Source organism: Callospermophilus lateralis, chromosome 11 (assembly GCF_048772815.1).
Source record: "Callospermophilus lateralis isolate mCalLat2 chromosome 11, mCalLat2.hap1, whole genome shotgun sequence".
Classification (NCBI taxonomy): domain Eukaryota; kingdom Metazoa; phylum Chordata; class Mammalia; order Rodentia; family Sciuridae; genus Callospermophilus; species Callospermophilus lateralis.
In genome coordinates this window covers 19,916,112-20,034,537 of record NC_135315.1, presented here as the reverse complement: position 1 = coordinate 20,034,537, position 118,426 = coordinate 19,916,112, and the positions used below count along the sequence as shown (strand labels likewise).

Genomic DNA, 118,426 nt, shown 5'->3' with positions numbered 1-118,426 from the left:
GAGAAAAGGGAAAGGGCTGCTCTGACACCTTTGTGTCACTGGACTATGACCCTTTGCTCCTGGGTTACCTCTCACCTGGAGGCTAGTGGCTAACATAAGATGGGGGGGCCAGGCATCACCTCAGGAATGAGAGGTGAAGGGAATCTCAGTCCTGGAGCTGGGGCCTCTTCCTCCCAAGGCCCTCTTGCTCCTACCCCAGCTGGGCCTGAGTGGAAGACCCCTCCAGACAGAAGCAGGGCAAAAGGAGCCTCGTCAGCACAAATGGAGCTGCCACGCTATCAGACGGTTCCTATATAATTTTTATTTCTGGAAGTTAAAGTAGATACAGCAATATACAAAAAAAAAAAAAAAACACAATAATATAAATTTTTACACTAGGAAGTATACATTGGAATTCGAATGCAGTGGCTAGGGACAGCAGCTTACAAACCACGGGAATTCCTTGGCTTGACTGGGGACCGGCAGGGGACAATAGACAAAAAATGGGCAGGTCCTGAGGACTGTTTTTTGAAGGGGGGGCCAGAATAAGACTCAGCTCCTGTCAGAACTTTTGCTATATATAATCAGTTAAAACCAGACAAGCATGCTACCTAAAGCCATGAACTTTATAATACTTGTTCCAGAGAAGCCCAAGCCCTTGCCCTAGGTCCCTAGGGATTAAACCCAATGGTAAGCCCCAGCCTCACCTTTCTACATATTCTCTCAGTTTATGAGTTCAGCTTATTGTGTACTGAAGAGTGTTACTGGAGAAGGGAAGTTCCCTCCACAAATAACCATCTTGAGGCCAGGAGGACACAGGTGGTCGAGGCAAGCCCTGTTCATCCTCACCCCCTTAATCCAGACTATAGTTAATCTGGGTCTAACAAACAGAATTCTAGACAATCTGATCAACTGAGGCAAGGTGGTTTTGAGTCACCAAATCCAGCCCTGCCTCTTGGTCAGAGAAGGCCCATGTCGCCAGCTGCTAGGCGTTCCAAAATGCAGGGCGGAGGTGTGCTGACAGGCGGAGGCAGGCACTGACAGGAAGGCCAGAGCAGGTGCAGGCATTCTCATTGTTCTGCCTCACCCGGGGGCCCCAGAGCGGGCAGACAGTCACCAGCTTTGGGGGAGGCCAGGTGTGTACACCTCACAGGAGGGACAGGCCTTGATTTTATCAGTCAGCCTTGGCCCTATATTAACAAGTGAAGAAGGGGTACAGGTGCCTTTGGATGTCACCAAGAAACTGGGATAAGAACCATATTCCCTGAGCTCAACTAGACACTTTGTTGGGGACCTGGAGTCTGAGTCATGTTCAACCTATAACTTCTCTCTTTTATCTCCTGAGGTCCCAAGACCAGGATTCCTAAAACAAATGGGACAGGGGTCCTTTAGACGAGGGAAGGAGCTGTGCCCCTAGCAGGGATCTGTGGGAAAGAAGCCAGCGGGATCCTAGGCCTGATAAGGAACACGCAGGAACAAGCTGGCTCTGAAACAAGGGCCAAAGTCCAAAGAGAAAGGGAGCAAGGATTTTCAGGCCCCCCTCCCAGCCTTACCCTCTAGCAGGCCAACACACTCCAAGGAAAATAAAATAAAATAAAATAACAAGAGTCTGGGATGTTTGGTTCTCCTCAACCCTCCAAGTTCAAACCCAATAGCCACGTCTTTTAAGGGTTTGATCTGATACCCATTTTAGGGTTTATATAAATTATCAGCCTGAAGATAGCTGAATGCTTAAAGCACCAAGGAGGCCATTAACTGAGTCTTCTTAAATGCAGAAAGGCTATGCTGCTACAGTGTGTTTTGCCCTTTAATTATTATTACGTTTTTAATTTAAAAAGAAACCTAGGGGCTTAGATAGTCCTATCTTCTATTTGGACGTTAGCAAGGTTAAAAGTGCAAGGCCGAGAGCACGCAGCTACAGGCAGCCTGTGGCATTAGCTCACAGAAATGGGCAGAAGGATGCCGATGGCACCAGGAGGCACTTGTCTAACAACAAACGACAACAATAAGCTGCTGAGAAAGAGGGCAGGGGGAACAAAAGAATACAAGACATTTCCGTTTTTCTCCCGCTGGCCACCTCCTACCATGCCCCCATCATGGTCTCAGAGAACGTTCTTCTTTGCATTTAGATAAAAGCACATCACCCACACTCACTCGTTTCTCTATTTTAAAAAGTGCCCAGATTGCTCAAAGATAGCAGAAGTAGGAGATTTGAAAAAAAAAAAAAAATCTGGAACCACAAAGAGGAGCTTCAGATGCTCTGGGGTTTGGCTGCTTAAAGGGCGGTGGAACACGGGTAGGTGCCTCAGTCACATCTCTGCAGCTTCCGTTCTCGCTCCTCACATGGGGGAGGTAGCGCACTCCGAGGTCAACTCCATGTCAAATGTGAGGGACTCTGAAGAGAGAGAAAATGCTGGTTCAGCCACCTGACCCTGGAGCAGGCAGGGCACATCCCCCCAGCCCTTCAGGGGACAGGGCTCAGGTCACCATGCTCACCAGTCTTCTGCCCCTTCAGGCCAAAACAGGGTCAGAAAAGCCAGATTTCCTCCCCTTCCAACAGGGCCCTGCCCTCTGGAAGGGCTCAGCTTCTTTCCTACCTGACTCATTCCCAGCTCTCCATGTTTCAAGAAGATCTAAACTTGGCAGCTTTAGTCACCAAGTGCCTAAAATGTGACTAGTCCAAATCAAAGTATGTTATAGTTGTCAAAAGCCTACATTTAGAAGACTTGGAATAAAAAATAATGCAGAACTAATTTTTTTCTTATGTGTTGAAATGACAGTATATCAGATTTACTGGGTTCAATAAAATATATTGTAAAAATTAACTTCATCTGTTGCTTTTTACTGTTTTCAATAGGGCTATTACAAAAATTATATTTATATTCATGGTGTACATTCTGTTTCTGCTGGAGAGCTCTAGAACCTCCTCCTACCAATGTGGTGACAGGCTCTGTACACATCAAGATCACGGAAAATGGGTCGACATGCCTCACAGGGACAAAGTCTGAGCACCAAATACTCACCAAACTGCCCTCCTGCTGAGGGCTCAGCACCTTCACCATTATTTCCAAACTGCATCAATGAATCTAAAGTGCGGGGGGACATCGGCAGGTCAATGGTATTGCTGCAGGTCGTTCTGTAGGAAATGGGGAGCGGCAGGAGGGGAAAGGGCCGGGTTGACAAGACACAATGGAGGAAAAAAAAAAAAAAGAACAAAACACACACACACAAGCCATCAAACTCTGGTCTCCAACAGAAAAATAAAAGCTCAAGCTTTTTAAACACACAAGGTCACTCTGAGTGCTAAACACAGCCCAGGAGCTTCCAACCCTTCACGGGATACTCTCACCCGGTGTCCTCCCTATTCCTGGGGGATAACTGAGGACATCAGAAATGAATGCAACATTTGGGAAAGGAAGCCACTTACGGTGTCACACAGATAAACTTGGTCTTCAAGTATGGGGCAGCACCTGAGAAAAAGAAAACTGGACTTACTGATGGTGACCTATGTGTACAGGACTAAAGGAAGCTGTTGGCCTCATTGATGCAAACGTGAAACTCCATCCTTATACAGATTGTCTGAAAACCTCCATCTGACCACAGGGGTTGCCCTTCCTCATCACGTACTATTTGATGTCTCAGGCATTTGCAGTCTGAAGTTCAATTCTTCATACAAGGCTTTGCCGAGCTGCAGAGACTGTGGTGTACCTTGTCTCACCTGAGCCTAGACTAATGGCAAACCTTGTGTTCAGGTTTTACCTGGATTATATAAACATTCACCTGTCTCCATGTGGTCTGAAGACTCTCCTCTTGCCTGGTCATATCTCTTAGATAATTTCTCTGCCTATAGGAACCAACTCTATATAGACTTGGCATAGTGTTCCACCCAGATACCAACATGACCCAGTCTTTAAGAGAACACAAAAACAATGGCTTCCCAAGCTGAGGGTTTTATTTCTATTCCTACAAGCACTATAATCTGCCTCTATCACACCTTTCTTTCTCTCTTTCTCTTTCTTTCTTTCCTGGGGATTGAACCCCAGGAAATGTAGCTCTGCCACTGAGCTACATCCCCAGCTCTTTTTATTTTTTGAGACAAGATCTTGAGAAGTTGTTGAGGGCCTTGTTAAATTGTTGAGTCTGCCACTGTCCTGCCTCAGTCCCCTGAGTTGTTGGGATTATAAGTGTGTGCCACCAAACCTGGCTTCTCGCACACTTTTCTAGGAGGATATTGGTAATCAGTTGGATAAATACATCAAAAAAAGGCAGCCTGTATACACAGGGGAGATGTCATGTGGTGCAGTACAACTGATCCAACTAGAAGTCAGGAGACCAGAGAGCCCAGGGACATCTTCAATAGCTAAGAGTCCTGGGGCGAGACACTTTCTCAAGTAGAGGAAGAAAGAGGTTCTGATCATCTATAATCCCAGTCATTTGTAATTCTGATTGTATTGTTAGAAATGTGACAATTAGAATCAATGAATTTTGGATACTGAATGCTTGCACTAAGAAGTCCAGGAGCCTTGAGAACCCTGGCAGAAGTCCAGGACCTTGAGGATCCAGGTGAACAAACTACATAGGAGGCAAGGTGTTTGGGTCAAGAAAAGCACAGACAGACACACTGGGGGATGAACAGAGAAACTGAGGGATCAGATGCATGATGAGAGTCTGAGAGGGCACCAAGGGGCAGCCTGTAGGTGGCTAGCCAAGTTTACTTTTTGACCAAGAAACAGATTAAAATCAGTACAGAATCCAAAGAAACTGTGGAGGCAGGGTTCTGGTGTCATAAATTCAACTCTTTTGGTCCAGACCTGAGAGGAGCTGACATCCTAGAGAGAAAAGGAGTTCATTCTCCAGTGATCAAGGGAGCTGAGAAAAATAGCTTTATCCTAAGAGGGAACTGTGGAAGCCAAGAACTAATGCCCAATAAAGAAGAAAAAGCTGATTTACATGTGGCACCATACAAGGTTGTGAATGTACTTTATCTAATTTATAAGTGGCTCAGAATCCTTCCTTCAGGCCAAAAGAAGATACTGTGTGGGATTCTGGTGGAAAAGTAAGGAGGAGGGAAGAGTCCTGGAAAGAGGATCTATCTCTGAGAAACTTTCATACCATAATGCTCTCAAGATGGAAAAAGAGAAGAAATGGTCACAGGTTCATCTCCCCGAGAGTCTCATTTGAAAGTTCCTATCCCCTCGCCACACTCTTGCCAAGCTCCTATGCTCACTCACAAGGCAGGCACATCTTAGGTAGTTAGTTTCTTTATTGTGATCAGTGCCTGGCCCCCAAGGAACGTCTCCTGGCAGGAAAGGATGTGCCTCTCGCCCATGGGATGGATGGAGATGGAGGATGCAGCCTCAGACTGGGAGCTGGGATCTTGAAAGCAAAACTAGTCCAAAGGACCAGCACTTAAACCTCAATGTCCTGTGCAGAAAGAACAAAGAGTAGTGTGAGAAAGGCTGATAAACAGATCTCCTAACTGAAACACAAGGTGGAAAGAGAGATAAGCGGTAGACAGGAAGTGAAAGCTAAACTCTTCCACACTATGAACTGAACTCAATACCAGAACAAAGGGAAAAGGAAAGTCAACTGTCAACGAGCTCAAATTCCCTCTTCCAAGTCTCATTTCCCCCCACCCTGAAAAATCCTTGGAGGGAATTCCTGTAAAAGGGCAGGAGGGCAACCAGTGGGGTTGTGCGTGTGTGCTATGTGGACAAGAACAGTTTTTTGGTTTTTGTTTTTTAAATATATTTTTTAAGTTGTTGATGGAGCTGTATTTTATTTATTTGTATGTGGTGCTGAGAATTGAACCCGGTGCCTCACACATGCTAGGCAAGTGCTCTACCACTGAGCCACAACCCCAGCCCAACAAGAACAGTTTTTTGAAAAGCAACTGGGATAAGAAAGTCAAATCTTCAAAGGATTACTTTGAGAGAGCCCACTGTTGGTTCTACAATTACAAAACATTAAATAAAAGGCTGGGGGTGTAGCTCAGTGGTAGAGCACTTGTTGAGCAAGTGTGAGGCCCTGGGTTCGATTCCCAGCACCAAATACATAAATGCAAAGATTTGGCAAATAGAGGCTCCTCATCAGGATGTGGACAGAGACTACAGAGTCAAAGCAGCAAGCACTGAATGGGAACAGACCAGAGGACTCTACCTCCTCTATGCTTGGGACAGCCCCAGAGACTAGAGGCTTAACGTAAACTAACTTATATTTAACTTTTATACTACATATGCTCTTGCACATTGAAAAATTTCTTATTTTTAATAGCTGTACATTCTAAATACCAATTTCACACCCCTGTCACCAGTTTTTGTCCTCCCCTACAAACTTGACACTCCTCACTCTGCCGCAAACCAGGCTGCGATGCCACTAAGGACCATCTCCTCCAGCAAGCCCTCCTTCAGCTCACCTGACAGTGGTCATGCATTTAGTGATAATAAAAGAAAGCACACCAGACCCAAGGCAGAGTCTCAAATCTTCCGATATCTACTAGATAAGAGTTATTTGGACATTTGCCTGTCTATCCTCTAAGAATCTTGTAGTTTCCAACTTCCCCCAAGAAGTACATGCCATAAATGTGGAAAATCAACAACTACCTGGGTCAGCTTCAGGATGCTCCTGGCTTTCTGGCCGACAATACTTTCCAAATGCCTCCTCCTTAGGAATGTCAGGGTAGAGATAGACCAGTGGAGACACCAGGATATTGGTAGCGTCCATGATTTTATAGCCCATGATGATTTCAGCAAATGACATATTATTCAGTTGCTGCTTGGTATATGGTTCCACTGACTGGATCTGGGTCTTTCCTAATGGGATTTCGGAAGGAAAGATAATGAAACCCATAGCCAGTAATCTCAGAGAAAATGGCTTGTTTATCTTTTCTGAATGAAGAGTTATGCCAGCCCAGAGTTTGATACCCTGAATAGCCATCCAGTTGCGGGGCACTGTGAAAATGTTGAGATTGACTCTCCCCCAATTCTCCTTTTTTCTTTTGTGGTAAAAGAAAGTAAATCCAGGGGTGCTTTACCACTGAGCTACATCCCCAGCCCTTTTTTTAAAAAAAATTGGTTTTTTTTGTGTGTGTTTTTTTAAATTTTTAGACAGGGTCTCACTAAATTGCTAAGGCTGACATCAAATTTTTGATCCTCCTGAGTAGCTCAGGTCACAGGCATGTACCACTATGCTTGGCTTAGGCTGACTTTGAAAGGCTATTTAGTTGGTTCCCAGGCTTAAATATATTAATAAGTTAGGGAAGAAAGGAGATGGGATAAAGAATAAAATTTAAATCTCAAATTAAATCAACAAATATCAGCCACTGGAGCAAGCAACCTGACAAAGCAATTCTTCCACTGGGAGAATCTGAAGAGAAGTTACTCAACTGTATACAAGCCTGGGGATCAGGAGAGGCAAGTTTGAGGCCATCTACGACCTCCAGGGGGCAGTCAGTGCTTGTGTCTAGTGTCTAGTAGCAGCCAAGCGGTGACAGCAGCAAGAGCCAGGGGTGGGGTAAGCAGAGCCTTGCTTACCACTGATGTCCTTTTCCACCCAAGTGAAAGTGACTCCTCCTTCTTTGCTGCTTTCACTGAATCTCAGCAGGAAGGTGCCTGGGGGCTTGGTGCTCAGGATGGCCCGCTCCCGCTCCTTACTGATGAAGCCCATTATGTACCTGGAGCCAAAGAGGGGCAACCACATTGTTAGAGGGTATCCCCAGCCACTGGCTTACTGAGAGAGCACCTGTGACATGTTCGCACGGTGCCCTCTGCCAGGCAGGAGTTTCAACCTACCCTTCATTCCAAAGGGCCAAGATGTACTTCTTCACAAGGTCAATGATATTGTCTAGCCAGACCCAGAAGGAGAAGCCCTTGCCAGCCATGTTTTCCTAGGGAAAAGAATAATAGGAAAGCTAAGTCCACCACCATCCAGCCTTTTCCCTCTTGGAACACAGTATACCTCCAAAATCCTTCCAGCCCATTTACCCTCCAGGAGGTCCCACTGGCTGCTGGAGGAAGAGTTCAGATCTCTAGGCTTCGCGTCCTCTACAACTACCTCCCAGATGAGCACTCCACTCCCAAGAGGTGACCACAAGAATTTAACAAGATCACTTACTTTGCAAAATTTAGCCCATGTGATCTGACACCCTGAATAGTTCACACCAGGTCCTAAAGAAAAAAAAAAAAGTAGAAAAGTTTCAGCTTTGTTCAAGATCTTATTTCTTAAAAACAGAAAGGACATATATTTGCCCCACAATGGGCCAGGAACCACTGGCTTTCACACGTGTGAAGATAGCCAGTGTGTGTGCATGCCTCTGTACTTGTTTCCACAAACACACATGCAAACACATATGCCCATACCTGTCACCTGATTCCCACACCCGAGTTGCCCTTTAGCCCAGCAGAGGGTGGGTAAGTATCAAGCCCCCCTGCTTTTCCTAGCCTGCTGTGGTGGTCTGGGGACTAACCAGCTCACAACTAGGATTAGAAGGTTGCATTTTGTAGCAGCACAGGACAAAGCTACTTTTAACTTTGTGTCTAGATAACACAAAAAGTATTCTACTTAAATTTTTTTTTTTTTTTTGAGGGGAGAAAACTTAAAACCTAGCCTGAGTTTATTGAAGAAATGGATGGGAAATGTCAAGCCTTTAGTTCCATCCTCTAACACACACTTACAGTATCTTCTAAGGTCAGACAGAGTACTGCCCTGGAAGGGCGAAGATGACAGCAACCAAGAGAAAAGTAATCTTCTTCCCACCTCATAAAAAATGGTCACCAGGATGCAAACTTGTTCAGTGCCCTGACTTCCCAACCTGGCACCAGCAGGGTGCCTTGCTCAAGCTCCCAGGCCAGATTCCTGGTCTGAGGAGGGCAGCGGGGTGAATAGGCAAGATGTAGACCTAAGAGTTTCTCTGCCAGCGTGGTCAGCTGCTCGATGCTCAGGCCTCGCTTGGTGGTGGAGGAGAACTGCCAGCTCAGCACCTCAGCCACTTGATCCCAGGTTCCAATTGGGGGCTTGGTGAAAAAATTCACGTTCTATTGAAAATAACACATTTGCTCATTTAGATGAGAGGGTAATGCTAATGACCTGCCTCAGGTACCAAGAAGTTACAAGAGAACGTGGTTTCCAAGAGGTTGGGACACTAACCTTCGGGTTGTTGGTCAGCATATTATACCACAGGATCGAGGCCCAGGCATTTGGCATCTGACAGATGTTGGAGATCACCACAACTGGCAAGGAGTGGGTCTGTGGAGTGTGTGGGGGATGAGTTAGGGAGGCAGAGGAGTTTTCACAGCTTCCAAAATCTCCATATTGCACAGGTTTGGAGTTAAAAAAAAAAAAAAAAAAAAGCACACCTGCTGATGATTCTGGGCAAGGAGGAGGAGGAGGAGGACAATGACTCTCACTGAGTCAGCGCAAAATGCCCAGAGGGAAAGCATGCCAAACACAGGCCCAGGGCTTGGCTGCGTCGGTACCAGTAACTTGTACAATCTGACAGCTCAAAGCCTGACTCAAGCCCCCAGATCCCACCCTCCCCACTTTTTTTTTTTTTTTTAAAGGAGGAAAGATGCATTTTGACTCATGGTTTCATTTTATTTATTTATTTTTCTGTGGTGCTGAGGATCAAAGCCAGTGGTAGGCAAGCACACCACCACTGAGCTACAACCCCAGCCCCAGATTCCCCATTTATAAGACTTGGAAAAGACATTCTCCAAAATCCCAAGAATCTGCATTTTCCCATGAAACACAACAGACTCAGAAATCAAAGCCTAGGATTCCTCCTTTTCCTAGTCTAATTCAATTTAAAGATCCAGAAGGCATGCAAAAGAATGCAAATGCCATGATTTTCTGCATACTCAAAACGTGGCTGCTGGGGCTGGGATTGGCGGTTCAGCACTTGCCTAGGACGTGCAAGGCCCTGGGTTCGATCCTCAGCACCACAGAAAAATAAATAAATAAAAATAAAGATATTGTGTCCAACTACAACTTTAAAAAAAAAAAAAGTGGCTGCTAAGGATTTTGCCCAAACTTTCTACAGTTGACCCTAATCATTTTCTAAATACAGTTTCTCATATCAAGTCTGCCAAAAGTCAAGTGTTCACACGTTTTCTAAGCATTCGAGCAAATTTTATTCTTGGATGGGACACCAAGAATCTTTTGGAGGAAAAAAAATAATAAATACGTATTATACTTAGGAAACTGTGATCATTCCAACTTCTCTAGTAATAAAATCTCACTAGACCTTCTTGTTCTGAGTCACCCCTGCATGTAAGGCCACCCCAATTCTGCAGAACTTACCTCTAGGTCGATCTTGAGGCCTTGGTGATACACCTCAGTCTCAAAGGTGATCAGGTGCAGCTCCTCAGTCACAATCAGGGAGGCCTACAATAGCAAGAAAGACACTCCTCTTCAGAGAGAAGGGAACTTGGTACCAACAGCCACAGTCTTAGAAAGTGACACTCCACAGCCTTACTATGCAAAGAAGGGTGAGCCATAGGACGGTCACAGACAAATTGCCAAGGACACACACTGAGCACATGCTCTCTTTAATATGCGGACCCTCCGATGCTGACCTTCAACCTGATCTTTCACTTGGTTTTTATTATAGTATCACACAAATCCTACAGGTTACTTATAAAGGTGTAAGGCATAAACAACAACAAAACAATGGACACTCCTGCCATGAGCAGTGGCAGATGCCTGTCATCCCAGTGTTCAAAAGGCTGAGACAGAAGGATCACAAGTTCAAAGCCAGGCTTGTACGACTTAGGAAGACTCAAAATAAAAACTAAAAAGGAATGGAGATGGAGCAAAGTGGTAGAGTGCTGTAGGCTCAATCCCTACTTAAAAAAAGAACATCTGTGAATCTGCTGCCCAGTTTGTTGACTGGATTTTCTTTCTTCTCTTCTTCTGTTGTTGTTGCTGCTGTTGTGCTGGAGATCAAACCCAGGGCCTCATGCCTCCTCTACCACTGAACTACATGAACTACACCCCAAGCCCTACCACCCAGTTTAAAAGACCATTACCACTGAAATTCTGCAGATGTTTTTCCTCTACTCCATTTCTTTCCATCTTCCTATAGAATTAACTGCCATTTTATTTTTGGATTTATCATTTCCTAGCTTTTCTTTACAGTTTATTTATTTCTCTAAGCAATCCATATATTGTTTAGTTTGAGATGATTGTATACTTCAGACAGATGGAATCCCACTCTGTATTCTTTTGTGGCTCACTTTTCACTCAATGTGAAATTTGTGTGGGCCCCTGCAATTTATTCTTTTTCACAGTTATATAGTGTTCCATTATAGGACTACACCACAACTCAGTTTTCCATTATAATGTTAATGAGTACTTCTTTAATTTTAAGTTCTAAATTAAAATTAAGTAGCACTGATATTTTGTAAATGTCTCCTGTTACTCTAATGCAAAGATTTCTCTATTGTTGAATCCTGCGAATACCTCTGCTTGTTTATTGGGTATAGTTTTTTTGTTTTGTTTTGTAAGAGTCAGAATCTCACTATGTTACCTGGGTTGGCCTCAAACTCCAGGGCTCAAGTGATCTTCCTGTCCCAGGCTCCTGAAGAGCTGACACTTTAGATGCATATGCCCAGCTATGTTCCTTTATTATAATGGCAAAATATTTTCAAAAGTGACTAACAATATTTACTCCCACCAGCAGAACAGCAACCTTATTTTTTTGTTTGTTTGTTTTTGTCTTTGGTACTGGAGATTGAACCCAGAGGTACTCTGCCACTGAGCTATATCCCAAGTCTTTTTTATCTTTCAATTTTAGACAGGGTATCACTAAGTTGCTGAGGTTGGCCTCAAACTTATCGTCCTCTTGCCTCAGTCTCCCAAATTGCTGGGACTACAAGCGTATGCCACAACACCCAGCAGCACCTAATTTATTTATTTATTTTTAAATATTTAGTTTTTAGTTGAACACAATATATTTATTTATTTATTTTTGGTGGTGTTGAGGATCCAACCCAGGGCCTTAAGTGCTCTGCTGCTGAGCCACAACCCCAGCCCCATCAGCAATCTTATTTTTAACAAGAGTTACAAATGAATTCTCAGAAATAGAATTACAATTTTTTTTTCTTTTTGGTGCTAGGTCTTCAAGTTTGCTAAATATATGCTTTATCCCTGAGCAACATCCCCAGACTCCTTTTCTGATTATGGAGGTAGTATATTCAGTTTAATATGCAAATATAACAGATAATATAAAATAGCCTTGTCTATTAACATCATCAGTAATATATAAGCTCTGTGGGTATATATTTCTCCAGAAGTTTTACTTTTGAAACAGGCTCCTTAAGTTGCCCAGGGTTGTCTATACTCCTGGACTGAAGCAATAAATCCTGCTTTGGCCTCCCTAAGTAGCTGGAGCTATATACATGGGCAACCATGCCTGGCTTCAGAAGTTTTAAACATATGTGAATACATGTAAAACCGTGTAGTGCATTTTTTTTTTTTTTGGTACTGGGGATTGAATTCAGGGGCTCTCTACCATTGAGCCACATTCCCAGCCCTATTTTGTATTTTATTTAGAGAGAGGGTTTCACTGAGTTTAGCATCTAGCTTTTGCTGAGGCTAGCTATGAACTTGCCATCCTCCTGCCTCAGTCTCCCAAGCTGCTGGGATTACAGGCGTGTACCACCACACCTGGCCAGTGTAATTTTTAAAAATGCACTTCTCAAATTATTTCACATCTTGCTTTTTCTTTTTCTTTTTTGACTGCTAGGGATCAAACCCAGGGCCTCATACACGCTAGGCAAGTGCTCCACCAATGAGCTACAGCCCCAGCCCCAGTTTTGTTCTTAAAAACTTTAACTCGGATTTGTTACATTTACACCCTTTATTCCATCTCATTCGGAAAAATAGGTCAGTAAAATGGAGCCAGCTGGCAAAAGATGGAAGGGAATTTGGAAAGCCCCAAGCAAGGTGGAAAGCGTCCCTCCTACCAAGTGGGTGTGGACAGTAACTCAGCAGGGGACTTTCCACTTCTCCTAAATGAGGAGCTAACTCCCCAGACACAAAGAGAAATGCTCCAAGCCAGAGAACTCCACTGCATACGGGCTTTCTGAACACCTCAGGGTGGCCCACGGTGACTTTTCTGAAGTAACAGCTTAAAGCCTCTAATTCTGGGCAATAAGAGGACTCTCTGTCTTTCTCTCCCTCAAAAGAATGCCCCCCCACAATGGCTTTCATACCCAACAACTTACATCACAATTGGCGCGGCCCCCATTTCCACATCTTTGCTCCCTGAGGGTCTGTAAAAAAAGAAAAAGTCACATGAGGCTGTCCCAGACCTTCACTTGGCCAGAGGCTCTATGTGAAGAGGGGTTCAGGCTCCTCTGACATACCAAGTGCTTGAATTCGGCAGAGAGGCTGCCATTGTTGGACTCTTCCATGTTCATCACTTTTGTGTTTGTGCCCAGAATGTTAAATTTCCGGGATCTGAATCACAAGAGAAAAACCAACCACAAGGGTGACTGAGTGGCCAGAGGATAATGTTAGATTAAACAAAACAAAAGGAAGCTTCTAGGCTTAACTTACCCTCTGAGAGCTGCAACGTCCCCAGAGTCTCTGTTAAGAACACAGATTAAGATTGGTGAGAAGACCGGCATTTCTTCAAAGATCCTACTCTGTGTTATTTACGTGGATGGAAAACTCTGGTGCTCTTGGGAAATTCTTTAATTTAGTTACATTTTAGATGTGAAATATAAATCCCTGTACATGCTTAAGTAATAGACACTCCAGGGGAATCCTGGTCTTTACATTCATCAGAACATAGCATGCCCACAAACCAAGAGTCTAGAGGTGAGGACATGATCTACTTATAATTCTATCCTAGGCTGGATTTATATTTTTCTATAAGATTCAGCTGAACATGAGCAAGAAAGCACATGACCTTAATTGCTGCAAGCAACCATGTAGCAACCCAGAAGGGAAATTTGGAGGGCAAGAGATGGTTAATAATGGCAGAGGAAAGAGACAGATCTTGGATCCTTGAGGACTTCTATGAGTCATTGATCTCACTATCATTGGGAACTTGCCCAAACTCTGCATTTCCAGTTATACAGGGTTGCAAATATCCTAACTTAAGCCACACTGGATTTTCTGTAAACGTCTGCTGTTTCCTGCAACTCAGAGCAAGCTCTTTCTTTGAGACAGCTGGAAATATTCTTCCAGTGTGATCACTCTATTTTAAAACTCTGTTGTTGAATATATCATTTTTTTAAAAATACTGATGTTTTAGTTGTAGTTGGACACAATACTTATACACAATATTTATTTATTTTTATGTGGTGCTTAAGGATCGAACCCAGGGCCTCACATGTGCGAGTTGAGCGCTCTTCTGTTGAGCCACAACCCCAGCCTGAATATATCATTTTTTATATAGTCACATTTCTTAGTCTTCTCCCCCGCTTTTTTTTTAAAAATTGGGAACCATTTTAACAGTTCTTCTCTATTGTTATATATTTATCTACATATATAGAACTAATAATAGGTACTGTTTGTTAAACAGTACATTTTATGTGTGTTTATAAGAGAAAACTGATTAATTTTAAACCATTCATAAGACTTCTTTCCATACATAACATCTCATTTCTTTGTTTATTTGTTGTAGTCCTGACAATTAAACCCAGGACCTCAAGCACACTAAATAAGTGTTCTATCACTAAGCTACATTTCCAGCCACCACATATCACATTTTATTTTATTTAATTTATTTATTTTTTTTTTTTTAGAGAGAGAGAGAGAGAGAGAGAGGGAGAGAGAGAGAGAATTTTTTAATGTTTATTTTTTAGTTTTCGGCGGACACAACATCTTTGTTTGTATGTGGTGCTAAGGATCGAACCCGGGCCGCACGCATGCCAGGTGAGCGCGCTACCACTTGAGCCACATCCCCAGCCCCTACATATCACGTTTTAAAACATAACAGTTAGCATGATCAGAAAGTTCCCCTTCATGCCTAACTTATGCATATGTATTTATTCATTTGTTTTTTATTTGCAGTACTGGGGATTGAATTTGGGGGCACTCTACCAAGAAGCTACATGCCTAGCCCTTTTCTTTTTTCTTTAAATTTATTTTTTAGTTGTACACAATACCTTTATTTTGTTTATTTATTTTTATTTGGTGCTGAGGATCAAACCCAGGGCCTCGAATGTGCTAGGTGAGTGCTCTACCGTTGAGCCATAACCCCAGCCCCCTAGCCCTTTTCTTATTTTTTATTTTGAGACAAGGTCTTGCTAAGTTGCCTAGGCTGGTCTCAAACTTGCAATCCTCTTAAGTTGTTGGAATTACAGGTGTGCACCTGTATATGTACGTGTGTGTGTATGTGTGTATATATATGTGTGTGTGTGTGCGTGTATAGATATATATATATTCCTTTTTTGTATTATTATTTTGTTGTATAATTGGCAACCAATAAACTCTGCTGTTTAAAATGTGTAATTTTTATGTTTTTAATTATAATTGGGCATAATACCTTTATTTTATTTATTTTTTTTATGTGGTGCTGAGGATTGAACACAGCACCTTGCCCATGTTAGGTGAGCGCTCTACCGCTGAGCCACAACCCCAGGCCCTAAAATGTGTAATTTGATCAGGTTAATTTATGTGTATGTGTGGTGTGTGTGTGTGTGTGTGTGTGTGTGTGTATGTGTGTGTGTGTGTATATATATATATACACACACACATACTATGCCCGCTTGTAAAACCATCAATGCAATCAAGGAATGTATCAATCACCCTCAAGGTTTCCCTATGACCATTTGTAATCCATTTCCCAGGCCTACATTCAACTCTGCCCTTGGCCAACCACTGCCTTCTGTCACAATAGATCATTTACATTTTTAGAACATATATATTTGTATATCTCTTTTGGGGGGTCTGGTTTCTTTCTACTCAGCATAATTATCTTGAGATTTATTTATGTGTTACAGCTATCAGTCAAGCTTTGCTTTTTGTTGGTGAGTGTATTCTGTGGATACAGTACAAATCATTTATTCATTCACCTGCTAATAGACACTTGTGTATATCTGCTTTCATTTTTCTTGGGTTAATACCTAGGAATGAAAGGACTGCATCATATGGCAGACGCAGGTTTCACTTTTTAGGAAACTGCCAAATGTTCTTCCAAAGGGGTCGTGCCATTTTCCCATTACATATTTATTTACCTATATTCTCAAGATACCCTTATTAAATTCTAAATATGCTAGAATATATTCATACAGACTGTTAAAAGTAAAATTTAAGCCAGGTGTAGTGGTGCATGCCTGTAAGCCCAGTGGCTCTGAAGGCTGAGGCAGGAGGATTGCAAGTTCAAAGCCAGCCTCAACAACAGTGAGGTGCTAAGCAACTCAGAAAGACCTTGTCTCTAAATAAATACAAAATAGAGATAGGGATGTGGCTCAGTGGTCAAGTGTCCCTGTGTTCAATCCTCACTAAAACATAAGATTCAAATTTCCCAATTGAATCCTTAATATCAAAATCCCCCCAAACCATCTGCTGAATAATCCATCTTCTCTTCACTAAGGTGAGATTTCATTTTTAAACATACTAATTCCCTATATAAACTAGAGGTCTATTTCTAGATTTCAGGTTTTGTTTCAATGATCCATCAACTTATTTCTGTCCTAGTTAACACACTAAATTAGTAACTGGAACTTTGTGTCACATTTTAATATCTAGGAGGGCAGCTTCTCATACCACTCCCTCTCCCAGGTGTTTTTAATTAAAAAAAATAATAATAAGGTGGATATGGTGGCTCATGTCTGTAATCCCAGAGACAGGAGTCTGAGGTAGCAGGATTACAAATTAGAGTCCAGTCTCAGCAACTTAGCAAGGCCCTATCTCAAAATAAAAAAATAAAAAGGGCTTAAAAAAAAAAAATAGAATAGTGGTTGCCAGAAACTAAAGGGAAGGGGAAATGAAGGGAAGTTGTTCAATTGGTATGGAGTTTCAGTTTTGCAAGATGAAAAAGCTCTAAAGACCTATTGCACAACAATGTGAAATACTTAACAAAGCTGAATTGTATACTTAGACATGATTATTATGGTAAACTTTACAATAAGTATTATAAATCTTTTTATTTAAAAAATAAATTGCTATCTTTTTCATAAATAAATTTGTTTACTTTTTCAGCTACAGTAAGAAGATAAAGAAATCTTTTTCAGCTAAGATAATAGAAAAACACATTATGGATTTTCAAGAACCCTATTCATATTTTGGTTGTTCCTATATTAACTAGGAAGAATTAACATCTATATAGTAAAATCAGGAATATGACTTTTCTCACTTTTTTAAAAAAATTAGAGTATTATAGTTATACATATAGTTGGGTTTATCTCATCACTTTTTAAAAAATGTTTATTTTTTAGTTTTTTAGGTGAACACAATATCTTTATTTTTTATTTTTTTAATGTGGTGCTGAGGATTGAACCCAGTGCCTCACGCATGCCAGGCGAGCACGCTACCACTTGAGCCACATCCCAAGCCCCTATCTCATCACTTTTGAAACTATCATTTCCTCACTAAAATTTCAGTTTTCTTTAAATAGATCATAAATATTTCTGTTAATTTATCATAATATATTTTTAACTTCTGTTGTTTATTGTGATATCATGTTTCTATTAAAAAGCTAAAACAAGGTTAGTTATTCATTATTGCATACTTATTATACCTACACTTTGTCAATTTCCTTGATTTCATTAATAATTACTTTCCAGTTTATTCTCATGAAATTTCTTGATAATTATATTACCTAATAAAAACAAGTATACATTTTTTCCTAATCTCTTCAAAGGATAAGTATATTTTAGATTTTGAAAATATTGTCATTAGGGCTGGGAATGTGGCTCAAGTGGTAGCGCGCTCGCCTGGCATGCGTGCGGCCCGGGTTCGAATCTCAGCAATCTCAGCACCATGTACAAACAAAGATGTTGTGTCCACCGATAACTGAAAAATAAAATATATCAAAAAATTCTCTCTCTCTCTCTCTCTCTCCTCTCTCACTCTCTCTTTTAAAAAAAAAAAAAAAAGAAAAGAAAACATTGTCATTATATGGTATTTTTTTTTGGTGGGGAGGTTGCTAGAAATTGAGCCCAGAGCCTTTTACATTCTAGGGAAACACTCTACCACTGAAGTATATCCCAAGGCCGAGGAACATTTTTTTAAATCCATTCTTTTCATATACTATCCATTTGGCATAATATGTATAAATTACATTCATAAATAAAATACTAAATAAAAAAAAAGAGGAACGGATGGTCACAGCAGCAATCCCAACTCAAGTCTATACCACCAGCATTATTCTGGCATGAAAATAATATACTACAAGGCTTCTGGAAACATTTGTTCACAAAACAAAGATTTCTGAACAGAGATAGTCTCTACCATCAAACTATATCTGTCAAAGTTCTCACTTCTCTGTTCCTCATTTGAAAAAAAAAAAAAAAAGACCAAGGCTGGGCTCAGTAGCAGAGTGCTTGCCTAGCACGTGTGAGGCCCTGGGTTCTATCCTTAGTGCTTCATAAAAAAAAATAAACAAATAAAATAAAGGCATGTTGTCCATCTACAACTACAAAATTTTTTTTTTCTAAAAAAGAACTATGTTTAGGAATACTTACTTGTCAATACACACTTTAATTTTAAGCTGATAATTCAACTCAGGGAATTTGACCAGCAGCCTATTAAAAAAAATAAATAATTAATAAATAATTTTTTTTTTTTTAAAAGTCAGTATGCTCCCCCACCTCAAACCTCCAGTTTAGATAATGTAAAGTTCATAATTCCTCATTTCTAAGAGGTCATAATCCCAAATTCATCCTCCAGGCAAGGCCATCTTTGATCTTAAGCTGAACATTACCCACTTTGGCCAAAAGGTATAGATAAAAAGCCTAAAAACTAAGGATGTGGTCAAAGTTATAGAAGTTTCACAAAAGGATAATAAAAAACATTTAGTGAAAAATACCACAGGAACATGCTCTGTAGCTGGTATCATTTTTATTAAACTTATAACTCAATACCAAGCTGAAGGTGATTCATATCTGTGATCCCAGTGACTCAGGAGGCTGAAGCAGGAGGATCACAAGTTCAAGGCCACAAGTTCAAGGGCTGAGGATGTAATTTATTGGCAGAATGCCCCTGGGTTCAAATCTCAAGTACTACACACACACACACACACACACACCATGCTGGCAAATTTCATACTCACAACAGCACTGCCTGTGAGGCCTGAAAAAAAAACAACCTGAAAGTAGGTGCAGTGCTGGTGCCTACAGTTCCAGCTACCAGGCCAAGGTGGGAGAACTATTTGACTCCAGGATGTGGAGACCAGCCCAGGCAATACGGTGAGACCCCATCTCAAAACAAAATACCAACTCTGACTCTAAAGGTATTGTTCAACAAAACTTCCACTCAAGCAGAAATGCGATGGCCTACCTGACTTTAGTGGTGAACTGGACACCAGTCTTGATGACTAGTGGCCGGTCAGGATGCATGGGCATGCAGGGCTGCCGCTCAACCACAAAGGCACTGAAAGGGAAAAGGTCAGCTTGTCACATACTACTGTGGTGACAAGTCTTTTTTCTGATTCTCTTAAGTCAGTTAATCTCTCACCTCAGGACATTTTTTGGGGCCAGGGGATGAGAGAAGGTGACAAAGATTTTAAGTTACCTTTTCATTAAGTTTCTGAACAGCTCCACGATTCTCTCCTCCAGCATTGGCCGGTGCTGTACAATGGGGTCCCCTTTGTAGGAAACTTTTTGCTGCAACTCCTCCAGTTTCTTGATTTGCTGGCGGGTCTGAAGTTGGGATTCTGCTAATGAGGTGATCCTGCCAGTAAAATAGGAAAGTTTCCAGTTACCTGGTAAACAGACTCAGGTGGGAATGGGAAAGGGAAAGGGAGGGGCATACCATAGGTATAAATACCACTAAGAAAGCCCCTCAAATAACAAAGGGGAATTTTCTTTTTTTTTTTTTTTAAGAGAGAGAGAGAGAGGGGCAGAGAGAGAATTTTAATATTTAGTTTTTAGTTACTGGCGGACACAACATCTTTGTTTGTACGTGGTGCTGAGGATCAAACCCAGGCCACACGCATGCCAGGCAAGCGCGTAACCGCTTGAGCTACATCCCCAGCCCCGGGAATTTTCTTCTATTGTGGTAAAACATACACGGCATAAAATAGACCATTTTTAACCATTTTAAGAATATAGTTCAGTGACATTAAGAAAAAGGAATTTATTTTGCTTTTTTTTTTTTCCTAATAGTCCCTTCCTAAAATTTCCAATTTCAAAGATGGGATTGGACATAAAGGAAGAAATGTTAAAACTTGCAGCCTTAGGAGACACTGGTGGAGTCATCACTGGAACATGAAAACATGAGACTCCGATTCGGTGGACATGAACTATAAAGATTGGCACTCACTTTAATCATCCTAACTTGTACATATGTCAAAATGTGAAACTGGGAACTAAAGGAGAATAAACAGCCTAAGAAGACTTGGATTTAAGCCAAACTTACTACCTGTGCAGGTTTGGACAAGCCTCTTCATCAGGGTAGGTCTGGTGCATGAAGGAAAGGGGTCGATGTGCATGATTCCCACAAGCCCTTTCAATGTCAACTCTCAACAGATATTATGCTTCAAAATGTTAATAACATGCATAGAGGGAAAAAATGAGCAGAGATCCCTGTGGTGGTGCACACCTGTAATATCTGCAACTCAGGAGGCTGGGGCAGGTAGATCACAACTTTGAGGTCAGCCTCAGCAACTTAGGCCCTAAATAACACACAGAAACTGACTCAAAATTTAAAAATTAAGGGGCCAGGGTTGTGGCTCAGTGACAGAGCGCTTGCCTAGCAGGTATGAGTAACTGGGTTGGATCCCCAGCACCACATAAAAATAACAAATTCAAAAATAAAGTTAAATTTTTTTTTAAATAAAAAGAACTGGAGAAGTAACTCAGTGGTAAAGTACTGCTGGGTTCAATTCCTAGTACCAAAAAAAAGATTGTACTAACTTTGTGGGCCTATGGTTATGACCATAATTCAATTCAGTTTCTAAAAGGAAAAGAAAAGTTTCTCTTCCAACTGTTACCAGTTTTCCAGACGATCCAGGCAGATGTTAGGAGGGCCTCCAATGCAAGCAATCTGTTGCCGCCTCTTCCAGTCAGCCAGCTCTTCGTCAGTAAGCGTTTTCTGCACATACTCCATTGCTGACAAAAGCCCCGCCAGTTCACTCACGATGCTCTGGTTGGAAACCAAAACAAAGTCAGAAAACATTTCCCCACACTGTCTCTAACCACATTCTTTAGTCAGTTCCAGAGAAGGAACTTATTAGAAACCAGTTCTGCCACAAGACATGCAAGGCACCAGGGAAGCTATCCAAGGCTCTTACTCTCCGCATCTGGTCCAGCGCTGTGAGCATCTGCTCCAGCTGCTGCATCTTCTGCCTGGTCACGGACTGGTTGTTTCCATTCAGATCCTGCATGTCTGTAGGCAAAGGAAAGACCCCTTGACCAGAGGGAATACTCTCAGCCTTCAAAATAAGGCTTCGGAGCCAGCTGCAGTGGTGCCCGCCTACAGTCCCAGTTATTCAGGAGACTGAGGTAGGAGGATTGCAAGTTCAAGGCCAGATTCAGCAACTTAGCAAGGTCCCATCTCAAAACACAGACAATAAAAGAGGTACCATTAAGCAGCAGGAGTCCCTCACCTCCCACCATAAAGTCTAACAGAGTTAAGACAAACAAGTCTTTAAACTCACTTTCTATGGGAGATTTTAACGTCTCTAATATTCACTTGCCTCCTTGACTCTTGAGGGTTTTATAGTTGAAATCAAAGTCGTCCTGGAGATTCTCTACCACTTTCATTTTCTGTTCTAGATCCTGTTTAAAACAAACCAAAAACAGAAGTAAAATTTTAAAAAGGTTTCCTTGGGAAAAAAAATTTCTCAGAAGAATGAAAATGTGCACGCAAGACCCACTCTCGATAGCCCCAATCCAAGCTTCTCAGCCAGGACCTACTTTACCTGTACTCTCTTTCGAACATCCTGAAGGTGCTGCTCCAGCATCTGCTGCTTTTCCGTCACCACAGCAGCTGTGGGGTGGTTGGCCTGTCCCCCTTGCTGCCAAATAGTGGGTAAGCACACATATGAACACACAGAACATGGGGGAAGGAACACCCCGACCTGGCCTCCATCCCTCCCTACTACCCTTACTTGCTATCCCCTGCCACTAGGAGAGGAGAGGAAACAGAGGCAGCGGAACTGTGGGCAGGGTGCCAAGGATTCCTCATGTTTTACCTGTGTCACTGGCTTTTTACCAACAGATCATACTATATACCCACTTGGGATTTAACTAGGAGTCCACATGTTGAACTAAGACATGGTCCCTGCCCTCAAACAGTTCATGGGTAAGGATGTAAAGAAATTTCAGAACAGGCTGGGGTGTAGCTCAGTGGTAGATTATATGCTTGGCATGCTGGGTTCAATTTCCAGCACTACAAAAATAAACAAATTCAGAATACCTGATGATAGCAGATGTCAATCTACTGAAACATGGTGTGCAAACATTTCTGTGGAATAAAAGCGCCATCCTGCCCTAAGGATGAAATTCCGTATCAACGGATGTGCTCTCAGGGGAGAAGGAGAGTCTAGTACCTTGAAAAGATCAATTAGTCCATAACATTTTAGGATTTGCTAGGTTTTGTGAAAGAGCAGTAATAAAAGATCTTGGACAGAAAAGACCATGTAAAAGCCAGAGATCAAGATAGTGTGATAGTGGCCCAAGGACAGAGATGGCAATGAATGGGGCAGATTTGAGAGTCCAGGAGAGATGTTATCTACCCAGCATTTCAAGCTAGAAACCCTTAGGCATCTGATTTCTCCCTGATTTCACACTGACTCATCAACCCTCCTGGTCCATTCCCTGCAATCTCTCAAACCGACCTTGAGTATCAAGGGCTCAGTTCAAGACCCAACTGCTGTTCTCTTTGCTTCTAAACTCTCTTACTTCCAATCTGTTCTCTACCTTTCTACCAGAAGTCTCCAAAATAGGTCTGAACATGCCAGTTTAAAAACTCCCTCCCTTTCCCATGCCTAGCCAAGCAAAGATAATACAAACTTCTTAGAAATCTTGGGAGGGCAACCCCTGCCCCTAGTTACTCTCCCAGGGGTGGGAATGATTCATTTGATTGGTAAGACTGAGAGAAAGACTCTCTCTGTCCAGAGACATGTCAAAGAGCCCAGTCGTGGAGCTTCTGCCTGCCTCTCTCACTGTTGCCTGCCTCAGCTTGCTTGGGGCAGGAGCAGGTCCTGGTTTCTAGAAGTCTCCTTCTTTGTATTCAGCAGGTATCAGTCCATGGTCTCTTAAGCTTTGTAACCCCCATCTCTCCATCCCAAGTTCTAACTCCGGCAACAGGTGTTAGAAAGACCCTGTGGTTATCAGCTTAAGCCATGCTTTCCAGTCTAGTTCTACCAGAAATATAGCTATTTTCATTTGCATTTGGCTCCCATGTCCTAGTTCTCAATTGGTGCTGCTCTTAAAGGGAGCAGAACCCAAAACACAAAGATATTGCAAACAATCTGATAACAACTTAACTTGCCCTCTCCATGTCTCAGTGACCCCTAACCACCCATTCTTCTCTGTATATAGTGTGCTCCCACACTTCACCTCCTGCACACTGTCCACTCAGCCTGGTGTGCACCTCTGCCCAAGTACCCATGAACTTGTTCACTTTCACTTTCAAGTCAAAGGTTCACTCTCCTGTGAAATCCTCTACAACTTCCTTGGACAAAATGACTCACATCCTCTTCTGTGTTTTTCTCACCTTGAGTATTTGTGCATAATCTAACTAGCTTCAGAGCCCCTAAATAGCAGGGATTACTTTTTTTTTTTTTTTTTTTTTTTGGTACCAGGGACTGAACCCAGGGACACTTAACTAGTGAGCCACATCCCCAGCCCTTTTTAAAAAAATTTTGAGATGGGGGTATCACAAGCTGCTTAGGGCCTTGGTAAGTGGCTGAGGTTGGCTTTGAACTTGTGATCCTGCCTCATCCTCTGGAGTTGCTGGTATTAGAGGCGTGCACCACTGCACCCAGCAAATTGTATCTTTTCTTCTATTTCTTTATGCTTTTACCTATGCTGGGCATTTAAGAATGTGCCACATGATATAAATGGAGAAAAAAAGAATGAAGTCTGGACTGAGGCCATAAATATCCAACTTATAGCTCTCTATCAGAGACTGTGAATGTTTTCTCTTGGGGCCAGATGATGAATGTTTTTTGCCTTCTGGGCCACACAGTATCTGCTTCAAATACTCAGTTGTGCTACTGTGGCATGAAAGCAGCCACAAATAATTCATAAATGAATAAACGTGGCTGGGTTCCAAAAAACTTCATTTATAAAAATAAGCCATATGCAGCGGCACATGCCTACAATCACAGCCACTTGGGAGGCTAAGGTAGGAAGACTACTCGAACCCAGGAGTTGGCACCAGCCCGAGAAACCTGGCAGGACCCTGTGTCTTGGAGATGCGGGGAAGAGGCTAGATTGGGGCCTTTGACAGTTTTCAGACCCTGGGTCCTACAGGACTAAGAACATTCTTTTGCTTTCCTACCTCCCATGGTAAAATTAGAGCCTCTACTCAAATTGACTTAAACCAAAATGTTTTTTTTTCCCTTGGGGAACAGGATGAAGACATGAAGGTTCTCATAATACATAATACACACAGAAAGCCTCTTAGTCTCTCAGGTTGCAGGTATGGAACAGTGAGTGTTATCAGTGTTAGCTTCTCTTTCACCCACATCTGAGTATAACAGTTTTCTGTGAAAGTTCTTCAGTGGGTTCCCGTTTCTCACAGTAGTGGTGATATTGGTGATGTTGATTAATAGCAGCAGCAAAAGGCAGTTAACACTTATTTCACACTTCTGTGCCAGATACTACTCCAAGCATTTTACATGTATGAAGTAATTTAATTCTATGATGTAGGCACACTGTCGTTCCCTTTAAAGGAAGAGTGAGTAAGTAGTTTTCTTAAGATGCACAGTAAGTGGTAAAGCAGTAGGATTCAAACTCAGTGAGTTTGGCCTTTGAGGTGAACTTCTCTTCCAAAGCCCAGTTACTAGGTGTGACTAATTAAAAACACTTTCATGTGGTCCCTGAGTCACTTAGGTCCCCTCACCCGGCCAGATACTGAACTTGCTACCCTGCTCCCAAGAACATATGTGTTTATGTTTCCATCTTTGAACACGATCTTCTTTGAGCCCAGTGCTCTCTCATCCTCTGTCCGAGTTAGTTTTAAGGCTCAGCTCAAACACAGCCTCCTCTTTCTATGATGCTTTCCCCACAATCTAGGTTGACTTAGATGATCTTTCTTTTATCACCTTAATAAATTGTTCTATTAAAAAAAAAATGCCTGGAAGGGTGGCCCAGCCACTCAGGAGGCTGAGGCAGGAGGATCATAAGTTTGAGGCTAGCCTCAGCAACTTCGCAAAGACCTAAGCACTTAATGAGACCCTGTTTCAAAACATATTATATAAAAAAGGCTGGGGATGTGGCTCAGTGGTTAAGCACCCCGGGGTTCAAATCCCAGTACAAAAAAAAAAAAAAAAATCATGGTGTTGGCTTTTTTGGCAGTATGGGTGGTATAACGCTTTTAATGTATTTTTCAGTGTATTTTTATGGTTACTCTATTTTAAATGTTTTTCCTTTGTTCCGAGTATAGTTAATATTGCTTGTGCAGTTGTTTAATTTTCTGTTTCTCCCAATCTGATGCTGTTTCTTCCTGGGTCTCACCTGGGCTGCAGTGGCTGCAGTCTGGAGGAGGCGGGACTCTTCCCACAGGCACCTGGCCACTATTCGAGCGATCTCCATTGGCTTCTCAAGATACCTACTCTGTATGTAGGAGAGAAAGACAATGAAAATCTGCAGTGGACTTTGGAGATGTGGACTGAATTTTGTTAACTTACAACTAATTTCTATATAAACTGAGGAAAGCCTTATATGTACTACGTGAAACAAGAGCTGAAGGCCTCAAAGCCTGGCAGAAATCAGTGGGGAAGACGGGAAAAGAGAAGAAGAAAGGTGGTTACAATGATAACAGACAGCATATGAGCCTGGTACCTGATTTTGTCTAGGAGTATTAACTTTCTGGCCAAACTTCTTTTTTTTTTTTGTACTAGGGACTGAACCCAGGAGCACTTTACCTCAGAGCAAATCTCTAGCCCTTATTTTTTTTTATTTTGAGACAGGGTCTTGCTAAAGTGCTAAGGCTGGCCTCAAACTTGCAATCCTTTACCTCCAGAGCTGCTGGGATTACAGGAGTGTGCCATCATGCCCAGCCAATTTCTAGTCAAACTTTTTTTTTGGTACTATGGTTTGAACTCAGGGGCACTCGATCACTGAGCCATATCTTCAACCCTATTTTGTATTTTTTTATTTGGAGACAGGGTCTCACTGATTTGCATTTGCTAAGGCTGGCTTTGAACTCATGATCCTCCTGTCTCAACCTCCCGAGCTGCTAGGATTACAGGTGTGCGCCACAGAACCTGGCTCTGATCAAACTTTTAACAATTAAAATAAGAATTGCTGGGCACTGTGGCACATGCCTGCACCCCCAGCTGCTGGGGTGTCTGAGATGGGAGGATCGAGAGTTCAAAGTCAGCCTCAGCAACAATGAGGTGCTAAGCAACTCAGTGAGACCCTATCTCTAAACAAAATACAAAATAGGGCTGGGGGTGTTGCTCAGTGGTCAGTGCCCCTGAGTTCAATCCCTGGTACCCCAAAAAAGTAAATAAATAAAAGTAAGAGTTTTCCAATGGGGGCTGGGGTGGTGGCTCAGTGGTAGAGTGCTTGCCTAGCATGTGTGAGGCACTGGGTTTGATTCTCATCACTGCATATAAACAAATAAAGTAAAGATCCACTGACAACTTTTAAAAAAACATTGTCTGGTGCAGTGGCATATATCATATAATTTCAATGACTTAGGCAGCTGAGCCAGGAGGATATCAAGTTGGAGGCCAGCTTGGGCAATCCAGTGAGACCTTTAGCAACTTTGCAAGACCCTGTCTCAAACCTCTTGTGAGGGGTAGGTGCTACTAGCCTGCTAACATAATATGATTAACATTACAACAATCAATTTATTACTTCAGCTGTGACATGAGAAGTCAAATTTCTGGTAATGATGCTTAAGGGTGAGCATGCAGAAAATTGAGAAAGGGCTAATTCTTTCTCCTTTGATAGGCTCTCATTATTTAACCAAATAAGGAAAGAAGTTCTTCCAGGAAAGAAGCTAACACCCTACTCTGCGGATCCACCGTCTCCTGTACATTTTCCCATCGCACCTGAAGGAACTGCTTGATTCTTCGCAGATTGTGCTGATAAAGAACATTGGACTCTTGTAGGAAGCGGCTGTATTGCTGGTCAATCTCACCCAAGAGATTATGAAACACCAATGTGGCATGAGATTCTTTGCTGGCAGCATATGCCCTAGGAAACACAATAAGAATAATTGTGAAACCTAGGTGTGCGCGCGCGCACACACACACACACACACACACACACACTCAGAAATCACCATGAGGAGAGATTTAAAAAAGGCAAACCTGATGCTATAACCCAGTTATCATTTTCCATTTTCCTTGCTCAGCAACAACATAATTATTAACAATTATTCCACATATTATTGCCCCTCTCATAGTATATATATAATATTTGAGCAAATTGGACAGATATGTGGTTTTGCTTTAAATTCTCATCAACTCTGTGGTCGGATGATTAGTACAAATAAGCACTTATTAGTATAATAAGCAATGGCCTATCTCCAGCATCTCTGAATCACATCTTGGCCCCTCACCAAATCAGGTATGTACTCTGAAAAAAATAGGTCATATTAATAGAGGCCTGAGTTAAATCAAAATTAATAGATGGACCTAAACATGTTAAAGAAAATAGTTGTTATTATCTCCTATATGAATGGAATCTATTTCTCTTACCCAGTGTCTCTTTCCTATAATCATATGTGTTGACTCAAATTTCTTTTTTTTTTTTTGAGAGAGAATTTTTTTTTTAATATTTAGTTTTAGTTTTCAGCGGACACAACATCTCTATTTGTATGTGGTGCTGAGGATTGAACCCGGGCCGCACGCATGCCAGGCGAATGCGCTACTGCTTGAGCCACATCCCCAGCCCTCAAATTTCTATCTGTAATGGAATTCTCAAAATATTTCTACTACATCACTGGAGTATAGGAATACTTTTGGATCTCAAGTAAATAAGATCCAAATGAAACTTCAACACATCTACCACCAAGCAGTCTGAGTTTTGGGTTTTTTTTTAATATCTATTTTTTAGTTTTAGGTTGATACAATATCTTTATTCTATTTCTATGTGGTAGCTGAGGATCAAACCCAGTGCCTCATGCAGGCTAGGCAAGCACACTACTACTTGAGTCGCATCACCAGCCCTTTTTTGTATTTTATTTAGAGACAGGGTCCCACTGAGTTGCTTAGCACCTTGCTAAATTGTTGAGTCTGGTTTTGAACTTGTGATCCTCCTGCCTCAGCCTCCTGAGCTGCTGGGATTCTAGGCATGCACCACCACACCCAGCAGGACTTACCAGTCTTGACTCTCAATCCAAGGTGCAAGAAACTGCCGGAGCTCCATTGGGAAGCTGTCGCTGTACAGCTGATGAAGCTGCTCCAGGTACCGTGTATCTAGCTGCTGCAGCTGATTCCACTGGGCCATCCTGCTGAAATCAGGGGGGTCCCAACTGTAAACCAAAGTGTTCATATGGTCACCACAAGCCCCAGTGGATGTAAATAATCTGAAAATACCCCATCTACCCAACACAGATATCAGGTCTATGACTGGGGATAAAAGACGCATTGGGAAGAATCCTACATATTTTTCCCAGTTTAGAACATTAGAACAGTAGATACATATTCACAATCTTTGTCTCTGGAACATCAGTGTGTGTGTGTTTGTGTGTGTGTGTGTGTGTGTTACTTACTAGGGATTTAACCCAGGGGTGCTCTACCTCTGAGCTACATCCCCAGTCCTGTTTTTTATTTTATTTTGAGACAAGTTCTGACCAAGTTCTGACCAATTTGTTGAGGCTGGCCTCAAACTTGTGATTCCCCTGCCTCAGCCTCCTGAGTAGCTGAGATTATAGGTATGTACCACCAACATAGCTTTTTTTCAGAAGATAACAAGTAGACATGATGCCAAGTTTTAGAATCCATTATCTACTAGAAATATGTGTAGTTGAAAAATCACTTAAGTACAAGATTTCTATTTCCTCATTTATAATATAAAGATCACATTTCCTACCCCTCAGGGCCAATGAGATAATATTTATAAAGTTCCCAGCTCCATGCACAGCACACAACAGATATTTAGCAAATGTCATTTTCTTTATTTCCCCACAACACTTCTTTTAGATGAAGTATAAAATATACCCAGTGTATTAAAATACAGGATGTGGATGTTCAACAAAGACCAAGAAGGGCAGGGGCTAGGGCTCAATGGTAGAGCACTTGCCTGGCACGTGTGAGGAACTGGGTTCAATCCTCAGCACCACATAAAAAATATATGAATAAAATAAAGGCATGCTCTCATCTACAATTATAAAATTAAAAAAAAAAAAAAAAAAAAGAAGGACCAAGAGCTAATTCCAAGTCTACACATTTAAGATGATAAATGGCCAAGTGCCCTGGGATTCTCCCACTCAACAAAAAGTAATTTTGATTTTTTTTTTTTTTTTATTTCTAAGTCTGGGATGAGGAAGAAAGGGAGCTAAATACCAGGTATACAAGTCATTCCCGGTTTCACCAATATGCCAGTAAAATGCTCAGGTGTGAGAAACCAATCCAGCTAATCACTTTCAGTCCTCTCTGTGAATAGTTCGAGTCACAGAAATGTCAATACAGATTGACAAATAGTCTTAAGAAAATCTAAAAATAGCTACAAGTAAGTGCCAAAGACTAAGAAGTGGGACATGCACACCAAACACTAGCTGGAACAAAAACTTAGTCAAAGCTCAGGCTCCAAACCCAAGCCTTGTAACTATGGCTGTAGTAACATCAGTAAGAAACCAAAGGTTTAGATCTCTTTTAAAGTACTCACATGAGGACCAAGTTAAAATCTGCCTAGTAGACCAAAAGCATCAAGATCTACAGTCTGCTTCTCAGGATCTTATTTACATAAAGATCTGTATGCGAAATTTATGTAGATTCTACCATATGCCAATGTACTCAAGACTCTATAGAGCAAGCAGTATGGTCACATTGTGGCCACTGAACACATATCCTCAGCCCTCTTTATTTGGGGGCAAGGTCTCACTAAGTTACCCACACTGGCCTTGAACTAGGGATTCTCCTGAGTAGCTGGCATTTATAGGCATGGACCACCACATTAGGTCGCCATTTCCTTTTCACTTCTTTTAATATGGCTATTAGAAAATTTAACTTCATATATGTGACTTACATTCCATTTTTATAGGACACTGCTGCTAGACCATAACCAAGAAATGGTGGTTCTCCTAATTGAAAGCCCAAAGAAATAGTTATCAGTTTATCATCATATATTCCAGTGTTATAAATCCATAAAAATAGAATATTTCATTGTGTATCTTGGATAGAAATGCAGAGCTATTACAGACTACTCCTTCAAGTTCCGAGTTAAAACCATAAAACTGCATCCTAGTACACCTGCTCAAATATAGGAGAATGTTGAAGTCGTATATGCACATTTGCATTTTCAAATAACATACCTTAAAAAAATGATAAGTTGTTGAAAACTGTCTGATTAAGTTTTAGTCCATAACTCGGAAACTTTTTGTTGTTGTTGTTGCTGCAGTTTGGATGTTTTAGTTGGGGACAAGGGAGGTCCAGTGTATAATAATAATGCTATTTCTTAAACCAGAGACCACTGCAGGGTTTTTTCCCATAAAATTAAAGCACCAAAAATAATGTATTTTATGTACTACTTTCCAAGAAAAGCACTGTCAAATATTCAAATAGTTATCTCCTTTAAAGGCTGCTAAAATACAAACCATATTTAATTAACAGCAGCCTCAGGGCAATTAAACCCAACTTTCTTCATAAGAACAGGATGTCCTTAGAGAAGATTAGCCCCATTGTCTGTGAAAAAATCATCCCCAACTGGCTCTAAATCTGTGATTTAATAATCACTTCATCAAACCCTTGAACACAAGGTGATATGCATAATTTGATCACTGAGTACACTGTGGGTACCTGGAAGAGAAGCCATCACTCCACAAAGCCCTGGTTAGGGCATTTCATGGGGCTTAACTCTCAGAGCATTTACTAGGCTTAGGTTAACAGTGCTTAGGTTAACAGATGCTTGTGTATAAAGGAAAGGTAAAGTGTGATCCTATTTTTTGTAACTGAAGAGAAAAGAAAAAGAAAAATGAAACAGCAAGTCACTAAAGACTTTCTGGACTTTTTTTAATATTTATTCTTTAGTTTTTTAGGTGGACACAATATCTTTATTTTTATGTGGCGCTGAGGATCGAACCCAGTGCCTCATGCATCGTAGGCAAGCACTCTACCACTGAGCCACAACCCCAGCCCTACTTTGTGAACTTTTTGAAACAGGAATTTCTCAGTCTCTTGGGGATAACCAATCAACAATAAGACAAACAATTATTGCCCCTCGGGGAACTTATTACTGTAATAAAGATTAATAAAAATGTTCCAGGTCACAGCTCTCATTTACATACTTAAAAAAAAACAAGGGATATGTTGAAAAACACAGGACCACTTACAAAGGGGATTCATTATATCACTCAGAACACTTCTTTCTAAACTGAGACTTGTACTTCACATCCATGCACCAGTGGATTCACACTAGAGGTAAGAGAACATAAAGAGGGGGGTGGAAATCAGGTGCATACGATAATCTAGAACAGAAAGTGGTCTAAAGATAATTTCTGTTCCAGGAGATTCTTCTTTGGGTGTTAACCACACATTATACAAATATTTTAAACAGAGTTACCCATATTCTACCTGATGCTTACACTATTAGTTCCCCTTTGCCATCAGGAAAAGCCTAGTAGTGACTAAGGAAACCAAAGTATAAAATAACAAAGAAAAACACCTGTATTAATTTCCATAGAAACCAGTCTTCTTAAAAAGGTACTTTAGGGCTAAGGTTGTAGCTCAGTGGTAGAGCACTTACCTAATATGTGTGAGGCACTGGATTCATTTCCCAGCACTGCGTATTAAAAAAAAAAAAAAAAAGCACAATGACAACTAAAAAAATATATTTAAAAAAAAAGGTACTTTAAAAAGATGATAAAAGTAATACTGTTTGCTGTGGAAAATTTAGAAAAATACAAAAAAAAAGAAAAGATAAAATCACCCACTTTCCACCATCCTACTGTCCAGAACTACAACTGATATGTTGATGCAATTTCTTATCTTAGAACATGTGTATGTATATATGTGTGTGTGTGTGTATAAAAAATTGGAATCATGGTATTAATTATAACTTCATATTCTTTTTTTAATATTTATTTTTAAGTTATAGGTAGACACAATATCTTTATTTTATTTTTATGTGGTGCTGAGGATCGAACCCAGGGCCTCACACATGCTAGGCAAGCGCTCTACTTCTGAGCCTCAGCCTCCAGCCCGCTTCATATTCTTTTAAAGCTGATTAAAGTAAATATTCTTCTATGAAAAGAGATTTTTGTTTAAAGGCCACACAAAATAGCTATCTGGTTCTATTAGTGTTTTCAATACAATCCTGCAAATCCAATTGAGAAGCCACAGAATTTATTTAATTTGCAAACTCTATTTTATTTATTCTTGTTATAAAATATTCCAAAAAGGATTGGAGGTGGCTGTAAACTCCTTAAAGTAGATTAGGAAGAGGGAAATGAGAAAAAGAAAACACGATTAAGGCTGGAGAAAAATATTCACCTTTATAAATTCACTGTAGGATAAACTGTCATGGATGGCAGATAGTCCACAAAATTTAAATACGAGCTTTAACTATTTAGGCATTCATGATTTAACCACTCATAATTACCCTAGACATAAAGACTTGGGAATGTCAAATGAAAGTTGACTCGGGCTGGGGATGTGGCTCAAGCGAACTACCTGGCATGCGTGCGGCCCGGGTTCTATCCTCAGCACCACATACAAACAAAGATGTTGTGTCCGCTGAAAACTAAAAAATAAATATTAAAAAATTCTCTCTCTCTCTCTCTCTCTCTTAAAAAAAAAAAAAAAAAGAAAGTTGACTCAAAATAAGTACAATTATAAAGTAAATACATAATCTTATTGTTTGCAAGTCCAAACAGTACCTTTATAAGGCTTAAGACTGCCTTTTTACCAACAATAAAAATTAATTAAAAAAAAAAAGACTGCCTTTTTAGGTTTAATCTGCCTTTACAGAAAGAAATGTATGTTATAAATCTAATTTTGAGGGAGCTGGGGTTGTGGCTCAGTGGTACAGTGCTTGCCTAGCATGTGTGAGGCACTGGGTTCGATTCTCAGCCCTACATGTAAATAAATAAAGGTCCATCAACAACTAATAAAATATTTCTTAAAAAAAAATCTAATTTTGATTTCCTAAAAAAAAAAAAACATTAACACTTGAATGTCCAACCTAAAACAAATTATAAATGTTGTAATGTTCCAATATGTTCAATTACAAATAATAAGATTTGTTTTAAAGTTAGAAACTAACTCTTCCCAGTAAAAATGAATCTCAGGATATATGAGAACTTGTTCACTACTTATATGAAGTACTAAAAAATACTAAAAGAAGTACTAAATCACTGGACAGTAGAGCTCAGAGAAGTAAAGGAAATAACTTTTTCTGTTTTTCATTGTTTTTGCAATGCTGGGGTTGAACATATGGCTTGTCTCATGCCAGGCCAGCACTCTATCCAGGATCCAGAAACTTTTTATTGACATTCTGGAGAACTCCTAACTCAAAAAAGCTGACTATTTCACTTTCTCCTTGTTAAAGTTCAAGAATCTCAGGCTGGGAACATTATTTTTCTCCAAAATTCCAACTCTTAACATGCTTGTAAGGTCTTACCACCATCACTACCATTTATATAGTTATCTGGTTCATATCCAGCAATATGAAGAATGAAATGTATCAGGTTTACACTGAACTTTAAGAGGCAGCATCCACCAAGAATGCAAATGGCAAAAAGGAAAGAAAATCTAGTGCTCTGATTCATGAAGAACAAGCAGGATTTTAAAAACAAACTGGAATCCAGGTGGAGTGGTGTATTCCTGCAATCCCAGCTACTTGGGAGGCCTAAGCAAGAGAATAGCAAGTTCAAGGTCAGCCTGGACAATTTAGGAAGACTCTTTCTCAAAATAAAAAATAAAAAAGCTGGTGGTGTGGCTCAGTGGTAGAGAGTCCCTAGGTTCAGTGCCCAGCACTGTAAAAAATAAATAAATAAATAAATAATTTACATAGTACTTCTTATCACATGACAGGCACCATTAGCACTTGACATACATTTATTGACACCTTTCATTCTTACAATATATGAAATAGACACTACTTATATCTTCATTTTTACACAGGAGAAACTGAGGGACAGAATATTAAGTGATTTACCCAATATCACACAGGGAGGAAAGCCTTGGGGCTGGAATCCTAAATCAAATAGTCCTTATCCCCCACCTCCCTGATGAATTCTTACTATTAACCACTATGAGAATTTTAGAGCTAAGCATGGTGATACACACATAAAACTGACTTGGAGAGCTGGGGTTGTGTTCAGTGGTAGAGCGCTTGCCTAGCATGCATGAGGCACTGGGTTCGATCTCCAGCACCACATAAAAATTAAAAAATAAACAAAATTAAGGTATTGTGTCCATCTACAACTAAAAATATTTTTTTAAAAAAAAGTGACTTGGAGGATGATGAGGCAGGAGGATTGCAAGTTTGCAAGTTCAAGGCCAGCCTGGGCAATTTAGCAAGACTCTGTCTCTAAATAAATAAATAAATAAATAAAAAGCTGGGACTGCAACTCAGGGATAGAGGAGTTTTAGTTGATTTCAAGTAATCCCTAAGTCGACCATGATATCAATCCAAAGTGATCTTATGGTATTTTAAGACATATAACAGTGCTTAGATTAAAGAATCTATTAGTCTCCCTATAACTGGCCCATGTCTGGGATGTTATTCCTTTTGTGTATATCACAATTTAAATGGCACTCTAAAAAAATAACCAAACACATTCAGGGATGTCACAAATCAGTGAGTGAAGAATCCAAGACTTGGAACAAATTTGCCAATAAAGAGAAGTGGACAGTAGGAAGCAAGATTAGGGAAGAAAAAGATAAATTACAGCTTCAAATAATTGGAGATCTGTACATGACAAGGTCAATCACTCCAGAACCAGAATCTGTTTCCCCATAACATCCACTTCTCAATTCTGCCCCTTGGAGTGTATATAGAGGTTCCACCTAGAATTACAAGGGTCAACAGCAACAAATGAGGTGGGGGGAGCGGGGAGGAGAGAGAGAAAGAGAGGGAGGGAGGGAGAGACACTGATTGGTTAAAAGTCTGGGAACTGGGCTGGGATTGTGGCTCAGTGGCAGAGCACTTGCCTTGCATATATGAGGCACTGGGTTCGATCCTCAGCACCACATAAAAATAAATAAATAAAGGTATTGTATCCATCTACAACTAAAAAATATATATTTAAAAAAAAATAAAATAAAAGTCTGGGAACTAAAAGCAGAAGCCAAATCTGAATCTCTGAGAGTGAGAATCGGGTTTTGCAATTTAAAGGTTCTTCAGATGATGTTAACTGATGTGCAGTCCAAATGAAAAGCTTGGGATCAGAGTAGAGATCAGGGCTTAACTCTGGATACACATCAAAATCACCTGAGGAGTTCTGAAAAGACGGATGCTGGTTCTTAGCCTAAATCTATGGAGTAGTAACCTTCAGGGATAGGGTCTAGGCAGCTGTAACAAAGCAGAACACTATACAGACTGTACAAAAAGACTATGGCATGAGATGAGGTTTGGAGAAGGCTCTCTTAAAGCCACACTAAGAAATCTGAACTTCCTTCCAACTGAGAAGTCTGAAAAGTTTTAAGCACAAATGACAGCTCCATTTACATTTCAGAAAGATACCTCAGGCTGCAATAATCAAGGTGAAAGATAGTAGGAAACATTTTGAGGTAGACATTTTCTGGAGATAACTGAAGCAGTAGGGATGTTGGTTGTGGTGGCACACACTTGTAATCTCAGTGACTCCAGAGGCTAAGGCAGGAGGAGAACACGTTCAAAGCCAGTTTAGCAACTTAGTGAGGCCCTAAGCAATTCAGTGAGACCCTGTCTCAAAATACAAAATTAAAAGGGCTGGGGATGTGACTCAGTGGTTAAGCACTCCTGGGTTCAATTCCCAATACCAAAAAAAAAAAAAAAAAAAAGAAAGTAGGGATGACCAGGCTTGGTGACTGAAGGGCAAGGTAAGTCTGAGAAAGGGAGAATTAAGGGACAATCTTCCAGGTTCCTGTTACATATGGTGTCCAAATGAAGGTTAAATGCTCACTGGAGAAATGTCACAGCAGTAATCTCAACACAGGGAGGGCAATGGGATGGCCTCTAAACACTGTTTAGTCTATAAAGTACAACCACTCTGGATTCCTTCAAGATATTAGGGTTGCTGCAACCAAGAATAAATGCTGTAATAAAAGAAAGTTGACATTTAACCAAAAAAGACCAAACATCCAGGGTTTGTATTCCAGTTGACTAATGAACCCTGCCTTTCCCTCTCAGGAAAGGAGTCAAGTTGAAAGAAAATCAACCAGAAACCTAAGAGCCAAAATACACCTGGGCCAGCACCAGACCTTTAATGGTCTGGAACATCTGCCTGCTTCCCTCCAGGCCTTTTTCCACAGTGTGGTTGGAGAGACCTTTTCAGCGTGTAAACATGATCTTGACACTCCCTGCTTAAAACCCCACCAAGCATTGTTCTTAGGTTGAAAAAAAAAAAATGTGTGTGTGTGTGTGTGTATGATATATATCCTATGAAGGAAGGATAGTGTGGATACTGGAGCCATACTGCCTGAATTTGAATCCTGACTCCATCACTAGTATGCAACCTACTGCCAGTTATTTATGCTCTTTGTGCTTCCATTTTCTCATCTGGAAAAAAGGGGGTGAAAATCACATTCACAGGCAGAATCATTGTAGTAACTGACTGAGTTACTGCAAAGTTCTTAGGACATGGCTGGCACTCAGTACATCTGTAAGCATTATTAAAATGACAAATAGCCTGGCTGGCCTTGCCCCTCTCTCAGCTGCCACTGCTTGCTGGCTGTTCCTGGCCCTCACTTGGCTCTTATTTCAACTCCTCAGAGACACCAAGCTCCTTCCTGCCACAGGCCTTCGCACATGCCTTCCTTCTAACACCATCACTGGGCCTCTGTTACTGGAGTGGCAACCGCCCTGCAGTACTCCAAGGTCCATGAGGATTGGAAAAGTCTCAGCTTTTGCCTACTAGTATGTCTTGCCACCTTCTCAGCCTGCAGCATAGTCTCCAGCTCATATTAGATGCTCAAAAAATATGTAGTCAATTAATTACCCACTGGAGTGAATTACTACTACAAGTACAACTATTACATTCAAGGGTAGCCTCAAATTTAGAAAGACCCAAAAAAAATTAATTAATTAATTAAAAAATATATATATATTAAAAAAAAAATTTTAGAAAGACCCTCAGAAACTTAGTGAGGCTCTGTCTCAAAATAATAAATAAAAAGGGATGGGGATGTGGTTCAGTGGGAGAGAGCCTCCAGGTTCAATTCTCAGCACCCCCCAAAAAAGATTTTACTTTTGAGAATAGGGCTGGGAGTGGGAGTGTATGTCAATGGTAAAGGGCCGCAGGATTCATCCCGAATACTACTCAATAAATAAGTAAGTAAATAAGTAGGCGGAATATAGCCTCTGAGAAATAATCATTGGTCAGGCAAGCAAATCATCATTCAAAATTTCACAGCTTGAAGGCAACCAAAGAGAGAAAAAAGACAAATTGCTGGAAAAAGCCTTTTGGTACTATTATCCTTGGCCAAAGACCAAATAAAAAGTCACAAAAGCATCCACTACTTTAAAATGCTATGTAAAAGCCTAATGCAGTGGCATGCACTGTAATTCCAGGGACCCAGGAGGCTGAAGCAGGAGGATTACAAGTTTGAGGCTGACCTGGGTAACTTAGTGAGATTCTGTCTCAGAATTTAAAAAAGGATTGGGGATGTAGCTCAGTGACAAAGCACCCCGAGTTCAATCCCCAGTACTTAAAAAAAAAAAAAAAAAACACTGCCATCATACACTGACAGTTACCACATTTACAGCCCATTTTCTTTCATGAACATGATTCCTACATCCAGTGGCCTCCTCAACATTTTCGCTTGGATATCAAAAAAGCATCTCAAACCAGCCCCTTTGTTAAAAACTTCTCCTGGCCTGCTTCCCCTCTACTCTTCCCATTTTAGCAAGTGACAACTCCACCCTTGTACATGTTCGGGCTACACGTATTGAGTTAAGCCTTGACTCCAGCCTCTCTCCTCCTAACCTTCTCTGCTCCATCCCTCCCTCCCTCCACATCCAGTCCATGAACAAACCCGTCGGCTCTACCTTCTAAGGATTCCTAGAATGGAAGCACAAGTTTGAGGCTGGCCTGGGTACCAACTGTGTATTTCTTTTTAACTTGTCTCCTTCCATTACCAATACAACCTTAGTCTGAGCTATCATCATCTATTCCCTAGAAGGCTAGACCAAACTCCTGATGGTCTATATGCTTTCACCCTCACCCCTCTAGCCTTTTATACTTAGTCTTCTTTCAACCTGGAAAGTTCACACCCTCACTTCATTAGTCTCTGCACCACTGTCCATAGACAGGCCTCAATTTACTACAGCACATCTCCCCTGATGAATTTGTCTTCACAATACTCATCCTCCTTCAATATGCAAATATAGTTGTCTTCCAGTATATGCCAGAGATTGGTTCTAAGACAAGATCCCTGTGGATATTCAAGTCCCTTAGAAAAAATGCCATAGTATTTGCATATTACCTATGCATAACTTCCCAAACACTTTAAATTACCTCTACATGACTTAAAATACTTAATAAAATGTAACTATTATATAAGGAGTTGTTATGCTATATTGTTTAGGTAATGATGACAAGGAAAAGAATTTGTACATGTTCAGTGTAGACACAATCCTAGGCCTAACCACATGGTACCTGAACAGGATTCAATCAAAGCTCAAACAATGAGTGCCGTGGAGACACTGAGGATCTGGGACCTGGGGGTAGGCTACAGGAGCTGCCCAACCCCAACTGTGTACTTCTTTTTAGCTTGTCTCCTTCCATTATCACCAGCTAGAAACCCATGGTTCATAAGAACAAAGACTTTCTTCAGTTCACTGCTATTTGCCCAGCAAGCTGGAACGCTCAAATATTTGTTGAATAAATTAATAAAAATTAATTTTTTGTTGTTGTTTGTTTTTTTGGTGCTGGGGATTGAACCCAAGGCCTTGTGCATGCGAGGCAAGCACTCTACCAACTGAGCTACATCCCTGGCCTTAAATAGGTTTTTTAAAAATCTGTTATAGGGCTGGAGATATGGCTCAGTTGATAGAATGCTTGCCTTACATGCACAAGGTCCTGGGTTCAATCCCCAGCACCACCAAAAAAAATCTGTTATATGTTTTTATCATTGAGAAGACTGGAGTAGCATAAGAAGCTAATTAACTTCATATAAAGGCATAAACTGGTCATTCTTAAGCAGAAGCTAATAAATACAATAATTTATGGAAATATACTTTAAGTGGTAAAGTTTCCCAGTTTACTATACTTATACTAAAATATAAGCTTCAAAAGAAAAAAGTTTAAGCATAAGATTTTTTCCTATAATGTTAAATTCTTATAGAGTTGTTCCTCTTTAAGGTGCAATGATGAGACTTGAGCACCCCTCATCCTCCACAAAAGGTTATTTCCTGGCAAGTGTCTGTTGGTAGTACTTGAGAATCTTAAGAAATAAGACCATAACTAAATATTGTCACTGAAGTAAAAGAGCTCATAAAATAACACCACATGGATAAGTAAGATTAGAAATCATCCCAAAATGATAGATCTAAGATTGAACCTACAGTCCATAGTAAATCTCTATCTCCACTGTCTGCTTTCAAATGCTTTATCCTCAAGAAATGTGAGCTCCAACTCAATAAAAAAAGCATTTTTGTTATTGTTTCTTTGGTACCAGGGATTGAACTCAGAGCACTTAACCATTGAGCCACATTCCCAGCCCTTTTTATTTTTCACTTTGAGACAGGATCTCATTAAGTTGCTTGGGGCCTTGCTAAGTTGCTGAGGCTGGCTTTGAACTTGTGATCCTTCTGCCTCAGCCTCCTGAGCCACTAGGATTATAGGCATGCACCACCAGGCCCAGAATTTTTGTTCTTTTTACCAACTCTTAAAATACAGACAATCCATGGGGCTGAGGGTGGCTCAGTGGTAGAACACTTGCCTAGCATGTGTGAGGCACTGGGTTCAATTCTGAGCTCTGCATATAAATAAATGAATAAAATAAAGGTCCGTCAACATTTTTTAAAAAATACAGAAAATCCAACCTCCTCCTCAGGCTGGGGTTGTGGCTCAGCGGCAGAATGCTTGCCTGGCACGTGCGAGGCCCTGGATTCAATCCTCAGCACCACATAAAAATAAATAAAATGAAGGTATTAAAAAAAAAAATCCAACCTCCTCATTTTATAGATTTGGATACAGACTAGTGATGTGAACATAGGTACATCCAAAAGCCAACCTCTCAGCTTTTAGTCTAGGCTGTTTCCCCCTAACTTAAGACGCAAGAAGTACATCAAGCCTCTAACTCTACAATTGGAAAAGTGTACCTAGAGAAGGAAAAAAATAAAAGGTCTAATTACAGAGAAAATCATTTATCCAGTCAGGAAAATAGCATCACTATTGTTATTCGCCTGAAATGTTTTCTTGCTGGCATTAAGAAAAAAAAATCAAAATATTGTGACCTCAGCAGATAAAAATGCAAAGAACCAAATGCATAATTTCTCAGAGGTTTTCTTGCCAATCTATGACTTTTAGGCCATCCATAGAGGGTCACTGGTTCACTGAATATTTGAGTGCCCCTTTACCAAGTTCTTTACTAAACTGAGGAACACAGAGGTGGAGAATTCAGGACGTCTACCAAGGTGCCCACCAAGACAAGAATGCACACTCTGGGAGGCATTCATGGAACACAACTCCAAAATAATAAGGTAAATGGTGCTCCTATGGGTTGTGCAATCCAGTCCCCACTGTCAAAGAAGATACTGGATACTGTTTTAAAAGAAAGGCATACATATAACAAGATAATTGCATGAAAATGAGCTAGGTGCTACAACAGAAGGCATATATTTTATGAAGCATCATGGTTCTACAGAAATGTCATTCTGGAGAGGAAGGGGTGGCCAGTCTAAGTAGAGGGAACAGCAGGTGCAAACAAGGACTACTCCGGAGAACAGGACACACATTTCCTGGTTAACCATAACCCAAAACCCTACAAAGAAAAGCAGAGGCAATGGATATAAACTCACAAGGACAAAGAATGAGCAATGACAGTGGACAAAAGATATCAATAAAATTCTAGAATCCAGAAAGTATAGGGATGGTAACTGACCTAGCATGCTGAGAAAACTGAAAGTGTTTGCAGAAAAGAGCTCTGAGCTCACTGTGTAAACCCCCAAAGCTTCAAGTTGGAGGTAGTAGATACTGTTGAAGGCTAGGACAAATGTATCAGTTGAAAACAGGAAGATGGGTGGAAAAATCTGTATAAAGAACATTTCATTTCCCCAGATAACTACCTCTCTTCAAATTCAGCAGAAGACAGTATACTTATTGTCTAAAGAAAGCCAAGTAACTTGGGGACACCATGCCCAGATGAGGGCAAGACAGTCACAAAATTAAAACACAGAGATTAGGTGACAGTCTACACACATCAACTTCTAGAACCTGGCAGCTGAAGCCCCCAACCTCCAGAGTAAAGCTCTGCCTACAACAAACCCAACAAGCACATAGACCGTTCAACCTGTTAGTAAACAAAACCAAGAACAACTACACTTTTGAAGAAAATCTCCAACATAAAAAATAGAGATGAACTCAAGCAAAGGGTGGGGCCCGGTGGTAGAATGCTTGCCTAGTATGCATGAGGCCCTGGGTCCATTCTTAGCTCTGTAAAAAGAAGAGAAAGGAAAAGAAAAGAAGGAAGGAAAGAAGAAAAGAGGAACTCAGTAATCAGAGAATGTAAAAAACTTCATGAAACTATAGTATCAAGATGAAAATTAAAATGGCAAGTGGGGAAAAGAACTCTTAAAAGTGGAAATGACAACCAGAATTAAAAATTGAATAGGCCAGGCAGAGTGGCACACACCTATAATCCCAATTACTCAAGAGGTTAAGACAGGAGGATTGCAAGTTTGAGGCCAGCCTGCCAACTTAGTAAGACTCTATGTCAGAAATTAAAGACTATGTCAAATTTAAAAGGCTGGGGGCTGGGGTTGTGGCTCATAGGTAGAGAGCTCACCTAGCACATGTGAGGCCCTGGGTTCAATCCTTAGCACAAATAAAAATAAATAAAATGAAAAAAAAAATTTTAAAGGAGGGGTGGTGGTAAGGTGTAACTCAGCGGTAGAGTATCCCTGAACTCAATTCCCAGTACCAAAAAAAGAAAATTAAATACATGGTTTGAAAGACAGAGCCAAGGAAGCCAACAAGAAGAAGAAGGGAAAAGAGAAGGCAGTAGGGGGAGGAGAGCACAAACCAACCACCCTGAGATGATCTGTCCAGAAGAACCATTATCTGACCAAGAGGATTCTCAGAACAAAGGGAGAACAATGGTCAGAAGATATTTTCAAAGAAATAAGAATTTCCCTTTCTGATTGAAAGGGAATCATCTCATATACTCAGCCCAATGAATGAAAACAGATCCACATGAAGACCTATCCTGTGACATTTCAGAACAGTGGGAATACAGAAGTTGGACAGACTTCCAGAGAAATTAGGGAGGATCAGAAATCACAACAGCACCAGACTTTCAACACAAATACTGAAGAATTTAAAGCCAACCTGATACCAAAAGCTCAATACTTGTCATAAATACCAATCCAATAACAAGGACAAGGTTTTGAGAAAAAGGGAAAAAGAAGTTTTATTGTTTTGCTAGCAAAAGAGAATACACGTGGGACTCCCAGAGGCTATGATTCTAAATGCTAGTGGGAACAGTGGGCTTTTAAACAGGGGATACAAATGCTGTACTCTAACTGTGCCCTGTCAGGTATCAATTCATTTGTAGCCTTGAGAGACAGCCTAGATGTCCAGGTCCAGCCAAGAAGTCTGGATTCCTTCATTTGTATGGTCCATGAGCCAAAGGACAGATAACAGCCTGGTTAATCTTGCTTGCCCCCATGGTTAGGGAGGGAGAGAGGGAGAAGAGGAAGGAAGAAAACATGTCAGTTATAAAATAAACCATAGTGGCACAGCAGCAAGTGTTATATTCAAAGCACGTAGTGGAACCCTGTGCAAACTGTGTGAACAATGCCTTCCAAAATGAACTAAACTCAGCACCTACCCAAATGATCATTTAGGAGTGGAGAGAGAACACAGATTTTTCAGATACCAACAACTCCAAAAATTTTGTTTCCACCTACCTGTCCTTGCTAGTGTGTTAGCAGATTATGTGTCTCACCACACAGGAAGCAAAGTTAGAAAGAGATGAAGAAAGTCAGGCACAGGAGAGTGACAAAAGGTGACCCAGATCTTGAAGGACTTAGGGGCAGGGAGAATAAGAGGTCATCAAGAAAATCACGAATGATGTATTATCAATGTGTTTCAGTATTTAAAGTCAAATGCCAAGCCCTTGGGAGACCTGCTGGGACCATATGGAGAAAGTTAGCTATAGGCATAAGAAAACTAAACCAATTTTTAAAAATAAAAATATTAACTCCAGATAAAATAAACATATATGTGTGAAAAGGAACAAAATCATGCTTGGTTTATATTAGAATAGTATTTAATCAATAAAATGCACTATTCAGTGTTTTAATTAATAATTATGATGCTTATGTTGTGAGCTTCAGTGATCATAATAGGAAGTTCAAAGGAGTCTAAAATTTGATACATCAAAAATACCAGTATAGCAGGTGTGGCTGCACACGCCTATAATCCCAGCAACTATATAATTGCTATAAACCTCCAACTCAGGAGGCCAAGGCAGGAGAATCACAAGTTTGAAGTCAGCTTCAGCAATTAAGCAAGGCCCTAAGCAACTCTGTGAGACCCTGTTCCAAAATAAAAAATAAAAATGGCAGTGGATATATTGCAGCTCAGTGGTAAAGTGCCCCTGGATTCAATCCCCAATACCAAAAAAAAAAAAAAAAAGCAGTATAAACGTCACCTAGAAGCAGAAGAAAAATCTCAAAAGTGTTTCAGGACTGCCTCTGGGAAGCAGAGTTGAACGTGAGATGGAATGAGACAAGAGACAGATGTTTTCTTTATTTATATTATTATTATTACTACTACTACTACTACTACTAGAGAGGATTGAACCCAGAAATACTCTACCTCTCAGTTATATCCCAAACCCTTTTTATTTTATTTTGAGACACGGTCTTGCTAAGTTGCTCAAGCTAGCCTTGAACATGAGACCCTCCTGCCTGAGCCTTCTAAGCCACTAGGATCACAGTCATGTGCCACCATGCCCAGTCTGAGACTGTTTTCAACATAAGCATTTCAGCATTCTTTGATTTTTAAATTACTTATATGTACTGCTTTGATAAAAGTTAACATTATTTTTAAGTGAAATGCTTAGTATCAAAATAAAATTTTAGGGCTGGGGTTGTGGCTCAGAGGTACAGTGCTCGCCTACCATGCCTGAGGCACTAGGTTCGATCCTCAGCACCACATAAAAATAAAATAAGGATATTGTGTCCACGTATAACTAAAAAATAAATATCTTTTTAAAATTTCTAAAAATAGGTAGCACTGGTCATGTGACCCACACCTCACTCTGTGACCCCAGTGACTCAGAAGTCTGAGGTAGGAGAATAGCAAAATCAATGTCAGTCTGAACCATTTCAGGATACTTTGTCTCAATAAAAAAGGGCTAGGGATGTAGCTCAGCTGTTGAGTGCCCCTGGGTTCAATCCCGCCCACAGAAGGTAGTATCTTTTTATCATCCCTCAGAAGGAACCTCCTTTACCAACTCATTTACCCATTTATCTATTCACCCTTAAAGAAAAAAAAATACTTTGTTCTCAAGGGCAGGATAGAGATGATGAACAAGACAGACAGGTCTCTGCCCTCACAGAGATAGAGAAGACAAAGAGTAAACTAGTGAGGCAATGACCATCTGTGATAAGAGCAGTAAAGATGACAGGATAGTGACTGGGGTCAAGAGGACATACTTCAGATAGGGAAGGCTTCTTCCAGGAAATAAATGCTTGTTCTCAATCCTACAGGAAAACTCTCATGTAGAGGGGCATTAGGGATTGAACTAAGGGGCAATCTACCACAGAGCTACACCCCTGGCTATTTTTTTTTTTTAATTTTTAAATATTATTTTAGTTGTCAATGGATCTTTTCTTTTTTTTGTATTTATTTATATGTGATGCTGAGACTTGAACCCAGTGCCCTATACATGCTAGGCAGCACTCTACTACTGAGCCACAACCCCAGCCCCACCCCCTGGTCATTTTTATTCCTTATTTTGAAACAAGGTTTCACTAAATTGCCCAGGTGGGCCTCAAACTGTAATCCCCCTGCCTCAGCCTGCCAAATTGCTGGGATTACAGTCGTGTGTCGCCACATCTAGTGAAAACACACATATTTCTGTAAAATCTCAGCTTGGAGTTTCCAGGGCCAAAACAATAGTATAAATTCAAACTTTGAAATGAGAGGCCTCTACTCTTAGGCTTTTTCGCCCCCTGTACTAGGGATACAACCCAATGGCACTCTGCCACATCCCTAGCTCTTTTTACTTTTTATTTTGAGACAAGTTCTCCCTAAATTGCTGAGGTTAGCTTCAAATTTGCAATCTTCCTGCCTCAGCTTCCCCAGCTGCTGGGATTCTAGGAATGTACCAACCTGCCCAGCTTTTTTTAGGACATTTCCAAATATTCATCAAGACTAAGGCCTTATCTCCTGCCCAGAGTGGCTGCTTGCTTGCTTGCTTGCTTTCTTCCTTCCTTCCTTTCTCCGCTCCCTTCTTTCTTTCTTTCTACTGTGGATTAAACCAGGGTCTCCTGCATGCTAGATAAGCACTGAGCTATTCCCCAGCCCTTAGAGTAATTATTAAACTAAAAATCCTTGGTGATGGACATAGATAAGTGCCACACAGGCACCCTGACCCCTACCATTACAGGCTGGCTTCTACTCCTGTTTTTGGTGAGATCATGGGTTTTTTTGTTTTGTTTTGTGAGTACCAGGAATTGAATCCCAAGGCACTTAACCACTGAGCCACATCTCCAGCCTTTTTCTTTTTTTTTTCTCTTTTGAGACAGGGTCTCACTAAATTGTTTAGGGCCTTGCTAAATTGCCGAGGCTGGCTTTGAATTTGTGATCCTCCTTCCTCAGACTCCAAAGCCACTAACAGGTATGAACCACCATGCCCAGCTCATGTTTGTTTCTGATTCTGAAGACTTCATATTTTCCAGCATTTCTAGATGTTTTGTTATCAGAGGGTTTTCAGGGTATCTACCTTGTCTACATAGAGGGGAAACAGAAGTCAAGAAAAGAAAAGTAAAGGGATTTGAGAAAACTCTAGAGGTAGAACCAACAGGACTTGCTGAAGATTTGAACAGAAGCAGAAGTTATGAGAGAAGAGAATGAATGAAGAATGACCCTAGATTTGGGGTTTGTATAATGGGGTAGACAATGAACTACCCTTAACTTGGATGGAGAAATTAGATGAGGAGAACATCTAAGAACAAGCTTGTGGACGGAAAGTTAAAGAGTTATATTTTGCACAAGATAAACAGAAGGCAACTACAAGGTACCCAAGGGGAAAAGTCCAGTAAGCAGTGGGATGCAGGAGCTGGGAGCCCAGAGATGCCCAGGCATCTGGTGGTCATCAGGGTGGTTAAAGCTTTATCAGAGTAAAGGCCAAAGTCATGGGTGAGATCACCTTGAGAGAGAATATTGGGAAACAGAAGGAAAGAAACCCAGAGAGAAAGAGGCCTGAGGTACTTCAATATTTTGAGATCAGGGAGAGAAAGATGACCAGGAAAGGAAACTGGAAAGGAGCAGTAAGACTGAAGAAAAACCAGGGGAATGGGCTGTCACAGAAGCCAAGAGAAGACAGCTTTGAGAAAAAAGAAGCATTCGATTGTGTCCATTACCATTGGAAAGATGAGCAAAATGGCAACAAAGTAATGTCTGTTCACTTTGTAAAACGGGGATCACAGGGGACACTCCAGGCCACCAGCCCACCCTTCCTTCAACTAGGCTTGCTTTCTGAACTCCAAGACAAATCCATCAGGAAGCACCTCAAGCCACTCTGCCCTTCCAGCACTGACTGCCTTAAAGGCTTCCAGGACTCCTTGGAAGATCATCTTCTCACTTCTGTTCTTTAATCTGAGCCCCCCAGAAACAGTGACTAAAAAGGACCTGAGAAGAACAACCCTAGAAATGGTGATTCTCCTTCCTCAAAAGATCATTTCAACTATTCCAACCCACCGAGGCTCAGCAATGTTCAGATCTTAAGGAGGAATTCACACTTCATCCAGGGTATTATCTAAGTCTGTATGCCTGACTGTGGCTCTGTGGCCTGCCTTATTAAACACAAGAGAGAACCAGGAAAATGAAAATGAAAATAAAAATAAATAAACACACACAAGAGAATTTAAAGGCTAAAAATTTTTTTGAAATTTTTATGGATTACTGGACACAGTGAGGGGTATGCAAGCATTTCCTTTCCTTACAGGTGTGCACACCATACCTGGCTACAGAAAAAAACTCAAAACTCTCAACAATTAAAAAAAATTTTTTTTAACTAGGTATGCTCGGTACAGCAGCGCACTCCTAAAATTCCAGCAACTTGGAAGGCTGAGGCAGGAGGATCACAAGTTCAAAGCCAGCCTCAGCAACTGAGGGAGGCACTAAACAACCTAACAAGACCATGTCTCAAAATAAACAACAAAAAAAGGCTGGGGATGTGACTGAGTGTTTAAACACCCCTGGGTTCAAACCCAGGTACCAAATAAAATAAAATTTTTAAAAACTGGGCAAAAGCTGAGTATGGTGGTACCCCATTTATTAATCCCAGCTAGTTGGGAGGCTGAAAAGTTTTGGGGCCAGCATGGGCAACTTAGGGGAACCCTGTCTTGAAACAGAATTTTAGGGACTGAAGTTGTAGTTCAGTGGTTGAGCACTTGCCTAGCACATGTGAGGCACTGGGTTCTATCCTCAGCATCACATTAAAATAAATAAATAAGATGAAGGTATATGTCCATCTACAACTAAAAAAAAATTTTTTTTAAATATAATTTTATTTTTTAAAAATATTTATTTGTTTTCTTTAGTTGTAGATGAACACAATACCTTTATTTATTTATTTTCATGTGGTGCTGAGGATCAAACCCAGTGCCTCACACACAGTAGGCAAGCACTCTACCGCTGAGCCATAACCCCAGCCCTAAAAAATTTTAAAAGAGCTGGGAATATAGTTCAATATAGAGTGCCCCTGAATTCAATTACCAGTACAATAAAATAAAAAGGAAAAACTGGACAAAATATCTGAACAGCTGGGCGCCACGGTGGTGCATGCCTGTAATCCCAGCAGCGGAGGTTGAGGCAGGAGAATTGCAAGTTCAAAGCCAGCCTCAGCAAAAAAAACGAGGTACTAAGCAATTCAGTGAGACCCTGTCTCTAAATAAAATACAAAATAGGGCTGGGGATGTAGCTTAGTGGTCGAGTGCCCAAAAAGATCTGAACAGACACCTCACCAAAGAGAATATATAGGGGCTGGGGTTGTAGCTCGGCACTTGCCTAGCATGGGTGAGGCCCTGTGTTCAATTCTCAGCACTACATAGAAATAAATAAAATATAAAATAAAGGTCCATTGACAACTAAAAAAAAAAAAATATATATATATATATATATGGTTAAATTATTTTAAATCGAGAGAGAATACACAGATGACACAGAATGAAAAGATGCTCAACATCAAATGCCATTGGGAAATTGCATATTAAAACAATAAGAAGATGCTACTATACATCTATTAAAACAGCTAAAATCCAAAACATTAATGACGTTAAATGCTGGTGAGGATATGGAATAACAGGAATTCTCATTCATTGCAATTTGGAATTCAAAATGGTACAGTCACTTTGGAACATGAGTTGACAATTTCTTATAAAACCAAACATACTTTTACCATATGATCCAGCAATTGTGCTCCTTTGGTATTTACCTGGAGGAGTTGAAAATTTATGCGTATATATTATGCATGAATGTTTACAGCAATGAAAAGAAATGAGCTAAGCCACAAAAAGACATGGAGCACATGTGTGAGACTCTTGATTCAATCCCCAGTACTAAGAACTTTTTGTTTTATTTTATTTTATTTATTTTTGTGGTACTGAGGATTGAACCCAGGGCCTTGTGTATGTGAGGCAAGCACTCTACCAACTGAGCTATATTCCCAATCCACTAAGAATTTTTTTTAAATGAAATTATAATTCAACAATGTTAAATGAAGATTGGTCATAACTTAGAAAATGCACACTTTGAAAAAAGAATGAATAAATTAAACATTATTCCAGTTTCTTGAGATCTAAATTCTAAAAGTCACACCCATACAGAACTAACCTGAAGGCCAATTCACATTGGATGGCCAATTAGTCAGAGGATACCTTGAGGGGACCAAGATAATGCAACAATCCTATCAATAAGTATCATTCCCATTTTACAGATAAGGACAGAAAGGTTAAGTGACATATACAGATAATGGTTAACTCAAGCCAGAACAACTTGAGCCTTCAAACTCCAGGGCTAGTCTAATTATCTGTTTTTAAGTCTTATCTCTGATGTAAGATCTCTGATAAGTAAATTCCTTTTTTAAAATTTGTTACACAATTATAAGAAGAAAATGAGAACTTTACTCATCTTACATGTAACAAATTAAAGTTAACTTTATTAAGACATGTCTGAAATAAATCAACACTTCTTATAAAATTTATAAGACAATGCCTCACTCCCCAGGTACTTGAGATTGAAAACCAGGGACACTCTCCCACTAAGCTACATCCCCAGTCTCTTTTTATTTATGTATTTACTTATTTATTTATTTTAATTTTTATTTTTTAGACATGGTCTCACTAAATTACCTAGGCTGGCCTCAAACTTGTAATCTTCCTGCCTCAGCCTCCCCAGTTGCTATGATTATAGGCATGCACCAGGAAGAGGGAAACTGAGGCAGGCTAAGGCAAATTTGAGGATAACCTTAGCAACTCAGCAGACCCTGAGCCACTTGGCGAGACACTGTCTCAAAATTTAAAAATTAGCTGGGTGCAGTGGTGAACACCTCTAATCCCAGAAGCTCTGGAGGCTGAGGCAGGGAGATTGTGAGCTCAAAGCCAGCCTCAGCAAAAAAGCAAGGCACTAAGCAACTAAATGAGACCCTGTCTCTAAATAAAATACAAAATAGGGCTGGGGATGTGGCTCAGTGGTAAAGCTCTTGCCTGGCATGAGTGAGGCCCTGGGTTCGATCCTCAGCACCACATATAAATAAATAAAATAAAAGATCCATTGACAACTAAAAAATATTCTTAAAAAAGAATGCATATGGGGCTGGGGATGTGGCTCAAGCAGTAGCGCGCTCACCTGGCATGCGTGCGGCCTGGGTTCGATCCTCGGTACCACATACAAAACAAAGATGTTGTATCCGCCGATAACTAAAAAATAAATATTAAAATTCTGTCTCTCTTTCTCTCTCCTCTCTCACTTTCTCTTTAAAAAAATAAAGTGGGCTTGATTAAACCATTAAAAAAAAAAAAAAAAAAGAATGCATATAAGGGGCTGGGAATATAGCTCAGTTGGTAGAGTGCTTGCCTTGAATGCACATGGCCCTGGGTTCAATCCTCCCCAGCATCACCAAAAAAAAAAAAAAAAAATGCATATAGTATCCATAAATAGTTATTAGAAAATGCCTCTTAGAAACTATGGTTTAACAATTAAAATTGACAAAATTTAAAAATATTTATTAATTCATTCTTTAAAAACAATAAACTTATTGCATGCTAGTATAAATAACATTTTTTATGAAAAATAACTAAATTTTCAAAACCTTAGTAAAAGAAAAGTAGTAGTATTGAAAATTATGGGTATCTAATATCTGGCTTAATATAAAACAGCTGGATTCTCATAACTGCTTGCATTCAGTCTATGGCAATATGTTGTCTTGGTTGAAGTACTTGAGAAAAATTTGATTTCATACAGATATACTATTTGGAACATGGAGGAATTTGTCTTTTCAGATCATTCTGAATATTCTTCTTTAATACTACACCAAGAATGAATGATTGATAGTTCCTTAAAGTCAGTTGCAATGTGGAATCTGAGACCATGTCAATACACTTCTCATATTCAATTACATTAAGATCCACTAGTCTACCTTGCATTTTGAACACAAGGTCTGCCATGTATGATTTTATAATATCATGCATTAGACATTTTGAAAACATTTCAGAGATACTCAGGCTTTCAAATGCTGACATTTCGTTATACACCATTCCCCAAAATCGCTTTTGTTAACACTGAAAAATGACATTCAGACTGGGTGTGGTGGTACACACCTGTAATCCTAATTACTTGGGATGTTGAGGCAGGAGGATTTTCAAGGCCAGCCTGGTCAACTTAGTGAGGCCCTGTCTCAACATAAAAAATAAAAAGGATTGGGAAAGTAACAACTTAATGGTAGAATGCTTTCTCCCACCTCCCAGGTACCACCAATTTAAAAAATTTTTTTTCAATTAGGAAAAAAAATCATTTTCATTAGTTTTGGGAAGCTGTCAAACTCACAGTAGTGAATATAAGTTTCCTCAAATTTTGATTTTTACTCTAAAACCCAAATTTTATCATTGGTTACAGATATTGGCAGTTGTTTTCCTTAAACAGACAGCTTCCTTTCTTTCATTTTTAAGAAAATATCTGCCAATATCCCAGCTGGCCTCTCAGTTATTCTTTCAAGTAAAAATAGTATTTCATGAAAAAAGCAAACTATTCAAATCACAACTCAAATCAGAAGTGCTTTTCCTTGCCGGGCACAGTGGTGCATGCCTGTAATCCCAGCCACTCTGGAGGCTAAGATAGGAGGATCGAAAGTTCAAAGCCAGCCTCAGCAAAAAAGCAAGGTGCTAAGCAACTCAGTGAGACCCTGTCTCTAAATAAAATACAATATAGGGTTGGGGATGTGACTCAGTGGTTGAGTGCCCCTGAGTTCATTTCCCAGTACCACTCCGTGCTTTTCCTTGAGACAGCCATCATACTTCAGTATACAGCAGTGTTTTATGTTGTGCCTCCCAGTTCATTACAGAATATCAAAGACATGTCCTCAAGGGTCGACAGACCATGAATTTAATACTGCATATTGTTTCATCAAGGATATCCTTAAACAAAACCAGTATTATTTTCCTAAGTGAATTGAATATAATGTCTACTGGTATATGTGCAAATGTCAATTAAGTTAAAAATGCAAATAACTATATTATGAAAATTGTTTTGTGTTTGGGTTTTTTTGAGGGTTTTGTTTGGCTTTGTTTTTTTGTTTGTTTTTGGGTGCTGGGTATGGAACCTTGTGCTGCTAAGCATGTGCTCTACCACTGAGCTATAACTCCAGCTCCATATTGGGTACTTCTAACCCAGGGCATCTCAGCTATTTCTGCAGACACAGAAATATTTCTTTAATGAATAAACTTAATTTTTTAGAACACTTTTAGGTTCAGAGCAAAATTTAGCTTAAAACAAAGAGTTCTCATATAACCCCTGTCCCAGTCACACATACAGCCTCCCCAACTATGGACATTCTGTACCACAATGGTACTAGAAACAGGAATTTTAGCCCGCTCTGGGAACCTAAGAATCTCCAATATAGTAATTAGGATGCTAAAGCTTCCACAGGTTTCTACTCTCTTACAGTGTACGCCTATACAGAACCTGGCCTGATACATGAATTCACATTGTATATTTCACTCTAATGGAACTAGACAATAACACACAGAACCAAGAATAGGTATTGATACTGGCTCTAGAACACTTCAATTATCCCACCTGCCCATATGCATCATAAAAGAGTTACCATCCTAATTATGTTTATTATGATTAATGTTTCAGTAAATTTGCTTTCCCTAAATATATTGATTTAAAAAAAAAAAAAGCCCACATATAATGCAAAACTGATTTGTCAGAGAAAGTCAGTCTGAGATTAAATATTTATTGTGCCTGAACCATAAGTAGAAAAAATTTTCAAAGGCTGACTATTTTAATGCTAACTCGGTGCAATATTGCACTTTGGTTTACAGGAGAGGTAATTACACAGCTAGCATCGGGGTTTTGAGGTTTTGAGGATTACATTTGGGGCGGCAGGGATAATGAAAGAAAAGTCTAATGCTTTTAGATTCTGCCAGAAAAACAGTGCTTGTTGAAAAGTAAAACAAAATTAACAGTAGAAAAGATGAGAAAGACATAAATTTTAGGAAACTTTCACCCAAGCAAGTGCTCAAGTTCAGTCTCAAATTCGCTCATACCAAGAGGTCAAGATACCACAAACTAATGCAATCAATCAACAAAACGGGAAAACAGATGTTTGACACAGTCGGGCAGGGTTTTCCTAAATTAGGCTCACCTTTGCTAATCCAAATCAGTTTTCAGAAATGGCATCTACAAAAACTACCCAAACATCCCCCTAATAATTTACACTCCTCCTCCACAATAGGGAAGCCATTATTTACCATAAGTTTTACTTTCTCTTTCAAACCCTGCTGGCTTCCTCCTGCCCCACATTTGGCCAAGAAACAACTGGGTAGCCTTTTCCTTTCTGTCTTCTCCAGTCCAAAATTAGAGAATTGGGGTGAGAAAAATCTATTTTATGGAGAAGCCAAGTGGTTGTTCTTAACAGCAAGGTTGTTTTGAATACTCATTAATTTGCAAAGGAAAGTTGCAAGGACAGGAAAATAAAGCTCTACACCTCTGATTAACCACAATTACATATATACACACACCCTCAAACACACTGACTCATGGAACACACATACACACACATATAAATGTGAAGGGACAGCTAATTCAGGTGAGTAGTGCACAACAAATCAGCTCCCAGATTCAAACAGATCATCCATACTACCTGAGATGCCTATTCACCCCCAAACTAAATGATATAACAGCCAGGTGCATAGGCTCAGGCCTATAGCTCTAGCTACTCAGGGACAGGGAGGAGGATCAGTTGAACCCAGAAGTTGGAAGCCAGCCTGGTTAACACAGAGAAAAACAAAAACTGTTTTTCTGTCTCAAAAACAAAACATTGGGCTGCCTAAGGATATAGCTCAGGTCTCGAAGTGCTCCCCCAGCATGTAAAAGGGCCTGAGTTCAAATCCTCATCACCACCAAAAAAAAACAAAAGTTGTCCCATTTTCCCAGCCTGACCCAAAATAAAGTTCTTCTGATTGACTTCTTTCTGAGAAACACTCTAATCACTCCTCTAACCTTTCAAACCTTCAATATTATCTGTACTTTTTGGGTCAAGAAAAACCCCAAGGGACTATTCCTAAGTGGTAATCAACTTTTAATGTGTTGAATATTAAACAGGATGTAATCAAAGCTTTTGGAGAATGCAAAGAGACTTATCACAAGGGCCTTTGTGTAAAACAGGAATTTACAGTTTGCCATGTCTATACCTTTTACGTGAAGGCCTCGGTCTCCTCTACCACAGTGTAAATCCCCAGTCCCTATTCATTTTGGTTTTTTCCCAGTAGCTTAGAATCTCCCAATTACTCTTTCTTTCCTTTGGGTCATTAATGACTACCATGAATCATAACTTACCCAACTTTGTAGTTAGATACTGCAGTTTTTAAATAATAGCAATTATTAGGATTGAGTGTTAGCTATTTCCCAGGGACTACACAAAGTACTTTATGGTATATGAATTATCTTACTTAATCCTCACAACTATTCTATCAGTGGACCTGTTATCTAGATTGTGGATACAGAAACAAACCCAAAGAAGTTAAAGCACCTGGCCCAAGGTCTAAGAGGTGGTGGATCTGGGATTAAAGTCCAAGGTCTCACAGTCCACTCTTTTAACTCCTATAGTAACTGTACACCAGGAAACCCTCAAACACACTGTCCAAGTGTCTCAACACTACAACAATAGTTTACCTTTTTAGGAAAGCTCAAAATATAAGTTCCTCTGCTGATGCAATTTAAGTGGAAGGTGAGGTGAATGTTCAGTGATTAGTAAGGTTATTTATTCCTTTTTTTTTTTTTTTTTTTTTTTATGGTACTGGGGAATAAACCCAGAGGTACACTACCACTGAGCTACATCTCCAGACCTTTTTCTTTTTCATTTTGTGACAAACTGCCTCAAACTTGTGATCCTTCTGCCCCAGTCTCCTGAGTTGCTGGATTACAGGTGTGGACCACTGCACCTGGCAAAAGTCATTTATTCCTACAGATGGGGCTAGCAGAGGGAAAGCCAGATAATTCAAACATTATTTTCTTTGGGGAATAGATATGCTTTCCTTATTATTCTTTTGTTAGACTCTTAAAATGAATTTGCAATAAACATGTCCAAGATAAACTGACAAATAAATAAAGCTGAAAAAATCTGAAGAAACATAATAAACTATAGGTACAATAATAAATTTAATTTTTTTATAATATCATGTATTACTTTGTAAAATGGACAAAACAACTTATTTTAATGACATTTAAACTCCATTATTGGGAAGGGACCAGAGACGTATAACTCTGTGGCCTCCTTTCCCCTCAGTTTAGTTCTCCTAAATTAAGAACTTCCACTTATAGCTACCTGAATACAGTATGCTGTTTTAAGCCTCTGCACACTTGTGTTCTTTCAGCCTTGAATGCAACTGTTTACAACTCAACTTTGTCAGAATCTCCATTCATCCTACAAAACCCTATTCAGATGTTCATACGTACTAAAGCCCCTCTGTAATAAAGCCTTTCTCTCAACAATTAAGAGAACTGATCTCTTTTCTTGAACATTTAATAGGAATTTAGGCTTACAGAGCTCTTACCATATACTAGCATAGTGCTTAGGATTTTATCTTTTTTTTATTGAATCTTCAATAATACCTACAAGAAAGGTACTCTTGCCATCTTCTTTTACAGATAAGAAAACTAAGGCTCAGATTTTGATTAGGAAGCAGCAGACCTAAGACCTGATCCCAGATCTATTTGATTCCAGAGCCTGAGTCTTGACCCACAAAGCACACACCCTGGTCTCCACAACATTTCTAGTTCAATGAAAACAAGGATGATTTCTCATTCTCCTTGGATTCTGCCTAGCACAATAATTGGCTTTCAGTGTATATGATTGCTGATCTGAATTAATAACTGTGATAATCCTAACACAATAAATGAGAACTGGCCATATAGAAATTCATTCTTCCAAATACTGTTCATTTTAAATATTGGAAGCATTTCAAACAATGGACCACCAAATACCATCTGGCCAGCCTAACTACAGTGCACCAGAGTAAGCCAAGGTCACCAGCAACAAGTATATATGTACCGTATAAATTCTTTTCACCACAGTCAACAAAGTCAGAGATAGCTCAGCTATGTTATCCTGCCATATCTTACAGAGATTATTTTAGTTGATTTTTTTCTTTTTTCTCTTTTTTTTTTTTTTTTTTTTTTTTGGTGCTGGGGATTGAACTCAGAGCCTTGTGCACGTAAGGCAAGCACTCTACCAACTGAGCTATGTCCCCAGCCCCTCAGAGACTGTTTCAGAACACCAGAGAGTTCTTCAGGATTTGGGGACGTCCCTCAAGTACTATTTAGGTGATTTTAAAAATAAGTTCCCAAAAGTTACGGTAAAAAAAAAAAAAAAAAAAAAAAAAATTTAAGGGGGCTGAGGTTGTAGCTTAGTGGTACAACAATTGCCTTGCACACATGGGGCACTGGGTTTGATCCTCAGCACCACATAAAATAATTAAGTGAAACAAAGGTATTGTTGTCCATGTTCAACTAAAAAAAAAATTAAGCATAAAAGATATAAAATGTGATTGGTGGAGCTCAAGGTGTGGCTCAGAGGTAGAGCATTTGTCTAGCACGTGTGAGGCCCTGAGTTAAAGTCCTGGGAGAGGGAAGGTGTGGGGAATGATATGTAGCCAATCAAAAATCCTCAAAAAAATACTTCTGCACTTAAAACACCCTAGGCTTTTTTCACTTCTCTTTGAATGGTGGCCCCATGTGTAAGGTCAGAATCAAGTGACAACTCCCCTAGAGCAGAGGGCATATGCACTGAATTACTGAATTACTTTGTACAAATTAGAGCACCAGGCATGTGCCTGACACAGGAGGTACTCTATAACCCTAAATTTTGGCCTCAAAATCCTTTTAAAACCTTCCCTCCAGAAGGACAGAGTTGCAATTCCTTGGTCTTGTATTCAAGGCCCATTTACCTTCCCAAATTCTCAAGATTTTATGTTATATCCCCATACCTTGTCACCCCTTGCTCTTTATACCCATTATTTGGGACCCAGTTCAATCTCTCCTTTGGCAAGAAAGACTACCTAGACAACTCCAAATCTTGTAACCTTTCATTACTCTTAAGACCTGTAACTTTCTAAGACAATGGAAATGTTCTAGATCTGTACTATATGTTCTTTTGTATATAATAGCTACCTGATGGACAGCACAGGCGTAATGCCTCAATATCTCTTTGGTAACACCAACGTGCTGCATTCTATGGTTAAAACATTCATCAAATCACCCCAGTAGACTGAAAATTCTGTACACAAGACACATCTTATTTTTCATAGCAACTCTTATGAAATTGACAAAAGTAAATATTTGCTTATGTACATGCCAATTTATCAGAAAATATCAGCAAAAAGGTGCTGGACTCAGGCATCTACAGTGATGTTCACCACTTCTGCCCCATCTGAATGTCATGACACACACAGACAGGAAGGAAAAAGCAACTTTCTGAAGACACAAATGACCACTGATCAAGCCACAAGGTACTCTGGTTGAAATGACATTTAGGTCATAACTTCCCTTTACCTAAAACTTGCCTAAACATCTCCATTAGCAAGTAGTTAAATTCTGATGGCAAATTATGCTGACAAAAAATTTAATTTCTTCCCAAGTTAGAAGCAGAATGACCTAAGCCAGTCCTATTTGTACAACTTTTTTTCACCTATTTATTGAGCATATATCTCCCTTGGAGTCCTTCAGCCTACTGGTGGGATCTCACTGTGCAGACACATGTAAGAAATTCATTGACACTTTTCTCAGTAGGGCCTATACTGGCTCTAAATTAAGACCCAATATTTAAGTATCGACAGTCAAAAGAACACAAGATATATAGAAGGCACAAGTTTCAGCACTATGGTACTATTACTTTGGGCAAGTGTCTTGTCCCTTTGGCCTCAATTTCCTTATCTTCAAAAAGGAATTAATATTAGGTGAACTACCTACCTCACAAATCCTTTATAAGTAAGTCATAACCATGGTTATTCTTCCCAAATGAACTACATAGATAGATAGATAGATAGATAAAGATTCATGAATTTGCTAATGGTTCTTTGTGGAGTATATGCTAACAAATGGACTAAGATCAACACTCCAACATTTTTTTCCCCAAATTTCTTCATCCCATCCCACTATGCAAATGTCTGAGCAAAAATTCAACAAATACTTCAGTCTGGCACATGTAATAAGGAAACAAACATGTTGGCTCAGAGAACACAGACATATTTAATATAAAATATAACAGAAAAGAGACTGAATCAAGTCATAATACAGTCTAACTCCGCATGTAAAAATGTGAGATTTACTGCTTTGATTTTTTTTCAAACCAATGCTTCATCAGAACAGCCAGCTAAAAATTCACAATCCATACACAGAATAAATAAACCATTTAGATATTAAAAAAACAGCAGGTACACATTATCTACATGTTTAACAAGGAAAAAAAAAAAAAAAGACTGTATTCCAACTATTTGGGAGGGTGAGGCAAAAAGATCCCAAGTTCAGGGACAGCCTGGGCAACTTAGCAAAACCATGTCTCAAAATAAAATACATGGATGGGGATGTAGCCCAGTGGTAGAGTGATTGCCTAACATGTGAAGGCCAGGGTTCAATCCCAATACCATTAAAAATAAGTTAAATTAAAAAAAAAAAAAAAAAAAAAAAAAGACTAACCACTGGTTTCGCCAACACCAACCACTTAGTATTACAGAGTGATATGTACTAAATGTGAAAAAAGCAACTAGGGTGAGAGTTTGAATTTTGCTAATTTAAGTGCAACCACACCCCTCAACAGGTAAAGTTAGCTCACCGGGCTTGGCCAAGGCCAGCCTGTCTTTGTTTCCCTCTATTCTTCATTTACCCAAGATCTTGGCTCTGAGACAGAAAACTCCTACTCTTGATTGGTTCATTCTGTCCCATGCAATTAAGCAACACCGCAATCCAGTAAACGCAATGGCTCAATTATTTATCTTCTAGTCGAGTTTACCTGGTGTTTATAAAAGAACAATGTCAAGGAGGAAAGAGGTTTATTGCTCTCTAGAGCGGGCCTGACCAGGGATTTGTCCTATTTTATTTTATTTTTACAAGGTGGGAAGATGCATGGCTTAACCTAGAAAATGATGGGGATGGGGAAGAATTTATAGAGTACAAGTCTTTCAGTTTCCCTACAAGAAACTTGATTCTTATTCAATAATCCTACCCCAAACCAGCCAGCCGTGAGGCTATAGGGGTATACCTATTCCCACCTCCAGAGGGGCACAGCTGGCTTCCGAAAGAGCTGGAGCAGGGCAAGGCGGCGGAAGCGCCCAGCCGGCGAGGCAGGGAAGAGGCTCTTTCCAACACGCGCCCCCCCCACACACACACACACCACCAGTAATCTCGGCCGGCGTGACAGTCGCTCCCGTGCGCCGAACGTCCCCAAAGCCTCAGGGAGCAGGAAGTCGGGGGGCTGTCGCTCTCTCCATCCACCCCAACACTAGTATGCCCTCGCTCCAAGATTCTGCCCCCTCGAGCTCATTGCCACTCTTCCTCCGCTTATCCCCGTTCCCCCAAGACCGAAACTTCCTTCCAGGGCCCCCTTCTCTTCCGAGACCGCTCCTGTCATCCCAGGGAGTTGTCCCTTCAGGGCGACCCTCCGTGTCTTCTCATATCCCGCCAGCTCCACTGAAGCGTTCATTCGCAACTACCCCTCAAATCACTCCCGAAGGCTCGCAGCTCCTACGGCGCCCCCCAGGGTCCCCAGGCCGACCGGCCGTCGGGGGACGCGGCCCCACCCTTCGCCCCCTTCACCTGTTTCTCCAGCTGTGAGGCCCGACAGGCCGGGGCTGCGCTCGCGTCGGGTGCGGGTGGCTGGGCTTCCTCAGGCCGCCGGGCCTCTCCTAGGCGACGCAGAGGGGCAAAGCCGAGCTGGGGTGCTCGTCAAGGATCCGGTTGGGGCTCCTTCCCTCCGCTGCGACGTCGGAACCCCAGGCTCCCCCTCCCCGTCTACACCGCCGCAGCTCCGGAAACCGCTGAATTACAGACCCTCCAACCAATCCCCACCCAGCCCTTGCCTAGCCAAGACACGCCTCATGCATAATTCATGAGACGGCCAGCTTGCTCGGCCACCCAGAGGCCCCAGAGCATGGCTGTACATCCGAAACCCCACCCACAAACCAATAAAAAGAGCCTCCAAGAGAAAGGGCGGAGTCAAAAGAAGACTGGGTACGCCCCTGTGATGGCTGTTCCAAGGGCTTAGTGCTCCTCCCTCCGTAATAACCAGGGAAGAACCCAAGCCTTGGGCACCGAATCACGGGGGGAGGGTGGGGAAATGACCGGAATGTCCTGCTGAAAACTCAGCTGAGTTCCTGGCAGTGCGTGACGTCAAGACACTTTAAATGCCCTGATACGGCTCCCTGCTGCCCGCTTTCCCTTTTCCCGGCCCTTGGCACCACGTGGGGAGAGGTTAAGAGCTTCTTACCACGTGGGACTCAGCCAGTTCAGACTCCCAGTTAGCACCGGATCCTCCGGGGGGCCCAACTCCTGAACTAGGTGTCTGAGGACAACAAAAAGAACATGGGCGACTCCTGCCTGCTTTGAACTTTGGTTTCTGCGTGAGTCGGGCACACACACCCGGAAATATGACGCGAAAATAGAGTAATTACTAGATTGCGTGGGGAGAAGATAGTGGATATAACCCCGTCCTCGGTTCCATAGCTTCAAGTATCAAATGTCAACAGCTAAGTTATTAGCTGGTACACAGAAATGCAGATAGTATATGTATGAGGACTGACATGTATAAACAGTATTTGACATGTTTAGGCCTCTGAGTTACTGAAATTCTTTTTCTTTTCCACCGCGCCTACTTGATGTGCAAGTTTTACTGAATTGAAGCCAGTAGCTCATAGGAAATGTAGACATTTTGCCTTACACAATAGGGGATGAACTTTGCATAACGGAGTGATTTTTGTGTGCTGATACTATCATAGTTTTTAAAAACACCAGTTGTATTTGTGTTTGTTATATTCGTCTAACACAGACATAAAGATAAAAATCTAGCTGGCTGAGATGGCTATAATTCCAGCACCTAGGGAGTGAGGCAGGAAAATCCTAAATTCAAGGCCAGCCTCAGTAACTTAGTGAGGCCATGTCTCAAAATTAAAAATGAGAGGTTGAGAATATACCTCAGTTGGTGCACTGCTTGCCTAGCATGCACAAGGCCCTGGGTTCAATCCCCAGCACTACCAAAAAAAAAAGAGAGAGAGAGAGAGAGAAGGGCTGGGGAGTTGGGGATGCACCTTGGTGGTAGGACACCTCTGGGTAGAATCTCCAGTACCAAAATAAAATAAAACAAATAAAAAAATAAAATCTAAAAAGGGTTCATTATCTTACTATAGCACTTTTTTTCAACAAAACTAATACATGTTCACGGTTTAAGAAAAAAAAGTTCAATAGGTTGAAAATGTTAAATGAAATCTTCCCCTCCTTTCTCCATCAGTCCTTCTCCCTAAAGATAGCTGTTCTTATTAATTTCTGGTGAGAAAATCAATGATTCTTAACCTTTGATGGGTCACAGATCCTTCTGAGAATACAATGGAGACTGTGAATTCTAGCCTCAGAAATGTACAGCACAAACTGATCATGGTGATGCACTCCTGTAATCCCTAGCTACTTGGGAAGAATAGGCAGGAAGATGCAAATTAGAGTCCATCCTGGTCAATTTAGTGAGACCCTGGCTCAAAAATAAAATGAGCCCAGAGTGGTAGCACACACCTGTAATCCCAGAAGGCTGAGGCTGGACAATCACAAGTTTGAGACCAGCTTCAGCAATTTAGGGAGGCCCTGTCTCAAAATTAAAAATAAAAAGGTCTGGAACAAGACAGGGATGCCCTCTCTCACCACTTCTATTCAATATAGTTCTCGAAACACTGGCCAGAGCAATTAGACAGACGAAAGAAATTAAAGGCATAAAAATAGGAAAAGAAGAACTTAAATTATCACTATTTGCGGATGATATGATCCTATACCTAGAAGACACAAAAGGGTCTACAAAGAAACTACTAGAGCTAATAAATGAATTCAGCAAAGTGGCTGGATATAAAATCAACACGCATAAATCAAAGGCATTCCTGTATATCAGCGACAAATCTTCTGAACTGGAAATGAGGACATCTACCCCATTCACAATATCCTCAAAAAAAATAAAATACTTGGGAATCAACCTAACAAAAGAGGTGAAAGATTTATACAATGAAAACTACAGAACCCTAAAGAGAGAAATAGAAGAAGATCTCAGAAGATGGAAAAATATACCCTGTTCATGGATAGGCAGAACTAACATCATCAAAATGGCAATATTACCAAAAGTTCTCTATAGGTTCAATGCAATGCCAATCAAAATCCCAACGGCATTTCTTGTAGAAATAGATAAAGCAATCATGAAATTCATATGGAAAAATAAAAGACCCAGAATAGCAAAAGCAATTCTAAGCAGGAAGTGTGAATCAGGAGGTGTAGCAATACCAGATTTCAAACTGTACTACAAAGCAATAGTAACAAAAACAGCATGGTACTGGTACCAAAACAGGCGGGTGGACCAATGGTATAGAATAGAGGACACAGAAACCAATCCACAAAATTACAACTATCTTATATTCGATAAAGGGGCTAAAAGCATGCAATGGAGGAAGGATAGCATCTTCAACAAATGGTGCTGGGAAAACTGGAAATCCATATGCAATAAAATGAAACTGAATCCCCTCCTCTCGCCTTGCACAAAAGTTAACTCAAAATGGATCAAGGACCTTGATATCAAATCAGAGACTATGCGTCTGATAGATGAAAAGGTTGGCTCCGATCTACATATTGTGGGGTCGGGCTCCAAATTCCTTAATAGGACACCCATAGCACAAGAGTTAAAAACAAGAATCAACAAATGGGACTTACTTAAACTAAAAAGTTTTTTCTCAGCAAGAGAAACAATAAGAGAGGTAAATAGGGAGCCTACATCATGGGAACAAATTTTTACTCCTCACACTTCAGATAGAGCCCTAATATCCAGAGTATACAAAGAACTCAAAAAATTAAACAATAAGAAAACAAATAACCCAATCAACAAATGGGCCAAAGACCTGAACAGACACTTCTCAGAGGAGGACATACAATCAATCAACAAGTACATGAAAAAATGCTCACCATCTCTAGCAGTCAGAGAAATGCAAATCAAAACCACCCTAAGATACCATCTCACTCCAGTAAGATTGGCAGCCATTATGAAGTCGAACAATAACAAGTGCTGGCGAGGATGTGGGGAAAAGGGTACTCTTATACATTGCTGGTGGGACTGCAAAATGGTGAGGCCAATATGGAAAGCAGTATGGAGATTCCTGGGAAAGCTGGGAATGGAACCACCATTTGACCCAGCTATTGCCCTTCTCGGACTATTCCCTGAAGACCTCAAAAGAGCGTACTACAGGGATACTGCCACATCGATGTTCATAGCAGCACAATTCACAATAGCTAGACTGTGGAACCAACCCCGATGCCCCTCAATAGATGAATGGATAAAAAAAAATGTGGCATTTATACACAATTGAGTACTACGCAGCACTAAGAAATGACAAAATCATGGAATTTGCAGGGAAATGGATGGCACTAGAGCAGATTATGCTAAGTGAAGCTAGCCAATCCCTAAAAAACAAATGCCAAATGTCTTCTTTGATATAATAAGAGCAACCAAGAACAGAGCAGGGAGGAAGAGCAGGAGGAAAAGATTAACATTAAGCAGAGTCATGAAGTGGGAGGGAAAGGGAGAGAAAAGGGAAATTGCTTGGAAATGGAAGGAGACCCTCATTGTTATACAAAATTACATATAAGAGTTTGTGAGAGGAATGGGAAAAAAATAAGGAGAGAAATGAATTACAGTAGATGGGGTAGAGAGAGAAGATGGGAGGGGAGGGGAGGGGGGATAGTAGAGGATAGGAAAGGTAGCAGAATACAACAGTTACTATTATGGTATTATGTAAAAATGTGGATGTGTAACCGATGTGATTCTGCAATCTTTGTAATGTTTTGAATAACCAATAAAAAAATAAAATTAAAAAAAAATAAATAAATAAAAAATAAAAAAATAAAAAGGGCTGGGGACTTAGCTCAGTGGTAAAGTGCCCCTGGGTTCAATCCCCAAAACAAAAAATAAAATATGGGGGCTGGGGATGTGGCTCAAGCGGTAAGGTGCCACCTGGCATGCGTGGGGCGCTGGGGGCGCTTGGTTCGATCCTCAGCACCACATAAAATAAAGATGTTGTGTCCACCGAAAACTGAAAAATAAATACTAAAAAAAAAATAATTTTTTTTCTCTCTCCCTCCCTCTAAAATAAATAAATAAATAAATAAAAATATGCATGCTTGCAATCCCAGCAGCTTGGGAGGCTGAGACAGGAGGATCACAAGTTCAAAACCAGCCTCAGCAATTTAGCAGAAGAAACTTAGCGAGACACTATCTCAAAGTAAAAAGAAAAAGGCTGGGGATGTGGCTCAGTGGTTGAGCACCCCTAGGTTCAATCCCAGGGCAAAAAAAAAAAAAGGAGAGGACAGGAGATGTGGCTCAGTGCTTTATCAGCAAGTGTGAGAGGACCTAGTTCAATCCTGAGTAGGGTGGAAAGAAAAGAAAGAAATATACAGCAGAATCTTTTACTTACAGATTCACATGACTCTCTAGATACCCAAAGCCTATCTGAATCTGAAGATTCCCACTTCTTGTACCACCTCATATCCATTTGTATTTGTGTGTACATGTGTAGCTTGTGAATCAAGCCCAGGGCTTCACACATGCTAAGCATGTGCTTTGCCACTGAGCTACATTCCCAGCTACCATCTCAGATCCAAGTAAGAGGCAAGAGCCTCTATAGGGCAACTAGTAGGGTCACTGATGGTGAGCTTGAGTCTCCCACTGCCTGGTAGAGCCTGATCAGTGTGAAAATTGCTGTATTTATTTATAGAGAGTGTTTGTATTGATCACTGTTTATCTTTATCTTCACTACAGGACAGATATCTCCTATAAGAGTAAACTTTCTTTTAGCTGTAGAATCCCAGGCAGTTGACTGCCCCCTGATAACGTGGGGAATAGGATTTGTTTAGTGATTTACTGATGACAAACCACTGACATACTCATTGTCTCTTCTTTCTCACAACAATCATGTGTAGCAGATAGGAGAGGTCATATTATCCACTGAAAGAAAACAAAGGCCAGGGCTGGGGATGTGCTCAGTAGTTAAGGATCCCTGGGTTCAATCCCCAGAACAAGAAAAAAAGAAAGAAAGAAAATAAGGCCAATGCCTAGTAATCCCAGTGAACTGTGAGGCTGAGGCAGGAGGATGTCAAGTTCAAGGCCAGTCTCAGCGATTTAGCAAGGCTCTAAGCAGTTTAGTGAGATCCTGTCTCAAAATAAAAAATTTTAAAAAGGGGGCTGGGATGTAGCTCAGTGGTAAAGCATCCCTGGGTTCAATCCCTAGTACCCAAAACAACACAACAACAACAAAAAAATTTTTTTTGAATTTTTTTTAATATTTATTTTTTAGTTTTCGGTGGACACAATATCTTTGTTTGTATGTGGTGCTGAGGATCGAACCCGGGCCGCACACACGCCAGTCGAGCGCACTACCACTTGAGCCACATCCCCAGCCCGACAACAAAAATATAAAGCCAAAATAATATGGCACTCTCAAGACCACAGAGATGTTCAGAGCCAGGATTTTGGATTCCACAGCTCAGAGCTTTGTCCATCCACTCAAATCCTGCCTTCCTCCTCTGACTTCCCAGGAGCTGGCCTTCCTTTCCTTTACAGTCCTCCCCACCATTCACACATAACTACCCCTGAGCCTATCTCTTCAGCTTATGGAATTTTCTTCATCCCTGCCACAGTCCTCTATCCATACTTTTTTTTTTTTTTTTTTGGCAGGAAGATAGGTTTTGAGGATTTAACCCAGGGGCACTTTACTACTGAGCTACATCCTCAGTTCTTTTTAGTTTTTATTTTGAGACAGGGTCTACCTAAGTTGCTTAGGGCCTTGCTAAGTTGCTGAGGCTGGCCTTGAACTTGCTATCCTTCTGTCTTAGGCTCCAGAGTTGCTGGGATTACAGGTGTATACCACCGTGTCCAACTCTCTTTCCACACTTCTGCCAATGCCCCCTTGGCTAAATGTTGTAGCTTCTCTCACTTGGGCCAGTGCTTTGGCCTCCTGACTATTTTCTCTCTTCATTCCATCACATCCTTTCCCTGGCTGCTGTGGACATCATCCTAAAAATTAAATTAAAAAAAAATGAATATTCAATCATGTCACAGTTTGCTTTCAAAGCTCTACTGCTGGACTGGGGACGTGGCTCAAGCAGTAGCGCGCTTGCCTGGCGTGCGAGCGGCCCAGGTTCCATCCTCAGCACCACATACAAACAGAGATGTTGTGTCCGCCGAGAACTAAAAAACAAACATTAAAATTCTCTCTCTCTCTTTTTTTTTTTTAAAAAAAGCTCTGCTGCTAAGCTGGGCATAGTCATACACACCTGTCATCTCAGCAACTCCAGAGGCTGAGGCAGGAGGCTTGAAAGTTTGAGATCAGCCTGAGCAAATTAGTGAGACCCCATCTCAAAATAAAATTTAAAAAGGTTTGCGGGTATAGTTCAGTAGTTGAGCACCCCTGGGTGAATTAAATCCCCAGTACCACACACACACACAAAAAAAAAGAACATTAGTGTTTCTTAATATCCATAGGATAAAATCTAAGTTAAATTTTAAAATACTGCCGGGCACAGTGGCACACCCCTGAAATCCCAGCAGCTTGGGAGGCTGAGACTGGAGGATTGTGAGTTCAAAGCCAGCCTCAGCAAAAAAGCAAGGAGCTAAACAACTCAATGAGACCCTGTCTCTAAAAAAATTGGGCTGGGGATGTGGCTCAGTAGTCGAATGCCCTTGGGATCGAACACAAGGGCACTCGACTACCCACCTCCCACCAAAAAAAAAAAAAATACTGACCATCCAATATAGTGATAGGCATATAGTAGGAGCCAAATTGATGTCCTGTCTCTGTCCTTTTTTCCCCTCATGCTAGAAATTGAAATCAAGGTTTTGCACATGCTAGGTGGATGCTCTACTACTGAGTCACATCCAGAGCACTCCCCTTCTTAATTTGACACAAAGTCCTACAAAGTCCAACCTGAGCCCATCTTATAGCCTCATCCCACACACTCTAAACTCCCACCCTGAATACATCAGCTTCCTCCAAATATGTCAGCAACCTTCTGTAACTTTATGCCTTTGTAGGTGTTCTTTCCTCCACCTAGAATATCTTCCTTTTCCACATTCCCAACCTAAAAGTCTGGTTCCCACATCACCTCCTCTAGACTTTTCCTAAATACTTCCAGGCAAAGTTAATCTCCTCCTCATCTAGAACAACATTCAACACCTTGAACTGTCATATGTCTTAGTCTTTTTCCTAATAAATAAAATTAACTATCAACATTTATTATGTCATTACTATATTCAAATTATAATAAGCATTTTACATAAATTACATCAATTGAATTCTCACCAGAAGCCAGTGAGAAGGGTATTATGATTTCATCTTATAACTGAAGAAACAAGCACTTAAGGAAGTAAGAGACAGGTCCAGGACTGGTCCCACAGTTAGAAACTAAGGGAAAATTTAGACAAGGCATGATGGCATACTCCTGTAATCCCAGCGATTTAGGAGGCTGAAGCCAGATCACAAGTTCAAAACCAGTCTCAGCAACTTAATAAGGTCCTATCCAACATCATGAGATTCTGTTTCAAAAAATAAAAAGAGCTGGAGATGTGTCTCAATGGTTATGCACCCCTGAGTTCAACCCTCAGTACCAAAAAAAAAAAAGGAAACAAAGGAGGGGCAAAGGGGCAAACTCAGAATTACAATAAGGTCTGGCTGACTCCAAAGCCTGGACTCTGCTAAGATTCTAGAAAACATCTCCCTCCAAGCTTTAAGTTCCTAGAAGCTCCAACCCCTTCAGGCTCACTTACATAACTCCCACATCTAGCATTTAGCCCTGAACTCACCTAACACTGAGTTAATTGGTGGTAGAGCACTTGCCTAGCATGTTCGAGGCCTTGGGTTTCATCCCAGTACCACAAGCACACACACATGCCAAAAAAAGAAAAAAGAAAAATTCTGAGTTAACTAAACATTAATATGTGTTGTATTGAATAATCATATATGCTATAGCAAATACTTATGGACTTAAGGAGTGTTTTTTTTTTTTTTTTTTTTTTGGTGGTAGTGGTGGTGGTGCTGGAGATTGAACCGATGGCCTTGTGCGTGCCAGGCAAACACTCTACTGACTATGTCCCCAACCCCCTGTAGTGTTAATTATGTACTTGCCACTGCTGTGAGCCTGTATTAACCCATGTAACACATCTGTGAACTTATTTAATCCTTACATCCTTACAATAACCCCATGAGTAGAATGATGTTATTTTATAAAATGAAGAAAAGGAGACGTATCCAAAGTTAAGTGACTTATCCAAGAACTGGTAAATGGCAGAGCCCAGATTCATATCCAAGTATATCTAATTCAGAGCTTGAGAAGACCTGAGGCTTAAGCTCCCTCTTGGATCCCCAAGAAAGGGACTGTCCTCTATAAAGAACAAATAAAGAATGTGGATGTTGGGTGTGTCCATGATGGCTTATAAACAGGTCTACAAACTCTTTGACGATTCTCCTATATTAAAAATAGTCTAACAGAGCACTTGCCTATCATGCACAAGGCCCTGGATTCAATCCCAGCACTGAAAATAAATAAGTAGATAAATAAGACCTAATCCACTCTCTGAATGACTCACTTCTAACAAATGGAATATGCAGTGGAAGTGAAGTGGCATGACTTTTGAGGTTAGGTTATAAAAGGCCATACAGCGTCCACCTGACTCTCTCCCTTGGACATTCACCCTTGGAACCCAGCCTGAATCCAGCTAAGGCCCAGGTGACAGCCAGCATCACCTATAAGTTAGCCAGCCTCCAATGATTCCAACCCTCTGCTTATTTTAGGCCACTGTAATGGAAGCCAAGTAGAGCAGGGATGAACCATTTTTGCTGAGCTCTGCCCCAATTACAAATTCAAAAGTAAAGTAATGGCCATTGCTTTGTGCCACTACGTTTAGGAGTGGTTTTGTTGTTGTTTTTGCAGTCCTGGTGATTGAACCCAGGGGCACTCTATACTGACCCACATCCCCAGCCCTTTTTATCTTGTATTTTAAGACAGGGTCTGGCTAAGTTTCTGATGATGGCCTCAAACTTGTGGCCATCAACTTCCCAAATTACTGGGATTCCAGTCATGTGAGACCCTCTCTAGCAGTACATAACCAGGACAGTTTTCCATTTATTACCTCAGAGAGACTCAGGAACCCTAGGCTAGATGAGGACCTGAAGCTAATGAGAGTTTGTCAGTTCATAGAAACTTTTGTTTACTGTCTCTTCCCTGAAGGAGCCCTAAATCAAAAGAGACATATGGCATCCGGGTGGTGGCACACAGTTATAATCACTTGGGGTGCAAAAACACTTCTCAAGCATTAAACAAGCATTTATTTTCCCTCCAGTCTGAAAAATGATCCTCCCCACTCAGAATGCTCACGCCTAAGCTTGTTTCTACATTGCCCTGCCATTCTGTTCGCCTAGTGGCTTCCCGAGGCCCTTAGAATAAAGGAGTTTTTCATCTCATCCCCTTCAAGACCCACCACTGACATCCCTGCTGCCCACTGAATTCCAGCCAGTCCATTTCCCAGCTCAGGGTTTTTGCATCTGCTGTTCCTTCCCTTCCCTGACTTTGGCATAGCGAGTTCCTTCTCACCTTTCCTCTTACTCAGAGAGGCTTTGACTAACCACCCACACCAAAAGTTGCTCCCAACCTGTTCATCTCTATCTCTATATCCTGTTTCCTGTGAACTCTTATCACAATTCTTAGTTTATTTATCACTTGCAAGACTTCCGTATCTGTCTCCTCATCATAGCGTTGGTTCCAGGAAAATGGATCTTGTCTGTTCCGTAGGTTAGTCTCCCCAGTAGCTGGCACAGTGCAGAGCATATAGTGTGTGCTCAATAAAGAGTGAATGAGGGGCTGGGGTTCAGTGGTAGAGCGCTTGGCTACCATGTGTGAGGTGCTGGGTTTGATCCTCAGCATCACATAAAATAAATAAACAAATAAACTTCTAAATTCCTGGCAGCAGAGGGGATTTCATTGGCCCAGACAGTACCAGACATCCATCTTTGACAAAGCAGCTGTTGACAGGGATAGGAGTCTCTGGTCACCCAGCAGACAGGAAGCCCTGGAGGGTGGGGACTTTTCTGAGCAGGGGACATCCCATCTCATTTGCATCAGGATTACCTGAGTTGTTTATGAAATTGCCCTTCACCAGCCGCATATCCTTTTCCTTTTTTTTTTTTTTTTTTTTTTTTCTTTTTGAGGTGCTGGGGATGGAACCCAGGATCTAGTGCACAGTAGGCAAATGCTCTACCAGTGAGCTACATTCCCAGACCTGTCCTTCTCTTTTCCGGTCATTCTATTGTTTACTTTACTATATTGGTCCCGATATCTTCTAAGGGCACACCTGCCTTTAATTCTTTTCCCCTCCAGTGCTTAACTGAAGATCAAACGCAGATCCTCATGCATACAAAGTAGTGCTCTACCACTGAGTTGCCCTCGACCCTCCACCTCCAACTCTAATTCCAAGCTCTTCCCTGCTCTCCCAGCACTCCACTCCCCCACCTCCCTACCTTGGAAAACTCATTTAATCTTACCATTCCAACAACCACCTCCCCCCCACCCCCACCCCCGCATTAACTCTTTTATGCTGTATCTCATTAGGTGCAGATAAATTACTTTCTTTCCTGGGTCTGTTGGGACTTCTGTAAAATGACACCTTCTATTTTCTCATCCATAAAACAAGATCCCTTTTAGTTCTAACATTCCATTATCCTAGTAACTGTTCCTCAGCCCTTCCTCAGCCTTCCTGCTCCTAGGCTTTTCTGCACACTGTTCCCTTTGCCTAAAGAAACTTCCCTGCCCCATCTCATTACCTTTATTTAATTAAAATACATTGAGGCTGGGTAGATGGCCCACACCTGTAATCCCAGCAGCTCAACAGGAGGATTGCAAGTTCAAAGGCAGCCTCAGAAACTTCGTGAGACCCTTTTAAAAAATTAAAAAAAAATTGAAAAGGTCTGGGGATGTGACTCAGTGGTTAAGCACCCCTGGTTTCAATTCCTGGTACCTAAATAAATAAATTAAACTTCATTGAGCATCTGCTATTTTAATAGATACTTTGGTGTTCCCTCTGGCTCACAAATCCTCTTTCCTGGGATTTGTTCCTCCCAACCCCCCAATCATACACTAGAATGAATTCCTTCAGTCACATCTATTATATGATCCTGGTCTCCTGGTCTCCTGGTCGCCTGGCCATAGATTATTAAATCCAAGGTGAACACCAGCGTTAACTAGTGTAATAAGATTCTTTCTGCCTGGAATCTGGAATTTGCAACTGAAAGGCTCAGAGCCTTGAAGCCCTGAGAACCTAGTTCCATTAACACCAGCACTTCTGAGAGGGCAGTCCATCAACTCTGTCCACAAAAGTCCCTGGAGATCCCCTAATTCCCGCTCTTCCTGGCCTATGCTTCGGGATTCCTTGGAGTTCAAGGGATATGTTGGCAGTCATCCAACCTTAACTTCCTTTTCGCCTTTAAGCTGTCAATATCCTTTTCTTTCTAAGTCATGTGTCACATATGACCTTTCCATCAAAGATGGTATTCATGGAACACCCAAACTGCCTAAGGACTCAAGTCATACATGATTGTACTTTCAACCAAATAACAATAACTAATACGATGATATTTGAAATATGTTTAGATTCTGGTGACTTGAAAATAGAGTAAAGTGCTGCTTCTGCTCTCTAACAACATCTGCTGAAATTCTACCTATATTTATAATAGCAATTTAAAAGTCACCCTCCTCCTTTAAGTTTTCCCATATTCCCCAAGCAGGATTAATCCTCTTCAGTGCATTGTCATTACATTTAGATTTATCTCTCTTACAGTCAGCTCTTTGGGCTGTTTCAAACACCTGCCTCTCCTGCTAATTGCAGCTAATTGCAAATCCTTTAAAATCAAGGACTAGATCTTGTGTTTTTCATCTGTCTCCTAGTACAAGATCACAAACACATCATTTGGAAAGAACATTGCTGCTTCTCTTCCTCTCCCCATTTAAAAAAAAAATTATTTTAGTTGTAGATGGACACGATATCTTTCATCTTATTTATTTATTTTTATGTGGCACTGAGGATTGAACCCATGCCCTCGCACATGCGGGGCAAGCGCTCTACCACTGAGCCACAACCCAAGCCCTATATTTTTTTATTTTTATTTTTTAATATTTATTTTTTAGTTGTAGTAGGACATAATGCCTTTATTTTTATTTATTTATTTTTATGTGGTGCTGAGGATCAAACCCAGGCCCTTGGCACATGCGAGGCGAGAACTCTACCTCTGAGCCACAACCTCAGCCCCTTTATTTATTTATTTTAAAAATATTTTTAGTTGTAGATGGACACAATACCTTTATTGTGTTAAAAAAAATGCTGGGCAAGGTGGCACACGTCTGTAATCCCACTGACTTTTATTTTATTTATTTTTTATGTAGTGCTAAGAATCGAACCCAGTGCCTCACACATGCTAGGCAAGTGCTCTACCACTGTGGCAAGAGCCACAACCCCAGCTCTTCCTCTCCCTTTCCTATTGATATCAGCAAACCAATTCACCTCTGACCAACAATTCTTCTTTACTCTTTCTTTCTTTCTTTGAGAGAAACAGAGTCTGACTGTATTATCCAGGTGGGCCTCAAATTCCTGGGACCAAATGATCTTCCTGCCTCGGCCTCCTGTGTAGCTGGGACTACAAGAATGAGCAGCCATGGGCTGGGGATGTGGCTCAAGCAGCAATGCTCTTGCCTGGCATGGGCGGGGTTCTGGGTTTGATCCTCAGTACCACATAAAAATAAAATAAAGATGTTGTGCCCACCGAAAACTAAAAAGAAGAAGGATGAGCAACCATACACACCCTACTTTCCTCTACTTTTTCTGCAGAAGGGCAGGAAATGCTGGGAACCAAACCCAGGGACTTGTGCATGCAGAGCAAGCGCTCTACCACTGAGCTACACTCTCACCATTTTTTTTTTTTTTTTTGGCACTGGGGATTGAAGACAGGGATGCTCAACCACTGAGCCACATCCCCAGCCCTTTTTATTTTGAGACAGGGTCTTGCTAAGTCACTTAGGACCTCACTAAATTGCTGAGACTGACCTTGAAACTGCAATCTCCTACCTCAGCCTCCCAAGTCATTGGGATTACAGATGTGTGTGTCAGCTCGCCCAGCACAAAGGAGACCAACTTTTCATTTGGCTGGTTGTACATGATGTAGAGTTACACCATTCATGCAATCATACTTATACATGGGATAATAATGTCCATATCATTCTACCATCTATCCCCACACATACTCCCCCTTCCCTCCCTTCTTTCTCCTCCCTCCCCTCCTCCCCTCTGCTCAATCTAAATTCCTCCCTTCTTCCCTTGCCCCTCCCCATTATGGACCAGCATCTGTTGAGGGCCACAGCGGAGTAGGGCCACAGCGGAGTAGGGATGACACATGGCATTCTGCCAGAAGGGAGTGGTTGCCAGCGAGCCATTGAGATGATGATGGTTATGTTAAGCTGTGTGTTCAGTTGTATGTGGACCCCTGCTGTCCAGGAATAGGGTGGTTCCTGCTGCCTCTGGCACCAGCTACTTTGGAGTTCCTGTTGAGTTCTCCAGGGGTGAGTGGGGTAGCCGCTTTGTGGCGGCTCAGTGATTTGTGCCCAGCCAGACTGCAGCAAGCATCCACTTATCAGAAAAATCATTTGGCCCTTTTTTGGCTTAGCATGATAGTCTCCAAATTCTGTCGATTTACCCGTAAATGCCATAATTTCATTCTTCTTTAAGGCTGGGTAGTATTCCATGGTGTATATATACCACAGTTTCTTTTTTTTTTTTTATTATTTTTAAAGAGAGAGTGAGAGAGGAGAGTGAGAGAGGAGAGAGAGAGAATTTTAATATTTATTTTTTAGTTATTGGCGGATACAACATCTTTGTTTGTATGTGGTGCTGAGGATCCAACCCGGGCCGCACGCATGCCAGGCTAGCGCGCTACCGCTTGAGCCACATCCCCAGCCCAACCACAGTTTCTTTATCAGTAGATGAATGCATCTACTGAAATGATCTACTGAAAGGCATCTATATATACCACAGTTTCTTTATCAGTAGATGAATGCATCTACTGAAAGGCATCTAGGCTGCTCACAGTTTAGCTATTGAGAACTGAGCTGCTATAAACATTGAGGTGGCTGCATCACTATAGCATGTGTGAGGCACTGATTTTAAGTTTTTTGGGGTATAGATGGAGGAGTGAGATAGCTGGATCAGATGGTGGTTCCATTCCAAGTTTTCTAAGGCATCTCCATACTGCTTTCCAAAGTGGTTGTACCATTTTTGCAATCCCAGCAATGAATCAGTGTACCTTTCTCCCCACACCCTCATCAGAACTTATTGTTGCTTGATTTTTTGATAATTGCCATTCTGACTGGAATGAGATGAAATCTTAGAGTAATTTTAATTTGCATTTCTCTAATTGCTAGAGATGTTCAACATATTTTCATAAATTTGATGATTGATTGTATATCTTCTGTGAAGTGTTTGCTCATTTCCTTAGTCCATTTATTGATTGGTTTATTTTTTTGGTGTCAAGTTTTTTGAGTTCTTTATATATCCTGAAAATTAATGCTCTATGTGATGTGCATGTGGTAAAAATTTGCTCCCATTCTATATCTATAGGTTCTCTCTTCACTTCATTATTTTTTTTTTTTTTTTTTTTTTTTTTTGGCTGAAAAGAAACTTTTTAGTTTGAATTTGTCCCATTTATTGATTCTTGATTTTACTTCTTGCACTTTAGGACTCTTGTTAAGAAAGTCAGGTCCTAAGCCAACATGATGCAGATTTGGGCCTGCTTTTTTTTTTTCTATTAGGTGCAGAGTCTCTGGCCTAATTCCTAGGTCCTTGATCCAATTTGAGTTGAGTTTTGTGCATGGTGAGAGATAGAGGTTTAATTTCATTTTGCTGCCTATGGATTTCCAGTTTTCCCAGCACCATTTTTGAAGATGCTATCTTTTCTCCAATGTATGTTTAGTACAAGACAACTGTATATATGTGGGTTTATCTCCATGTGCTCTACTCTGTATTTTTCACTGGTTTACAAGTCTTTTTTGGTGCCAATAACATGCTGTTTTTGTTACTATAGTTCTGTAGTATAGTTTAAGGTCTGGTATTATGATGCCTCCTGCTTCACTCTTCTTGTAAAGGTTTGCTTTAGTTATTCTGGGTCTCTTATTCTTCCAAATGAATTTCATTTTGCTTTTTCTATTTCTATGAGGAACGTCATTGGGATTTTGATTGGAATTGCATTAAATCTGTATAACACTTTTGGTAGTATGGTCATTTTGACAATATTAATTCTGCCTATCCAAGAGCAAGAGAGAGCTTCTCATCTTCTAAGGTCCTATTCAATTTCTTTCTTTATTTTTTTAATACTTATTTTTTTTTTAGTTGTAGTTAGACACAATGCGTTTATTTTATTTTTATTTTTTATTTTTATGTGGTGCTCAGGATCGAACCCAGGGCCTCATATATGTGAGGCAAGCACTCTACCAATGAGCCACAACCCAAGCCCCTCAATATCTTTCTTTAGTGTTCTGTAGTTTTCATTGTAGAGGTTTTTCACCTCTTTTGTTAGGTTGATTCCCAAGTATTTTATTTTATTTTTTGTAAATGGGGTAGATTCCCAACTTCTCTTTCAGAAGATTTGTCACTGATGTACAGAAATGTATTTGATTTATGGGTGTTGATTTTTATATCCTACTACTTCGCTGAATTCATTTATTAGTCTAGAAGTTTCCTGGTGGAATTTTTTGGATCCTCTAGATATAGAATCATGTTGTCAGCAAACAGTGATAGTTTGAGTTCTTCTTTTTCTATTCGTATCCCTTTGATTTCTTTTGTTTGTCTAATTGCTCTGGCTAGAGTTTCCAGGACTGTGTTAAATAGAAGCGGTGAAAAATTGCCCAGCTTTTTCTATATTCATATATATATATGACGGACACAATACCTTTATTTAATTTATTTTCATGTGGTGCTGAGGATCAAATCCAGTGTTTCACGCATGTCAGGCAAGCACTCTACCACTGAGCCACAACTCCAGCCCTTTTCCTTTCTTCATTTAAAAAAAAAAAAAAAAAAAAAACTTTTTGTAGTTATAGATGGACAGCATGCCTTTATTTTATTTATTTATTTATTTTTGTGGTGCTGGGGATTGAACCCAGGACTTGTGCATGAGAGACAAGCACTTCTACCAACTGAGCTACATCCCAGCCCTCTTCATTTTTTTTTTTTGAATACTTATTTTTTTAGTTTTAGTTGGACACAACACCTTATTTTATTTTATGTGGTGCTGAGGATCAAACCCAGGGCTTCACTCGGGCTAGGTGGGCACTCACTCTACCACTGTGCCACAACCCCAGCCCTTCATTCTTAATTGTTTCAGGTGAGTTCTACAAGTGATCACATGACCTCTGTTTTGTCAGAGGCACAGTGATTTGGATATGTGACCTATTGGAGTCAATGGCCATCATATCTGAGAGTCTGGCTGGAAGGATTTGGAAAGAATTCCTGTTTACTGAGGCTGCTCAGCCGTCAGGCCATAAGTCCGTACCTATTCATGGTTATCTTTGCCACCATGTGGGAAGAATATGATTATTAATATAGATTACTGTGTAGTAACAAACACAGAGAGAAGGTAGAAGAGAGAGAGATTCCTAGTGATCCTAGAACCTATTTCTGGGGAATTTTTTTTCAAATAAAATTTGCCAATTTTATTTTACTATTATTATTTTTTGTGGTTCTGAGGATCAAACCCAGGGCCTCATATGTGCTATAACTCCTGCCATGGGACTTTTTCAATTATATAAATTCCCCCTGTGTTTGTTTTCAACTTCAGTGTTTTGTTTTGTTTTTGCTGAAACCAGTTTGAGGTGACTTTATATCACTTGCCAGGGAAAAAAAATCCTGTAATTTGTTCAATTATTCAACAAGTATTTATTGACCTAAAGTCCTACTGAAGACTGAGAAGGGAATGAGTAGCATGACTAGGGTTGGGGCCTAGGGAGGAAGGTGATTTAAGAGATATGTAACCCCCAGGTGGAGCTCAGTGGTAAAACACTTGCCTAGCACGTGTGAGGCCTTGGGCTTGATCCCCAGCATGGCGAAAAATAAAAAAATAAAATAAACTGAGAAGTAGAAATGGGTGACCATTCCAGAGAGGGGGAACAACCTGAGCAAAAGCCTATAGGCCTGTAATCCCACTGATTTGGGAGGCTGAGGCAGGAGGATTGCAAATTCAAGGCCAGCTTCAGCAGTTTAGCAAGCCCCTAAGCAACTTATTGAGACCCTGTCTCAGAATAAAACAAAAAGGGCTGGGGATGTGGCTCAGAGCTTAAGTGCCCCTCGGTTCAATTACTGATACCAAGAAAGAAAAAAAAAAAAAAAAAACATGTTGAACAACAGAAATACCTGGGGTAAGGACCAGATTCTTAGAGGACCTTGTGAGCCACGCTATGGAGTTTAATTCTTTGGTCAATGGAAGTATTTAAACCACAATTCATGTTTTCTTAAAAAAAGAAAATTCAGGGGCTGAGGAGATAGCTCAGTTGGTAGAGTGCTTGTCTGGCATGCATACAGCCCTGGGTTCAGTCCCCAACACCAAAAAAAAAAAAAAAAAAGGGAAGAAAATTAAGATGTTTCTTGACTTATAATGGGGTTACATCCAGATAAACCCATCATAAATAGAAAATAAGTCAAAAATACATTTCATACACCCAGCCCACTGAATAGCCTGCCTTAAATGTGTTTAGAACATTTGCGTTAGCCTGCAGTGGAATGAAATCATCTAGCACAATACAATGCCTGTTTTATAATAATGCTCAATATCTTATGTAATTTACTGAATACAATACACTGTATAGTATCAGTTGTTTTCCTTTGCTTGAGAGTATTAGATTACATACAGGTAACCTGTGAAAAGATTAAAATTCAAAGTACAGGTTCTACTGAGGGCATATTGTTTTACTATCTTAAATTTGAACAGTCATAAAGTCAAACCACTGTATGTGGGGGACTGTTGGTGCATCTCTCTGGCAGTAAGGTGGGGAATACATTGGAAAGGGAATCTAAAGTCAGTTGACATGCTTCAGGTGAGAGCAGATGAGAAACTCAACTAGTCCAAGAGGGCTGCTGCTGTCTTTTCCTGGACCAAGGAGAATTACCATGGACTTAGATCTTAGAGACCCGATAACTTGACTTGAAGCTGTAACGGAACTTCCATGTTATAGGACTTCCACAGGTCCCAGAATCATTTGGGAGACAATACCTCTACTTCATTGTCTGATTGTAACCCTGGAAATAATGTTAATGAAGGGTGCACTGGTTGGTGGAAGACCCTGTGCGGGTGTGGGCCTTGGAATGCCTATCAACTCCTACTGGCAGCCAGTTGACTGTTTCCCCAGTGCCTGCCACTAGGATCCCTGCCTCAGACACTAGAATTTCCTCTAGGGGTTCTGGAGCAGCAACCAGCACTGGGAAATAAAGAAGGCAGGCCACGGGGTGTCAGGGTCCCCAGGAAAATGGCTGTTCAAAGAATAAGGACCTTTCTTAATAAAATGGTGGCCATAATAGAACTGGGTGAGGACATCACCAGGCAAAAATACCTTAGTCCTGAGAAGCAATCTTTTTTTGCTAACCGTTTCGTTTTTGTTTTGCTTTAAGTGCTGAGGACTGAACTCAGGAGTGTCTTACCACTAAACTAAATTCTCAGTCCTTTCTATTTTGAGACAGGACCTTGCTAAATTGCCCAGGCTAGACTTTAACTTGCAATCTTCCTGCCGCAGCCTTCCAAATTGCTGGGATTACAGGTGTGCACCACCATGTTGGGCTCATAGGGACCCTCAACCTTTGTTCAGGTGGAAGGCAATCTGAGAGTTATTTCTTTCTTATTCTCTATTCAAGAATAAATTTTCCTTCGCTACATGATCACTGCTCAATTTTGTTATTGGTTCCATGATTCTGGGAGGGAGAAAGCACCCACTTTGTCTCTGAAATTGGTAACAAAGACAGTAGAGCAAAGTGACTCATGAATATTGAATCAGTGGCAAATAGACTGGGGAGGGGTAGCTCATGGAAGAAGCCTGTGGGGAGAATCCAGGTGATGGCTTGGGCTCAGGGCAGAGTATTACTCTGTCCCTGGAGTTCTCTTATCATTCCCTGCTTTTCACAGCTGCTTGTCTAGGTTCCAGTATAAGGATCCTTAGTGTGTCTCTCCTGGCAGCAGGAAGTTTACTGACTCCCAGGCTCTGAATTTTCGGCATCGGTGTCCATTTCCTTTGGTGAGAAGTCAAAACACTGTACTCTCCTGGAGGTGTATGGTCTTGAGGAATATTCGTCCTGTTTGAGGTGATGGCAGGAGGCTGGGGTACAGTCTAGGAGATGACATTATTTTTAACAGGGACGCCTTCCTCAGGTGATTCTGATGCACACCCAACCACATGATGATTGGAGTCCACTGCTCTAGGAAATTCATTACCTGTAGGCAACCTGCCCACAGGGAAGAGAGGCTGCCATACAGGAAAAGGTGCCCACCCCAGGGGTATGGGGAGAATGAAATATGCCAAGTGGATCCACTGATGTCCTTTCCTCTGTATGAGGCCCTCTGAGGCAGACCTTCTAACGTCCCCCTCCTCAGGATGCCTCCTCCAGGCCAGATTCTTGTGAGAAGCTCAGACTGGGAAGAGGGGGCATGTCTGAGGATGAACACCCTGAAGGCTGGGAATGACTCCAAAAAATTTTGGGTTATAGACTGTAACCCTCAAACAGACTGTGGAGCCAAGCTGCTTGTCTTTGAATCCCAGCTTTGTCACAAGCTGTGTGACCTTAGACAAGTCACTCTTTCCTCTTCTTTCAAATGGGGATAATGATGATAGACTCCACCTCATAGGAGTATTGTCTGATGCCAAGTCCATGCCAGAGTGCTTAGAACCAGTCTTGGCAGAGTCTAAAGGCCCCAAACACCTGGGTATGGTGGCTCATGTCTGCAATTCCAGAGACTCAGGAGGCCAAGGCAAGAGGATTGCCAGTTTGAGGCCAGCCTCAACTTTGCAAGGCCCTAAGCAACTTAGTGAGACTTTGTCTCAAAATAAAAACTACAGGGGCTGGGGATGTGGCTCAAGGGGTAGCGGGCTCGCCTGGCATGCGTGCGGCCCGGGTTCGATCCTCAGCACCACATGCAAACAAAAGATGTTATGTCCGCCGAAAATTAAAAAATAAATAAATATTGAAAAAAATAAAATAAAATAAAAACTATAAAGGGCTCGAGATGTGACTCAGTGGTAAAGTGCCCGTGTTCAAATCCCAGTACCAAGTAGTAGTAGTAATAATAATAGTAATAATAACAACAATAACAATAACAACAAAAACTCAATATACTGGCTATTGTTATTCTGTGCCTTCTCCCAACACAATCTAGGCAAGTTTGTATCAACAGTCCTTCTGGGCTGGGGATGTGGCTCAAGCTGTACTGGCATGCACGGGGGCGCTGGGTTCGATCCTCAGCACCATATAAAAATAAAGATTTTGTGTCCACCAAAAATTGAAAAAAAAAATTTAAAAAATTCTCTCTCTCTCTTTAAAAACAACAACACACAAAAACAACAACAACAACAAAAAAAAAAACAGTCCTTCCTCCATTTCTCTCTCCAGCTTTCCCTGTTTGGCTCCCTTCTGATCTCTTTAGTTCATCCCAAGCAACTGCCTTGGAGAACACAACCTAGCACAAATCATTTTAGAAAAGCAGGTTTATTGGTCGGGCTGCTCACCAGGACACAGCAACATGAGGGGCTCCCCAGAGCCCATGAGAAACTGCATCTGCCCACAACTCAGACCCCTTCATTTCATCAGCACCAAGGGACCTTGTCCCACAATCCCCATCCTCCCTCAGCTGATGTGTCTCCAACCATTCAGAGGAGAGAAGGGAACCAAGAAAAGGAAAAGGTGGGGGGTTGGGGGGGGGGGAAGCAAAGCTTTGTATTATATAAAAGGTTTGTGTTCCCAGGCTCCCCACCCCCACCCCTTAAAACAATTAGCTGAAATTCTAAAAAGCAAAGCTGGGAAGGAGGGGGTGGTGGAGGTTGGGGGAAAAGAAGGGAAGCCTCCTGCCCTTCCTTGGGGCTTCGACTTATGGGGAGGAGTTGTCCTTGCTTCTGGAAAGGAATAGAAGAACTGAAGCTGCTGATACCTAGGCAATGCACTACAGAAATCAGGCCTCAGATTGGAAGCTGCACTCCCTTGTCCCCAAGGTTTTAGGAAAGGCACCCCTAAAGGCAAGGAACCCAGCAAGGTCTGGGAGAGTTCTGCAGCTCTAGGGAGGGGTCTCCTGTAGAAGGTTCAGGAAGGGGCTGGGGCTGGCTGCTCTACACTGTGCTCCCAGGCTTCCACCTCTGGCTCTCTGTTCCAGGCCTGGCCATTAGCACCTGGCTATTTTCAGCCTGACTTCTGCCTAACTCCCAGCTCTCCACAGCCTGCTGCTGCCCCCTTCTGGGACCTGAATCTTCTCTGCTTTAAGAAGTAGGCTTCCTCTGAGGGTAGCACCCAGACCCTAGTTAAGGGATCAGGCAAAACATACCTCTCTCCTCTTTGGATCATCTGTTTCTCACACTGTCCCCCTTCCAGCTCCTGAAAATAGTCCTGCTATCCTGAAAACCCCAGCAATATGGGATTCGTGTACTGTTTTCTCATGACGCTAATGAGGCCACTTCTCTTTTCACCCATTCCATCTTTTCCTAGTTTTCCATTCTCCTTCCCAAAGCCATAGCCATGTGCTCCTGCGTGGGGATGCATAGACAGGTAAGCGAGCCCTTCCCCCTCGGCTAAGTGCTCTCCATATCTCCACAGCCCTCTTGCCCCAGGTTCTGCTGGCTTCCTTGTTGGGGCTCTTTGTGGATACAGCCTGTGCTGGACCCTCATCCAAGGTCAAGGCTCACTCTGCCTTTCTTCCTCACTCCTGAGGGTCCTCCCCCAAACACCCTCAGGTCTTCTGGTAGGAGACCTCCCTCCCATGTGGGCAAAGGTCCTCTTTAGGGCTCGAGATTTCCTCTTGTAATTGCGGTTTTGGAGCCTCTGGGGTTGAGGATAAGAAGGAAGGGGAAGAGCTTAGTGAGCAGGAATGATGCAGCTGGGAGTGGGTGCTGTACGGAGGGGCAGGCAGCCCCCCCCAATGGGGGCCCAACCATGGAATTAGCAATTTCCTCTAGAATCCCCTAAATTGGACAAACAGGGCACAGATCACTTTTCTTCCCATTTCCATTCAGACTATGTCCAAATTGGGGGTGTCCATGGTGGGGGGGGGCTGCCTCCCCCTCCAGTCTAATAGCTGTGACTTGGAGGGGTGTTCCTCGAGAGGAGGTGTTTTCAACTTAGAAAAATCTCAACCAGGTCAGGGCTGAGAGAGAATGCGAAAGAGAAAGTTTGAAAAGGGAAAAGAGTGGGGTGGTGTCAGGGGTGGGGAGCGGCAGGGCGAGGCGCAGGTCTTGCGTCCCGCTCAGTCGCTGTCGCTCTTGTCCACCAGCACTGCATCCGACTCCTCGGTGATCTCCAGCAGCGTGTGCACATCGGGGCTGCTCCCGCGAAGCAGGTCGGTGGCCTCACCTCGCTCAGCGCTGACCTCCTCGTCGTCCGGGCCCACCTCCACCATCTCAGTGGCCTTCAGCACCTCCACCTCGCCCTCTCGGATCTTCTTGACATGGAAGGTGAAGGGCGGCACCTTGTACACTGCGGTCTTGGAGCGCGCGTAAACCACGTGGTCAGGTGTGAAGGACTTGCGCAGCTTGTCGCGAGAGGTCTTGAGCTTCTCGCGTCGCTCGGCTGGGACCAGGCGCGTGCCCAGCTTGTTCATGCGCTTCTCCAGGGTGTGCCGAGTCTTCTCCAGGTTCTCCTTGGTCTTGAGACGGGTCTTCTCCAGGTTCTCACGGGTGCGCACCTTGGTCTTCTCCATCTTCTCCTTGGAGAAGGCCTTCTTGAAGTCATCCACGCGACGCAGGCCGCTGCGCTTGATGCGCTCAGCACGCGACTCTTCAATGACCTCCTCTACCTCCACCGCCTCATCCGAGGACAGCTCAACTGCTGCCGTGTCCTCCTCGGGCCGCTCTCCTTCTCCCAGCTCATCGCCCTCCTTCTCCGGCAGCGCTTCGGACTCTTTCAGCGACTTGCTGACACTCAGTTTGGCCGGCAGTTTCACTTCATCCTAAGGGGAGAGGAAAAGGGAGATGAGAGTAGGGCCAAGGAAGAAGGCAGGGTGAAGACTCGGGGAACGTCGGGCTAACTGGAGGTGAGACGGTGGCAATCGGAGAGAGGAGAGAGAGACCTATGTAGCCGTGAAATCGGTCTGATTTAGTCACCTCTGTATCCCTAGCACCTGGCACAGAGCTGGGCACATCGTGGGTACTCCATACACGTACATTGAATGACTTGTCATAATACAGACTGCACAAGGACGGAACAGAGCTTCTGGTCAGAAATCGACCTGCATTACAATTACACTTTGATATCTCTGCTGCCCTCCACCCTGCCCGAGCGCTCTAACTTAAGAAGTGACAGAGCGCCCTCTAGTGCTCTAAGTCACACACTGCCCAAATGAGGCCATAAAGCAAGGGGGGTTGCGGGAGTCTCTTTAGGTTGATAGGGGATGGAGGATGAGCTCACAGCCAGTCTCACGCGGTCCCCAAGTAGGGTGGCTTGAAGATAAAAGTTAAGGGAGTGAGTTTCCTCGAATTGAACCATTTCAGAACCAGCCTTGGGGAAGGAGAGCTTGCCCCTTCCCGTCCCTCCTCCCTTGATCCCCTCATACTGTTGAGCTCCACCAATAGTCATCATCCATCTCCCATGTTTGGAAAGTGGTAGAGGAAAGAGGAAGGCGCTGGCTGGAAGCCAAGGACGTGTTTTTTTCCTAGCCTTGATATTTCTTCTGACTTCCCTGATTTGTCATGGGAGGGAGGGTTTGCTTTTTTTCTTTTGTTATCTTCATTAGTGGGATTGAACTCGGGGTGCTCTACCACTGAGCTACATCTCCAGCCCTTTGTAATTTTTTTTATTTTTTATTTATTTTATTTTTTTTAGAGAGAGAGAGAGAATTTTAATATTTATTTATTTATTTTAGTTTTCGGCAGACACAACATCTTTGTTTGTATGTGGTGCTGAGGATCGAACCCAGGTCCTTGCACGTGCAAGGCGAGCACTCTACAGCTGAGCCCTGTAATTTTTTAATTTTGACACAGGGTCTCCCTAAGTTTCTCAGGCTGGCCTTGAACTTTCTGTCTACCTCAGCTTCCTGAGTAGCTGGGATTGCAGACTTGCCCCATGATCCAGGCAAGGGATTGCTTTAACTGTTCTTGTTCACCCCAGGTCTGAGCTCAAAGAATCAGAGGTAGGATGGTAGTTCCAGATGGCCCATGATGCTGGGGCTAAGCCAGCCCTTTGCTTTTTCCTCTTCCCCGCGGAATACCTAGCATTACCTGTTTTTCCATTCTAAGAATATTTTCCAAGATCCTGATTCTGGATCAACACTTAAGCATCACCCCGAACCACCCACCCACCCACCACCACCACCACCACCAAAAAGGAGAGGACACTGAATGAACACAGAAAGGGAAAGAGGACTGATCCAGAATGTAAACAGGAGCTCTTATTTAGCCCAGACTCTCCATAGGCACTTCAAACAAAGAATGAGAGATGTTAGGGCTGGGGGTTGTGGCTCAGTGCTTGCCTGGCACTTGTGGGTTTGATCCTCAATACCGCATAAAAATAAATAAACTTATTTAAAAAAAGAAAAAAGAAATGTTCTTTTTTTAGGCACGGGGGATTGAACTCAGGGGCACTCTACCACTTAGCTACATCCCCAGCCCTTTTTTATTTTGAGACAGTGTCTCTATAAATTGGGCTGGCCTCAAATTTGCAATCCTTCCTTCTCAAGCTTCTGAATAGCTGTTGTTACTGGTGTGCACCATGCCACCAAGCTTGGTAAGACAGTAGTTTTTCCTAAAGGTTTTGTGAAGATAATTTCCTAAAGTTGTAAGAAAATCTCATCTCCTTAGAAGATGAGGTAACATGAACTGACCCCCTTTTGTAGAGAACACAAACACATTATATGCAGGCTATTTGGAATCTCTTGCACCACCTGTTACAGAAATTTGTCCCCCCCCTTCCTCTTCCCTCCAATCCACATTCCCCCCTACCTACCCACCCACCCCCCGAGTTTCCTGGTTTATACTGAAACTAGGAACACCTCCTCCCAACTTCCTTCCCTCCCTGTCAATAGCATTAGCAGAGACAAAGAGGGAATGCTGACTCCACCTCTTCTCCCAACTGGACACCAGCTCTGCTGGGCACCAAGCCACCTCCAGTTTTGTTATCCTACTACACCTCCCAGCAGGCAAGGTGACCTGGACACAGGGCATGCTGGGATTTGTAGTCTCCACCTGCCATGGGTGGCTTAGTGCTATCCCAGGCATCGTAGGGCATTCTGCCAATCCCTGTAACTCTAGGGCATTCTGTCCATCACTTTGCCTCTTATTCACTGAGGCACTGAAGGGGTCCTCTTCTGGTTCTGAGCAGGGAGGTCCCAATCTCTGTCTGCATTCCTTCTGATTTCAGTTGTACCCTTTGGGGTCTCCTGCAGTCACCCTCTCCCAACCTGCTACTGGAGACTTATATTAGGATGTATGTCACTAGGAAGAACTTACACATCATTTTAGGACTAAGACCTAAAGTATCTGCTTCCATCCACCTTGCCCATTTCCACCCAGAATGTTCCTGTAGCCCCAAGATCAAAACATTTTCAGCTCTGATCTCTTCTTCACAATCTCCAGGACTAAAAACCCACCCACATCCCACCACAGTGGAGGAGAGCCCCTCCTTTCACTAAGCTGAAACAATGTGGATGTGCTGGGGAGGGATTAAGGATGACAGCAGGGAATAGTCAGGAAACAGTCCCAGCTGCTGGAAAACAAATCCATATTGTCTCCTGCCCCCTCCACACACACACACACACACGTCTCCCCACTGCTCCACCCTAACCCCTAAAGGCCCTGAGCAGGCTGATTTTCTTGGCTTCTGGCTTTCTAGATAAAGTCTTTGCCAGCTTAACTTGGAAACAAGTGCCAAGGAGAGAGCTGTAGGCTCCCCCTAGCCAATCCCATCTTCCCACTGGAGTACTGTTCAGTGAAAGGCTTCAAACTACAATAACGGGGAGAATTCCTATGAGGGGGCTTTATTCACGGATTTGGGGGAATCTCCCCAGAGGGGAAAAGGTACCTAGAGGATATAACCTCACTCATTGTGGGCTTCCTAAGAGGAGCTGCCTTGTTGGTGGAGGGTCAGGAGATGGGAAGAAACAACTTGACCTGAATCCCTGGACAATGTCCAGTAGGCTGGCCCTGGGGAGCATATACTACCACTAACTTTTCCCCTCCATTAATGGGTTTATCTTTTCTCCCTTTTCCAAGTCAGGTTTCCCTGATGACTCACAACCTTGGAGTGTAGTCTTAGGCCCACCCAGTTAGTCTGTTGCTACAACGACCATCAACACAATCCAAAAGCACCTCCCCCAAGCCTGGGCACACAGGCCAGGCACCTTTGTCCCACCCCTACTTCCCTGGCAGAGCTCCTAAGCCAATGGAGGGGCCTCAGGGGTGGCAAGGCCAGCCAGCTCTGCTTGTTCTGTTTTCCCGTTTTTATTAAACAAAACCACCACTCCCAACAGGCTTGGTTTCCAGAGGTACCTTTAATGACCAGGTCCGAACAAAAGCATGCACAACTTCCCCTAACCCCTGGCAAACACACACAGCTCAGAAGGCATGAGTCCATAATGGATATAGAAAAGACCCAAGGAGGTTCCCAGTCGTTTCTACCACCACTAAACCCCCCATAGAAACTTACAATCTTATGGCTTAAGAAGATCTTTATAAAATTATAATATACGTGAGCACCTACTGTGTACCTGGCCCTTGGACAAGCAACTTACATTTGTTAGGAAGAAGGGACAAGTGTCACAGGGATCTGGGTAGGAGCCTCCCTACTTAGTGTTAACTAATATGTCCCAGTCATTGCTGGGGAAGACACTGGAAAGATCATTCAGAGACCCAGCGTCTGTTTATTGTGAAGAGAATGTATAATGGAAGAAAAATGAAGGGGACTCTTAAAAACCCAGAACCTGGGCTGGAGTTGTGGCTCAGTGGTAGAGTGCTTGCCTGGCATGTGTGAAGCCCTGGGTTCAATCCTCAGCACCGCATATAAATAAATAAAAGAAAGGTCTATCAACAACTAAAAACTTAAAAAAATTTTTAAATTAAAAAAAAAAAATCCTAAAAACAAAATAAAACAAAACAAAAAAACCCCAAGACCTCCCCTTTAGGTTGCCAAGATAGGGAGATGATAGACATCAAATGCAGAAGGGTCCTTCCTTCTGTCTGCATTCTCAGACAGGGATAATATTGCCCCTAGGAGGGTGCAAATTGATTCTTGGCAGGAGGGGAGACTTAGCACGATTGTTTGCGGTGCTGCAAAGAGCCCACCGTACACAAACAGACATAGGGTATATTCATTGCATTAAAATTTCATGGAGGATGGGGCTGGGGTGGTAGCTCAGTGGTGGAGCGATTGCCTAGCATGAGTCACTCAATTCAATTCTCAGCACCACATATAAATAAATAAGAGAAAGTTCATTAACAACTAAAAAAAATTTTTTTTTAATTAAAAAAATCCATGGAAGAGCTGGGCACAGTGGGGTATGCTGTAATTCCAGCAACTCTGAAGGCTGAGGCAGAAGGATCTTGAGTTCAAATCCAGCCTCAGCATGTTAATGAGACCCTGTCTCAAAATAAAAAAATAAAAATAAAAAGGGCTGGGGATGTAGCTGAGTGGTAAAGCACCCCTGGGTTCAATCCCTAGTAACAAAATAATAATAATTAATAAAAATTTAAAAGGGATGATGACGTAGCTCAATGTTAAAGCCCTTGTCTGTATATGTGAGGCCCTGGGTTTAATCCCCAGTGCCATATATTAAAAAAAAAAAAAAAAAAATGTCATGGGGGAGATGGAAATTAAGGGGGAAAGTATGTAAAAGGACCCCTTAGGAAGATGATCATGAAAAAAAAAAAATAATAAGTTGAGAAACTGTGTGATATAGGGCAGCAGAGGATCCAAGCCAGAGCCAGTTAAAATGTCCCTCTTCTGCCTCTTCTCCGAGTTGGCAGCTTTTGGGTGCCCCACCCAACACAGGATCTAGCAAACATAAGGGATCTCTTTGCAAAATGTTTTCAAAAAAAAAAAAAAAAAAAAACTGGAAAAAATAAGTGTAAATATTTTCCTCAGCTACAGGGTGGGGGTGGAGAAGGCACAGAACAAACCCCAGGCCTGGGCCTCATGAGGGCCCCCTCTAAAGAAGTTTTGTGCCAAACTGGCCTGTCCCTGAGGAGGCGGTGGCAGGGGGAAGGGAAGAGAGGATCAGAAGCCATGCACAGTTTCATGCAGTTTCATGCAAGGCAGCCTTTGGGCAGCCTGGTGCTGGGAATGTCTGCTATTAAGCAGAAACCCAGGGCTGGGGGTATAGTTCAGTGGTACAGTGGTTGTCTAGCAGGCATGAGGCCCTGGGTTTTATCCCTAGCACTAAAAAAAAAAAAAAAAAAAAAAAAAAGAAAGAAAGAGACAAAAAAATCTAAACAGATACTAAGAACAAGGGGAAGCCCCTTCCCTTTGCCTCCCAACGCCCCCCCCCCCCCCAATACACCACATTCATCTGAAGTCTGCATAAGTGGAGAGTGTCTTCCCAGTGCTTATGACCCAACCACAAAGGGTTCAGTAACTTGGAAGGGTTGGCACTGACCATGACCGGTGAGCTGACAGCCTGGAGAGACACCCCAGACCACAGGCCCCAGTGGACCAGGAGACCCTAAATACCCCCACCAGTTGTCGGCTCCTCTGGGATGGGCTGAGGCCCAGGATCTGGGTAATAGGGCAGCGTCCTAGGTGTCTGCTCAAAGTCTGGGAGCTCAGGTACTGTCTCAGGCTTCAGGTCAAAGGGCTCAGTCTCAGGCAGAAGGTCAAAAGGCACGATCTTGGGTGTGGCCAGCTCAGAGGGTGCAATCGGCTTCTTCTTGGGCTAAGATGAGGAAAAGGGGTTTAAATGGGACTTGGGATGGGTGCGGAGGCCTCTGTGGCATGCAGAGTTGGGGCAGGAGGAGGCACAAATTATCAGGGTGAAAAGAAACCACATTTGAAATGCTTCATCAAAAGGGCCCCGGGCCGAAAGGGATGTGACAAATCCAAGCCCATGAATTAATAAACAGTTTAAACAGAAACTTCTTCCTCCCCCTTCCATCCTAGGGCTCCCAACTTCTCCCTTTATGGAGCCATAGCTGTGGGATAATCATGGCTACTTGGGGGCCAAACTGGTAGGGTCAAAGAAGCTACTGGGCATGAAATTTTCTAAGACAGGCCCGTTGATAGACTTTAATGGGGAGGTTCAGAGGAGTAAAAGAGAAAGTCCACACTTCTCTGTCCCCAGAGGCAGGCGTAGCTAATCCAGCTCTTGTTACTCCCAGAGGCAGGGTGGGTACTGGGTGCCGCCCAGGAACAAGAAGAGGGATGGGCATGGAAGAGGGACATCCTGGTGACTTCCTTTTGGCCACATCCCCACCTCCTGTCTCCCATGCCACCCTTCTCCCTCTACCCAGCGTTTGGAAAATGAGACACCAAAATGCACAGAGAAATCAGGATCAAAACCAAGCTATGACCGTGTAAGCAGGTGGGCCTAGGTCCTGGGATGTGGCAGCAACAGCTTCCAATTCTCCCTCCTGGAAGTGAAGCTGAACTGCCACTCTTGCTTTGGGCAATCAGAAGTTATAAGAGAGGGACAGTTGGTGACACTACCAGATCCACACAATAGCAGTGTTCAGTAAGGCCTGTAGTCACAAAAACCCAAAGCAGCAGGTCCCAACCTGTCCTGTAGGGTGAAGGGAAGAGGTGGGAGTGGTAGGAAGGCTAAAGAGAGAGGGAGATACAATGGCCCTCACCTAGGCAAATACACAGTCCATGCCAGGGGATACCCATGTTTGGGCAGGAGCTCAATCCTTAGACCCTTCCCCCCTTCCCTTCCACTGCCACTGGACCAGGTGACACCTTGCTCCTAATTCAGTACTCATGAAAGCTGAGCAGCTAAGAGCCACCAGTGTTGTAGGCTGCCTAGCATTGTGCTCATCCACACATCCACACAGCAATTCTGGTGTGGGGACAGCAGAACTCTCGCTCTCAGAGAATAAAGGATGCAGAACCAACCCTAGGCCAGGGCCACCCTCCACCCTGGTTTCTGGTGCAGAGCCCAAGAACAGGAGAAGCGGGTGGGAGCAGTGAATGTAGCAGGAGGAAGAATATACTTGAGTTCTGGTCCCAGTTTCAACTCTCTAATCACTCGAGAGACAATAGGCAAGTGACTTCCCCTTTTGGGGCTCCAGCTTCCCAAGCTCCACAATGAAGGAGATGACAAAAGGTCCATAATGACAGAATGATGAAATATTCACAATGGTATGGTTCCAAAAAACAGCACATACCGCGGCTCATCTGCAAGGCTGTTGCTTAGCAATAAATCCCCTCCCCTCTTGCTATTCTTTGTCCAATATATGCCACCACCTCACCTTTTTTACTTTGACCTTTATAATAGTCAGATTTTACTTGAATGAAGGGAAGAGCAGGCCGCTGAGATTTTTTTCATACCCCCAAAATACCCTTCCTGATTTGGGCTCAGCGACCAAAGCAACAACTACCACCCAAACTCAGCCGTTTGGAGGACAGGGGTGGCAGCCACACTCCCCCAGGGTTGCTAGGCTTAGAGGGTGAAAGGGACCAGAGCCCCAAGCTAGGAGCATTTCTGGACAAAGGTTTGGGGTTCTTCTAGAGCAAGGTAGCCTCGATTTACCTTGAACCCAGGAAGGAAGGAGTTAAAGATCAGGTTAGGATTTGGGGGTCAGAGGCTAGGAAGCCCTCATTCCAGTCTGCTGTCCTCACTACTTTTCCTTTTTTTATTTTAGCAAAAGTGTGTCTTTCCGTTTTTTGTTTTGTTTTGTTTTGTTTTGGGGGCAGTACTGGGAATTGAACCCAGGGCACTTTACTATTAAGCTACATCCCTAGCCCTTTTCATTTTTTATTTTGATGCAGGGTCTTGCTAAGTTGCTTAGGGACTCCTCAAATTGCTAAGGCTGGCTTTGAACTTGCGGTTCTCCTGTCTCAGCCTCCCCATCTGCTCTGATTACAGTCTTGTGCTGCTGGCCTCCCGTTTAGTGCCCATGAGCCAAATAATTCCTTAAATGCTTCCCAGCCCTATCCCAAAGAATTCAGAGCAGGTTTGAAGCCGGGCATGGTGGCAGGAGTGGTGGCGCTTCCCTGTAATCCCAGAAGCTCGGGAGGCTGAGACAGGAGGATTACAAATTCCAAGCCAGCCTCAGGAATTTATCAAGGCTGTAAACAATCTAGTGAGACCCTGTCTCTAAATAAAAAATAAAGGGGGCTGGGGATGTGGCTCAAGCGGTAGCACGCTTGCCTGGCATGCGTGCGGCCCGGGTTCGATCCTCAGCACCACATACAAACAAAGATGTTGTGTCTGCTGAAAACTAAAATAAATAAGTAAATAAATATTTTAAATAAATAAATAAATAAAGGACTGGGGCACTCCTGGGTTCAATCTCTGGTACCAAAAAAAAAAAAAAAAAAAAAAATTCCAGAAAACATTTATCTTCATTCTATCTCCTTTCTGAATTCTAAAGTAACTCGAAAAATTATTCAGCTGGGTGCAGTGGTGCAAGTTTGTAATCCCAGGGACTAGGGAGGCAAAAGGCAAAAGGAGCAAAGTTTGATCCTTATGTAAATGCCGGGACAATTTAGTGAGAATTTGTCTGAAAACAAAACATGATTCTGGGAGCAATGGTACAAACCTGTAATCCCTGAAACATGGGAAGCTGAGGCAGGAGGATTGCAAACTGGAGGCCAGTCTCAGCAATTTAGGGAGAACATATCTCAAAATAAAAAGGGCTGGAGATGGTGATATGGCTTGCTGGTAAAGCACCCCTGGGTTCAATCTCCAGTACTTCAAGGAAAAAAGAAAATCCAAATCATTGCTCTGTAACAATCACAGCTTCACCCAGGATGCATGGTGTTCTAGAGCAACGGCCTCGATATGCATACCCTGGCCTGATCCTCCAAGCAGCCCTCAGTCCACTAACTTCTGTTATGAGTAGAATTCCCTTCTCTCATTCATTAGCTGTGGCCTAGCTAAATGTCACCAGATAGGATGGGATGTCAAACTGTTGAGTTTGGTTGTGGATGCACAAGAGATTCCCTCCTTTCCTCCCTGAAAATGGGGTGTGGGTGGCCAGATGTCCTGATCTCACAACTGGGCGCTTCCTATCCTTTGGTGCACTCCTCTGCCCAGCCCCCACTGCCACATCATCACTTCCCACATCTGCCATGGGAAACATAGTCTCTCCTCCTTACACCCACTCCAAAAAACCCACACCATCAGAGGAGCTGCTTTTCTAAATCTTTCTCTCTCCTTGCCTGGCCACCCAAGCAATCATATCTCCTCAGCCTGACTTTCCCATAAACACTGCTGCCCCCAGCCTTCCCTATTAGGTCTGCCAAGACACACAACTATTTTTACTACATTCTCTTCTCAGGCCACAGACCTCCACAGACCTGGGAGTAGAGGCCTTGGCTTTCCTCCAGCAGTGCAGGCCCCACCCCTTCACCCCCACCTGGGGCAGCCTTGCCATAGCTCAGAGAAATTTTACATCCGGAGACCCACCCCTGTTCCTGGAATTTTTTCCACACCTCAGAGCTTCTCCCAGGGTTGGGAACATTTTGTTCTTAGTTATCCATGTGGGTTTGGGGCTCAACCTAAGCCAACAACCCAAGTTCTGCCTCAACTCTCTGCCTCCACTGGTCCTGGCTTAATACAGATGCAGTCAAAGCTACACTGTGACAGGAAACCCCCCCCCCCACACACACACACACTATCACGGATCATGCTAAATGCCAGGAAGAGCATTTCAAGGGAGGCCCCTGGCTTCTGTACAGAAGTCTTCCTCCTTCTATACCTCCATACCTGTCTTTTTCTCTCAGACTCTCCATCTTTAGCATAGAACTTTCCCAGGTTCCACAGTCTGGGACATTTGGAGTCAGAATGTCATCCATCCAAGCTCTTCATGGCAACTCTCTACCATACTAGGCTCTGGAGAAAAGATAAAGCTGGCTGGGTGTGGTGGCACATGCCTGTAATCCCAGCAACCTTGGAGGCTGAGGCAAGGGGATCACAAGTTCAAAGCCAGACTCAGCAATTTAGCTGGTTTTCTGCCCCAGACCGCTTGTTCCCCTTTCCTAGATGCCACCCAGGGCTAGTCAGGTCTCAAAACAACAACAACAACAAAAAAGAACCCTCACAACCCCCTCCCCACCCGACTGCCCCCAAGCAGTTAGATTAAGTGGCAACAGTTCTAGAAAAACACTTTTCTACCAGACAATCCTGTAATTGGGGGAGCAACACTTTTCAAAAGCCAAAAAAAAGCCCACACGCCTGTAATCCCAGTGGCTTGGGAGGCTGAGACAGGAGGATCCCGAGTTCAAAGCTCAAAGCCAGCCTCAGCAAAAGCGAGGTACTAAGCAACTCAGCAAGACCCTGTCTCTAAATAAAATACAAAATAGGGCTGAGGATGGGGTTCAGTAATAGGGTGCCCCTGAGTTCAATCTCTAGTACAAAAGGGGGGAAAAAAAGCCAAGAAAATGCCCTTAAGAGAGCCAGTGGAAGGGGACCAATGCCATGTTTGCTTCTGTCCCACCACCACGTCCTCAGAGAGATGCTGGCATACCATCTCAGTTTCTCTGTTCTCCTCAAATCTACTCCCAGTCTGCATATCTAATTGTTCCTAGAGAGACAAAGGCAAGGCCTTCACCTCCCCTCTAGCCTTCCTTTTCATTTCTCTTGGTCAGGAAGAGGATGGGGGAAGAGAGAGCATAAACTAACCCCTACAGCCTCCATGATCCTGACTGCTTGGGGTAGGAGCATCCACCAGGCTGTGGGACTTCGGCCTGGGCACATTCCTGCCAGCCCAAGATCTGCAAGTCCTTAGCTCAGACTCTCCTCTAATGGGGTTGGGGAGAAGGCGTGGAAAGGAGCGGCAACACTGAGATTCCCAGTTTTATTTGGGATTATGATGCAAAAACTACATTTATACCCAGGAAGGAGGAATGGAGAGAAATGTAAAGGAAGGAACAAGAGGGCACCTCCCGCAGGCGTGCGGGGTGATTCATTGCGCCCAGACCCGAGGACTCTGCCGAGGCGGGTGGAGGGTCAGTCCACCCGCCGCCACCATCAGCCCCTCTAGCACTCCAAACGCCCACTCAACCCCCGCCCCACTTGTTTTCAGGAGGCCAAGGGCGCCCGCATGCCTCAGGCTAGGGTGTCCCCAGGGCCCTGAAAAGTCTCTGGAGCCAGGAGCAGATCGTAGTGAGTGGATCAGGGTGGAGTGGGCAGCGGAAGCTGATGCGGGGGCGCGGGGAACTGTGAGGGGGGCTGGCCGCTGCATCCCTCGCCTGGCGCAGCCCCTGCCGGTGCGTGCCTGAGCCCTGAATCACCCGCTATATCGGGCCCGCAGGGCCGGAGGCCCTAGACCCGGGCCCCGCCACCAGTGTCCACTTACAGCGGGCCCCAACGGCCGCCAGGGACCCCTGACGTTCCCCGCAACTTTCCCCAAGTAGGATGACGTTTGACAGAGTCAGTTGGGAGCACTCTGCCAGGGACGGCGTTCCGGAGTCTGGCCCTCAAACATTTCCGCTGCAAATTGGAGCCCAGAGGGAGGGGCCTGGAAGGGAGGCACTGGGTGCAGAGCGCGCCCCTCAGAGCGCCCTAAGAGTTTGCACCCCTCCCCCCACCAGCCGGGATCGCCGGAAGAAGGGTGGATCTCCAGAGCTCCGGGATCAGGCTGGCTGCTGAGCCGCGCCGCGTACCGGTCTCCCTACCCCAAACCTAAGACCGGAGACATGGGCTGGGTGGGGAAGTTCTGGGCGCGGTCCGCCTCGCGGGCTCACCTGGTAGATCATGACTTTAAAGTTGCGGCGCCGCAGCAGTTCGGCCTCGTTGACCTCCAGCTTCTTAATCTGGCCGGCCTGGCGCTCCAGGCTGCCGCGCACCGTCTTCACGTTGACGCTGACCTTGCGCACCTTCTCCAGCAACTTGCTCACAGTGTTACTCGTGGTGGCATGTGCCTTACCCAACTTGCTCAGCTCACCCTGGATGCTCTGCACGGCGCCTTCCATCTCCGCCTGCCGCTCCTCCAGCTGGGCTTGGGTCAGCTGGATCTGGTCGACCGCACCGATGATTTTGTCCAGAAGGCTTAGCACCAGTACGCCGTTCACCTGGTCTGACTTGATCAGCTCTTCAGAGCCGGCTCCCGACCGCTCCTCAGTTGCCGGCGCCCCTACGGATGAGGGCTCTGCGGCCTCGGAGGCGTCGGGGAAACTGGAAAACGGCCGCTCGACGATCTGGAGCGTGATGTCCTCCATGGCTACCCGGAGCCGTGAGGTGCCGGCCGGGTCAAGCTGGAGCGGGAGAGCGGGAGAGAAGGAAGAGCCCGAGAGGGGAAAGAGAACGAGAGTGGAGAGCAGGGGAAACCCGAGCCACGTCCGTGCGCACCGGGACCACCGCCAGAACTGTGGGGCGGGGGATCCGCGCACTGCCCGCTTGCTGGCCAAGCCCTGGAGTCGCCCATTGGCTGGCCCCACCCCAGAAAGGGAGGGACGGGGCAGAAGGGGAGACCGATGTGGGGAGGGGGGATGGCGGAGGGGAACCCAAGAGCCAAGAGCCCCACCCTGCCCAGGATGGTTGGAATAGTTGGAGCCGGAGACTAGGGCCCCCGCTGGCAACAGAGGCGGCGGGAGCGGGACTGGGGCGGAGGAATGTGAATGTGAGCTGGAGAAAAGAATCAGGTCCTGAGAGTGTGCTCTACTTTTCCTCTGGCTTTCCCCACCACCACCACCACCTCAACAGCAAATATCCACTTCACACTTTTGAGATCTAGAGCTGGGTGTCAGGTGGACCCTGAGATCCTGGAGTTATGTATACACATACTACTGTATTTTCCTGTGGCTAGTTTATATGTATATGTTTATTAATTTTTTAAATTTTATTTTTTAGTTGTAGTTGGATACAATATCTTTAATTTATTTATTTTTATATGGTGCAGAGGATCGAATCCAGGGCCTCGCCCGTGCTGGGCGAGCGCTCAACCGCTGAACCACAACCCCAATCCTAGTTTATATATATTTAGTTGTCGATAGACCTTTATTTTATTTATTTATATGTGGTGCTGAGAATCGAACCCAGTGCCTCACCCAGGGCCTTACACATGCTAGGCGATGGTTCTACCCCTGAGCCACAACCCCAGCGCCTGTACCTAATTTTTAAGAATGAAAGGATCCTTGCCTTTTCAAAAAGAGGGAAGAGAGAACTAAGGTCTCCATAGTATGGAAGTCCTGCAGAACTCCCCTAGATTCTTAGAATTGTCCTAGTAGTATAGGATTAAGATGGACAATAAAAGACTAGAGGTATAGCTTAGCGATGGAGCACTTGCCTAGCATGTGTAAGGCCCTGGATTTGATTCCCAGGAAAACATACACACACACAAAGCAATAAAACAGGAAAGTCTTTTAAAGCCTTGTACCTCTCACCAAAATCACCTTTCCCTATGTTCCTCTCTGCCAGAGATCTAGCTGACACCAACCTCAGAGAGCAAGATCTAAAAGTCAATTGATTTCTCTAGATCCCAAAGACCTGGTAAGTAATTGGGGGTGATAATCTAATCCCACCTCCCATTCGATAGGAAAAAAGAGAGCCAAGAGAAGAGAGGTGCCTTAGTAGAGATCTCTTGCAAGTTTGCATTAGCACTTGGTAGAGGTTGTTGTTGTTTGGTGTGTGTGTGAGAGAGTGAGTGTATATTTGTGTGGTCTGGAATGGAACAGGTCTTTAAGGATGCTAGGGAAGCACTCTATTACTGAGCCATACCTCCATCCTTGGCATTAGCCCTTGAACCCTGATCTCTAGACTCCTGCTCCCTTGTTCTTTATGCCTTAGCACTCTGAATCCTTTATCAGGACTGGGAAACAGGCAACCATGGCCATTCCCCTCAACCTGCTGGCCTGAGGATTAACTGAAGCCTAGTTTCATCCATGCTGGGAGAAAGGAGCAGGTAGTTCTAAAGAGGCCCAAGAAAGGTCCTTAGCAAGAAGGTCCAGATAGAGGCTGCCCTCCTGCTGCTTCTGGCCCTTCATCACAGCGTGGTCACACTGAATCCCTGGAATGGCTTCAGCTCCCTTTTCCACAGAAATGCTGAAAACCTTTTCCCTGCTTAGGAAACCAGGCTTGGGTTTCTCCAGCTGGATGGATAATGGACTCAGCAAAAGGTCACTCCTAGCCTGGCATCCATTATCATTAGGAAGAGTGAAAAACTGCTTTGTGGGGACCCTAGGGGTCATAAATCTAGTCAAAGAACACCCCAATCCCAGAAAGGAGCTTTGTGTTCTGGGATAGTATTTTAAAAACTACTGAGTAAAATATTCTCCCCAACACTTCAACAATTGTTTCCTCAGCAACAAGTGGCTTTCTCATTTGAAGTTTAAGTACAGTGAGGTGGTATAAAATAATTATGTATTATATGACTAGATGACTGCCAGAACTGTCATATTACCCATTTGTTTAAGAATTTAAGAGAAATGGGGTATCCCTCGATTTAAGGGACCCCTCTTCTTTTGGGAGCTCTGCTTTCTTTCTATTACTCTAATTGATCTTGTTATTTTGTTCTCAAAAAAAAAAAAATTAAGAGAAATGTATTGTCACAATTTAAATTCCTTCTATTGTGGACTGATAAAACTTTGAAGAAAGAGTGACAGCAGAGAGCTTTATTGAACCTTCCTAATGTTCCTATATTGATTAGATTATTTAATAGGTGATTTGCATGGTACAGATTGCATATAGGACAGGGAGAAATATATTGTGAAGTTTTATTTCTACTCCCACTCCAGCAACTTGTTTATTTCCTTCCTAGGAAACCATTGTCACCATTTTCTTGTGGAATCTTTTACAGAAAAATTCTTCACTTTTTTTTTTTTCAGTTACTCATATATTTTAGCTATTAATACATGTTAGAGATTATTCCATGTAGAATTGCCTATTTTCCAATGGATGGATGTACTATAGTTATTTAACTAGTTTCCTATAAATGGACATTCACAGATTACAAATTAAAACTCGCTGGAGTGGGGAGGTATTTTTAAAATTTTTTTTATGCCTTTATTTTATTTATTTTTATGTGATGCTGAGGATAGAACCCAGTACCTCACACATGCTAGGCAAGCGCTCTACTACTGAGCCACAATCCCAGCCCCCAAAGAGGTATTTTAGTGGTTGATTCTGTGTGTGTGTGTGTGTGTGTTTGTGTGTTTACATGCTTGCTAAAAGTTATTAACTTCATACCATTCTGGCTCTCCTGTCAGAAAAGCATTTCTATTCTAATTCTTCAAAAAGGAATGTCAGTATTGTGGATGAGTCAAGTTATGTTCCAGGGATAGTCTAATGACTATACCTTTGACTCATTTAATGCCTCCTTAACAACATTTTTTTTTTTTTTTTTTTTTTTGGTGAAAGGGCCCTACCCTTGCATAGTTATGTTGAAGAAATGTCTGCATCCATCTTTCTCTCACTATACCTGTTCTTACCAAATATCAGCTAAATCCAACAGGGGGCATCCTGAGCCTCCTCGTGCACTAGGTTTACTAGCGCAGACCGACATGAAATAGAATAATCCTTTCCAGAGCATTTCACGCCATTTCATTGAAAACAAGCAGTTTCTCTTTATTTGTAATTAACTGCAGTTAGCATGCCATTGCTTGCATTCAGGGTTGATCCTTTGCTCCAATTTTCCATTGCTCACTCTATTTGCTGAGAGGCACACTGTTTCATTGTGTACTTTCTGCCACTGAGAAAAGAGTCCATAAATTATGGCATAGTGAGGTTAAAAGCAAACTCCTTTGGCCCAGGGAAAAAAACAAACACACACACACACACACACACACACACACACACACACCAAAACAAAAAAACAAAAAAAAAAAAACCAGGATGCAACTGCATCAGCAGCTAGAATTTCACATAATCTTCCATCCAGGCATTTGTTTAATAAAGTGTGATTACTTGCCATGAGCCAGCTCCTGGCTAGGGACTCAATAAGGATGAATGAAGTCCAGTCACTCCCACTGAAAAGCTCACAGTGTAGCAAGGGAAACATAGGTAGTTTCTAATGCAATGTGGAATGTTAGGGAAGGTGGTCACTACTCCTAAGGGAGTGTGGGGAAGGGTTCCCAGGGTGGGGGAGAGTCTCCAGGTGTAAAGGAAGACACCTCCCCAACATCAGTAACAACATGGGGTGCCAGGCCTCGCTCAGCTCCTCTTATCTTGTTCTCCCTTAGTCTTATCTCAGTCTTATTGTTTTACATTTAAGGGAATCAGTAAAAGGTGTGATATGTTCTGGTTAGTTTTGAATCTGTTCTCGGGGAGCTCCCAGGGAGACAGTGTGTTTTGTTAGAAATAAACAGCTGGGATGGATGATGGGTCCTCACATCAGAAAAACCAAGACCAATCCTCAGCAGCTGGCTCCCAGCTGCCACAAACAGCAGTGACATGTTTTTTTGCCAGCGGTATAGGCACTATTCTTGTCTCTGCTATATCCGAAAGGTGCCTATGCTATTTGTATATTTCTCTTTCTCAAAAATTCTTTCATGGGCTGGGGTCGTGGCTCAGTGGTAGAGTGCTTGCCTAGCATGTGTGCACTGGGTTCGATTCTCAGCACCGCATATCAATAAATAAAATAAAAATCCATCAACAACTAAAATAAAATTAAAAAAAACAGCAACAAAATAAACAAAACAAAAAATTATTTCATCTTCTCTTTAAGCCTTAATATATAGGGCAACTTTTCTATGCCAGAAAATGATCAAAAAATGCTAATTTAAGCATAATTTGATGCTGGCCAAGGGACCCAATAGTGCATTTGCTATGGGGTGGGAGTTTAAGTGTCAGGGAAGCAGTAATTCAGGTTAACAGAAAATATCAAGGAAACATGTTAGCAGAAATGAAATCAAACCTTTTCTTGTCTTGGGCTGGGAAAGTAGCTCAAATGGTAAAGTGCTTGGCTAACATGTGCCACCTTTGCATTCAATCACCAGTACTGAGGGGAAAAAAAAAAAAAAAGCTTTTCTCTATATGCACATATTCTTTTTATCCTAAAAACAAAAACATAAGCCAGGCACAATGGCATAGGCCTATAATCCCAGCAACTCAGGAAGCTGAGGCAGGAGTATTGCAAGTTCAAGGCCATCCTCAGCAATTTAGTGAGTACTTGCTTCAAAAATAAAAAGGACTGGGAATATAGCTCAGTGGTAAAGCACCCCTAGATTCAATCCCCAGTACAAAAAACAATAAATAAATAAATTAAATAAAGGGATGAGGATAGCAGGGCATGATCTCAGCAGTTTGGGAGGCTGAGGTAAGAGAATGGCAAGTTCAAACTCTGTCTCTAAATAAAATACAAAAAAATGCCTGGAAATGTGGCTCAGAGGTTAAGCAGAGGTTCGATCCCCTGGCACCATTAAAAAAAAAAAAAAAATGTCTGCGATGCGACTCTGTAGTTAAGTGCCCCTGGGTTCAATTTTATTTATTTATTTATTTTTCTTTTTAAAATTTATTTATTTTTATTTGGTGCTGAGGATCAAACCCAGGGCCTCACACATGCTAGGTGAGCATTCTACCTCTGAGCCACAACCCCAGTCCCTTATTTATTTATTTATTAGTACTGGGGATTGCACTTAGGGGCACTTGACCACTGAGCCACATCCCCAGCCCTATTTTGTATTTTATTAAGAGACAGGGTCTCACTGAGTTGCTTAGCGCCTTGCTTTTGCTGAGGCTGGCTTTGAACTCATGATCCTCCCATCTCAGCCTCTCGAGCCTCTGGGATTATAGGCATGCACCACCATGCCCAGCTCTTGGGTTCAATTTTTGGTACCAAAAAATAAAAAAATATATAAAAGAAAGGGCTGGAGGGGGCTGGGTTGTGGCTTAGAGGTAGAGCGCTCGCCTAGCACGTGTAAGGCACTGGGTTCAATCCTTAGCACCACATACAAATAAATATAGGTATTGTGTTCACTACAACTAAAAAAATAAATATTTTTAAAAAAGAAAGAAAGAGGGGCTGGGGATGTGGCTCAAGCGGTAGCACGCTCGCCTGGCATGCGTGCGGCCCGGGTTCGATCCTCAGCACCACATACAAACAAAGATGTTGTGTCCACTGAAAACTAAAAAATAAATATTAAAATTAAAAAAAAAAAAAGAGAGAAAGAAAGGGCTAGAGTTGCAGCTCACTCTGTAGAGAGCCCCTAGATTTAGTCCCCAGCACTGGCAGGGGATCCACAAACTCCAGTCTTTTTTCTTTTTTTAAGAACTGGGGATTGAATTCAGAGGTGCTTTTTCACTGAGCTACAAAACCCCCTCCTTCCTTTCTTTTTTTTTTTTTTAATATATTTTTAGTTGTAGACAGACATAATACCTTTATTTTATTTGTTTTTACTGTGGTGCTAAGGATTGAACCCAGTGCAAACGCTCTACCAACATACCTACCACCCCAGCACTCCTTTTCTTATTTTGAGACAGGATCTTGATGAATTGTCCATACTGAATTTACTATCCTCCTGGCTCAACCTCCCAGTCTCTGGATTTACAGGCGACTGTCACCATGCCAGCTAAAACTTCAAGTCTTCATGGGTTTTACCCTCCTGTCTGCTCAATTTGGATCACTCTGTTTTTTCTTCTGTTCAGTCTTTATCGTCTTCCACAGCTGCTGTAGTCAATTGCCTGCAATTCGGTCCTGAAACTTCTATAGTTCATCTGAAAAGATGGCTTCTTCTCTGCTACAAGGGTACTTAAAAGTCCCTAAGAGCCAAGTGCAGTGGCTTGCACCTGTGGTAAAGATGACTTGAGAGGCTGAGGCAGGAGAATCATTTGAGCCCAGGAGTTGAAGACCATGTTAAGGAACATCCTGACTCAAAATGAAAACAAAAACCAAAAAATCATTAAGAAAGTCTATATTCCACCAATTATATCCTTTTTTTTTTTTTTTTTTTTTTTTGGTATGTATGTATGTGTACCAGTGATTGAACCCAGAGGTGCTTAACCACTGAGCCACATTCCTAGCCTATTTTATTTTTTGTTTTGAGATGGGGTCTCACTAAGTTGTTTAGGGTATCATTAGATTGTTGAGGCTGGCTTTGAATTTGCAATCCTCCTGCCTCAGCCTCTGGAGCCACTGGGATTACAGGCATGAACCACTGCACCTGGCTCTAATTTTATTTAAATATTGCATAATTTGGCACTGCCAAATAATTTGACCTTTGGATTCTTCTCTCTTGATCTTGGGACACTATAGTATTTTATTTATTTTTTTTATTTCTTGTTCCATTTGTTTGCTTATTTGTTTTCTTCACTTTATTTCTTAAAACAATAACATCTTTTAAAATTGCTTTTAAAAGGGGCTGGGGTATAGCTCAGTGGTAGAGCACTTGCCTAGCATGTCTGAGGTTCTGAATTTGATTCTTAGAATTACATATAAATAAATTAAATAAAAGTCCATCAACAACTTAAAAAATATTAAAAGAATTGCTTTAAAAAGGGGGAATTAGGGCTGGGGTTGTGGCTCAGCGGTGGAGCACTCACCCAGCACGTGCAGGGCCCTGGGTTCGATCCTCAGCACCGCATAAAAATAAAATAAAGGTATTGTGTTCATCTACAACTAAAAAATAAAATATTTTTTTAAAGGGGGAATTAAAAAGCTAAAAAGAAAATAAAAAGGAGGGGGAGCAGCTTTGACATATAATTCACATACCACATGATTTACCAAAAGTGTATAATATAATTCACTGGATTTTAGTACATTCAGAGTTGTGCAACCACAATCAACCTTAGGACATTTTCCATCACCCCAAGGAGAAACTCTCATCAAATAAAAAAGAAATTCAGATTTAGTAAAGAGAGACTTTATTCAAAAGACTTTTTTCTAGGGGAGGACAGGAATGTCACAATAGGGAAGGGAGTCTTTTAAAAGAGGGAAAAGACTGTAAGGCCTGCTAGCATCTCAAGGGCTAGGCCTTTTATACAGAGAAGTAAACCAAGCCCGAAAGAACCAGATGTAGAGAATGGGACAGAAGGTGGCATGATTGCAGAGTGGATCAGAGTCTTTTATTCTCAGGCCAGCGCCCCCCACCCCCCCAACCCCCGTGAGAGTGGGCCAAAGTTCAGGGGGCTGAAGGAGGGAGGGAAGCCTCAACAAAGTAAGTTAACCAGCTTTTTGTTCTTTTTTTTTTTTTTTTAATTTTAATATTTATTTTTTAGTTATCGGCGGGCACAACATCGTCGTTTGTATGTGGTGCTGAGGATCGAACCCGGGCCGCACGCATGTCAGGTGAGCGCGCTACCGCTTGAGCCACATCCCCAGCCCCCAGCTTTTTGTTCTTGAGTGATCAGTGGGACCAAGCAGTTCACCCTAATCAATGAGGAGAAGAGCAATTTGATGTGTCTGTGTCTGTCCTTGTCATAGGTAAACCAGGGACACATCTATGAGTCATGGGAGGAAGAAAGGTTCTTTAAAGTAAACTATTCCCCAGAACATAAAAATGTGATGGAATCTCTTCAATCTTCATTGTTTTTCAGGAGTTCAGGACTCAGGTAAAATTCTCAGGTAGATTTACTCAGGTAAAATTCATTGTCACCCCATAGCCATTAGCTATTACTCCCCATGCCTCCCTTTCCCTAGCCTTTGGCAGCCATTAATCTATTCTATCTCTACAGATTTTCCTATTCCAAACACTTCATATATGTGGAATCATAAAATTCGTTGTATCTGGCCTGTTGTATCTGGTCTCTTTAACTTTGCACAATGTGTTTTTTTGTTTGTTTGTTTGTTTTTTGGCGGGGGCTGGTGGGATACCAGAGATTGAACTCAGAGGCACTCCACCACCATGTGGCACTCCAGCCACATCTCCAGCCCTATTTTGTATTTTATTTACAGACAGGGTCTCACTGAGTTGCTTAGCGCCTCACCATTGCTGAGGCTGGCTTTGAACTCACAATCCTTCTGCCTCAGCCTCCCCAGACATTGGGATTATAGGCGTGTGTCACCTTGCCCAGCTAGCACAGTGTTTTCATGCTACAGGTTACAGCAGGTATCAAAACTTCATCCCTCTTTATAGCTAATAGTATTCCATTGTACAATTATGCCACATTGTGTTTATCCATTCATAAATTGGTGTACATTTGAGTCGTTTCCATTTCAGCTATTCAGAATAACTCGGGCTGAGTGTGGTACTTGCCTGTAAATGCAGCAATTTTTTTTTTTTTTTTTTGTATCAGGGATTGAATTCAGGGGCACTCGACCACTGAGCCACATCCCCAGCCCTATTTTTGTATTTTATTTAGAGACAGGGTCTCACTGAGTTGCTTAGTGTCTCACCTTAACTGAGGCTGGCTTTGAACTTGTGATCTTCCTGAGCCTCTGGAATTACAGGGGTGTAGTACCACACCTAGCTACCAGCAACTTGAGAGGCTAAAGCAGGAGGATCACAAGTTCAAGGCTAGAGTAGGCAATTTAGCAAGACCCTGTCTCAAAGTTTCAAAAGTGGGCACTGTGGCACATGCCTGTAATGCCAGGAGGATTGCAAGTTTGAGGCCAACCTCAGCAATTTAACAAAGTCCTAACCAACTTAGTAAGAGCCTGTCTCAAATTAAAAATAAAAAGCACCGGGGATGTGGCTTAGTAGGAAGGCATCTCTGATCTGAGTTCAATCTCCAGTACTAAATAAATAATAAAGGTTGTTTCACGCATGCAGTTTTTCTTTTCTTTTTTGTGTGGTATTAGGGATTGAACCCAGGGGTGCTCTACCACTAATATAACATCTCTAGGCCATTTTATTATCATTTTTTAATATTTTATTTTCTTTTTTTTTTAAATAAAGAGTGAGAGAGAGAGGGAGAGAGAGAGAGAATTTTTTAATATTTATTTTTTAGTACTTGGCGGACACAACATCTTTGTTTGTACGTGGTGCTGAGGATCGAACCCAGGCCGCATGTATGCCAGGCGAGCACGCTACCACTTGAGCCACATCCCCAGCCCCATTTTTTAATATTTTCTAATTGTAGTTGGACACAATACCTTTATTTTATTTATGTATTTTTATATGGTGCTGAGGATTGAACCCAGGCCTCACATGTGCTAGGCAAGCGCGCTCTACCGCTGAGCCACAACCCCGGCCCCTTTTATTACTTTTTTTTTTTTTTTTTGAGACAGGGTCTTGCTAAATTGCCCAGGCTGAACTTAAACTTATGATTCTCTTGCCTCAGCCTCCCAAGTACCTGGGATCACAGAGGAGTGCCTCTGTGCTCAGCTTCATGCTGTTTCTTAATTTAAGATAGGTTCTGTCTCCAGCCCTTTGATCTTGTTTCCATCACCTTCTCTGTTTCCTTTTCATTTTCTCTTCTGGCATCTTCTTTACTCTGATGCTAAAATAGATATTTTGGCTGGCATGGTGGTGAATGCTTGTAATTCCAGCAGCTCAGGAGGCTGAGGCAGGAGGATCATGAATTCAAAGGCAGCCTCAGCTACTTAGTAAGGCCCTAAGCAACTTAGAGAGACTCTATCTCAAAAAATAAAAAGAGCTGTGGATGTGATTAAGTGGTTAAGCCCTGATACCAACAATTAAGAATTAAATAAATAAAGTAGGTATCTCTGCTGGGTGTGGTGGTATGCACTATAATCCCATTTGAAGGCCAAGGTAGGAGAATCGTAATTTTGAAGTCAGTCTAGACAATTTAGTGAGACCCTCCCTCAAAATAAAATTTTTAAAAGGGCTGGAGTTATAGTTCAGTGGTAAAGCACCCATGGGCTCAATCCTCAATACCACAAAAATAAAATAAAATAAAATAAAACAGCCAGGTGTGAGGCACATGACTGTAATCCCAGTAACTGGGGAGGCTGAGGTAGGGGGATTGCAAGTTGTAGGCCAGCCTGGGCAATTATTGAGACCCTCTCTCAAACTAGAAAATAAAAAGGGCTTGTTATGGTTTGGATGTGAGGTGTTCCTCTGAAAGCATTTGTATTAATGCAGGAGTGTTTTGAGTGAAATGATTAGATTATGAGAGCTGTGACCTAATTGGTCCATTCTAGTTTGAATGAACTAACTGGGTAGTAACTATAGGCAGATGTGGCGTGGCTATAGGTGGGTCACTGGAGTTCTGCCCTGAAGGAGTGAATCTTGCCTGTGGCCCATCCTCCTGTTCTCTCTGCCTGCCATGAGGGAAACAGCCTTCCTCTCTTGAGCCTTCCAACATGATGTGCTGGCTAACCTTGGGCCCAGAGCTATGGAGTCGACTGTCTGTGAACTGAGATCTGGGAAACCGTGAGGCCCCAATAAACTTTCCCTCCTCTAAATTGCTCTTGTCTGGTATTTTGGTCACACCAACATAAAAGTCAACTAAAATAGGGCTAGAGATGTAGCTTGGTGGTAAAGAGGCCCTGGGTTCAATCCCCAATACTACAAAAACTTGATGAATTAAATAGGTATCTCTGGCCCTGCAATAAGGAGATATTAATTTTTTTGGAGGCTCTGAAATCTTTTATATATATCTTTATTTTATTTATTTATTTTTATGTGATGCTGAGGATTGAACCAAGTGCCTCAGACATTCAAGGCAAGCGCTCTGACACTGAGCCACACTCCCCACCTAGATATTAATATTTAAAGCCAAGTGGCACAGGACATCAGCTCATCAGAATAGATGCTATTGTCAGTAGTGTTAAAGCAGGAGGGCTGGGATTGTGGTTCAATGGTAGAAAGCTTTCCTAGCTTATATGAGACACTGGGTTTGATTGTCAGCACTGCCTATAAATAAAAATAAATAAATAAATAAAGGTCCAAAAAAAAAAAAATAGTGCTGAAGCAGAATTTTAGTCTTTTAATAAATACCAAACGTTTTGGCATTTTTAGCAGTCAGTCTTGGGTTCTAACCAATCTCCCAGTTGCCACGTTCTCCTTTCCCACTCCTTATGGCCCTCATAGGCTATCTACCTTCACTACAACTTAACACATATAAACTAAATATCTTTTCTCCAAAACCAGACCCCCTTTCTTTCTTTTTTTTTAACCATACGATTTATTTTTATTTTTTTTAGTTATACATGACAGCAGAAAGTATTTTGACATATAATACATACATCAGTCATAATGTCTATTCTATTCTGCTGCCCTTCCTATCCCCCCTACTACTCCCCTCCTCTCCCATCCTTTCTCTCTATCCAATCTAATGTGACACATTTTTTTTCTTTTTCTCATCACAACATCATATATGTATTCTCTATAACAATGAGGTTCTCCTTCCATCTTCCGTGCAACTCCCCTTCTCCCTCTTTTTCCCTCCCACCTCTCTTCCTTATTTAGTGGTAGTCTTCTTCTCATGCTCTTCCTCCCTATCCCATTTTGTGTCACCCTCCCTTATATCAGAGAAGACATTCCGCATTTGTTTTTTAGGGATTGGCTAACTTCTCTTAGCACTTCACTTAGCATAATCTGCTCTAATGCCATCCATTTCCCTGCAAATGCCATGATCTTATTTTTTAGTGCTGAGTAACATTCCATTGTGTATAAATGCCACATTTTCAATCCATTCATCTATTGAAGGGCATCTAGGTTGGTTCCACATTCTAGCTATTGTAAATTGTGCTGCTATAAACACTGATTTGGCTGTGTCCTTGTAGTACGCTCTTTTTAGGTCTTTTGGGTATAGTCCGAGAAGGGGAATAGCTGGGTCAAATGGTGGTTCCATTTCCAGCTTTTCAAGGAATCTCCATATTTCCAAATTGGCTGCACCAATTTGCAGTCCCACCAGCAATGTATGAGTGTACCTTCCCCACCCCAGCATCCTCGCCAGCACTTATTGATCTTTGACTTCATAATGGCTGCCATTCTTATTGGAGTGAGATGGTATCTTAGAGTAGTTTTAATTTGCATTTCTCTGATTGCTAGTGATAGTGAGCATTTTTTCATGTATTTGTTGATTGATTGTATATCCTTTTTTTGTGTGTGTGAGAGAGAGAGAGAATTTTAATATTTATTTTTTTAGTATTTGGCAGACACAACATCTTTGTCTGTGTGTGGTGCTGAGGATCGAACCCGGGCCGCACACACGCCAGGAAAGCGCGCTACCGCTTGAGTCACATCCCCAGCCCCTGTATATCCTCTTCTGAGAAGTTCCAGACCCTCTTTCTTTCTTTCTTTCTTTCTTTCTTTCTTTCTTTCTTTCTTTCTTTCTTTCTTTCTTTCTCTCTTTCTTTCTTTCTTTCTTTCAAGAGAGAGGGGGGTGCTGGGGATGTGGCTCAAGCGGTAGCACGCTCGCCTGGCATGCGTGCAGTCTGGGTTCGATCCTCAGCACCACATACAAACAAAGATGTTGTGTCCGCCGAAAACTAAAAAATAAATATTAAAAAATTCTCTCTCTCCTCTCTCACTCTCTCTTAAAAAAAAAAAAAGAGAGTGAGAATTTTTAATATTTATTTTTTAGTTATCGGCGGACACAAGATCTTTCTTTGTATGTGGTGCTGAGGATCGAACCCAGTGCCCCGCGCATGCCAGGCGAGCGTGCTACCACTTGAGTCATATCCCCAGACCATCCTCCTTACTTCTGAAGCCAAGTTAAATCCCACATCCTGCCCCCATTATTGTTCTCCAGTCATTCCCATTTCTGTGGCCATCTCTCTGGTCCTGTTGTTCCCTGTTAATGCCTGCATTGTTCCTGTACTTTCCTAGTTTGTCTCTCTCTGTGTCTCTAACCTCTTCCCTTCAATTAATCCTTCATATGCAGCACTGCCAGTCAATCTTCCAAAAATGTGACTTAGATCATTATTTCCTCTCAATGAAAAATCCTTCTGGGGCTTTACTTACTCAATAGAGCAGAAATTTATGAGTCTTTAGATGCCAAGTTTTGCCTGACACTCACTTCTTAATATATATTGATTATTATTATTATTAACTTCTCCGGTTCTTTTACATTAAATTTCTGCTATTCCAATTTCTCTGAGGGATCCTGTTCCAAAGATATTCCACAAGCATCAACCTCCTTGACATCGCTGGCATTTGTTATTACTTCTTTCTGTATGTATGTTTGCTCTTTGAAATAAGCTCCTATAGGACAGCACTTCTTTGCAACCTATCCACTACTTAGCACAGTTAGATATATTTAAAAGGTATTCAGTTAGAATTATGGCATTCAATGAATTATGTAATTGATTGAATTATAGCATGTTAGAGCAGTAATAGACTCTACTGTGTGATGTTCTTACAAGATCGTATATCACCTTTGGGATCATCTAAATGTTTTTCACATAGGAAAAATAAGACTCAAAGAGGTGGAGTAAATAAATGGAAACTTGATTCAATGTCAATCATTTTAGAAAATGAATTAATGAAGTTTAAATTGTAAAACAATAAATAATTTATTTTTGTAGTGCTGGGGATCTAACTCAGGGCCTCATGCATGCTAAGCATGTTCTCTATCACTGAGCTTAGTAAACACTTTTTTTTTCCTCTGTGTGTTGCTGGGATTAAACCCAGTCCCATCATACAAACTAGGCAAGTGCTCTACCACTGAGTCATATTCCTAGCCCCAATATTTAAAAGAAATTCAACTTTATTATTTCCTTGTTGTATATGGTTGCTTTTTATTGCAAAAATTTTCCTAGTAGACTTACTCCTCCTGTGATAAACAGATAAGTGGAATTTGAAGTGAAAACTATTCATTTGCTTACTTGTAATATTGAGCATAAATTCCTCTATTAAAAAGAAGTGTGATACATATCTATGGTTGTATACAACCAGAGATATGAAAAAATTAGCTCTATATGTGTGATAAGAATTGTAATGCATTCCGCTGTCATATATAAATTAAAAAAAAAAAAAAAAGTGGCGCACATCTGTAATCCCAGTGGCTGGGGAGGCTGACACAAGAGGATTGCAAGTTCAAGGCCAGCCTCATCAATTTAGTGAGGCCCAAGCAATTCAGTTAGACCCTGACTCAGAATAAAAAGGGCTGGAGATTTATCTCAGTAGTTAAACAAACAGGCTCAATCCTTGGTAGGGGGAGGGTAGGGGGTAGATACAGAGGCAGCTGGGTGTGGTGTTGCCTGCCTATAATACTAGCTACTCTGTTTGAGGCCAGCCTAGGCAATTTTTTTTATTTTTATTTTTTTAATTATTTTATGGGGCTGGGGTTGTGGCTCAGCCATACAACGCTTGCCTAGCGCATTCAAGGCTCTGGGTTTGATCTTCAGTACTACATTAAATAAATAAATAAATAGATAGATAGATAGATAAATAAATAAATAAATAAAACAAAGGTATTGTATATAACTAAAAGAAATAAATATTTAAAAAATTTAGTTGTAAATGGACGCAATACTTCTATTTTTTAAGTTTATTTTTATGTGGTGCTGAGGATTGAACTCAGGTCCTCACATGTGCCAAGCACCCCCTCTGCCATTGAGCTATAGCCTGAGCCCCAACAGGGGCAATTTAGTAAGTTCCTGTCTCAAAATAAAAAAGGACTGGGGATGTAGCTCAGTGATAAGAGTTCTTGTCTAGTATATGTGAAGCCCTAGATTTGATCGCCAGTACTGGGTGGGGCGGGATATGAGAGCAGCATTGTGGGTATGTTTGTTTTTAAAAAAAATCCTGGGCCCGGCACAGTGGTGTACACTTGTAATCCCAGTGGTTCGAGAGGCTGAGTCAGGAGGATCTCCAGTTCAAGGCAAGGAGCTAAGCAGCTCAGCGAGACCCTGTCTGGTTGAGGATATGGCTCAGTGGTCAAGTGCTCCTGAGTTCAATCACAGGTATTCCCTCCAAAAAAAATCGTGAAGCTTGTTGCTACTCAGTAGACTAAAGCAGGAGAATTGCTTGAGCCTGGTAGTTCAAGGCAATGTAGCGAGACTGAGTCTCAAAAAATAGTAAAATTTTAGTCAGGTGCTGTGGCACATGCTTGTAATCCCAGCAGCTCAGGAGGCTGAGGCAGGAGGATCGAGAGTTCCAAGCCAGCCTTAGCAACAGTGAGGCCTAAGCTACTCAGTGAGACTCTGTCTCTAAATAAAATACAAAATAGGGCTGGGGATGCTGCTCAGTTGTTGAGTGCCCCTGAGTTCAATTCCTGGTACCTTCCCCCTAAGAAAAAGTAATTTTAAAAATAAAATCATCCTTCTATCTTAAAAATGTAAACTGCAGTATTTATAGATGATATATTCCATCAACAATTTGATTCAAAATAGTTCTAGGGGAAGAAGATGGAATATTAGATAAAATAAATTTGGCCATAAGTCGATCACAGTTGAAGCAAGGTTATAGGTACACATTATATTGTTCTCTCTACTTTTGTCTATATTATAAGCTTCCCATAAAAATATACATAGATATATAGATATATGCGCATACTAAGGATGTTCCAAGGATGAAATATGATCTTATTAGTGAAGGGACAAGTCAGAACAGTTGACATTCTGTTGTTGGCAAGAAAAGTTCATGACCCTATTCCCTTTCTTTCACTTGAACCAGTCAAGAATTTGTGTCCCAGACTGGGTTTTTTATGCAGTGCTGGCTATAAAATCCAGTGCCTTACACAATCTTGGCAGTCTCTCTGCCACTGACAGATGTCCCCAGCTTCCAAGACTGTTTCTGTTACACCTATTCTATTGTAGGTAAGAGGAGTCCCCTTCCTTGCAACTTTCTATTTGGTAGAACAGAATAATTAATTCTCCAACCACCATCCCCCACCCCACCCCCTGCCCCTGAAGTACTAGGGATTGAACCGAGGACTTTACACATTCTACCACTGAGTTACAAGCCCAGCTCAACTTTCTATCTGGAATCAATACCAGATCTTCAAAACAAACCACTCTGCATAAGCACAGTAAGTGTTTAGCAGCTGTGCACATTTAAAGCAAAACTATTTCACTTGTGGAATTTGGCCCTTTTCCCAGGAAACAGTGTTTCCATTTCACAATATAACAGAACAGGAAGAGTGTGAACTCTGGTTCAGATATAGATTCCTTGTACTTCACTCAGATTTCCACATTTCCATTGTGCTTTGGGGTTGAGAGTCCAGCTGTGCGTTGGTGGAATGACTCATTTGTCCAAAAGACACATTTTTCTATGAATCCCAGGGGCCCTGATTGGTGTGAAAGAACCTTCAGTACAGACTCTGTTCCTGAATCCATCATATGACTTGAAATAAAATTTGAATGTTTTTTCATAGGCTCAAATTGAAAGAGACAACTGAACTATTCAGATAATTCATGCTCTAAGCCCTGTGGTGTTTACAAGTGGTTAAGAGTGGCTGCTTTCGAGGTGTGATGGTACATACCTGGAAATCCCATCAACTCCAGGGGCTGAGGCAAGAGGACTGCAAGTTCAAAGCCAGCCTCAGCAATTTAGGGAGGCCATAATTACGTTAGCAAGATCTTGTCTCAAAATAAAAAATAAAAGGAGCTGGGGATACAGCTCAGTGGTTAAGTACCCTTGGGTTTAATCCTTAGTACCAGAAAACAAAAAACAAAACACACACACACACACACACACACACACACACAGTGGCTACTTAATAACCATTTTTTATTATAAACAAGGGCATATGAAAGAAATAGAAGCATAATCTGTCCTTTAGGTGTCTAATAATCTCAGGGAGTAAAAAAAAAAAATAAGCAAGAAGTAGAAGGATTCCCAAACAAGTAAATGGTATCAGATATAAGTGATTATAAAATAGATCAGTCAGTGTTTACCAGCTCCAGAATAAGACTAATTAAAATGGGGAAATGACTATCTTTTTTCTTTTCTTTTCTTTCTTTTTTTTTTTTTTTGGTGTGTGTGTGGTACTGGGAACCTGAATGCAGGGGTACTCTACCACCAATATATATCCCTAGTCCCCCTTTTTTAAAAAATATTTTTTAGTTATAGACAGATGTAGTATCTTTATTTTGTTTATTCATTTTCATGTGGTGGTGAGGATTGAACTCAGTACCTCACATGTGCGAGGCAAGCGCTCTGCCACTGAGCCACAACATCAGCCCCTCTAGCCTCCTTTTAAATTTTTATTTATTTATTTTTAATTTTGAGAAAGGGTCATGCTAAATTGCTAAGGATGGCCTCAAACTTGTGAGACTCTTTCCTCAGCCAGGAGTTGCTTGGATTACAAGTGTGCACCACCATGCCTGATTTGGGAAGAGACTATCTGAGAAAAAAAAAAAGAGGTTTTACTTTTGAAATGTTTAAACTATGCCTGAAGGTGCAGTGGCACATACCTGTAATCCCAGCCACTTGAGAGGCTAAGACAGAAGGATCAGGACTTCCAGGCCAGCCTTAGCAGTCTATTGAGACCCTGTCTCAAAATTTAAAAAGGAGGGGCTGGGGTTGTGGCTCAGTGGAAGTGTGCTTGCCTAGCATGTGTGAGGCACTGGGTTCTGATCCTCAGCACCACATAAAAATAAATAAATAAGATAAAGGCATTGTATCCATCTACAATTTAAAAAATGTAAAAAGGAATTTTTTTTTTTTTGGTACTGGGGATTGAACCTAGAGGTGCTTTACCACTAAGCTACACTCCCAACCTTTTTTTATTTTTGAAACAGGGTCAGGGTCTTGCTAAGTTGCTTAGGGCCTTGAAAAATTAATGAGGCCGGGTTTGAATGTGCGATCCTCCTGCCTCAGTCTCCAGATGCTCGGTTTGCAGGCATGCACCATTGTGTCCAGCAGAAGTCCTTTTTTTCTTTTTTTAAAAGCCAGTCTGAGAATGTATGTCAGTAGAATAGTGCTCATGTAACATCAAACAACTAAGCCATAAGTAAAACTCAACTATATCACTGCAAATACAGACAACCCACATCAATTTGCCACAAGTTAAGAAACTACATTCCCAGTTTTATTTTCTTTCTTTCAAAAATGATTAAAAAAATTTTTTTTAGTTGTAGAGGGACATAATACCTTTATTTATTTTTATGTGGTGCTGAGGATCGAACCCAGTGCCTCACACAAGCTAGGAAAGTGTTCTACCACTGAGGTACAACCCCAACCTCTCTTTCAAAAATATTTATTAAATACATGCTGAATGACAGGCAATAGAAATATAGCGGTCAATAAGATAGATAGGGTTCCTTCCCCTCTTGGAGCTAATATACTTCAGATCTCTCCTTCCGCCATTGAATTAACTAGATCTTTTCTTTTGAAATTTCCCAATGCATTTCTTCACTCTAGGTCTCTTTCCATGTGACTTACCCGATACAGATATACTTGCCACATTGTTCAGTTCAGAAATCTTTTTTTTTTTTTTTGAACTAGGATTAAACCCAAGGGTGCTTGATGACTGAGCCACATCATCAGCCCTTTTTTATATTTAGAGAGATGTTCTTGCTAAGTTACTTAGGGCCTCGCTAAATTGCTGAGGTTGGCTTTGAACTCATAATTCTCTTGCCTCAGCCTCCCGAGCTGCTGGGATTATATCTCAAGTTGTTTCTTTTGTGTGTGTGTATTTTATTTTATTTTAGATAGTTTTAGTTGTAGATGAACCCAGTACCTTTATTTTATTTATTTATTTTTTTAAATATTTATTTTTAGTTTTCGGTGGACACAACATCTTTGTATGCGGTGCTGCTGAGGATCGAACCTGGGCCGCACGCATGCCAGGCAAGCGCGCTACCGCTTGAGCCACATCCCCAGCCCTATTTATTTATTTTTTAATTGTAGTTGGACATAATACCTTTATTTATTTATTTATTTATTTTATGTGGTGCTAAGGTTTGAACCCAGGGCCTCACATGTGCTAGGCAAGCCCTCTACCACCGAGGCGCAACCCCAGTCTTCTTGTATATTTTAAATTTTACTTCTTTAAGAAGCCTCTTCACATAGCATTCCCAATTCCTACAAGTTAAAAGGTTCTCTGCCTCATGTGCTTGTCATAGGAATCATGAGGGTTGAATAAAATGTCACATGGCTTGGAAACATTCATATTTCCTTGTCCATATAATCACTAGCAGAGCTAAAGAAAATTGGCCTTTTTTTAACTTCAAAGGAAGCCTCAAAATCTACTAATAATAAGTACTTATTTATTACTAAAAGATCTTTATCTTAAATATAAATAGGCTTTGAAAGTAAAAGCAGAAGTGTTATTTTGAGGAACTCAGTGAAATCATAAAAAGGAATACCTCTACGGAAACAGACTATAAAACAACATTTCAAGAACAATGATGAAAGTTTATCATAGGTCACCTAAAGGTTGTAGTAGAATTATCTAACATTCAGATTCTTGATAGAAGAGTTTAAGAATTAGAGTTTAAATTGGGTGTAGTGGTGCACATCTGTAATTCCAGCTACTCAGGAGGAGGTTGAAGCAGGATGATCATCCACAAGTTTGAGACTAGCCTGGGCAACTCAGTCTTACCCTATCACAAAAATAAATAAATAAATAATAAAATAAAAAGGAATTAGGCATGGTGGCGCACATTTATAATCCCAGTGACTCAAGAGGCTAAGCAGGAGGATTGCAAGTTTGAGGCCAGCCTCAATAATTTAATGAACCCTCAGTAATTTAGCAAGACCCTGTCTCAAAATATAAAATAAAAAGGACTGGGATGTAGCTTCGTGGTAAATCTCCCCTGAGCCCCTGGATTCAATATGCAGTTCCAAAAGAAAAGGAATAAAAAAAGTTCAAGGCCACCAGCAGCAATTTAGTGAGACCCCCAGCAATTTATTTTTTTTATTTTTTATTTTTTTAAGAGAGAGAGAGAGAGAGAGAGAGAGAGAATTTTAATATTTATTTTTTTAGTTTTTGGCGAACACAACATTTTTGTTTGTATGTGGTGCTGAGGATCAAACCCCACTTGAGCCACATCCCCAGCCCTACCCCCAGCAATTTAGCCAGAAAAGGGCTGGGGATGTGGCTCTGTGTTAGAGCACTTGCCTAGCACTTACCTTAAATGGTTCTATCTACCTCTTAGGGTTATTTTGAGGATTAAATGAATTCATATTCACAAAGCACTTAGAAAAGTGCCGAGCACATACTAGAACTATCATTGCACTCATCTCTCCCTTTTGTAAATATTGGAACTTAACTTCTCAGGGAACTGAAAACTCCTCTAGAGTAGGAAGTGTGTTTGTTTCATTTTCTATCCCTACAATCTAGTACTGTGTCTGGTACATAGTAGGTCCTCAGCAAGCATCTGTTGCCTAAAAAGCATTAGGAGTGGACTGAGGTTGTGGCTCAGCGGTAAAGTGCTTGTCCAGCACATGTGAAGCACTGGGTTTGATCCTCAGCACCACATATAAATAAACAAAATAAAAGTATCGTACTCACCTACAACTAAAAAAAAAAAAAAAAAAAAAAAAAGCATAACCCAACAGGCACTTAGATATTCCATATCTGAGCCTTGGAGAAGAGAGGTGGACAGAAAAATAGATATCAATCCCACACACAGACATTTAAGCCTGGCACTAGATAAGACATTGAGGAACAGAGGGGAAAGATATTCAACAATGGGGAAAGATCGATGGCAGGAGAGTGAAAAAAAACAGGAAAGAAGCTCTGAGAGGATGTACTTTCAAGGAAGACAAGAGTTCAAGGAAATTAATTCAAGTGAATCCAGAGGAAAGGCTGTCTTAAAGATGGAGTATGAAAAATTCGTGATTAGCAAACAGCTGACTGAGGTTAATTTTTTGCCTTAGAGGAAGGATGTGACAGTCATTGTGTAATAGTCTTCTAAAACTTGACAGACTTTCAAATATGGGTCCCTATCTGTCTTGCCAGGAAAGCTGAGAAAAATAGGAAGCAGAGAAAAGAGAAGGTGGTGGGGATCTCTCCAAGACACAGCTTCTCAAGAAAATTGTAATGAAGTCAAGTTGTGTCTTCTAATATGAGACATAAAATTTGCATTTTTGCCCTTCATTATTTTGTTTAGGCTAGTAAAGCAGGATTGAAGATGCTTTTGCCAGGCATACAAAATTATCAGCACCAGTTTTTAATCTAAGATATCTCCCTCATTATACTTCAGTCTCAATAGGATTCCATCACACACCCACGGAGAATTGAATAACCGGTTTTCCGGGTTCTTCCTGATAGGATTCTGGTTATTGGCAAACTACCTGGGGTCCCTACTCCTTTTTAAGAGAAGGGCAAAAAAGGTAAAAATTATTGAC

At 41.9% G+C, this 118,426-nt stretch overlaps 2 protein-coding genes across 7 annotated transcripts; both read right to left on the bottom strand.

The window, feature by feature from the left end:
• Nucleotides 1-281: 281 nt before the first annotated feature.
• On the bottom strand, nucleotides 282-60,834 carry Stat3 (signal transducer and activator of transcription 3). Of its 5 annotated transcripts, none has more exons than XM_076871425.1 (24): nucleotides 60,577-60,834; nucleotides 28,603-28,755; nucleotides 27,329-27,473; nucleotides 25,782-25,880; nucleotides 22,016-22,111; nucleotides 21,791-21,872; nucleotides 21,386-21,480; nucleotides 21,086-21,237; nucleotides 19,666-19,824; nucleotides 19,432-19,524; nucleotides 18,618-18,677; nucleotides 13,537-13,566; nucleotides 13,344-13,437; nucleotides 13,203-13,250; nucleotides 10,276-10,359; nucleotides 9,124-9,222; nucleotides 8,876-9,011; nucleotides 8,092-8,144; nucleotides 7,770-7,864; nucleotides 7,512-7,651; nucleotides 6,579-6,791; nucleotides 3,407-3,449; nucleotides 3,003-3,115; nucleotides 282-2,374 (listed from the first exon to the last, which is right to left on the bottom strand). In XM_076871425.1, the coding sequence occupies exons 2-24, from the start codon at nucleotides 28,728-28,730 to the stop codon at nucleotides 2,319-2,321; spliced, it is 2,313 nt and encodes a 770-aa protein (XP_076727540.1). In that variant the 5' UTR covers nucleotides 28,731-28,755; nucleotides 60,577-60,834; the 3' UTR covers nucleotides 282-2,318. The 5 variants fall into 5 exon arrangements, with proteins under 5 accessions (XP_076727540.1, XP_076727544.1, XP_076727543.1 ...); XM_076871429.1 differs by having other exon boundaries at nucleotides 3,003-3,065; XM_076871428.1 differs by having other exon boundaries at nucleotides 6,582-6,791.
• A 20,967-nt stretch (nucleotides 60,835-81,801) lies between these two features.
• On the bottom strand, nucleotides 81,802-96,793 carry Cavin1 (caveolae associated protein 1). Of its 2 annotated transcripts, none has more exons than XM_076869128.2 (2): nucleotides 96,146-96,782; nucleotides 81,802-84,263 (listed from the first exon to the last, which is right to left on the bottom strand). In XM_076869128.2, exons 1-2 carry the CDS (start codon nucleotides 96,617-96,619, stop codon nucleotides 83,562-83,564), a joined length of 1,176 nt encoding a protein of 391 aa, XP_076725243.1. In that variant the 5' UTR covers nucleotides 96,620-96,782; the 3' UTR covers nucleotides 81,802-83,561. The 2 variants fall into 2 exon arrangements, with proteins under 2 accessions (XP_076725243.1, XP_076725244.2); XM_076869129.2 differs by lacking the exon at nucleotides 81,802-84,263 and adding an exon at nucleotides 89,811-90,173 and having other exon boundaries at nucleotides 96,146-96,793.
• Between the last annotated feature and the right edge of the window lie 21,633 nt (nucleotides 96,794-118,426).

What these genes read in the sequence shown, in the direction of transcription:
- Stat3 (XM_076871425.1), bottom strand. Translation starts at nt 28,730, where the DNA reads ATGGCCCAGTGGAATCAGCTGCAGCAGCTAGATACACGGTACCTGGAG. An exon ending in ATTAAAGTGTGTATTGACAA is followed by an intron (nt 13,567 to 18,617) that starts GTAAGTATTCCT and finishes TGTTCTTAACAG; the next exon opens with AGACTCTGGGGACGTTGCAG. An exon ending in TTGGCCCTTTGGAATGAAGG is followed by an intron (nt 7,652 to 7,769) that starts GTAGGTTGAAAC and finishes CTTTGGCTCCAG; the next exon opens with GTACATAATGGGCTTCATCA.
- Cavin1 (XM_076869128.2), bottom strand. Translation starts at nt 96,619, where the DNA reads ATGGAGGACATCACGCTCCAGATCGTCGAGCGGCCGTTTTCCAGTTTC. An exon ending in TTAAAGTCATGATCTACCAG is followed by an intron (nt 84,264 to 96,145) that starts GTGAGCCCGCGA and finishes CTCTCCCCTTAG; the next exon opens with GATGAAGTGAAACTGCCGGC.